Source organism: Sorex fumeus, unplaced genomic scaffold (genome assembly GCF_029834395.1).
Source record: "Sorex fumeus unplaced genomic scaffold, SorFum_2.1 ptg000015l, whole genome shotgun sequence".
Taxonomy (NCBI): Eukaryota; Metazoa; Chordata; class Mammalia; order Eulipotyphla; family Soricidae; genus Sorex; species Sorex fumeus.
Genome location: NW_026606072.1, coordinates 13673577 through 13817755, shown reverse-complemented (window position 1 = coordinate 13817755; position 144179 = coordinate 13673577). Strand labels below are relative to the sequence as shown.

The window sequence follows — 144179 nt, the reverse complement described above, 5'->3', positions numbered from 1 at the left end:
CAGCATTATTCCCAATAGCCGAAAGATGGAAGAAACCCAAATGCCTATCAACAGATTAATGAGCTATCACACTTGAACAATACAGGTTTGAACTATGTGGATCCACTGGTGTGAATTATTTTCTTTAGACATTAAAAAGAAGAAAGTTCTGCTAAAAACTACAATGTGTATGAACTTCAGAAACACTATGCTAATTAAAATAAGTCAAACATGAAACAACACACTTCCACTTACATAAAATATCTATAATGGGCTAGTAATGTAATGATAGTCTAGTCTGTAATGATAGCAGAAAATAAGCTCTCGGGTCTTGGGGAAGGGAGAATAGAATTATTTATTAATAGCCTAAAGTTTCTCCTTAGGATGGTAAGAACTTTTGGAAATAGTGGTGATAGCTGTAGAACATTGTTAATCTCATTAATATCAATTGTCCAATTGAAAATGAAAAACTTATGAAATATTTTAACACAATACAAATTTTAATTCAAAAATTGAATATAGTAATTTTAATGTTTAATTTAGCTCTTCCAGTTAAAATTAATTTATGCTCTTTTCTTTACTAAACTCTTATTTTCTATTCCAACTATTTTTTTGAGTGCCATACCCAGAGGTACTCAGGGGTTGCTCCCAGTAACTATCTGGGGACCATGTGGAGTTAGTATCAGTCGCAATACTTCTGCTTGCAAAACTCTAACACAGCCAGTTGAGCTATCTCCCGAAAACTTAAGGAAGTCTGATCATTTTTTTACTGTGGTTTTAGTTTTTGAGCCACATCTGTCATACTCAGAGTGGTATGCGAAGACCATGCAGTGCCAGGGATCAAACCCAGGCCTCCAAATGAAAAGCATTAACTTAGCCTGTTGACCAAAATATTCAAACCAAAAAGAATGTATTGAGATATCATGATTTACAACAGTATTAGTATTAATTCTTTAGACTCACAATATCATAGCATCATCACCAACCACCAAAGCGCTGACGTGCCTCCATCACTGGCCCTCAGCACCTCGCTTCAGAACTCATATTGTATGTATCTTAAAATGTTATGTAATAAATAGTTCAAGGAATTTTTTTAAAAAGTTAAGACAATTAAGAAACTTAAGCCTAGAAGAATACATGTATTGACTCACAGTTAATCAACTATAAATGAGATTGTTTCCACCAAAAATAGCAAAGCCCTTTTTCTAAAACAATAATAACTAAAAAAACTAATATAGATACCACATGGAGCCAGAGGGATGGTAGAGTGGACAGGGTACTTGCCTTGCATGCAGTCAATCCAGGTTCAGTCCATGGCACCCCATACGTTCCCCCAAGCCTTCCAGGAGTGGTCCCTGAGTGTGAGCCAGGAGTAAGCCTTGAGCACACCAACTGCGGCCCCAAAACAACAGCAACAAAGGACAATAATATCTAGACCACACATCTTACATGGTCATTTATAGGCTTACAATGCCCTACCTTTGTATCCTCTACTCCCAGCATCTCCTTTGTCCATCTCTTCAGCACTTAACCCAAATTTCTTCTCACTGTCTGACCTGAATCCTTGAGAAGTTTAGTTGTTTTCGTTTGGGCTGTGGCAGTGTTTGATCTAGTGCTTGGTCTAATGGTTTGGATACACACAGATATTTTTCCTGTTCACTACAGAGGGGCCCAAGGCCCCTGACCCTTGACCCTGCATTCCTTCCTCCTCTTCCTGCTCCCACTATTTCTCTCTTTTCTGCGTTTTATTTGTCATCTAGTACCAATGTTTTGCTCACCTTTGCTACCAACAATTTCCTAGATAAGTTATTCTATGAGATTTAAAATCACCCTACTGATTGGAAAAATTATTTGTATACTTTTTTGTATACTTATTTATTTGTATACTTTTATTTTATTATTTGTTGGATAAAGGATTAATATCCAAGATATATAAATCACTTACAAAGATCAATATCAATAAAACCAATAACCATATTTTAAAATGGGGAGAGGAAATGAGCAGATAACTTCTCAGAAGACAGATGTCCAGTAGGCATATGAAAAAATGTTTGTCCTTATTGTTCAGGAAACCTAAATTAAGATTAAAAATAAGAGATCAGCTCACACCAGTGAGAAGGGCATATAGCAAAAAAAAAAAAAATGAACCACATCTGCTATCAAGGATGTGGTGAATAAAAGAAATTCTCTTGTACACTCCTGGCAGGAATGTTGAGTAGCTCATCCCTTATGAAAAGCTTACTGTGTTTGGCATATCTAATACATCACGGGGAGCTTGCCAGGCTCTGCCATGAGGGCGAGATACTCTCGGTAGCTTGCCGGGCTCTCCGAGAGGGGCGGAGGAATCGAACTCGGGTCGGCCATGTTGGCCGCTTGTAAGGTGAACGCCCTACCGCTGTGCTATCGCTCCAGCTGAAAAGCTTATAGTCAAGTTATAGAAGCAACCCAGGTATCCAATGACAGAAGAGTGGATAATGAAGCTTTGGTATATACACACAATGGAATACTAATCAGCCATAAGAAATAGTAAAATTATGCAATTAGCAGCAACATGGACAAAACTGGAATATTTTATTTTAAGCAGTCGAATTGAGTTTCCCTCTCCACCCTGAGCAGAGCCCCGGCAGCTGGAGACCTCCAGGACCCAGCCACAGCCATGCTGAGACCACTCTCCACACACTAGGACAGGCCTCACTCATGAAGGAACTGGCAGAGGAACCCAGGTGTGCAGGACCCGGGGCTGAGATCTTCAAGCCTGCTTGGTTTGGGACTGGGCCTCCTCCACCCAGATCCCCCATCTTCCAGTAGCTAGACAGTTACACCCACCAACTGCTGTGTAACCCCATCAATGGTCAAGATACAGAGACTATAAAACCAAGCTCCCAGAAACACAGACCTCTTATTGTCTAGTTCTCACTCTCAGAGAACCCAGCAGGTTACCGAGAGTCTCCTGCCCACATATTTGCCCGACTGGGAACACCTGTAAAGGTGATTAAAGGCTGCCCCAAAAGACTCCATCCCTTTTAGAAAGCCTGGCAAGCTACCAAGAGTATCCCGCCCACATGGCAGAGCCTGGCAAGTTACCTGTGGCATACTTGATATGCCAAAAACAGTAACAATGATGGTCCTCGTTCCCCTGACCCTGAAAGAGCCCCCACTATGCCATCGGGCTATACTAGCACGTGACAGGGATGAATGGAGACGTTACTGGTGCCCGCTCAACAAACTGATGAACAATGGAGTGATAGTGATAGTGATAGTGAAGAAGTCAGAAGGATAATGCCAAATATCAGATGTTCTCAATTTGTGGAAATTCTTGTGAGTTTAACATCATGGAGAGTTTCTGCCTATGTTTACTTCAGTGTATATTACAGGTTTGAGTCTGATATCAGGTATTTAATTCATTCTGAATTATTCTTTGTATATAGTGTGAGACTGTGAGATTTGGTTCCAGTTTCATATGTTTTGCTTGTGGTTAATCAGTTTTCCCAGCACGATTTGTTGAGGAGGCTTTCCTTGCTCAACATTTTTGGTTTTCTTTAGTTTTTTAAATTTTATTTTTTATAGGGGTCATTGCGGCTGGAGCGATAGCACAGCAGTAGGGCGTTTGCCTTGCACGCAGCCAACATGGCCGACCCGAGTTCGATTCCTCCGCCCCTCTCGGAGAGCCCGGCAAGCTGCCGAGAGTATTCGATATGCCAGACACAGTAACAACAAAGTCTCCAATGGAGACGTTACTGGGCCCGCTCGAGCAAAACGATGATCAACGGGAGGGCCTTTACTTTTTTACTTTATAGGGGTCATGCCTATGTCAGGTTCTTCGACAAAACACTGGACAAATGGTTTGAGGTTCTTCGTGTTCCTGTAGTGAGCAGACGCCATTGGGCCACACTAGCATGCGACAGGGACGAATGGAGACTTTACTGGCACCAGCTTGAGCAAATCGATGAGCAATGAGATAACAAGTGATACAAGTGATAGGGGATATGCCTACTGGTGTCCAGACCATGGTGCTGACCAAAATTCCTCACATGTTGGTGCTCAGTCCAGTCAGGTTGAACTGCTTGTGCTTGGGAAAATCCCGCAACAAGGTGGTCCGGGAGGTGGATTGTAGTATGGGAGTCAAACTTGGGGGCTCATCTCTTCAAGCTAAACCTGTGCTCCATATGTGGGGTAGTTCCACATCAACATTTTATAAACCTTAGAAGTTTATTTCATTTATTTCATTATTATCAGCATTCAAAGCCATTCGTTCTTTTCTAAGCATTCTTTGAGCAAGATCTCATAGTTTCGAATATGTAAGTGTTTTAACTTTTATTTTTCTAAATTCCATAATATGGCAATAAATGTGATTTTATCCTTAAGACAGACAAAAAATGTTTAATGAGTATTTCTTAATTTCCAGGAGGCAGGATGAACTTCTCCCCTGTTCTTATTAACTTATTTCACTGTACTGTCATTAGTAAATATTGCCTACACTACTTCTATTCTGAAAAACTTATTGCAGTTTTGTTCTATATATCGCTATTTAGGAGCCACCTCTGGTCATTCTTGTCCAGTGGGGCAGATCTAATGGACTCAGCTCTGAACAATTCTGGGTGGTGCTTGAACCTGAAGGTGCTTAGGGACCAAGAGCACTATGCCCAGGGGTGCTCACCGGACCATATGGTGTCAGGAATCAGATCAGGTCCTCCACATAACTGGCATGTGTTCCATCACAATAGTCACCTCCTGGCTCCAATATGCAATTTTGTGGCTGCACCACTGATATTTTAAATCATAGTCTGCTTCACAGCATACAGCTTGTCTAGCTACAGAAAGTTTATTAGAAATAACTCATTGATTATATCACTGAAAGTCTTTATTCCTACTTAGTTTTTAAATTTTATCTGTCAGTTAAGAGAGAAGGATTATAGTTTCTGTTAGTAAAGCATTTCTCTTCTGATGACAATGTATTCTCATATTAAACCTTTATATGTTACATTCCTACCAAGTTGCCCTTTCTGTTTAACTTAATGCTTTCTATTCTGGAAACAATCACATTTTAACTGAAGTACCAGGATTTACAAAGTTATTCATGATTGAGTTTCAGGCATGCAATGTTCGAACACAAATCCCTTTACCGGTGTCTACTTCCCTGCATTCATGGTCCTCCTACCCGCTCTCTGTCTCTTTGGCAGTCACCTTTTATTTTTCTTTTAGGCACTGTGGTTTACAATACTGTGATTGAAATGGTTTCATGAATAACACAAAAATAGTTTCCTTATTTTATTCCAAAAGTGTTTTTACTGAATAATATTTCCAAGCTTCTTGTTAAAGGATACGAAAATGCATATCCTCTTTTCTTCCACAGGTTTCTCATTCTCTTTTTTCCATTCTAACTATTCACTCTACTTTTCTTGTTTTTCTTACTCTCACCTTCCTTGTCTTCACTATGTTGCCAAAAGTACCTATTTTCCATTGTCTTTGTTCCAATATGCCCCTATTTACATGGTGGTTTCTCCTTTGCTTCCTTCTTGAGCTTTACAGTACTAGTTTCATTTCTTTACATGGTGTTCCTATTATTTTTTCTGAGCTTTCTATAGCTCTGCTCTGAGCCTCTTCACTGTTTAAATTCTATTAATAATCACTTGTTTGGTTATAATTTTTAACATCATGGTGGCCATGGTTAAAATTCTTTTCTGCCGCCTACTTTCTCTGTCTCATTTTTTTTTCTTTTGGCCTTTTAGAAAGTCTATACCAAGCTGCCTTTTCATTGCTCACCTTCAAATGAAATGAATTTTCACATTGGAGGTGATTGATGCTAGAGAGCGTATAAGAGATTCTAGGCTGGCAAGAATTCTCCCACTAGTGACCAGGGAGAAGGCTATTATGGCCAAGCTGTAAATGTGACCTATTTTAACTTTTACCACTCTCCAGTCAACAACATCAGCAGTTAAAGGGCAGGACACAACTGAGCCTCTCCTCAACTCTGCCTCTTCAAAATGACCAAAATTGGCATCTCTACATTTTCAAAAATTCAGCTCTGCTTTCTCCACATTTCTGGGGAGCAAACAGAGTCAAAGGTTCTGCAGCACTACCAGTGTATAATGCACATGCTGTTCATGATATTTCAAAAAAAGATCCTGAGTTTTGCCCTCTCAGAGCTCCATCCACTTAAGGCACTGGTTTCCCGCCACTTTTCCTGAGATCTGAACCTCCAAACAGCACTTCTGGACATATTTCTACATCATATATTTTCTCTATACATTGACAACTCTCTCATTCCATCTTCACATCTCACTCTCCCTTTTTATATGCACAGATGATTCAATAGACATATATATTCGATCAGAGAGAGATACATTAATATATACATATATACTACAAAGTCATTTTTGTCAAGTTAAATATTAAATTTCTATTTCTCTGGCAAATTCTAGGAAGACTATCTTTAATCTGCACTTTTAAATAGAAGCCCCAGTATTTATAAAGCGTAAAGTGAACCTTGAGGTAACAGGAGTAGTAATCTTAAAGGAGAAAAATATCCTGGCAGGGGACAGTTATTCTGAAGGTTGATCATCGAGGAAGCTAAAGTGAGTCCTTAACCAGATTCTCTATCTTGATATCTGTTTCAAAGACAAGTGTGCTGAGCATACAGCAGCCTGTGTGTACAGTGGCCCTGCCCTCCGGAACTTTATTCTCTGGACTTCACTGATTCATCTTGAATCTTTGGTAAACAAAATGTGGTCCATAGGTCAGCAGCAACTGCCTTATGCAGGAGTTTGTTAGAGATGCAGTATTTCAAACCCTTCTCTAAACCTCAGCACAGAAATTAGCATTTTTTTGTTTGTTTGTTTGTTTTTCCCCCTTTTTTTTATTAGTGAAACACCATGAGGTACAGTTGTAGATTTACAATTTTTTGTGCTTGGGTTTCGATTAGACAATGATCAGATACCCATCCCTCCACCAGTGCCCATTTTCCACCACCATGGATAATATCCCCCCCAACCCCATCCCCCCCCCGCCTCTGTGACAGGGCAATCCCCTGTGTTCTCTCTCTCTCCTTTTGGGTGTTGTGGTCTGCAAAAGAGGCATTGAGTGGCAATCATGTTCAGTCCATAGTCTACTTTCGACATGCATCTCCCCTCCTGGGAGGATCCTCCAAACACCCTTTATTTGGTGCTCCCTTCTCTATCTGAACTGCCCTTTCCTCTAGGATACCCGACTGGCCTCTAAGTTATGGAGTAATCCTCCTGGTGCTGATCTCAGCTATTAGAAATTAGCATTTTAATAGAATCCCGTGAGGAGTCAGATGCACAAAATATTTGGGCATCACCATTCAGTCCAACCCTCAGCTTCCCTATCACACATGTTCATAAAATGTTCCTGACCTGTGCGATTTTGCTGTATATTAAGATGTTGTACACTGTTTCTTAGTCACCTATATCTCGTCCCCCCCACTAAACTTAACACATGCCTTTTAGTTATTCCATAACCAACCAATAAATATTCGTTGAGTAATTGAATAAATGGGCACAATGCTATCTGTGTGTCTCAGAGCACACTCACATCCTTATTCTCCCAGCAGTAACCTCCTGACATGGGCCACATTGGTCTGGAGCTCCTTAACACAACCCAAGGATTGACCTGTACATCTGCAGGCAGGACTGTGAGAAGGTTCTGCCAGAAGAGACAAGGAAATAAAGGGATGCATGACCTTGCTAACAGCTCCAAAGTAGCCAGCATCTAGTTCACAGTGCTCCTGGCATCCATGTAAAATGTCCAAGAGAATCAGTTCCCTGAGTGCTACCTGATTTCTGAAAATCTAAATCTCCATAATTTCTGCACAGGCAAGGAGGTCAGTCCCCAAGCACTGGAGCCCCTGACCAGATGGAGAAGAGATCTCAGGAATCAGTCCTGGTGAGAGAAAGAAGTTAGAGCACGAGTGGGAAGCAGCTGAAACTGACTCCCCTGCTGTATTGCTCACATAGAACTCCACAGCAGAATTTCTCTCGCGCTCTGCCCTTGCCAGGTATAGCAGAAATTGTCATTCACAGCCACAGGGGGGCTATTGTAATGAGAGAGGAGTGAAAGGTGATGGTTTGAAACAGTTTCCTCCTAGGATAATTATTCCTTCACTAAATATAACTAGCTTTAAATGAATGATCACAACAGCGAAACAGAACATACAAACTCTAAAATGGTAAGGCAAAGACAATCCTCTTGGGAAAAGCAGGTGCAATAGCTAAATAATCATTTCATTCCTTCTACCTACCACCCCCAACCTGGTGAGCCAATTGGCTCCAAGGGGAGGGTCGCCACATGGCACAGAAGAAAGCAGAGCTACTGCCATGTACTACAGGCAAAGCTCGGGAAATTGTTCAAAGTCAAAGGAGAAGAGATTTTAAGACTAAATTGCTCACTTTGCAGAAAATCTGGCTGCCTAGCACCAACTCAAGCCAACTGGCACTTATTGAGTAAAAGCTCCATATCACCCATTAAACTAAAAACAGGAGGGGAGCAGGGGGAGAGAAAATTTCCTCAGCTTGCTCTGCATTGTAGAACTATGCATTGTAGTTCACAGTACATTTTATTAGAAAGGAAAAAAAGGCCAGAATTGCAAGTAGGGTACTTTCTTTGCATGTGGTCAAGCTGGGTTCTCTGTAAACCCTGTACATGGTCCCACAAGCTCTACCAGGAGTGATCCTTGAACAAAGCAGAAATGAGCATTAAGCACCACTGGATGCAACCAAAAATATAATTTTTTATTTAAAACCAATAGAACGGAGAAACATTCAAATGAGAGAAGCCATCTTTCTTTGATGAAAAATATCAACTTTCTATAAATATAGGGCTAGAGCGATAGCACAGCGGTAGGGCGTTTGCCTTACAAGCGGCCAACATGGCCTACCCGAGTTCGATTCCTCCGCCCCTCTCGGAAAGCCCGGCAAGCTACCGAGAGTATCTCACCTGCACGGCAAAGCCTGGCAAGCTACCTGTGACGTATTCGATACGCCAAACACAGTAACAACAAGTCTCACGATGGAGACGTTACTGGGCCCTCTCAAGCAAATCGATGAACAACGGGAGGACTGTGACCTGTGACCATAAATACATTTTCCTGAATGATTAAATTACAAATGACCTTGACTCTCCTTGGCCTCCAAAACAATTCTACCCATATTTCAAAGAAGGCTGTTACTCAGCCATACAATTGCCTTTTGTAATTTACCTAGAATAATTATTAAATGCTTCACAAACATTCTTCAAAGAGCTTCCTTCATTTACTTCAGTGTCTGTCTCCCAGCCTGTTTTCTTTGAACCCTCTTCAACCACAGAAAAGGCTTGTACAAGAGTCACAATGACCCCACTGTTGCTCCATCCAGTGATCAATCCTTGGGCATGCTTGCAGCTTGTGATCTGACTGACGACTCCCTCTTGGAAGTCTTTACTTTTGAGTCTATTTAATTTTCTCTCCTGGTTCTCTTCTGGTCTCCAGAGGGACAGCTCCGCCAGAACAGAAATTCAGATTTTATCTACATCCTGATATCTAGTGCTGTTCAAAAATGCATTCTATTTTCGAAAAGCTCAAATTCTCAGTTATTTTAACTGATTCAATATAATAAAATATGAGCCAATATAACAAAATAATCCCTCCCTCCAATGATAAGCATAACTTCAATCCTTTACACACATACTCTCCTTCCCTCCATTTTCAAAAAAGAGTCATTAGCTCTGAAATGCATGTTGCTAGCTATAAAATGCCAGAGCGATAGTAAAGCTGGTAAGGAGTTTGTGTTGCATGCAGATGACCTCATTCAATCCTGTGTATAACATTTGGTCCTGCAAGCACTGCCAGGACTGATCATTGAGCACAACTGTAAGTGACCTCTCCCAAAATTGTATTTTGTGGGAAGAAATTATGTAACGCAATTTAATTTTCTAATTTTTATTACACATACATAAAGGGTGTGAATATGTTCTATATCTCCCAGATCTTCAGAAAAACATATATCAATCATGAACACACATGAAAGTCAAGCATAATCACTCAAAGGACAGACTCATCTGTGGTGACTGAAATGCCTTTGTTTGGTCAGGTTTCCTAGCAACCCCATAACCCCACCCCCAGCATCGTCATTAAATACCCCACATGTCAGCTCATGATGATAATTTTCATGTAAATTTCATCTTCTGGCTATGAGCTATCATGTAATAAGAAATAGATGTTTCTCTGAAGCCTTCAAATGGCCCTTTTTTTCCTACAAAGTATGCAAATCTCTGAACTGGAAACCACCATGCATAAATTACACCTATAATTTAGTGCCGCATATATTAATTAATATAACAAGTGCCTGCTTTTTTAAAAAAATTTTTATTAGTGAAACACCATGAGGTACAGTTATAGAATTAGAAAGTTTTGTGCTTGGGTTTCAGTTATACAATGATCAGGTACCCATCCCTCCACCAGTGCCCATCCTCCTCCACCACAGGTCCCAGCATCCCTCCCACTCCCCATCCCCCCCCCCCATCCCACCCTGCCTCTGTGGCAGGGCATTCCCCCTTGTTCTCTCTCTTTTCTTTTGGGTCCTGTGTTTTGCAAGAGAGGCATTGAGTGGCAATCATGTTTGGTCTATAGTCTACTTTCAGCATGCTTCTCCCACCCTGGGAGGATCCTCACAACACCCTTTATTTGGTGCTCCCTTCTCTATCTGAGCTTCCTTTTCCCCTAGCACGTGTGGCTGTCCTCCAAGTTATGGAGCAAAAATTTCTGGTACTAATCTCAGCCATTCCTGGGTGCTAGTCTCCCATTTTGTTGCTTTATGTTCCCCAAATGAATGCAATCTTTCTGTGTCTATCCCGCTCTTTCCGACTCATTTTGCTTAACATGATACTTTCTATATAGTACCACTTTTATGTTGGGCTGGAGTGATAGCACAGCGGTAGGGCATTTGCCTTGCACGCAGCCAGCCCAGCTGAGCCAGGTTCGATTCCTCTGCCCCTCTCGGACAGCCTGGCAGCTACCAAGAGTATTTAATATGCCAAACACAGTAACAAGAAGTCTCATAATGGAGACGTTACTGGGCCTGCTCGAGCAAATCGACCACTTGTATGTAAGTTTCATAGCTTCATCTTTTCTAACAGCTACATAGTACTCCATTGTGTAAATATACCAAAGTTTCTTTAACCAGTCATCTGTTCTCGGGCACTCAGGTTTTTTCCAGATTCTGGCTATTGTAAAGAGTGCTGCAATGAACAAACAATTGCAGATGTCACTTCGACTATACTTTTTTGCCTCTCTGGGATATATTCCCAGGAGTGGTATTGCTGGATAAAATGGGAGCTCAATTTCTAAGTTCTTGAGAATCGTCCATACTGTTTTCCAAAAGGGTTGGACCAGCCGGCATTCCCACCAGCAGTGAAGGAGGGTCCCTTTCTTACCACATCCGCACCAGCATCGGTTGCTTTTGTTTTGGATGTGGGCCAGTCTCTGTGGTGTGAAATGATATCTCATTGTGGTTTTGATCTGCATCTCTCTGATGATTAGTGATGTAGAGCATTTTCTCATGTGCCTTTTCGCCATTCAGATTTCTTCTTTGCGAAAGTTTCTGTTCATTTCCTCACCCCATTTTTTGATGGGGTTGGGTGATTTCTTCTTGTGGAGTTCAACCAGTACCTTGTATATCCTTGATATCAACCCCTTGTCGGATGTGTATTTGGTGAATATCCTTTCCCATTCTGTAGGCTGTCTTTGTATTTTGTTCACTGATTCTTTTGAGGTGCAGAAGCTTCTTAGTTTAAGATAGTCCCATTTGTCTATCTTTGTTTTCACTTGCTTGGCCAGTGGCGTGACATCTTTGAAGATACCATCAGCTTCAATATCATGAAGAGTTTTGCCAACTTTATCTTCAATAAACATTATGGATTCTGGTCTAAATGTTGAGGTCATAAATCCATTTCGATCTTACTTTTGTGCATGGTTTTAGGCAGAGATCTGAGCCCATTTTTTTGCATGTAGCCATCCAGTTTTGCCAGCACAATTTATTAAAGAGGCTTTCCCTGCTCCATTTCACTTTTCTTGCCCCCTTATCGAAGATTAGATGATTATATGTTTGGGAGGAGATGTCAGTATATTCAACTCTGTTCCATTGGTCTGCAGCTCTGCCTTTGTTCCAGTACCATGCTGTTTTAATTATTACTGCTTTGTAGTAGAACTTGAAGTTAGGTAGGTTGATTCCTCCCATTTTCTTTTTCTCAAGAATTGCTTTAGCTATTCGTGGGGGCTTATTGTTCCATATAAATTTCAGGAGTGTTTGCTCCATTTCTTTGAAGAATGTCATGGGTATCCTTATAGGGATTGCATTGAATTTGAACAGTGCTTTGGGAAGTATTGCCATTTTGACAATGTTGATTCTCCCCATTCATGAACAGGGGATATTTTTCCATTTCCTCGTGTCCTCTTTTATTTCAAGAAGCAGCGTTTTGTAGTTTTCTTTGTACAGGTCCTTTACTTCCTTAGTTAAGTTGATTCCCAGGTACTTGATTTTCTGGGGCACAATTGTGAATGGGATTGTTTTCTTCATGTCACTTTCTTCTCTTTCACTATTTGCGTATAGGAAAACCATGGATTTTTGGGTATTGATTTTATAGCCTGCCACTTTACTATACAAGCCTATTGTTTCTAGGAGTTTCTTGGTAGAGGTTTTAGGATTCTCTAAGTATAGTATCATATCATCTGATTATAGTGAGAGCTTAATTTCTTCTTTCCCTATCTGGATGCCCTTACTATCTTTCTCTTGCCTAATCGCTATTGCAAGTACTTCCAGTACTATATTGAACAGTAGTGGAGAGAGTGGGCATCCTTGTCTCATCCCTGACCTTATGGGGAAGGCTCTCAGTTTTTCCACATTGAGGATAATGTTTGCTGTAGGTTTGTGGTAGATGGCTTTAACTATATTGAGGAAAGTCCCCTCTATCCCCATTTTGGCAAGGGTTTTTAACATGAATGGGTGCTGGATCTAGTCAAATGCTTTCTCTGCATCTATTGATTTGATCATATGATTTTTATCTTTTCTTTTGTTGATATGATGGATTATGTTGATTGATTTCCAAATGTTGAACCATCCTTGCATCCCTGGGATGAATCCCACTTGGTCATGATGTATGATCTTTTTGATGAGTTGTTGAATTCTACTGGCTAGTATTTTGTTGAGAATCTTCGCATCCATATTCATCAGGGATATCGGCCTGTAGTTTTATTTTCTTGTGTTGTCTTTGTTTACTTTTGGTATTAGAGAGATATTGGCTTCATAGAAACTGTTTGGGAGAGTTTCTGTTTTTTCAATTTCCTGGAAATGCTTGAGAAGAACTGGCAATAGGTCCTCATTAAATGTTTGAAAAAATTTGCTAGTAAATCCATCTGGACCTGCACTTTTGTTTTTGGGAAGACTTTTGATTACAGTTTCAATTTCCTTGATGTGAATAGGTCTATTCAGGTACTCTATATCTTCTTTTTTTTAACTATTTATTTATTTATTGAATCACTGTGGGAAAGGTTACAAAGCTTTCAGGTTTAGGTCTCAGTCATGCAAATATCAAACACATTTCCCTTTACCAATACTTATTTTTTACCATGAAGAACCCCAATAAAACCCCACCCTCACCCCTCCCAGTCCCTGTGAGGCAGATGAATTCTAGTTAACACTCTATCTGCTTTGATTAGATTCATTGTTTCAATAAAAGATTCACCACTATTATTTAGAGTTTACCCCCCCCCCAAATCAGACATGCTGAAAAAGCACTGTGAAGTGATTTGCTTTCTACAGCTGGGTTCAAGAATTAAATGTTGGTTTTGGATTTCTGCTATTTTACTTATTGACCCTGGAAGTATTTCTACTGAAAGTCAGATAGTTAAGAAATTGGTTTCTGTGCTCTGGAGTCGTGGCCGTGCTGGAGAGCCGCTCGTGGGGGGCAACTGGTGGCCTCGGTAGGGCGTGAAGGGCGGACCGAAACGCCCCCCTTCCCATGAGGTTTTAGTCGCCCCCACACCCCCGGCTCATACCTGCTGTCCACAAGGCTCCAATGCGGCCGCCATCCTTCTTTCCAGAGAAGAGAGGGTGAATGGGGCAACACCCTTTCCCCTCCGGGCAGACATGATGGCCTGGATTAACGCATAGTCCGTTCACTTTTCTGCTCCAAGCTGCTGGGTTCTGCATTAAGTCCTTGTGTTTCTGGGGCTGTGGCCGTGCTCCAAACTTAACTCTGATTTTCAGGGAGAAACGTTGGGTGGTTTACTTCCCATTGATCACTTTGTGTATAGAGAGATGTCGTGCGGCCGTTTATGCGGCCGCGCGGTTTTGAGGAAAAGTCCTAGTTCCCACATACTCGAGCTGTGCTTGTAGAGGCTTCTGGTCACCGGGGTTCCATCTGGGGGAGGCGGGATGCGGTACGTACCCCATCTGGGACTTCCCAATGATCTCGGCTCTTTTTGGAACCTGTTTTTTTTTTCCTCCGGGAGCTGTGGATCCCGCCCCTCCATGTGGCCCTTCTCTTCGGCTGTATGCTCACTCTATATCTTCTTGCTTCAGCTTTGGGAGATGATAGGAATCCAGGAATTTATCCATTTCTTCTAGGTTCTCTTGTTTTGTGGCATACAGACTTTCAAAGTAGTCTCTGATGATCTCTTGAATTTCTTTAGTTTCTGTTGTGATATCCCCATTCTTATTTCTGATTCGATTTATTAGGGCTCTCTCTCTGTTTCTTTGTGAGTGTTGCTAGTGGTTTATCTATCTTATTTATTTTCTCGAAGAACCAGCTCTTGGTTTCATTGATCTTTTGGATTGTTTCTTTGTTTTCCATGTCGTTGATTTCTGCTCTAAGTTTTATGATCTCTTTCCTTCTGCCTGATTTAGGCTCTTTCTGTTGATCCTTTTCTAAGGTCTTGAGCTGTGAGGTCAAGTTGTTTATGTGCATCGTTTCTGCAGACCTAAGATATGCTTGCAGAGCTATAAATTTTCCCTTTAATTTTTCCCTTTAATACGGCTTTCACTGCATCCCATAGGTTCTGGTAGCTCGTGTCTTCATTCTCATTTGTTTCCAGGTATCTTTTGATTTCGTCCTTGACTGCGTTCCTGACACATTCGTTATTCAGCATCGAGTTGTTTAATTTCCAGGTGTTTGATTTGTTTCTCCGTGTCTGTGTGTGATTCACTTCTATCCTCAATGCATCATGGTCTGAAAAGATGACTGATACTATTTCTATCTTCCTGATTCTCTTGAGGTATGTTTTGTGTCCTAGCACCTGGTCTATTTTGGAAAATGTTCCATGCACACTGGAGAAGAATGTGTATTCTTTCTTTTGGGGGTGTAAAGTCCTGTATAGGTCTATAAGCCCTTTCTCTTCTATTTCTTCTTTAAAGCCAATGATTCCTTGCTGGGTTTTGTTCTTGTTGATTTATCTAGAGGTGATAAGGCGATGTTGAAGTCTCCAAGTACAAGTGCCTGCTCTTGAGTTTCAAGACTACTGGGTCTTGGAGACCAGCGGGAGAGCTCAATGACCTGGAGCTCATGTTTTGTATGCAGGAGGCCCAGGTTCTATCCCCAGTAACATCTGGTCTCTTGAGCATCATATAATTTATTAAAATTATGATACGGATCTACAAATTAATATGAAAAAATTTACACTTTATTAGATGAATAAACATATTATATAAAAATCTATATCTAAATTATTAATGAAGTAATATCAATTTAAAGTATGAATAAGGGCCAGAGAGATGGTTTAAGATGCCTGTCCATACATAGCCTGGAGATTGGGGTTATGCTTTCTCTTTCTCTTAATGCTTTCTCTTAATTTATGAGATGTTATTTCTCTCTTCTCATATTTCCTAAATGTCTCTTCTCTCTCTGTCCCTGTCTCTCTCTGTCTCTCTGTGCCTCTCTTTGTCTCTCTGTGTCTGTGTCTATATCTGTGTCTATATCAGTGTATTTGTCTGTCTGTCTCTCTCTCACACATGCACACACACAAAATAAAGGGGGAAAGTAGTTGATACTAGTTATGTCTTTGAACATAATGGATAATCAATTTGTTTCACACCCTGCAGACCCATGAAATGTCATTTGTTTTTTTACTTTCCTAAATCTGGTTCTAAAGGGATAAAATCACCCTGCTCAAAGGTAGACAGGAAACACTATCACAGTAATTTTAGATGGCATACATGCATCTACCAACCTAAGAACACTGATTCATTTGGAGAATTAGGGACCCCTGACATAATCCTCTGTCTTATACATAGAATATTCAAGTCAATTCTTCTTCCCACGTTGCACATTCCATGGATGAGAGAATGAGTCACAGATCCATTCCATAACTAAAGTCTTTACCCTGAATCTGAAAGCCACTATCTCTCCATAGGCAGGCACCTTACCAAGGGTCTCAGCCTTGCAGCTGAGCTCCTCGTCTTGTGTGAATCTCTCCCCTCCAATTTTCTAGTCCTTCAGCATCAGTTCAGTGCAATAGCTCCAGGAGCAACAGTGTGTGCAGCAAAAGCCTCTCTCTGAATTCTCTTCTGGAGAAAAGAAAAACTCAGACACCCACACAAGACTTTCTAGCTGCCCTCAACTAGAAGGAATGAAGAATAGGGAGAGGAGAAAATAAGAAAAGATAGGTATGCTTACATTCATTTCTTGCCACAAGAGTACAAGTCATTTTCATTGCTCATCACATCTATGCTTAAAGATTTATAAATATGGGGTTGGAGCAATAGCACAGCAGATAGGGCATTTGCCTTGCATGCCACTGATCCCAGTTTGATTCCTAGCATCCAATATGGTCCCCTGAGCACCGCCAGGAGTAATTCCTGAGTGCAGAGTGAAGAGTAACCCCTGTGCATCACTAAGTATCACCCAAAAAGCAAAAAAAAAAAAAGATTTACAAATACCACAAATGAATGCAGTCATTCTATATTGGTCAATAGTTGGAATCTACCACAAAGGGAGGGGGGGCAGAGGACAGATAAGATAGAGAAGGGACCAGTATGACAGTAATAGTTGGGAATGATCACGATGGACAAGAACTGAGTGATGAAAGTAGGTAAAGGGATATACATGATAACCTTTCAGTATCTGTATTGCAAACCACAGTGCCAAAAGGAGAGAGAGAGCGAGAGAGAGAGAGAGAGAGAGAGAGAGAAGGGAGGGAAGAAAGGAATGAGGGAGAGAGGGAGGAAGAGGAAGGGAAGGAGAAGAAAAGTGTCTGCCACAGAAGTAGGCTGGTGGCAGGGAGGGGGAATTGGGGTATAGTAGGAGGGAAACTGGGGATATTGGCGCTGGGAAATGTACACTGATGGAGAGATGGGTGTTGGGACACTGGGTGGCTGAAACCCAATCATGAACAGCTTTGTAATGGTCTATCTCATAGATTCAATAAAAGAAAATTAAAGAAAGAAAAGAAAAGAAAAATAAAGATCTATAAATAAAGGAGGTGGAGCAATAGGATAGCATGTAGGGTGCTTGTCTTATGCACCCTACATGGTATTCCATATGGTCCCTAGAGCCATCCAGGACTAATTCCAGGGTGCAGAGACAAGGGTTTAGCCTTGAGCACCATCGGGTATCCCCCAACCCTTGCAAAAATAAAAATCTATAAATATAGCTATAGTAAGAAAAGAAGCTAGGAAGACATTTCCCCTGCCCCATATTGTTTGGTTTTGTTAAGAATGAAAGAATTGTGAAGTCAGAAAAACCCTATTTCAGGGGCATCAAAGGCTGATTTACTTCTCCTATTCCATACATCTCAAAATATCACAAACTATTATTTTCTCTTTTTTAAACAGACCACGTTCACGGAAGCTCACTTCATTTCCTCCTATTTTAGCTTCCGCTATATTCTTGAACTGTCTTCCAATTCAAGAAAAGCATAGGGATGAAAATAGAAAAAAAAATGTTGCAAATTCTATCTTTCTCCTTTATTACAAAGCTATCATTGCAGGTAGAATGGGAGGAAATGGGGGTGGTGGCAGTGGGGGACATTAGGAAAACAATCCAGGGAAGTTGGCACTGATGGAAGCATGTGATGTGGGAACATGTTATGCATAGAATCCTTCCATTATCAATATTGTAAATTAGGTTGCCTAAATTTTCTAAAAAGTCCTCCTCCAACACATTTCAAGATCTATCAGATAAATGACTTGAGAATGGGGGTGGGGGAAGTGGTTACTTGAGAATACTTGATTCTAAAGGTAACTCTGGCTGTTTCAAAGTTTTTTCCCACAGTACCCAAAAGAAGAGAGAGAGATCAAGGGGGAATACCCTGCCACAGAGGCAGGGTGGGACGGGGGGATGGGGGTGGGGGGAGCCTGGGACCCGTGGTGGTGGATGATGGGCACTGGTGGAGGGATGGGCACTTGATCATTGTATAACTGAAACCCAAGCACAAAATTTGTAAGTCTATAACTGTACCTCATGGTGTTTCACTAATAAAAAAAGTAAAAGTAAAAGTTAAAAAAAAAGTTTTTTGCTTTTATGTGTTAATACTTTCATCTGCCAATTGCTCTGTTGCTGTCCCCAAATGACCAGAACTCACCTGTCATTTACATGTTTATATAATGGATATTTTTTATCTAAATTACATAAAGTACATTCTTACACTCTAAATGTACTGAGTATTTTATGTGGTTTGCTTTCTTCCGGGGAGCTGAGAAACATAACATGTCTGACACTTTAAAGAGATGTGTTTGTTTGCTCTGTATTCTGATTCTAATTCAAATGTCGAAAGTTCAAGAGAAAATGCTTTAAAAAGAACGGTTACAATGTATGTTTATACCACCAATAGTGACATCTATAAAGTCCTACACATAGGGGCCTGAGAGATGGCACTGTAAGGGACTTGCCCTGCATACACACCGTCCCGGAGTTCACTCCTGAGCACAGATGCATGAACAGCCTCTGAGCACCACTGGATTCATCCCCTCAATGCTTTCTCCTCCCAAACAAAAGTTTTTAAAGCCCAAATTTCTGATTTTGACTTACTCTTTTGGTTTGGGGCCACACCCAGCGGTGCTCAGGTCTTAACCTCACCTCTGTATTCAGGGATCACTCCTGGTCGGGCTCAAATGTGGCTTTTTTTCTTAGCTACCATGAGCTCTTCTAAGGCCCCAGGAGCAAAGAAAAGGGGTGTCAAAAATAAAGATGTGTGGGTTCCTGTATATAGATTTCTCCTTACTAAGGCTGACCTGACTACTAGCATTGCTAGTTTTCTAATCCACCCTTAGCAGACATCCTAAGCGGGAACTTTCATCTGCAGAACAAGCTGGCTCGTGATAGCAGTTTAATTATATCAGCCTTTTCCACTTTGGAGGGGAAGATTTGTCTCCACTATATTAGACACTATATTCATCTCCACTCTATTAGAAATGTCTGCCTGTCCACAGTGTCCGTAATCTGTCAGAACCACTGTTCATGGGTTTAAGAAATGCCTCATCTACTGCTGTGGTAATCCACACGGTATTACTTCTGAATAGAATTGATTTCACAGCATATTCAGTGTAACAACAGACTTATGCCCAACTCATTAACTTATTGGCACAGTTCCCATCATTGAGAAGCAACTAGACTGATTTAAAATAGTTCAATGGCTTACGGAGCACTCAGTGCATCAATTGAGATACTAAATTCATTTCTAAATAGTGAAGGTTCCTCTTTTATGGAACAGAGTATATGCCTGAACCAGAGACTTTATATGATGCTCTCTCCACCATTGTAGGAATGCATGCATCAGAAAATCAAAAGATGGCAATTAAAGTGGCTCATCTCAGTATGAAATAACCATCCAATTGTAGAATGTTTGCTTCCCTTTGAGCATTACTGATTTCAAGGAGGTGATATTTCTATGGACCAATGATCCAGGGATCATACAAATGGTTCCAGTGCATAGGAAGAATGAGAATATAAAGGTCATTTCAGACTCCACAACACTGAATTAATAGGCAGAGAAAAAAACTAACCCTATTGACTAGTATGGTCGATTCCACTTATTGTTGTGCTGGCACAAGCCACAGATGAACAGAAAAAGAGAAAGCTCAGGATAGGATAGTGAGTTTATTAGAAGCCTGGGATCCCTGTTTGCTGAAAGGGTCTTTTTTTTATTCTCTAAAGGTGGGCTACAAACTACATACATTCTTATTAGTGAAAGAGGAGATACAGAGGTAATTGGCAAAAAAATAAAAAATTCATCTTTCCCACATGGTACGGTCTTAAGGTGCTCAAAGCGAAAACAACCAGTGTCGGTATATCGCACCCATTTGGTGTGGCCTTCAGGTGCTATTTCTCCCATGCGCTCCTATAAATCTATCAGGCCTAGTACACTCTCGGAAATTCGTGGGCTGGTGGGCCCTTAACTCCGTTAATTGGGATCATAAGAGGAATGCTTCTCCCTCCCTTCTCTTGTTTACTTTAGGGGTTCAGTTTCAGTTTCTCAGTCCCCATCACATTGCTTCTATTTTTGTAACAGTTTCATAATTCTCATTACACACAGCTCCATATTTGTCATTGTGCTTATCATAAAGGACAGTGGGTATGATACACACCAAAGAAAAGGAAGACAGAGTCTAAACTACAAAGACCTTCCGGATGTACTGATCGTAAAGTTTAATCCACAGTAACAGAAATGAAATATAAGTCAGGATAATTGAAAACTTAGACCCTGGGAAATGAAGATTTAGGTGGCTCTACTGGGCTAGGATCCTAACCACTTAAATAAAATGGGGAGATGGAAAAGGAGAACAATAGAAAGAAGAGCTAGGAATACCAACTATGGTCTCTTGATCTGGTACAGAAACGAGCCCTGAAGTAGTCTGGCCTATTTGCCTTAAAATGTCATGTACATGGATATATTTGTGTGCAAAATTTTATTCTATTGTTCCCTTTCTTCCATTCATTATTTTCCAAATAAGTGGCTGAATGTGAACTTTGCAATTTTTCCTTTTGGCAAAAATACATTCAAGTGGACTGGGACTGAATGGAAGAGCAAAGCAGATCCCTGTGGGAACTATTGTGAGATTCTTTACCGGTGAGAAGGAGCAAGAACTTCTTCACTTTTATGAATCGAATTGGCTTTGTGTTGAACAAAAGTTAAAATGTGTGTGTAAGGATGGTGGACATGCACCACTGTGTGCCTGAAATTCTTTTATCAAAGTATTTCAATCACTGTGTCTAATTAAATAAAAATTGGGTTGTGTCACCCAAAAGGAGAGAGAGAACACAGGGGATTGCCCTGCCACAGAGGCAGGGGGGTATGGGGGGATAGAGGTGGGGGGGATAAAATCCATGGTGGTGGAAAATGGGCACTGGTGAAGGGATGGGTATCTGATCATTGTATAATCAAACCCAAGCACAAAAAATTGTAAATCTACAACTGTACCTCATGGTGTTTCACTAATAAAAAAAGAAAAATAAAAAAAAATTGGGTTGTGTATATGAAAGGATACATATGGAAGCTAAGCGACTAATAGAATCAAACATGTCAGTAAATGACTTATTGCCTCTCAGTCCCCAACCTAGCTCTCTATGCACTGCTCTTAAATACTAATATGGACCCAATAAAAACATAATCCTTTGCCACCTGCTACCATGAAATATTCTGTAGGCAGTGCAGGGGGCGGGCTGCATGGTAAACAGGTAGTGAAACATACTTTCTTCTTTCTTCCTGGTTCTTCTTGCCCCATCACACCTCTCCAGGGGTGGGCTAGAGGTCCAGTGGCATCCAACCACAGTGAGAACTTTTCCATTTTGTCCTCACTGGGACACTTTCCCTTAGTTTATGCCAGGATGCCAGGAGGCCAGAACCCCAGGAGGCAATTTTCTTCTCTTGGCCCAGACCCACAGCACCTCAGCTGACTGCTCTCTGCTCTCCTGTCCTGTGCTGAGTCTCCTCAACTGTGTCTCCACTGTCCAGGTCTCAACAAACCCACATTACAGAACATCTTGGGAGACAGTGACACTTTTTGTTTATTCCTTAAATATTTTTCTTTTGCCCTAGATATGAGAGATCCTCCCTACATTTTTGATCCCACTGCCCTCAGCCCCCGGCCCCCGTTTTTTATGGTTTTTGTCCCACACCCAACAGTGCTCAGGGCTTACTTCTGGTTCTGCACTCAGGGATCTATCCTGGCAAGGTTCAGGAGACCATATGGGGTGATGGGGATCAAACGAGGTCAGCAATGTACAAGACAAGTGCCCCACCTGCTGTACTATAGCTCTGACCCTATATTATCAAGTGTTTGATTAACCCCTTTGATAGCTACTCATATTTTATTAATTCTTTCTACTGAATTCTCCCTAGGAAGTATTGGTAGGATTTCTGTTTCCTCACTGCTCCCTGACTTTCTCCTTCAGGAAAGGTTTTATAAAATCCCTAATCTTTCCCACAAATAAACTGGTCATTTCAAAAACTTAGAGCATCTCTTGGGGAACCTCCAAAGTGGTTTTCGGGAGTCTAGGAGCCCCTCCCTGAATTCTCACCCAGGCCCAAGCAAGGGGTTCAATGCAAGGGCCTGAGGATGGGGTACTGTTTGGTACTTCAGTACTTGGCATTGCCTAGACCAACTTAGCAGTGCTTTGTGCCTTCAGGCCCATAATCATTGGTGGGAGCAGACAACCCTCGGTAAGGCACAGAATAGTGGTAGCAGACTACATGGTGCCAGGGATCAAACTAGAATTCATCATATGCAAGGATGTGTCTTAACCACTATATAGTCTCTTTAGATCCTCAATTATGTTTCTAAATTCATTCGCCTTTAGATAGTTTTATGACTCCAGATTATTAGGAGTCCGTGTTCCCATTTAGAAATTAGTTGTCATAAGTTAAGATTATGTGACTACTATGCTATTCTATATAAACAGAATTAGTTCTGATCCAGCGCTAAGTGGCCAGGAAACCACTCCGAGAGTCTTGAAGAGGTATCAGTAGCAGAATGGAAGGGCTGAAGAGGAAGTAACATGTTTGCATCAGAAAGTATTTCGATAAATGGACAATGTCTTGAAAACAAAATGTACAAGGGTATAGCTAGTAGTAGTTGTTTTTTGTCTTGTTTCTACACGTTTTGTTTAGTTTTTGTTAGAAGCACTGTAATTTAAAATGCTGTTCAAGCAAAGTTTTCATGCATGTACTGTTCCAGTACCTCACCCTCTGCTTCTACTTCCCTCCATCATTGTCTCAGGGTCCTCCCCCAATCCTCTCTCCTTCCCTGCCCACACCAATTTCAGTTCTGTAAACCAGTTCTCAAGTTCTGTTGCCTTTGACTTTTGTTATTCTAATACTATGTTTCTGTATATGCCATAAATAAAGATGGTTTTGTATCTTAAAAAAAAAACTTAGAGCATCTCAAGGGCCAGTTCTTGAGTTCTTGTCTCACATAACAGCTGACCCAAGTTTAATCCTCAGCATCTGATATGGTCCGCTGAGCCCACCAGAAGTAGTTAACCCTAAGCACTGCTGGGTGTGGCAAAAAGGAAAAAAGGAAGGAAGGAAGGAAGGAAGGAAGGAAGGAAGGAAGGAAGGAAGGAAGGAAGGAAGGAAGGAAGGAAGAAAGGAAGGAAGAGAGCATCTTAAACAGGATCTTTCACTTAGGAAAGACTCAATAAATAAGAGATCTTTTGCTAACTGAAATTACAAAATTTGTTTTTATCAAAGTTGGTGAAAATGGGACCCTCATACACCATTGGGGAAGTGTTAAAATGCTACAAGCACCTTGAAATGGTTACCATGTGATCCAGAAATTCTATTTCCAGGTATTAGCACAAAAGAAATGTAAACATATACCACACAAAATTTCATGAATACTTATGGCATCATGATTCTTAAGAGCCAAAAGGTGGAAAATAACTAAATATTCACCAACTAATGGATGGATAAATGAAAAGCGACATATGCATACAATAGAATATTTAGCCATACAAATGAAATGATCTATCTATCTATGGAGTAGCACTGTAGCACGGTCCTCCCATAGTTCATCAATTTGCTCGAGCGGGCCCAGTAACATCTCCATCGTGAGACTTATTGTTACTGTGTTTGGCATATCAAATACATCACGGGTAGCTTGCCAGGCTTTGCCGTGCGGGCGAGATACTCTCGGTAGCTTGCCGGGCTCTCCGAGAGGAGTGGAGGAATTGAACTCAGTTGGCTTCGTGGGCCGCGTGCAAGGCAAACGCCCTACCCGCTGTGCTATTACTCCAGCCCAATCTATCTATCTATCTATCTATCTATCTATCTATCTATATGCTATTAACATGGGTCAACCTTTAAAGTGTTATGCTAAGTGAAAGAAATCAGAGAATCACAAATGATCCTACATTGTATAATTCCATTTGCTTGAACTGTGGAGAATAAACAAATCTATAGAGAATGTTGATTGGGTTTTGTCTAGACTGGGGGATGGAAGGTAGGAAAGGATAGGGAATGGCTGCTAACATGTGTGGAATTTCACTGGGAAGTGAGAAAATGCTTTAAAATTAAATTGGAGCAATTTTTGCACAATTTTATAAACATAGTAAAATAGTCAATCTAATCTAGTCAATCTAATATATATTAATGTATATGTATATAAATTACATCTTTACATCTTTACAAGATAAATTACATCTTTAAAAGTTGTTTTGAAAATTTATCTTTCCAAAGTGGTTTTAGTTTTGCTGATATAGTTCAGAAAAATGTATCAAAGTCACTGTCACTGTCCTCCCATTGTTCATCGATTTTCTCGAGCGGGTCCAGTAACATCTCCAGTGTGAGACTTTGTTGTAAGCCTGGAAAGCTACCCATGACATATTCGATATGCCAAACACAGTATCAAAGTAAAAAATAAAATTTATAAAAGTAATTTCATATAAAAAACATTTAATCCAACAAAGTATTAAAGATTATTTTTTAAAGTTTATCTGGCTATTTCTCTGTTTCATATTATTTTTTCTCAGCAATTTTCTAACAGACTGTTTCATCAGCCTGCCTGAAGGGTATACTTCGCTGAGTGTAATTTAATGTGTAATGACTCTAAATCGATAGTCAGGACCTACTCCTAAGCGATAATAAGCAGGAGTACAGTGTGATAAGAATTGCCATGAGGTAACCTGGTTCTTAGTTCTAGGAAGAGAGGCCAGAGCTCGAGAGGGTTTTTCCTCCTCGGGCTCTCTCCTTACATGGGCACTAGAAGAGCAGAGCTCTGAGATCTGAGTTATTTCCAAATTATTTCTGTATATATTTGTATTCTCCTATTGATAATAAATGTTAAAGATGCATGTGGGTGAGATCTAAGGTAGTGATGCAAATGGAAACAAATTTGGATTTTGACACTCAAGTGTGCTGGCCTAGAAAGATCAGTGGCAGTGCCTTGATGCAGAGCTCCTCAGAGCTCATCTATTCTAGGCTATCCTTTAAGGAACCAGACAAACACAATTAGAGGCCAAATGAAAATCAAAAAGTAACCTGACTCTCAAGAATGAGTACTCTCGAACTAGGTTATAAAAGTATGTTGTTGTTATTATTATTATTATTATTATTTGGTATTTATTGCCATTTTCCCTAGAAATATTAACCACTTTAAAAAAAAATTGGGGATGAGAGAGGTGTCTTTGAGGATGAAACACTACTGACCAAGCAAATGAAAGCAGAGATAAACAAATAAAACCAGATTAAGAAGTTTCTGTACCTAAAAAACAAACAAACAAAAAAACCAACGACTAGAATACAAAGACAGCCCACAGATTGAGAGTAACTTTTGGCCCACTACTCATCCAATAAAGAGTTAGTATTCAAAATGCTTTATACAACTCTAGAAGAAAAAAAAAACTAACCCCGTCAAAAAATGAGAAAAGATTGAACAGAAACGTCCTCAAAGAAGACATACAACTTGCCAAAAGGTATATGAAGAAAGGGACCCTCATCACTGTTGGTGGCAATGTCGACCAATCCAGTCTTTTTTGAAGGTTAATATGGTCATTACTCAGAAAACTAGCAATTGACCTTTCATACAACCAAACAACAGGGTATAATAAAGATATTATAAAGATCCCTAAGATTCAAAAGATCCTAAGATCCACCCTAAAGATCCAAAAGCACAATTCAGAATAGACATCTGCACTTCTGTTTCTTGCAGCACTTTTCACAATAGTCAAAATCTGGAAACAACCCAAGTGCCCAAGAACAGAAGACTGGATTTAAAAAAAAAACACTGGAGTATATATATGGAGTATATATAAGGCAGAAAGAGTAATCTGCCTGCCCCCATTTTGAGATGGCCCCGAGTTCTCAGCCTGAAACATTCCATCGGGGAAGATTTAGCAGTATCACGTTCTTTTGGAGATATGATACTGATCTGTTTCTCTCTGCTGGCAAGATGGCAGGTGTGGGAAGAAGCTGCTAGGTTTTCCAGTGGTGGCTGGGGGCTGTGGGGGGACTCAGCCTGCCCCCATTCCAATAATACCCCTGAGTTTTCAACCTGGAGACTAGTCCCACCTGGAGAGATTCAATTGCTCACCATTCTTTTGGAGATTAGATATGAAGCTTGGCTGTTTCTATGTCGGAGGATGTTGGATATGGCTTTGGGCTGCTATGCCTTTAGGCTTAAAGGGGAACCTGCTTGCTCCCATTCTGAGGAAGCCCCAGAGTTCTCGGTCAGGACCAGTTTACCTTGGAAGACTCACAGTATCATGTTCTTGAGCCCACAGCCATATCAGCCACCCTCCGACATAGAAACAGCCCAGATCCACAAATGAACCATATAAAACTGTCAACCCACCAAATTGTTCCAGATCTATAACTACACAGTATACCTCAAAAATTCATAGTACTATCAACCAGTAGAATCACAGCAAATCCAATTGGGAAGTTGCATACAAGACCACCAATCTCAATGAGACTAAACAATAGCACAGAAGACTCAACTATCACTAACCAGCACAGCGGATCTCAGATAATGACTCTAGTAACATCGTTGTGAGAAAAAATAATTTTCACAAATTGTCTAATAATGGTCTTAGTTTTGTTCATTCCATTTGCCTTTGTATAGTAATAAACAAAATGTGGTAAATTTGTGACTGCAATGGGGCAGGTTGGGATAGTGGGTAGGAAACTGGGGACACTGGTGGAGGGAAGGGAACACTGATTGTGGCGGCAGTTGTTGTGAGACTGGTTTTGGAATATTTAATAACTGAAACAACTATATTATGAACAACTTGGTGTCATAATAAAAATTTTTTTAAAGAAAATATGATACGTATAAATGAAGGAATACTATCTGGCAGTATCTTGACAGCAGTCATACAATTTGTTGCTGTGTGGATGGATCTGGAGATTACCACCCTGAGAGAAGTTAGAGGGAAGGGACAGACACAGAATGATCTTTCTCATATGTAGGATATAAAATAAAAAATAACAAAGCCCAAAAGGTGATAGAAAGGAAGAACTGGAGAACTGTTTTTCAGTAAGAAACTTGCCACTGAATTGAAGTGCGGGATGGAGGAGTAAACTAGGTAAGGGAACACTTGGACAAAGGTGGAGGGGGAAAGTGCCTGTTTTAGAGGCAGGCTGGGGAACCAGAAGAGAATTGGGGACCTTGGTGGAGGTAAGAAGAGACTCATGGATCAACACCAGGAGGATTACTCCATAACTTAGAGGCCAGCCGGGTATCCTAGAGGAAAGGGCAGCTCAGATAGAGAAGAGAGCACCAAATAAAGGGTGTTTGGAGGATCCTCCCAGGAGGGAAGATGCATGTCGAAAGTAGACTATGGACTGAACATGTTTGCCACTCAATGCCTCTTTTGCAGAACACAACACCCAAAAGGAGAGAGAGAACACAGGAGATTGCCCTGCCACAGAGGCAGGGTGGGAGGGGGGGTGGGGGGAAATGGGCACTGGTGGAGGGATGGGTATTTGATCATTGTATGACCGAAACTCAGGCACAAAGATTTGTAAATCTACAACTGTACCTCATGGTGCTTCACTAATAAAAAAAAAAAAAGAAGAAGAAGAGACTCATGAAGAGATTTGGTGTTGGAACACTGAATGTATGAAACTTAATAATGAATAAATTTGTAACTCTATAGTTCATAGTGATTAATTTTTAATTATTAAAATAAAAATAACAAGGGGGTGGAATGATAGTACAGCAGGTAGGCATTTGTCTTACGTGAAGCCCACCTGAGTTCAATACTTGGCACCACATATGGTCCCCTGAGCCTGTCAGGAGTGAGTGCAGAGCCAGAGTATGTCCTAAGCAAAGCCAGGCGTGACCTCAAAATTAAAAGAAAAATCTTTTTTAAAAGTTTAGTTAAAAATAGAAAACAAATCAACTTTAGAATTTATTTCTGTTTCTTTTAAAGGGAAATTACTAATAATAAATCTTCTGTATAATTTTGTACCACACTCATCTATTCTTTGGTTCCTTGAGTCCACAAAACAATGCATCTAAGGGAAAATACGGGAAAATTCTTTTATTCTTTCTCATTTTTTATATGTAATGAAAGAGACCCATAAGTGCTTTTCATCAGCACTCCAAATATATAAGCTAAATCTTACTCTAATTGCTACTTGCATTAGCTTATCTCATAGTTAAACTATGTTGATGATATTTTGTAAGACTTTGAAAATTGTTTAAGCAGTTTCTGTTTATTTGAATGAACTATAAGGTAGATGTTAGGAAAGATTTTGTGGGAAATTTTAGGAGAAGATTGGGGCTTGGGGCCACACGCAGTTGTGCTCAGGGCTCCTACCTCTGTGCTTAGCTCCTGACGGGGCTTGAAAAATTATATGGAGTGCCAGGGATCAAACCTGGGTCACCTGCATACAAGGCAAGCACCCTACCTGCTTTATTATCTCTCTAGCTTTCCCAAAGACATTTTTTAAGTTGATTGTTATTTCTTCTAATTTCACCTCACTTATTTTATTAGATAAAGAAAATGACGAGATATTCCTGATCAAAAATCCATCCCCAAAATACAAAAGACATAGGTAGCCACTACTAATATAAAATTTATAAAATATAAATATTTCCATAGAATGAAAAGCATAATGGAAGTTTGATGTACAGAGTATTTGATGCTAGTAAACATAAATAACAAGGTATTTTTAACTTAGATAACAAAGTATTTTACATGAAAACTATATTACAAGCATCGCAAAACTTTAAAAATGAAAAATGTCTCCCTGGGGATGGATGACGGGCACTGGTGGAGGGATGGGCACTTGGTCATTGTATAACTGAAACCCAAGCACAAAATTTGTAAGCCTATAACTGTACCTCATGGTTTTTCACTAATAAAAAAAGAAAAAAAATTTAAAAAAAATGAAAAATGTCTCAATTAGCTAACAAAGTCATCTTTAGAATTCTTTCATTCCTACCATTTTAGCTGAATAGTTTTTGGTTGTCTTATCATAGGACAATGATTTTTTTTTCAAGTATCTAATTGAGCACCCTGTATTATTTTTTTCAGTGGGAGCTCTCCAGCAGTGCTAGAGTCTGACCATTTCTGATGTCTAGCTGCAGTGTGGGGTCAAAGGTTTCAGAACTCAGGGGCCACCAGGGCCACCCCAGCGATGCTCAGGGATCTTGGAGTGCCAGGGATCAAACTCGGAGTCTCATGTTTAGTAGGCATGTGTTTCAAGTCCCTGAGCCTTCTCATCTGCCCAAGAAGACGGTCTATTAAATTTTTCATTTGGTTCCCTATAAATATTATGGTATCATAAATCTGAAAAATTAAAATCACTAAACATTGCTTTAGGAAATATTGCTCATCAAAACAAGTCATAGCATAAGACGAGTTCAAAAGATGGCAATATTTATCAAAATCAATCAACTCATAATACAGCCAGTGCTGACCTTCAGCCCTGCAGCTGACTGGACAAAGGAAGGTTTTTACTATCACTTTCCTCTTGCTTCTGAGTTTCACTTCTGTTTGAGGTCCTGGTTTGCATAAATATCCTCATAGCTTCTGTCTTTATGGTTTTTTTTAATTTTTATTAGTGAAACACCATGAGATACAGTTGTAGACTTATAAAATTTTGTGCTTGGATTTCAATTATACAATGACCAAATACCCATCCCTCCACCAGTGCCCATTTTCCACCACCACGGTCCCAGTATCCCTCCCACCCCTCATCGCCCCCATCCCATAACCATAGTTCTCTGCTATTGTGATTCTTTTCCTAATCTTGATGTCATTTAAGCAACAGCTATATTTGCAGAGTGACATAGTAACAAAATGTCTCATACTTATTTTGAAGCATCCGTTAGCCTTCTTAAAAAAATTTGTTGGCTTTCCTGAGCAATACATTCCACCTGTATTTTAATATAGTAAACATTTCTTTAATAAATTGCATTGATTATAATCTATCTTTAAACATGTTTTATCTTAAATCAAGGCTTGCACAAGAGCGGGGCAAATTCTTTAGTGAAGAGTCAGTTGGTACAACTCTTATTTTACAACACTAAATTAGCCGTGCAAGCTGTAAATAAATGGGCAAGACGGTGGTAGATGAAACTTATTTACAAATCAAGCAGGAGGCTAAATTTGATCCCCTGGACCACAGTTTGCCAGTAACTGTGAAAGAGCAATTCGAATGCTTTTTCCAAGTGCGCACTGCAGTGGAGATCACCATCACTAAAGTGCACTACTCTCATCACGCACTGCAGCCGAGAGCAGTGCCAAGAGCAGAGTAGTATACCATCACTAAAGTGTACTACTCCCATCATGCACTGCAGCGAAGTGTGACAGAACTACCTCTACTCCCATTGTTTACTATAGACAAGAGCACCACCACTGAAGTGTACTACCCCCATCGAGCACAGCAGCCAAGTGGAACAGCACTGCCACTAAAGTGCTGCTTTCATCATGCACTGCAGCCTAGGAGAGCATCACCACTGAAGTAAACTACTCCCATCATGCACTGCAGCTGAAAGGGTCATCATTAAAATACACCTCCTCCCATCATGCACTACATGCGGACCACCACTGAAGTGTATGACTCCCATCATGCACTGCAGCCAAGAGTACCAGCATTAAAGTGTACTGCTCCCATCAAGCACTGCAGCCGAGGAAAGCACCACCACTGAAGTGAACTATTCCCATCATGCACTACAGCAGAAAGGATTAAAGTACACCTACTCACATCACGCACTGCATGCGGACCAACTACTGGAGTGTATGACGCCCATCATTCACTGCAGGCAAGAGTACCAAGTGTGAGAGCCCGGTCATTACAACAACTCTGAAGGGGACTGCAAGAATGAAGTAATGGAGGCCCCAGCTTGGAATGACTAGCCCACAGAAACACTAAAATAAGTGCACCAGTCCCCTGGCCCCTAAAGATATGCTCTTTCCTCTACACAGAACTTTTTTTTTAACGTATCAAAAAGAAGTTCTTTTCTCTCTGCTATTTCCCATGCAGCTCAAGTACCATTGACATGCCCTGCTCCAGAGATCCCATTCTTGTCTTATTTCTGGCTCATCTTCCTAATTCAACCTGAGTCTTCACAGTCCCCATTTCCTGACTGTCAATGGATTCCTGTTCTCGTCCCCCTTTCCCCAGCCCTGCCTCTTCCCCCTGGAGGCCTGGCAGCCTCTGCTCTCCATAGCTGTGCGAGAAGCTCCCTTTCCAGCCCAGAGAATAAAGAAGAGCCACCCCCCAAAAAAAATTAAAAAATAAAAAATAAATTGCTGCTGCTTCATTACAATGAGCCACATAATTACAGCATCTTCTTTTACAACAACTCTTAGACTGAGTACATTGACTTTACAGTGAATACTGTACTTGATCATTTGAATAACTCTAGCTACTTTGTTATATTTCTGGTAGTAAGGTATGCCATCATATTTGGAAATACTGGAGTTTAGCAAAATAAGGTACATCTGAAATGCTGAAACAATCCAGTATACTGGAATCATGAAACTTCACACATACTTCACACATACCTGTAGGATAGCAAGGGGTTTGGCTCTTGCATGAATAATCTAGATTATTTAGATTAAAAAATTAAAAATTTTAGTTTTTTTAAAGGGCATGTGCATTTGCATTTGATATCAATCATCACCGCTTTGCTGATGACATCGTTCTAATAACACCAAACATCAACAAGCAGCACAAATGCTGAACGACTTCGAACCGTGAGTGTGGAAAGGTCGGACTACAGCTGAATCTTATGAAGACAATGTTTATGAGAAACAGCTTGTTCCTGATGCTCCATTCGCTCTCAACGGAACCACCATCTCTGAATGCAACAGTTATATATACCTAGGTCGAGAAATCAACATGATGAATGACCTGGCACCTGAGTTGCGCAGGAGGAAGAGTGGCTTGGAATGCCTTCAAGAGCGTTGATGAAATAACTAAAAAGACAAATAACCTCCAGCTATGAGCACATCTCTTTGATTCCACTGTTCTTCCTGCATTAACATATGCCTCAGAGACCTGGACCCTACGAAAACGGGATGAGAACGCTATTCGGGTCTCTCAAAGAGGAATCGAAAGAACTATGCTTGGAATATCACGATTCACTCAAATGAGAGATAGAATCCGGAGTTCTGATCTTCATCAACGCTCAAGAATCAGGGACGCTGTCTCATTTGCCAAGACATCAAAAATCAGATGGGCTGGACATGTAATGAGGTTTACAGACAACCGCTGGACTAGAGCCATTACTGATTGGATTCCACGGGACATCAAAAGATCACGTGGACGCCCACCTACAAGATGGTCAGACTTCTTCGTCAAGACCCTAAATGATCGGTTTGAGGCTCTGCATGTTCCTAGAATGAACAGATACCATTGAGCTACGCTAGCACGCAACCGGGATAAATGGAGACGTTACTGGCACCCGCTTGAATAAATCGATGAATAACGGGGATTAAGTGATTAAGTGATTAAGTGATCAATCATCACCAAATATATTGCTGGGAGAATTACCATGTTTACTAGAAATCAAAGATAAATGTTCTACAATCTAGAAATTAGAATAGTTTTTCCAGAATAAATTCTGGTTTCCTGTGTGTCAAACTTTGCTGCTGTTTCTAGATTCTTCTAGACTGCATGTGACAGTAATTTCATGACAAAATTCTGCCTTCCAAGAGTTATCCCTTTATTTTGCATTTCAACCATTCAAATACCAGCATAGGGAGCAAAAACTTCACCATTTGTATTATTTAGCTATAGAAGATGAAAAAAAAAATACCTAACATTTGATGTCAGTAAAGCAATGGTTTTCAACCATTGGTTTACAGTATAAGACTTAAAACTAGGCTGGAAATATAGTACAATAGGTAGGATGTTTGCCTTATATGTGATTGACCTGGTTCCATCCCCAGCACACCATATAGTGCCCTGAGCACCAGCAGGACTGATCCCTGAGCATAGAATTAATAGTGAACTCTTAACACAGTTCTCTGTGGCTCAAAAGCAAACAAAAGTCAAAAATTACAGGTTTAAACTAATGTACGGTTTTGGAAACCAGTAGTGTGAAATGTTTCACTGGGCTGGATTCAAGATGCTAATATGCCACATCTACTTGGAGTCTCCAAGTTATGTGTCCTCCCCTTTCCCATCATACTTTGGCTTATGGGCCCTTCTTCATACTCAAAGTCAGTAGTGTGGGAGCTGGGGAGATAATGTAGAGGGGTTACGGTGCATGCCTTGCATCTGCCCAACCCAGGTTCAATCCCCAGAAACAAATAGCTGTGTGTGGTTCTGGTGCCCGCAAAGCACAGCACAGCCAGACAATGTAGTCTGTGCAACCACTGAGCCTGGGTAACACATCCTCCACTCCTCACATTGAACTACTCACATGGTTGACTGAAAATTATGGGAAGTGGTTCCGAGACCTCTTAAGAACCAATTGGGAGATCACCCCCAAAAGACAGCAAAAAAAGAAAAATCCCATCTGTAACGTCTTGCTTCAGTCATCATTTTGTCTTCTTTTGTGTGTGTTAAATCTGTTTCTTTCTGGTAAGGCGATTTATAATGATTATATTTAGGACTTATCCAGTTGATCCAGGATAATCTCCCCATATCAAGACATTTCACTTAACCACAACTGCTGTTCCCTTTGTCTTCTAAGGTAACAATCCTAGGTTTCAGGGATTAGGACCTGGATATCATTGATGAACATTGTACAGCCAAGTTAAATCTATCTATAAAGATAGACAACATGAATGTTTCACATATCACCTAAACTAAGTGTATAGCCTATTCAACCTCTACCGTAATTTCAAATAGATTAAGGTATATCCTTTTCTAATCAACTCTTTATTTCTCTCAGGTATCATTCTTTTATCTTTTGACAATAAATGGAAAAGATACATTTGTGGTAAAAAAAAAAAAGCTTTTACAGATTTTCTAGTATCATCTTATTTTTTGTTTTCCTTTTTATTTTAGGTATACAGTTAAACCAATGATTTAATTGAGGTAATCCATAAAGGTAAGGTCAAGGTAAAGGCCCTCCCGTTGATCATCGATTTGCTCGAGCAGGCCCAGTAACGTCTCCATTGGAGACTTTGTTGTTACTGTGTCTGGCATATCGAATACGTCACGGGGAGCTTGCCAGGCTCTGCCGTGCGGGCGAGATACTCTCGGTAGCTTGCCGGGCTCTCCGAGAGGGGCGGAGGAATCGAACTCGGGTTGGCCATGTTGGCTGCGTGCAAGGCAAATGCCCTATCGCTGTGCTATCGCTCCAGGTAATCCATAGAACCTAAAATTTACCATTTTAACACACAATTCAGTCACCTATCAATGCTATGTAAATACCACTTCTCTCTATTTCAAAACGTTTCATCACTGCAAAATATATATATATATATATTCATATATTCTCATCAGGCAAACATTCTTCATTCTTCCTTTCTCCCAGCTCCACTCCCCACTGTTTTCTGTCCCAGTAGACTTACCTACTTCGAATACTATATAAGTAGGAAGCCAGGGACAGGTGGAATTTGAGTTTGGCTTCTCTTACTTCCTTAACTGACAGGGTTCGTGCATTAGCAGCAAGTATCAATACTTCATTTTTCTGACTGCATAATACTGCATCCATGCATTTTATTTATCCACTTACCTTGCCATTTGACTATCTTGAATAACTCTGTTCTCAATACTTGCAGGGTTCTCCAACAAATTTCAATATGTGTGTTTCCCTCCAAACCACCAATTTACTGACACCTCTTGGTGGTCTCAGTTAAACTCAATTATGACACTGTCTACCCAAAGAGAATGCCAGCTCCCACGGGTCAAAGATTGAGTCCCCTAAGATTGACTGCCTTTTAGAGCTCAACCATAAGTCTGGGTTCTAACTTGGATGTATCAGTCCTAAGAAACTGACTATAAACGGGTAGTTCCGATAATACCAACATTGGGATGAATGAATTTGCTAGTGGCTTCTGAGGAAATTCAGAGAAACATTTCACATTTTAGATCACCAGCTTATAGCAGGACAGAACACTAACAGTTGGATGAAGAGATGCATGGGGCGAGATATAGGAAAGGGCACGGCTTTCACACTTAGAATGCGCACTGTCAGATATCCCACACAGTCACCACACTGCAAGATCTGAACTCCTTCCCTCTGGGTTTTGGGGGAGGTGTTATTAAATACAGGGCAGTTTCCTAAGAGGTTGATAAAGTAGTTGATACTGGCCCCCTTCATCCCAAGTGTGGGTTGTCGGGAGGAGGGGGCTGGAATAATCCATGAACCTGGTGTTCAATTGGGAGGCACTTTGTTCATTTATAGAAGGGAGATTTCCAAAGACACGTGATAATTTTATTTTCTGAGCAGGAGGCAGTTAACCAAATAAGTTTGGGAACCTCAGGATTAAGTCAGTATTTCTCAATCCCTCACACTTATGATTTTCACCTGTGGCCCCCTTGGAACACTATGGAGTGGGAGGGGAGATGGCACAGGGGACATTGCGGCCCCTAGTTAAGAAAATAATTGGTTTTGTTCCCCTTTTTAAAATGTTGTTGTGTCACACTCAGTGATGCTCAGGGGTTAATCGTGCTTCTGTGCTCAGGAATCACTTCTGGAGAGTGGGATCATATGGGATGCAGGGGAACGAACCAGGGTCAGTCACGTGCAAGGCAAATGTCCTACCTTCTGTACTATCACTCTGGCCCCAGGAACTATTGATTAAATCATTGGTGTTGATGATTCAGCCTTCAGCCTTTCCAGAGGGTGGAGGGTGGGACTGAAAGTTCTGAGGCTTAATCACCTGCTTGGTGCACCTGGTACTCACCTTTTCTTAGATGTTTTCCAAAACTCACCTTGTAATGTAACAAAAGACACGTGTATTCCTTCCCAGACATTAAGGAAACACTTAAAATAGTTTTAAGTGTTCCGTGTCTAAAAAAAGAAATACAGACCAAATTTTTATTATATACCACAAATACACATTTGTGTATGTATTTTTTACTAACTATCCTCTATTTGTGAGAGAGTTTATAAAATATACATGAGTAAAATTGTAACTTCATATAATAATTTTGTTGAATCCCATCTTATTTTGAGATATAAGCATTATCTCTTGATGTGGAATAAAAATAATTTCTCTCAATATGATTGAATGGGGTAGGTTATTCCGGAAAGAAGCTAACCAAAAAAGTCCCAAAAGAAAAAGTGCCATTTCTGGGATGGGTGTACAAGTGACTCTGTCCTGTCTACCTGTCAGAATCACCTTTGTGATGTTTTCCAAATAGCAAATTGAACCTTTGAGGGAAATTTATTTAAAATAAAACAAGAGCTTTTACCATAAATAAGATTAAATCATTATTAAAAGTGATTTAAGGATTTAATAAAATGATAAAATAAAATCCCTTAGCAAGCAGCTGTAAACATACCTTTATTTTTCTTTATATTAATTTTTGAAACATAATCACGAAAGTTTATATGTCTATAACTGTATCTCATGATGATACATTAAATATATATATTCATTTATTTTTAAGTTAAATTATCTTATTTTTTCACAGTTACAAAGTTACTCATGATTGGCTTTTAGTCATACAATGTTCCAACCCCTTCCCTTCAACAATTCCCACCAGTGTCCCCAGTTTCCCTCCCCGCTAGCCTGCCTTCCTCTATGGCAGGCACATGTAATTTCTCCTCTTCACCCTCACTCTCCCTCTCCCCCCGTCTTCTCTTTGGGCATTCTGGTCTGCAATACAGGTACTGAAATGTTATCATGTATACCCCTTACCTACTTTCAGCACTCAGTTCTTGTCCAGAGTGATCATTTCCAACTACCATTGTCAGAGTGGTTCCTTATCTATCCTAACTGCCCCGCCACCACACACACACACTTGTGGCAAACTTCCAACTGTGGACCAGTCCTCCTGGCCCCTATTTTTTCCATCCTTGGATATAACTCTCTTAACAACAACAAAGTAAAATTAAAATAACTGCTTCCCCCCAAAATGAAACTGGAATACGGTGGATGCTATGCTCTTGTAACTTGGGAGATAATTGACTCCGAATAATATTTACTCCTGGGTATTTGTCATATTTCTCGACTTAAGCCTCAGTTGCCCTTACTTCCTAGCATCCCATAAAGAGGATCCTGACCAAGAGACTCGGATGGATCCAGACAAAGCTGTAAGCTACCCTGGCATTGAAAAGGGACAGACCAAGAACCATGAAACTTATAATAAGAGCATGGTCATGGACAAACAATGTCCTGACCCCTCCAAAAAGTAACTGTATATGGGGCTAGGAAATACTAACCTCACCTGAGGACTGTGGTCTAGGATATATTAAGATGTCCCCAGGAGAGCCACCCTTTGAAAGCTTACTATATCTCTTACTGTGTCCATACAAAATGTCTAGAAATATTATCGAGAAGTACACTTAAGGTGACTGTTTAAATGATTACTGGCTAAGAAAATGGGAAAGTAATACACCTTAGATGGAATTCCACCCTTGAGCTGATTTCCTAGCAGGATGCTATTTTGTCCTAGAAACTTCCCAGGAAGGAGAGGCCTTTTGTATGTTGATTGTGCAACCTCACCTAGGTGTTATTGCTACCTCCCAACCTTTGAGTCTTGTCTCTTAATTACCGGGATTGGGAGAGAGTAAGACTGGAATGGAGCAGAGAGTGAAACTGGATGGAGAGAGTGAGACTGGATGGAGGAAAACACTGGATGGAGAGAGAGACTGGGTGGAGAGAGACTGGAAGGAGAGAATGAGACTGGATGGAGGTGGTAAGACTGGATGGAGAGAGTTGAGACTGTGGGGTGTGAGAGAGGACGAGAGGATTGTGAGTCTGGAATGAAGACCGAGATTGGCATAACCAGCAACTGATCACCAAGCAGTCTGGACTCATTCCCTCCTTCTTTTGGTCCATCGCTACTGGCCATCCAGAGTGGGGAAGTGGCTCATGACCACGGAACACACGCAACGAGCAACCCCACATTTTCTAAACACACGAAAAAACTCTGAAAAAATCATCACTTCTTGGAGCCAAACAATAGGCCAAACAATTGCACTGCACAATTGCACTAAAAGCCAAACAATTGCACTAGGCACTGGGTCAACCTAGTGCAAAACAACCTAGTGCAAAACCTTGCATTAGGTTGACCCGGTTCCATCCCCAGCATCCCATGGCCAGAAGTAGCCTGGCCAGAAGTGCCCTGCACCCATAGGCACTGCTTATGTGAAGTGTTTCATTTTTATACCAAATAGCACTATAGCACTCTCCTCCTGTTGTTCATTGATTTGCTGGAGCGGGCCCAGTAACGTCTCCATTGTGAGACTTGTTACTGTGTTTGGCATATCGAATACGTCAGGTAGGCTTTGCCGTGCGGGCAGGATACTATCAGTAGCTTGCCGGGATCTCCGAGAGGGGTGGAGGAATCAAACCCAGGTCGGCCAATATAAAAATTACTAAAATTACAATTTTATGGGCTTGGAGCAATAACACACTGGGTAGGGTATTTGCCTTGCACATGGCCGACCTGGGTTTGATTTCTCCATCCCTCTCGGAGCACCCGGCAAGCTACTAAGAATATCCTGCCTGCTTGGCAAAGCCTGGCAAGCTACCTGTGACATATTTGTTATGCCAATAACAGTAACAAGTCTCACAATGGAGACGTTCCTGGTGCCAGCTTGAGCAAATCGATGAACAATGGGGAAGACAGTGCAGTGCTACTATTTTATACTAGGATTTTTTTTAAAAAGGGATAATTTTGTTAAATAACTTTTTCTATGGGTTTATGAAGATAACTTGGTGACCAATGCGGCCTTATCTGTGAGGAACCCAGACAGCAGGAGTTAGAAACACTTCGCTGGAGATCCTCTAAAGTCCTCCCCCAAGGCTGCACCCTCTGATTCACTACTCTAATACATAATTCACTCACTCACCGGGCTGGCAATGGGGATTTACTGCAGGAGTTGATAAACCCATTTGAGCTCAGTGATCCCAGTGGGTCTTTGAGCTCGGGTCCGGGATCAGCAGCGCCTGTCTCTTTTGAGAATATGTTAGACATGCGAATTGGGAGGCTGTATCCTAGGTCCACCACGAGTCCAGATCTCCACAGAGCCTCACAGCTCTGGTTTAACAAGCTCCCCAAGTGCTTGTAATACACAGTGGAGAGTGAGAGGCACTGTTCTGAGTGAGAAAGAATTCCAAGAAGCATCTCAGAATGCCCGTGCAATGGCAGCTCCAGGTCTCAGCACAACCACAAGTGTTGGCAATGTAAGCTGAGTTTCACACTTCTCACAACGCGCAGGAGACCGGTTCCACAGTGCAAAAATGAGCTGTAAACAGCACTTCAGTGGTCTGCAGCATTGACAAGAAATTTAATGAGCTCTTCCACCAAGATAGCCTTGCCTGAACGTTTGATCTTGCGCCAAGCTAATGCTAATCCACTCTTACAAAGAACATTAATAGGAAAATAGACGTGAATGAACGTATAGGAAAATGCACTGTTTCAAGGACAGCCAACTAGATAGCAATTTCATATAATGAAAGGAAGATACACCAGCACTTCATCACCAATTACCCTAAGGTGACAATGAATATATATACTCATCTATGTTTTTCCCTGCCTTGTTCCTGCCTCTGTTTTGCGAAGAAAATGAAGAAAAATGTTTCCCCTGAGCTTCCCCAAACTCACAAACTTTCACTTAACAATAGCCAGGAGAGACTCATCTGGAGTTGAGGGACATAGCAATTGCCTCTCCAGCTTGTTGTTGTTGTTGTTTTGTTCTTATTTTTTGAAAATATATTTTCTCCCAATTCCATCACAATGAGGTTGAAGGCAACTCTGCATGACACTGTGACTGGTTGGAAGGAGTAGAGAAAGGAGTATGTGTGCGTTCCCCCATTTTTAACTCCTGTCCAATTTCTCCCCTCAAGTACGTTACTGTACATGTAAGTGAAGTGTCCTACGTGGCAGGGGGATGGTGGAGCAGTGATCCTGGGGTGTAGCAGCCCTCACCCACATCCCCCGTAGCATAGCACAGGTGCTCACTCTGATGAGAACTTGAACGAAAAGCATCACTTTCTCGCACAGTTACTCTATACTTGACTTTTTACTAAAAGTGACATAGACTCATTTCAACGAACAAAAGGCTCCACGGATGTATCTAAATATCGACAATGGCCCACTCCTCTCTGCAAAGAAAGATGGCGGCCTCACGGGAGCCTTGTGGACAGCAGGTTTGAGCCGGGGGCGGGGGGTGTCAGGGGCCTCATGGGAAAGGGGATGTCCCGGTCCGTCCTTCACGCCCGACCGAGGTCACCAGCTGCCCCCCACGAGCGGCTCTCCGGCACGGCCACGACTCCAGAGCACAGAAACCAATCTCTTAACTGTCTAACTTTTAATAGAAATTCTTCCAGGGTTAATAAGTAAAATAGCAAAAATCCAAAACCGCGCGACATCATTTTATTCTTAAACCCAGCTGTAGAAAGCAAATCATTTCACAACGCTGTTTTAGCATGTCTGATTGGGGGGGGGGGGGGGGGTCGTAAACTCTAAACAATAATTGTGCATCTTCTATCGAAACAATGTATCTAGTCAAAGTAGATAGAGTATTAACTAGAACTCATCTGCCTCACAGGAATTGGGAGGGGTGGGAGGTGCGGTTCTATTGGGGTTCGCGGTTAAAAATAAGTATTGGTAAAGGGAAATGTGTTTGATACTTACATGACTGAGACCTAAACCCGAAAGCTCTGTAACTTTTCCCACAGTGATTCAATAAAGAAATAAATTATAAAAAAAATTAAAAAAAATAAAAAAAATAAATATTGACAATGCTTAACAGAAGCAAATGTGTAAAAGACATTTGTGGAGAACCCCGCCACCATATGCCTTTGGATGGTGAGTCATTCTGCTCCTAAAAGAGTCACACATCTCTGCACTGGCGCTGCCTGTGGAGCTCATAGCCTGGGCTTCCACATCCACCCGAGACAAGTGCTTCTAAGAGAAGTGATGCAAGAAAGGCCAAGTGGTACCAGAGGAGGGTTAGCACCTAGGGGTGAACAGGCTCTGACCACACCACACATTCTGTGGTGTGACCTCCATTTCATCCCACTAGTCAAACTTCCAACCAAATTCTTGAATATGGTTCTGATTTAATCTCCCAACCAGTTCTAAAGCCCTATTCAACCCACACTTTGAAATATTCTTAATGAGGGCAAATTTTTTTTCCTTTAAGGCTAGACTTGAATTTTGAAAGAGTAAAATTGTGATTTGGAAACAAGAGATGACACTAATTGCTACTATATATGGACACACACTCACACATATTCAAATGAGACATGATTATAAAGTTTTGACATTAATCTTCCTGTCTAAAAAATAAAAAACAAAGAAAATTATGCCAAAATGTCTTGAACAATAGAAACATTGTTCAAATGAAGTTCATTTTTAACTTTTCTTAATCTCATTCTTTGAAAGGATAGAATTAATTAGAGTTCAGGAATTTATTCCTCTTTTTTCAAATTAAAATCAGTCTTGTTACTGCCTACCTGCTGTGTGGCTTATATGAGTCCCACCGTAGCATAACCTCACAGATACTCTATAAATAATTTATAATTGATAAGAAAAAGTGGTATTACATATTCATAACTTACTTTGAACCTAGACACTACTTCTGTTTTGTTCTAATATAGTATTCTCTTGATAATGACAAAATAGCTGTTCTATCATTATACCTACAAAATAACAACACTGTATGGAATGGCATTTTTATGATCATCAAGAGAAACTGAATTTTCTTACGATGCTATAATTCATATCAGTTCATTTTTAACACATAGGAGGTTTTGATCATAAATTGTTCTTCTTAGTTCTATTGCATAAACTTGGCCTTAAGTTTTCAATATTCTCCTGATTTTTTGTGCACATTTATTAAGATGTGTTTCATATACCATTCAATTTACCCATTTAAATGTGCAATTCACTGTTTTTCAGTATATTCAAAGTTTTTCTACCATCACACCTACAATTTACTCTAAGAAGTATTAATCGAAAGAGGAAATAAAGGATGAAGAAGAAACTTGCTTCTCAACTTATCTGCATATTTATTATTTAGCTTGATAGAAAATGATGAGTTCAGAGTAGCAAATTCATTCCTCCTACGTTGAGATAACAGGAGGGAGGGAAGAGGGAAGGCAAAACAAAGTGACTCATCTACAATTGCTGGTCCAATCTTTATAATAAGATTCTACCCTACTAGGCAATATGTCAAGGTTTTATAATTAACTAGGTCTGAATATATCAGATGCCTTCTTCTCTGATGCATTCAACACCAACGTTTGGTTTAAAAGTTAAAGTGATTAAACAGAATATATAAAATATCCCTACTATGGTCACTTTGATTTGAATGATATATATATAATGACTACTCTTTAACAATTCTCACAATGTTACTGGGCTCGCTCGAGCAAATCAATGAACAATGGGAGGACAGTGACAGTGACAGTGATTACTCTTCACCTTTTAACATCACCTATAATTTTTCACAGCACAGTCCTCCCCACTTGTTCCAACTGTTGAGGATTCTGATACTCAAGATATGGTAAAATAAATATAAATCGAATAGATAATAAAGGGTATGGCTCTACCAACCAATTTTAGTTCTGCATTTCTCTTTGCCTCTTTTCAAAATGCAATCACTGTTTCATTCTGAGAATAAGTGATTTCTCCTTTGTTCATTTTATAGACAGGATGTGAGTTTCTCCAAAATTTTTTATAATTTTTTATTTTATTGAATCACCATGTGATGCGTTGCTACAAACCTGTTTATGATTGCATTTCAATCATACAATGTTCCAACATCCATCCTTCCACCAGTGTATAATTTCCCAGCACCAAGGTCCCCAGTTTCCCTCCCACTCAATCCAGAATCACCCCACCCTTGCTGCCTGTCTCTATGGCAGGCACGTCTCTTCTCTCTCTTTCACTCTCTCTTCTCTCTCTCTCTTTCTCTCTCATTCTAGGCATTATAGTTTGCAATACAGATGCTGAAAAGTTGTCCTGTATATCCCTTTCCCTATTTTCAACAGTTAGTTCTTGTCCAGAGTGATCATTTTCAACTAATATTGTCACAATGGACTCTCCTCTATCTTAACTACCTTCCACCCCCCCACACTCTTGTGATAATTTCCAACCATTGGCCAGTCCACTGGCCCATTTTCCTTAAATTTGGATATTAGTTTCATACTTTTAAATTTTTTCTTCACTTCTTAATCACTTAACTTCCCGTTAGTCGTCGATTTGCTCGAGCGGGCACCAGTAACGTCTCCACTTGTCCCTGTCGCGTGCTAGTGTAGCCCAATGGCATCTCTTCGCTCCGGGAACATGAAGGGCCTCAAACGGATCGTTCATGATCTTGACGAAGAAGTCTGACCATCTGGTAGGTGGGTGGCCACGCGGTCTTTTGACATCCCGTGGAATCCAGTCAGTAACGGCTCTAGTCCAGCGGTTGTCTTTAAATCTCATTACGTGACCAGCCCATCTCATTTTTGACACCTTGGCAAATGAGACAGCATCCCTGATTCTTGATCGTCAACGGAGGTCAGAACTCTGGATTCTTTCTCTTGTTTGAGTGAAATGTGATATTCCAAGCATAGCTCTTTCAATTCCTCTTTGGGAGACCCGAATAGCGTTCTCATCCTGTTTGCGTAGGGCCCAGGTCTCTGAGGCGTACGTTAATGCAGGAAGAACAGTGGAATCAAAGAGATGTGCCCGGAGCCAGAGGTTCTTCATCCTCTTAGCTATTTCTTCGAGTCATTCTATATTTGTCCCTCTCCTTCTGACTTGTTTCACTCAGCATGATACTCTCCAAGTCTATCCATTTATATACAAATTTAATGACCTCATTTTTCCTAACTGCTATGTAGTATTACTGAACCAGCCAGGAAAAGTCTCCAAAATTCTTAGGTAGCAACTCTAGTCCCAGTGCAATGGGATTAGATACTAGGAGTCTTTGAAGGTGTGAGGGTGGAACACTCATGAATGAAATTAGTGTCCTTATAGAAAGCTGAGCTCAACCTCTTTCTGACATGTAAAGAGAATAGAAGTATGTAGCACTTAAAACAATAGTTAGGATATGGAATCAACCTAGGTGCCCAGTGATAGATGATTGGATTATGAACATGCGGTGTATGTGCACACTGGAATACCATGCAGCTTCAAGGAATAATGAAATTACACAATTCATTGTAACTTGGATGGAACTAGAAGATGTCATGTTAAATGAAGTAATACAGGACAATGGGTATAATGGTGATATAGAGAATTGAGATAGCTATATATCCAAACTACAGTGACAACAAAAAAGAAAACTTGAGATTCAAACTACAATCAAACCTTAAAATGTGCCTGACAAAGTGTGTGGGGTTGTGGGGAGGTGAGTGGAGGAAATCTGGGAATACTAGTGAAAAAAAATTGATGCTGGAGGTAGTATTAGTGTTAGGATATTTTATATGGAATAAAACTTAACCATCATGTCTCTTCAACAAATTTTTTTACAAAAGAAGATAAGCAATTCTAGAAAACATCTCTCATCAGACACAAGATCTGCCAGAATCTTGATCCTGCTTCTCAATCTCCAGAACTATGAGAGAAATGTTTGTTGGTTAAGCTGCCAAGTCTGTGGTAATTTGTTAGGGAATAGACAAAGACAATTCATTATTTTACTTTCCAATCAGTCATCAAATTAAATAACATTATTTTATGGCTTTCTAAGATCTTAAGGAATGATAATTAATAAATTCAATTATCATATCAATTAGCAACTGTGCTCATGATCATTACAGTCTTCAAATTCAGCATTTCCTATAGCAAGAGTTAGCAAAAATTTTCCATAAAAGGAAATGATAGTAACAAAATTTTTTTCTGTAAGGGGAAAAAGATCAGGGTCACCATCACTAAACAGTAATCTTGAAGGGTTCTGAAAGGCTCCTGCTTTCAGCCTCCTCACTCCCATCAGGCCTGCTCTGTTCCTCCAGCACTCAGAGCACCTCTGAGGCCATGGAGACTCCAGGCATGGAGAGATTATACCATTTCCTGCACACTAAGAACACACATCCTAAGAGTCCAATTTATCTGTCTATGATCATGCCATTCCATTGCTTTCATGCTACCTAGATCATGGCCCAGAATTAAAACGTTAAGTTGATCTCAAACTTTAAAGCAATTAAATTGGTTCCAAGAGTCCATAACCTTCAGCTATGACAAGGGCCAGAGGACTAGATCCAAAGATTTTAGACACCTTCATCTATATCTTTCCAGATAGTTCTATATTCTCCCCAGTTAAAGCCCCTTCTAAAAAGGAAAAAGCATGAAGAAGCTTACATATGTAACATTATCCCCTCTGATGAACAGGGGAAAGTCTCTACTTGTTCACATCCAATTTCTTCTTTCTAGAGGAATAAAACTAGATTCTAAAGTACTGTTCTAGCCCTAGCAAATTTCTCTTCATCTTTTAGATTCATAAATTTCTTTCTGTTCTTGACAAAGCCAAGTTTTCCCTGCTACCAACACTATATAAATCATCATATGGTAATTAAAAGATGAATACTTTTTCTTTACTCCTGTTATAAATGTCCTAGTACCACACCTTGTCCCATAATTGGTAATGTTTCTATTCTCTGCTACAGAAAAATATCTTGACCTGAACAGGAATAAAGTCATCTAACACAGAAGCACAAGAGAAAAGTGCCCACCATAGAGGCAGGCAGGGGCTGGGTGGGGTGCGAGTGATGGGAGGGAACCTAAGGACACTGGTGGATGGATGGGTGTTGAAACATCGTATGACTGAAACTCAGTTATGGACAGCTTTGTAAGGGTTTATCTCACAGTGATTCTGTAAAAGTTTTTTTTAAAAATATGTGAACACATATTATAGTAAAAACTTTTTACCTGGGGCAAGAAGGAACAATCCAAGGTAAGGGTACTTTTCTTTCATGGTGCTGAGGCTGGTTCCATTCCCAGCACCATACATATATGGTCCCCCAGCTCTGGCAGGAGTCAGGAGTGATCTTTGAGCCAGTAGAAACCCTTGAGTACCACTGGGTATGGTCCACCCCACAGTCAAGAAAAAACAAAACCTTTTTACCTTCTGATATGTACTAAAGTTTCTGTAACTGAAGAGAGTAAATAAGTCAGGAGATTAGAACACAGAAGAAGCAAATCTAGAGAACACACAGTTCTTAATAATACAAAAAGTTACTGAGACTATGACACCTCTCCCCTATTTTCTGACTTTAAAAGAAAACACAGAAAGGAATTGAAATCAGGCTTTCACAGAGCCAGCTGTACTTCTTGTTCACTGCAGATTTTTTCACAAAAGCTAAGACATTAAGACCACCTACATGACCATTGATAAAAGATGTAAAAAGTGGCATTATGCACACACACACACACATACACACACACATACACACACACACACACACACACACACACATATATATATATATATAATTCAGCACTAATAATAGAGTGAATCCTGCCTTTTGTGACAACTTTAGGATAAATCTGGAGTGTATGAAATGTATGATGATAAGTGAAATAAGCCAGATAGAGGGCAAATATATCATGATACCAGTTATATGAGAGGATCTAAGAAGAGCAATCAGAGGGATTAGTCAAATGGTTCACAGTTATACAACATGTGGGTGTGCATATTTAAATACTTGCTAAAAAGGAAGAGCCTACATTTTACTCACAAAAAAAGTTAAAAAAATAAAATAAAGAAGGCTGGAGGAAACTTTTGGAAATGATAGATATTTACGGCATAGATTGTGGCTTTGGTTTCATTGGATATACACTTACCTCCAGACTCATAAAACTGCATATTAAAAACATATAACTTTTTTACATTAGACATATCTTGAAAAAGAAAAAAAATAAAGGAATGCCACACTATATAAATCCTAGAACACCACACCATTATTTTTGTTATCACTTAAAATTATTTTTCACACAGCCAATTAAACTGTGACACATAGGGGGTATGATGCCGCCAGCTGGTCAATTTGTACCTGGGAGGCCAGTGCATCAGCAGCCTGATGGCACCGTCAGGCTTTCAGATACCCCAAAATTGCTGCTGTGCCTTTGGCCAGACCCCAAAAACTTGGGGCAAAGTTTACCAAGAAAGTAAATGGCCAAAAGTTAGGTATGTGGGAGACACACCCACAAACCACCTCTGGCTCAGCTATATAATTGGAGTCATATCCTCTCTGGTTCCTGATTGGAATGCTTAACAGGCATGATCCCAGAGGCTCAGAAATGAATCTTGGAACCCAAAGGCTTTTGGCAGAAATGCGTCCTGTTCCTGCAGTAGGTTACTGGCTCTGGGCCAATCCAGGTGGGAACAGGTTTCATGCGTTGGCCTGTTCCCCTTGGCGGCCCGGTGACCACCATCCTCCAGAGGCTACTGGACAGTCAGGTTTGGGCCTGCAGTGACGAGACATGCGGGGCCTCACCAGATGGAGGTGGAACCAGCCCTTTCCTCCCCATCCCAGCGAGACCCAGAGTCATCGCCCACAAACGGCCTCTCTGGCTCCTGATCAAGCTAATTAATGGCCATGATCCCAGACTCAGAAACAAATCTCGAAACCCAGCGGCTTTTGTCAGAAATACATCTGGACCGCATACAAGGTGGCTGCTGACTCAGAGCTTCTTGGAAAGTCAAGTATGAGCCGGCCTTGCCGGGGCAACTGCAGTCTCATGGGAAGGGGGGCGGTACCAGCTCGTCCTTCTCGCCCTACCGAGGTCACGAATTGCCCCCCATGAGCGGGTCTCTTGCACGGCCATGGCTCCAGAGGCAAAAGGACTTAAACCAGAGCCCAGCAGCTTGCGGCAGAAAAGTGAATGGACCATGCATTAAACTACAGCTTCATGCCTCCCTGGGAGGGAAAGGGTGTTGCTCCCTCCTGCCTTCCTCCCTCCCCCCACCCCCCCCTCCCCGCAGCAAGGTGGTAAGGAGTACTGGTGAAGGAAGAGGTGTTTGATCATTGCATGACTGAGACTTAAATCTGAAAGCTTAGTAACTTTTCTCACAGTGATTCAATAAATAAATATAAGAATAAAAATAAATAAATAAATAACATTATGAAAAAAAAGTAAGGTGGAGTTCATGCCCAATTTAATCAGCTAATCAGTGGCTGAATAAATAGCAGTATTCCTGCATTAAAAAAAAACTGTGACACATGGTTGATTGAAAGTTGCATCCTAGGCCCTAAGTCTCAGAGCTGGAAATGTGGCTCAGTGCTAGGTAGATCATTAGTCTTGCATGGTGAGACTCTCGGTTCAGTTCCTGACACTGCAATATATATAGACATAAAATTACAATATAAAAATATTAAACAAGAAGGTAGGGTTTTGAAACAAATATGCCAAATCCTGCAATACTTGAAAAGTGTAGGTAGGAACTGAAAAAGCAAGCCCAGGGAAGAGTTCAGTTGCTTAAAAGACAAGGTCCCAGGTTCATGCCACCAGGAGTTCTGAGATCAGGGAAAGGGAAGACAGAGGAAAAAGGCAGCAGAATGACTTATTCAGGAAGTTCTCAAAAGCACAGAGCAGCTTTAAAGATGTTTTCTGAGACAACCACACATGCTAGGGGAAAAGGGAGCTCAGATAGAGAAGGGAGCACCAAATAAAGGATGTTGGGAGGATCCTCCCAGGATGGAAGAAGCATGCTGAAAGTAGACTATGAACTGAACATGTTTGCCACTCAATGCCTCTTTTGCAAACCACAACACCCAAGAGGAGAGAGAGAACAAAAGGGAATGCCCTGCCATAGAGGCAGGGTGGGTTGGGGGGGGTGGCGGGGAGGGACACTGGGATCCGTGGTGGTGGGAAATGGGCACTGGTGGAGGAATGGGTATTTGATCATTGTATAATTGAAATCCAAGCACAAAAATTTGTAAGTCTACAACTGTACCTCATGCTGTCTCACTAATAAAATTTTTTTAAAAAAGATGTTTTCTGAGAAATATGCATAAGCTATAAAAAGTCTGATAATTGCTAGACCTAGTTTGTTTTTGTGAGTTTTTGTCTAAAGAACAGAATACAAAGCTTGCCAATTATGTCCTTTCCTACCATTTGCAAACAAAAGATGACCAAAAAAATTACCTTATACTAAAGGAATAGAAATGAAGTCTAACACTGTCACTGTCACTGTCCTCCTGTTGTTCATCAATTTGCTCGAGTGGGCCCAGTAACGTCTCCATTGTGAAACTTGTTGTTACTGTTTTTGGCACATCGAATACGTCATGGGTAGCTTTCCAGGCTTTGCCATGAGGGCAACATACTCTTGTTAGCTTGCCGGGCACACTGAGAGGGGCAGAGGAATTGAATCTGGGTCGGCCACGTGCAAGGCAAATACCTTACCCACTGTGCTATCACTCCAGTCTGAAGTCTAACAATACTACTAAAACATTTTAAAATGGCATTTAGGCTGATAAATACATCAAGGTACCAGAAATACATAGCATTTAAATGTGACCAATAGTTTATAACTCAATCCTCTAGTTTAACCCCTATAACCACAGCTATAAAAGTTTCCAAAATTGGGCTTTGGGACCAGGGTTATAACTCAAAGAGCCATAGCATGTGCCTGACATGTTGGAGACTCAAGTTCAATCCTTAGCCCAAAACTGATCACCAGCACTGCATGGCCCCATGAACACCCAGTGTAAGACCTCATGGCCTCTGAGCACAGCAGACCGTGGTCCTGGTGTCTTCATTTGTGAGGTGAGCACCATCAAAGCAGTCAAAGCAGCAATGGTTTCCACAACTGAGCACCTGTCAGAGTCATATAGCCAGGCCAGTTATCAGAAGGAACAACACTTGGGGTTTCTAAGATGCCCTCCCCAAAAACTGAGCTTTTGACTATGAAAATATTTGACATTAGTAAAGGGAATATTTTGCGTCATTCAGTGCATAAAAGGGCTATTAAGAACATTTCAACGAAATGAATAATTTAGAGATGCTTATTTAATAGCCTCATATTCTACTGATTCAATTAAGACAAAAAGGCCCACATAACCTTGGTTTTGACTTAATGATAAAATGTGAAACCAGGAATGATGACAGGAGTCATCAGATCTAATAGGACAACTTGAAACTCTGTGCCAGCTCTAACACCCAGCTTCCTAAGCTCCTGAAAATTCATTATATGAATATGAATAAAGATATAAAAAGGGAGTCTGGTTTATATAAATGGAGGCCAATAAAAACAGGGAAAGAACCATTTACTGTGATGGATGTGTTCACTGAATGTAGAAAGCAAATTATTGAAGACAGAGTGAAAAGGAGAAATCTATAAATATCCAAGCTCCCTGCAGTAAATGGAAACTAACCACATGGAAATTAGAGAAAAGCTCTGAAAAACACTGAGTTCACATGTGGAGGAAATATTAAAGGCATCACACTGCAGGCAACAAGATTAAGGCAATGCATTTGCAGAGCCAGTTCGAACAGTAAACGTTCCGAAATGGCACAGTAGAGAGCCAGAGGCATGGAGGGACTATCAGGCTGCTGATGGAAAAACAGAAACAAGCAGAGTTGATCCCTCTTAAATAAAGCTCAAAGAAGGTTCATCAACATTAACAATATTTTGCAACTTCTATAAATGCATCACAAACGCCGGCATGCCCTGGGTGAACCTGCAAAGAGAAACCTAGAATGTAGCAGAAATCTACAATGTAGCAGCAACCTAGAAAAGATTGAAAAACTTAATCCCAAGGGTTTAGGGATCCGAATCTCCTGATCTGCAGTGAGAAGCGGAAGCCACCTCGGAGAGAGTACTTGAGTCATGCCAAGAAAACACAACTGAAACCATTATCCCGTTGCTAGGACCTGTTTGTAAAATTCCCTAAAAGTGCCAATATCTAAGGGTATTCCCCTACAAAACTGCGGCCCGGTACACAGAGGAGCAAGTAGGGGGCCAAGAGAAAGGACTCCAATAAGAAAGGATTCACACAGAGGGTCCAGGGAGCCAAAATTAAGGCACCTTCAGCCGTTAAACTCACATTACCACCTGCAAGTGTGATAAAGTGGAAGGCAATGAACTCATTATAACAGAGCTGAGATTTTACATCTGAAATCTCTGAACCCGTTTCTTCATTAGCAGCTTTCTGGGTTTGGAAATACATATATGATAACTGTACAAAGACACTGGAGTCTGTGACCTCTAATAATCTAAGTCCTTCTCTTAAGAGAACAGCAAAGAGTGGGCTGGAGAGATAGTACAAGGTTAAGGAGTTTTCCTTCTACGCCGCTGACCCTGGTTTGACCCCCAGAACTCACTGGAAATGGTCCCCAGAGCAAAAGAGCCAAAAGTAAGCTCTGAACACCTCTGTCCCAAAAGCCAAAAGAAAAAATAGAACGGAAGAGCAAATAAGTTGTGTCTTGTTCAGAGTCATTTGCTGAACTGTTAATGGGAGATTTTAAGTTCTATGACTTAAAATCTAAATTTTTCTGACCTATATTGGCGCTACAAATTCTACCTGAAAGGATCCTGGGGCAATAATTTAGTTGGAAAGGTAGAATTAACAACCATGCCTCGAGGTTAGAATTTGCATAATTTGTATTTGCATAGCAAATACAGTGTTTACTTATGCTTACTGAAAGTTTGGGAGAAATTCTCCACAAGCTCTCCTGTAGCATCTCTGCTGTCTCTTACAGTTTTTTCCACTACATTGCACACCTCTAGTAGTCACTTATCTCAGTAATTTTTAAGATGTTTTCTAGGCTAACTTTGACTACTTATAGGAAGTTGCCATCTGCAATTCCAAAGGCATTATTTGTAAATTCATGTTTCAACTCAGATTCCGATCTCTACATTAAGGAGTTCAAATCTTGTTTAATCTTAAGAATGAAACTAAATTTATTTTAAGTTGGTAAAGCTATCCCATTTGCAGATGATATTTAGGACAATTAAGAGAATTTACACAAAATTATTCTACCTGTTTTTATCCCCTTCTCAAATCAAAGTTTCCAATTCTTTTCTTTAAGATATAAAATCCTTGAGTCAAAGATATAGTTCCTCAAGAGAGCACTTGCTTTGTATGTGTAAAACCCTGGGTTCAGATGTTCCACATGACAAGTATAAGTAAATAAAACCTGGTATTATCCCAAATTGTTTGCTGTTAATTTATTGCTCACTTTTGCAAGTGTTTGTTTTGTTTTGTTTGACTTTCTTTGCGTGACCTTTTTGCGTGACTGCCACTGGTAGTGCTGGGGGAGCACATGGTACTGGCTGTCACACTCAGAGAAATACACTAGGCACCCTGTTTGTAACCTTCCGAGCTATCTCCTCAGCACTGATAATGCACTTTGGAAGGGTTATTTAGCAAATGATAGTACCTCTAGGAGTTGGGAGAGAAATATATTAACAGAGGAGTGTAGGATAACACTCTATCCTACAGAGGAGACAAAGTATCATTCTCAGTTGCCCGTTACAAAGAAGATGAACACTTTTAAGCTTTCTTCGATAGTGGCTTATTTATTATATGAAATACACTGCGTTTTAAAATAGAATTCCTTTTTCCTTTTTGATACAATTACTAATACAACACTGACCCTCTACCGGGAAAGTATATCCTTATTAGATGAATCATGACGTTAAAAAATAACCTCCTAGGACCTTAATAGATCAAATCCAGTTCTCCATAAGAATCGGAGTAGAACATATTCTAAAATCAAAATCCTTATCCGGCTGGGGAAAGAGCTCAATGGGCTGAGTGCATGCTTTGCAGATAGACCTGGGTTCTATCCCTGGCACAGATGGGCCACCTTAGCATTGCCCGAGAGAACGCCTAGGCACTGAAGGAGGAATCAAATCTGAGTGCTGCCGGGTGAGGCCCAAAATCTAAAACAAATATGAACAAATCATTTCTCAGCAGTATTTGTGTCCAATATTACTGAGAATTTTAATAAGTGGTGTTAAAGAAATACACAAGCGATGCCAATGTTTTGAATAGAATTATTGCTTCAGAGGATTATGTAAGAGTGAGAACTCTAAAGCAAAATCATCCTGTCAGACTTGAACAACTTGTGTATTAGAATATATATTTAGAAAAGTTAGAAAATTTTAAAAATTTAAAAATTTAAAATTTAAAAATTTAAAAAATTTTAAATCTCCAAATCTCAAATGGAAACTGACCAAAACACGTTTATTTCTGTTTGTGGTGCTGAAGATCAAATCCAAGGCCTCACACATGCATGTCAGAGTGCTCCATTGCTAAGCTACAACCCCCGTCCTCAAAGTTTTAAGGAAAAGTGGAATCTTTAAGAACACAGTAGAAACAAATATTCCAGTTTAATGAACAGAAATTATGCAAAAATCAGCAGGAAAAAAGGCTGATTGCACTTGCTCTTTTCCTCTGTGACTCCTATGATGGTAATATTTTACAATCTCACGTCAAGTATCTTTCAGTCACATAATTCTAATCTTCAAAATATCATTCCCTTCATTTGACTTTCTAATAACTAAGCTTAAAAATTTGTTAAAAGTATAGATGCTGAGTTACAGATATCAGCAACTGGGGATGAAAGTTCTCAGGAAATCAGGTATAGCATCGTATACTAACCACTACTTTTAGCACTAACAGCTCAGCTATCTTGGTTAAACAACCTTTAGAAAGAAGGTCATGAATTCTAAATGGAAACTGAGCATAAAGCTTCTGATTCCTGTGTTGGATTAGCCTTGACTGACAAAACTGAGGGTACTTCCATTTCAAATACCAACAAAATACTTTTTAAATTAAATCTCCACCTTTAGTTTTTAGTGAAGTTTTATTTGCTTTACTAGAATACTCAAGAACTTGATCACTTGATATCCCATTATTCGTCAATTTGCTCAAGCAGGCGCCAGTAACATCTCCATTCATCCCTGTCGCATGCTAAATGTAGCACAATGGCATCTGCTCATTCTAGGAACATGAGCAGCCTCAAACCAATCGTTCAGGGTCTTGACGAAGAAGTCTGACATCTCATAGGTGGGCAGCCATGCGATCTTTTGACGTCCTGTGGAATCCAGTCAGTAACTGCTCTTGTCCAGCGGTTGTCTCCAAATCTCATTATATGTCCAGTCCATCTGATTTTCGATGCCTTGGCAAATGAGACAGCGTCCCTGTTTCTTAATTGTTTACAGAGGTTGGAACTCTGGATTCTTTCTCTCATTTGAGTGAAGCATGATACTCCAAGCATAGCTCTTTCGATTCCTCTTTCGGAGAACTGAACAGCGTTCTCATCCTGTTTTCGTAGGGCCCAGGTCTCTGAGGCGTATGTTAATGCAGGAAGAACAGTGAAATTGAAGAGATGTGCCCAGAGCCAGAGGTTCTTCATCCTCTTAGCTATTTCTTGGATGCTCTTGATGGCGTTCCAAGCTGCTCTCTTCCTCCTGCGCAACTCAGGTGCCAGGTCATTTGTCATGTTGACTTCTCGACCTAGGGACACATAACTGTACACATAATGTATACTCAAGAACACTATTTTATTATTAGAGAAATGTTGGCAGCAATGTGCAAAATTTGCAGGAGCTAAAATGAGGAGACTATTTTTTGTTTTCATCTCTAGAAAAGATCTGCATAGTGAAAGTGTTCTCAGTTTTGACAGAAGAGCTCCAAAAGAAGTACCTACAAAGAGAACTGTCACCATCATTGTTGTTCATCGATTTGCTCAAGTGGGCCTAGTAATGTCTCCATTGTGACACTTGTTACTGTGTTTGGCATATTGAATATGTCACAAGTAGCTTGCCAGGCTTTGCCATGCAGGTGAGATACTCTCGGAAGCTTGCTGGGCTCTCCGAGAGGGGCAAAGGAATCGAACCTGGGTCGGCTGGGTCAGCTACATACAAGGCAAACGTCCTACCCGCTGTGCTATCGCTCCAGCCCACAAAGTGAACAAACAATACTAAATACACACATTACTTTTTATTTTAAAATATTCATGACTTAATGGAAACTCAATATGTTTTAGACACTCAAAAAGAGAAATTCACTTAATTCTCTGAAGTAGAATGTGAAAAAAATTGCAAGTATATTTTAACTAAAATTTCAGTAACAAAGTATAAAACTTACATAGCAATACAAAATGCACTGAACAACTTTAAGTAAATTTTTATGAATTATCACCAATTTTCCCATCACTGATCCTATTTAATTTCTTCAAATTAAAGTTAAAGTGTATTGTATATTGGAACCCACATCTAAAGTCATTATATTCCTAATATAGCAAATGTATCTTCTCATCTTGTTTGTTCCACAAAACTAAAAACTAATTTCCAAAATGATATAAATAAATATATCCACTGTATATCAGTGTGATCTCAGATCATGACTTTCAAATAATCTGAGTAACCAAAAGGAAATATTTCCAGGCACAATGATCATAGCTTGTGTTATGCATTAATATTTTTTCCAGGAAGACTGAACATTCCATAATATGAAGGTATGAAGCTTATTCATATGTTATGCAGTTTTTAAGTAAGGAAACGCAAAAAATTATTTCAAGCGTCATAAAATTAATTTTTTCTTTTGTCTTATTCCCAAATGGTCCTTGAAATTTAACCATGTACTATTATGATGGGGCTGAAGCGATAGCACAGTGGGTAGGGTGTTTGCCTTGCATGCAGCTGACCCGGGTTCGATTCCCCCACCCCTCTCAGAGATCCTGGCAAGCTATCGAGAGTATCTCACCCTCACAGCAAAGCCTGGCACGCTACCCGTGACTTATTCAATATGCCAAAAACAGTAACAACAAGTCTCACAATTTTTTGTGAGACCTTACTGGTGCCCACTCAAGCCAATCGATGAACAATAGGAGGACATTGCTACAGTGCTACTATTAAGATGGACTGGAGCGATAGTACTGTGGGTAGGGCCTTTGCCTTGCACATGGCCCACTGGGGTTCGATTCCTCCGTCCCTCTCAGAGAACCCAGCAAGCTTCTAAGAGTATCCTGCAAGCTCCCCATGGCATATTCGATATGCCAAAAACGGTAACAAGTCTCACGATGGAGACGTTACTGATGCCCACTCGAGCAATCAATGAACAATGGGAGGACAGTGCTATAGTGCTACTATTAAGATAGCTCTATATCAAATACATTGCCTCTTAACACTGATTTTAAAAGGTAGTAACCCGCCCCCCAGCGCCATCTTTACAGCACACAGAAACAAAGAAGAACACCGCTGGAGGGCACCACAGCTCCCGGAGAATGCTCCAGGTCTCAAACAGACCCGATCTCACCAGGAGGTCCCAGATGGGGTAGGTGCCACATCCCGCCTTCTCCAGATGGAACCCCGGTGACCATGAGTCTCTACAAGCATAGCTCGGGCATGCAGGAACCAGGACATTTCTTCCAAACCGCATCTTCTTATATATACAAAGTGATCAATGGAAAGTAAATCATCCAATGTTTCTCCCTGAAAATCAGGCTTAACTCTTTTGAAAACCACAACACTCAAAAGGAGAGAGAGAACAGAGGGGAATGCCCTGCCACAGAGGCAGGGTGGGATGGATACTGGGATCCGTGATGGTGGGAAATGAGCACTGGTGGAGGGATAGGTATTCGAAATTAAAAAAAAAAAAAGGTAGTGACATTCCTGCTTTACCCCAGGTCTTTTACGTTTGTAGACTTTTCGGGTTGAAAGTACAGACATAATTGAATACCATCATATCTATAAAGAGAAATTTTTGCTTGAGTTTTGAATCAGACTTGACTGGGTTCAAGGGTCAGAGTCATTTCCAGCAATGCTCAAGGGGACCATGTAATACCAGGGATCGAATCCGGGCTTCTCCCAGACAAAGGATGCACCAGACCTTCAAACTTTCTCTCTGGTACCAAGAGCTAATTTAACTGATTCATCTTTTAATCATGGTTAAAAAAAAATTGTGACACTCCAAACTTCTGTTGTTGATTCTTCCTATATATAAGCACTTCACAAATACTGGCTCTCCTGAAGTAATATTTCCTAGAAACCTGTACAGAAATCCCATTTGAGACGTGGGAATCAGAACCCTGCTTCTAGATAACACCAATATGAAGTCATGACCCATGTGTCTACTATATTTGCCACATCCCGGAAATGACTTCCTGAAAGCAGACGCAGGAATACAAAGATGACTGCAAAAAACAAGATGATGAATGACTGAATTCCATTACACAGGGCTTATTAAACTTTAAAAATATGCTGCAGCATTCTCAAACTTTCTGTATGGAAGTTACTTGATAAAGTTCTTATCATAATCTCTTAGAGCAGTGAAAATCTCTAATACATTTTTTATATATCTTACCAAAAGATAAAAGTGGACATCAAAATGAAAGAAAATCATACCTACCAATAAAGTGAACATATGATTGCATCTATAATAGAGCTTCAGAGAAATATTGTTGGAATATCTTTGTGGAAAATTGTTTTTAAAAAAAATTCAATGAAAATTTCTCAGCAGATTATTCATACAAAGTGCTCAGAAATGAATATGCCAAGTTAATACAATGAAAACACTGCACATCAGTAAAAACAGGAGATCTGAAGTTTTAGAAAGCATAGGCTGGAAAATGAACATGTAAATCTCTTTTAAAGCCCATAAAAATCATAAAACAGAGCTCACTGAGACAGTACAAAGCTTTAGTCAGGACTACTTTGAGCCCTTCGGTCAGACAGAACTCGGTGTGGTTACTGATTATGGTACTCATATGATGGGCAATCTCAGGGCAGCTGAGTTGTACAAAAGATGCAAATGGGGACTAGAACAATAGCATAGCCAGTAGAATGCCTGCCGTCCCACAACTGATCTGGGTTCGATCCCTAGCCTGGTCCCCCACACCTGCCAGGAGCGATTCCTAAATGCAAAGACAGGAGTAAGCCCTGAGCATCACTGGGTGTGACCCCAAAACAAAACAAAATAAAAAACATATAAATGACATAACAAAGGATTCAGATATTTAACTGATATGATTAAGACATATCTAAAGAGACAAGTATTAAAATGAAAAATCTGGATTAAGTACCCTATGCAGCCCACAAAGACAAAAACACAGAAGTAACACAAAAGAGCAAAACATAGAACAGGGTAAGAAAATCTACAGTACATCTTATTAAAGATTGTAAAGCAAAAAATGTGACAAAAGAGACATTTTGAAGTGACAAAATACCTCAGTTTTCTTATTCAAGAAGCCCTACAACTGAACAATGCTCTAAAAGTTACACAGCTAGATAAATAATTTTAAGATATCTTTTTTCTGTGGGGTATAGTACCTGGGATCATATATGGTACCAGCACTTCATATATGGCAGGTAAGTGTCTGTCACTGAATCACAACCCCAACACCCAACAAGATAGATTTTTTGTTGTTGCTGCTTTTTATGTTTTGTTCTGTTTACTAGTGGCATTGAGTTCAGGGATCACTCCTGGAGGCTTTGAGAGACCATATGTGGTGCTAGGGATTGACCCACAGTTCTCTCTCTCTCTCTCTCTCTCTCTCTCTCTCTCTCTCTCTCTCTCTCTCTCGCCCAACCACTTTAAAATGAAGACTATCAAAGACAAAAACTCTTCTATTCCCTGTCAAAAACAAAAGCATAAAGGAGTGATGCATGCACTTAATGTCTCAAAAGGAACAATACAACTCAGCTAAAAACTGACAATTACAAAGCATTAATAAAAATATAATTGCTACAAAGTTCAGTTTTCAAGTATGCAGCATTTTAGCACTGTCCTCCCGCTTGTTCATCAATTAGCTCGAGCGGGCACCAGTAACGTCTCCATTGTGAGATTTGTTATTACTGTTTTTGGCATATCAAATACACCACGGGGAGCTTGCCAGGCTCTGCCGTGCGGGCAGGACACTCTCGGTAGTTTGCTGGGCTCTCTGAGAGGGATGGAGGAATTGAACCCAGATCGGCCGCATGCGAGGCAAACACCCTTCCTGCTGTGCTATCACTGACAGTGCTTTTCAAGTATACATGTTAAAAACTGATCAGATAGTAGATGATGCATCAAATGCCAAATTTCCAAGACCGAATTTATACAAGTTTTCTTCCTTTAATATAAACACAGCAAAAATAATCAATAACAAATGTACTTTATTATTTACTAATTACAAGTATTATGTATTACTCTAGCAGTGCCAGGTATTGAACCCAGGGCTTGGCCCATGCAAGGCAAGTGCTCTACCACTGAGTCACATCCCTGGCCCTACTGACAAAATGGAAACTAAGAAATTTCCATGTCTTGCCAATGAGTTCTACCCAAGTTTCAAGAAAAATAGTTTCAGCTTTAAGTAGAGATAAGTACCAGAAGGATTACTCCACAGTTTAGAAGCCAGCCTCACATGCTGGAGGAAAAGGCAGCTCAGATAGAGAAGGGAGTACCAAGTAAAAAGTGCTTAGGACGACCTGCTCGGGATGGGAGATGTGAGCAGAAAGTAGATTATGCACCGAACATGATGGCTACTTAATACCTGCATTGCAAACCACAACACCCAAAATGAGAGAGCAAAAGGGAATGCCCTGCCACAGAAGTGGTGTAGGGTGGAGGGGACGGAATGGGGGTGGTGGGAGGGATGCTGGGATCATTGGTGGTGGGAAATGGGCACTGGTGGAGGGATGGGTACTGGGTCATTGTATGACGGAAATGCAAGCACGAACGTTTTTAAGTCTGTAACTGTACCTCACAGTGATTCACTAATAAAACATTTTTAAAAAAGAGTAGAAGACAACCAATCTTAGGGGGAAATATACATATATATGTAAGCACACAAGGCCCAACCTTTAACAACATGTTACTAATCTCTTATAGAAGGGCTTAATGACTCCTGGGTGAAATACAACCATCTTCACACACTTTTCTCTAAGAAAACATTTTTGTCTAATTTTCAGTAGATTATTCATAACAAGTAATACAAGGAAAATTATTTCGGTTCTGCTTTGGGGGTAGGGGTTGGGGTTCAGGATAGAAACATTCGAAATATGGTGGTGGGATTGGGGTTTCAATATTAAATGTAATCAAATATTGTGAACTACTTTATAAAAATTAAAGTTTTTAAAAGAAAAAAATTTTGACTTTATACAGAAAACAGAAATAATCTCTAGCTCTATTTATAACCATGATTAGAAATCCAATAAGAAAAGTAAGGATAATTTTAGGCCAGTTTTATTTCATTAACATAGATGAAAGAGCTACAAACTAAAGACAGGAAAGAAAATCCTGATACATATTAAAATAAAAGTATGCCATGACTTAGATTAACCTCCCCCATGAATGCAATGTATAATATAAAAATTAATGCAATAGACTTACTGACAGATTAAAGGATAACTATAAAATCCCCAACAAATGCAAAAAAAAAGATATTTAAGGCTGAATTTCAGTTTTTAAAACAAGCACACAAAAATGCTTAAGTCATTGAAGAACTGAAACACAATCTACAAATACTCTAACATTAAAAGATTTCCCTTTGGAATCAAGAACAAGATAATGACTACATTTCCCACATCCATTCAGCATTACCCTCGTTGCCTCCAATACCATGAGATTAAAAAAAATTGATAGGATGAGAAGAAAATAGATGGATATAAAAATTGGAAAGGGTATTGCATCTATTACTTCATAGCAAATTACTCCAAAATTAAGTAGCTTAAAACAGCAAGCATCTATTTCTCCTCATTTGTGTGGTCTAATTGGTTTAGAATCTTCTAACTCAAGGATTTGTAATGTGATCTCAAATGCTGCATTCCAGACTGGCGAGACAGGATGGTAGGTAAAGCATTTGCTTGTAAGTACCCAACACAGGTTCAATCCCCTAAACCATCACATTTGGTCCTCTGAGCCCAACGCTGAGCAGGAGTAATCCCTGAGCACAGAGCCAGGACTAAGTCCTGAACCTGGCTGGGTGTAGCCTAAAAACCAAAAACAAGCAAACGAAAAGCAATATTCCATCACATCTGCCACATCCTAGTTGTTAGAAGTGAACCCCTATGCCCACCCCACTCCATTCAAGAAAAGGACATTGCATAAGGATAAAGACACTAGCAGGTAGGTGGGACATTTTAGAAGGCATTGAACACAGAAGTGAATTTTTTCTTAGGTGATAAACAAACAAAAATTTAAATTAGACTAAATATTGAGAACATATAGTCTTGAAGACAATTAAAAAACAGTAGACAGGGGGCTGGAGTGATAGCACAGCGGGTAGGTTGTTTGTCTTGCATGCGGTCGACCTGGGTTCAATTCCCAGCACCCCATATGGTCTCCCAAGCACCACCAGGAGTAATTCCTGAGTACAGAGCCAGGAGCAACCCCTGAGTATTGCTGGGTGTGACCCAAAAAGAAAAAAAAAACAGTAGACAAATATCGTGTTATATTGTATATAAGAAACAAAATTAAAAAAATTAAATAACCTATTTATATTAGGAACAACATCAATGTATTTATCAGTTGGAAATTAACTACTGAAATTATGGATGATCACTATTATCTTACCTCTTTAAGATGTAAGTTTTGTATATAGTTATACTCACCTTTTTTTTTTTAAGCATCAAATGCCTAGGAACAAGTTCCACAAACTATCACTATCACCCCGTTGTTCGATTTTCTCGAGCAGGTGCCAATAACGTCTCCATTCATCCCTGTCACGTGCTAGTGTAGCCCAATGGCATATTGGGGGCTCTTTCAAGGTCAGGGGAATGAGGACCATCATTGTTACTGTTTTTGGTTTCGAGTATGCCATGGGTAGCTTGCTAGGCTCTACAGTGTGGGTGGGATACTCTCGGTAGCTTGCCAGACTCTCAGAGAGGGATGGAGGCTTTTGGGGCAGCCTCTAATCACCTTTACAGGTGTTCCCAGTCAGGCATATATGCGGGCAGGATACTCTCAGTAGCCTGCCTTGTTCTCTGAGAGTGAAAACTAGAGAATAAGAGGTCGTGCGGCCGCATTTGCAGCCAGGAGCTTGGTTTTATAGTCTCTGGATCCTGGCCGTTGATGGGGTTATACAGCAGTTGGTGGGTGTAACTGTCTAGCTATTGGAAGATGAGGGATCTGGTGGAGGGAGCCCAGTCCCGAACTGAGCAGGCTTGGGGATCTCAGCCCCAGGTCCCACACGTTTATAAGGAAAGATTTATAAAAGCACATATTTCTGTGCCTGTCTCTGATACAGTGTAATTATTATAGACTTTCAATATTATTTTGGATTAGCAGTCCCTGGGACACATTATCCTCAGCAGGGGGTCTGGGAACTCTTTGGGGGTTCATGTTTTTGTTTGTAATTCAGCCTGTTCCATTTTCTGAAGGGTACCACTTCAGAGGCTCCCTAGGTTACTAAGGGCACCTTCCTGGACCCACATCTCCTGCCTGCTCTGCATTTCCACAGAGGTGAAATGTTTAAGTCCTAGACAATCAAGTACTTTGTAGGGGATCCATTATCTAATGCTGCTCAACTACTTCCTCAATTCTACACTCTTTCCTCAGCACTGAATAAATGGAGTCATTCCTTCATTTCCCCATTCATTTATTCATTCATTAAAAAAAAAAAACACTATGAGGCCAATACAAAAAATAACAATACAGGACTCTTTCAAGGCCCTGTAATTGGAATGAGTCCACTTTAAATCCTTTAATGAGGATCCATTGGAGGGCAAGTCTGGTGCCAGCAGCCACGGTAAATCCAGCTCCAATAGCATATATTTAAGTGGCTGCAGTTAAAAAGCTCATAGTTGGATCTTGGGAGGGGGCAAGCAGTCCACCGCAAGGCAAGCCACTGCACATCCCCGCCCCTTGCCTCTCAGTGCGCCCTCAATGCTTTCAGCTGAGTGTCCCACGGGCCCGAAGCGTTTACTTTGAAAAAATTAGAGTGTTCGAAGCAGACCTGAGCCCAACAAACTATTTACAAGTAAGGTAAAGGTAAAGGCCCTCCCGTTGATCGTCGATTTGCTCGAGCGGGCCCAGTAACGTCTCCATTGGAGACTTTGTTGTTACTGTGTCTGGCATATCGAATACTCTCGGTAGCTTGCCGGGCTCTCCGAGAGGGGCGGAGGAATCGAACTCGGGTCGGCCATGTTGGCCGCGTGTAAGGCGAACACCCTACCCGCTGTGCTATCGCTCCAGCCCATATTTAGAGAAAAAAAGTTTCTCATGTATTATTTTTTATTAGCAGTTTACTTTTGCTATTTTATTGATTTATCATTGGCCTATGCCACTAAGAAATTTTGTTTTCTCATTTATTTGACATGGAGGAAAAAACCATGTTCACTGACTAGAAGACTCAATATTATAAGGATAACTACTATAATCCAAATGAAAGTTTCAGTAGGATATGTATATATGTTCATGGGACAACAGCTTGACATGCTAATGATTAAAATTTGAATAAGTTAAAAAAAAATCTCCAAAATATATTGAAAAATATTCAGTCAAAATAATAATGCAAAGTAAAACCATAATGTCTAACATTATATACGCACCATATTGACAATAATTCAAACTCTGACAACAGTCAAGCTTTTGTAAGAACGTTAAGAAAAACAAAATTCGAAACATAGGGGGAAAATCACTCTTACCGTGCTAATGGAAGTATTAATTGGTACAATCACTTTAAAAAATAGCACTTATTTTCTAACAGAATACCGAGGTCTGAAACTAAACACTAAAACACACAAAAAATAAAGTCAAAGGTGGAGAACTTTCCACACAAGAGCATAGGTTAGCTCTCAAGAGAAAGATCAGTCTAAAGAGGAAACAAAACAATAATTGGGCATTAATTTGGAATTTTTGGAACTGTTCTCAGAAATCTTGCAGGGGCCTCTACAATCTAAATACCCCCCTACTGGCAAAGGGGCAAATCAAAAGAGAGAAACACCAGTACACAAGCCACAGTTGATTCACTTTATCATGATATAAATGATTTCCATGAGCCTAGTCAAGATAATGATACTTACTTAGCATTTAAAGATTCTCTTTAACTGACCTAGATACCAAAAGAAACACAGTAGTGGCAGTGTATTAAAAAAAAAAATTATTTACATATCATTTACTTCAGAAAGATGAAGTGGAGGAAATACGCTTAGAAAGGAAGTAGTCTTGTTTTATTTAACCCATTTGTATTTTTGATGAAACAGCAAGGATGTGACTTAGAATCAGAGCTATAAAGGGACGAAAAGAATTTACCTGGTTCAGAATCTTACCTCTGGCCAAGACTAAAGTTATACCATTGCTGGCAGATAAAACTTAACTCCACTTAAAAGTAAACACCAACCAATATAACACAGTTACAAAAGAACCAGCTTTAGTAAAATCTGTCATAGCATCCAACAAATCTGCAATAAAAGACACAGCAGTCATAATAAAAGGCATTAAGAATTTTTGTGCAACAATGACAAACAGAATTTACACAGGAGAAACCACAACTGGCTAGTAAGTCAATCTCATCACAGTAACAGTACCCACTGTCTTTCTTGCTCAATTATATACTTGAACAAGCTTGCATGCTATACTTTAAATAGACTTGTTTCAACAAAGACATCAATAACTAGGATGTCACAAAAGTTTTGTAAACTTCACTTTTTAAAAAACAATAAAATATCCTTAAATTTTATAACCATTACAAACATGTGAACATTACCACTATATCTCAATTGTAAGTGGTTTATACACTTTAAAAATAGGACTGTTTTATTTTAAAAAAATACTGAAATGGCTCAACACTTTAAAATCAAATAATCTTTATATTTTAACAGTCTCTGTTTTATGGTCTTCCTTCTCCCACCACAATAGTCCCATTTACTCAAAATGACGACAGATGTCTCTAAGGGATACTGTCGTACTACATTCGGAAACTTCTAGTTCTTTGAAATGGCTGGAAAGGGTTTTTCAGTGCCCACATTAGCAGTTGTGGTTTCGGTTTAGATTTTTCAGGAAACAGAAGTGCTTCACTTTCTGGTGTGGGAAATCGTTCTTTGTAGACATCAGGATAAGATTTCTGAAACTAAAATAAAAAAGAATAAAATGAAAAACATCCAAAAGGAGTAAAAACTTCTTTTTAAAAGATGAAAGCCAATGAAACCTGACAGTCTAATTTTAAGTTTCTGACCCCATAACTTTTGTTTTTATTTATTTTTTGTTGTTGTTGTTGTTTTAATGCTCCCTACTATTCACCAGGAAAGGGGAGGGGAGGGAGGGGAGAAAGATCACAACAAAATTCACTTCAGCTTTTGCTAAACCATTTTAATACATAAATCTAATTCACCTTTAAAGTGACCTAATATTTAAATAAAATTCTCATTTTAGTTGTATTTCTTAAAGTTTCCCCTACTGCCAACGATAAGTAGACTGCACTGTAAAATATTCATAAGTAACTCTGATTTTGAACTTTTACATGGAAAATTTTGGCCCAAATATATTTCACCATCCTAAGCTTCTCCAATTTAGCCCCACCTTCTTCTGCCCACAGAAAGGAGAAAACATCCTGGAATATATTACTTTATGAAAACTAAGAGAGGCAATATGTTTTTCCTTTGATCCCACTACTGAAAGGTATCTACAAAATTACTCAGGAAAAAAGTACTACTAGGAGTCTTGAATTCTGCTGCTCTGTGTATAGACCTATAGACCTATATATATATATATATATAATATATATAAAGCTATAGACATTATATACATATATATTATATATATATATAATGTGATCAGGACTCCAGCTCTGCAGGATTCAGTCTTCAAAAGCACAGCTCTGTGGCTGAAGTGACAGTGTGTGTGACTTGTCCGTCTGAGGCACTGGGTTAGATTCCTGGCACTGTAAGACAGAGCAATGCCAAGTGTGATCCCCAGAATAAAAAATAAAATAAATAAATTTGTAGTAATTGCTCTCTCTTACCATGCCACATATCAAAACAAGAAACAAATAGTGGGTAACTGAAATAAAGAGATTAATAATGGTTAGAGAGAGTTACAGTGAAATATAAAGATTTGGAAAGCTAACCACAACTGTGCAATTCAGTGCAACTTCTGAATATGTGAACAAAGCAATAAATATACTTTCAAAAATGTTATGCCGGGGCCGAGAAACAGTACATTAGTTAGGATGCATGCTAAACACATCTTTTATTTATTTGGGGGTCTGTGTGTACGTGTGTTTGGGTTATGTTTGGATGTGCTCAGGACTTACTCCTGGCTCTGTGCTCAGGGATCACTTCCAGGGGGCTCAGCAAACCATACAAAATGCCAGGGATTGAGCCCACTATCCTATGATATGTATTATCTCTCCAGCCCCCTGGGCATACTTTAATCAACCTAGACTTGGTTCCCAACACAAGGTCTCTAGTCATTGCTGGTTGCAGACCCTGCGGCCCCCAAGCACTGACACATGAGGCCCTAAGGTGCCCAGAACAACCAGTGTTTCCCCAGTATTCCCAGCTCAGTAGGGCCCCAGCAGCATCGCCCCTGGAACCTATGCACTGAACTGCTGGCCTGGTTGGCTGAGGATATCCTGTGGGACCCCAGGGCCTCCTGGTGCAGCTTGGGAAGCCCCTTCACTCCTAAATTTTTTTTTAAAGAAAGCTATGTTTCTGGGGCTGGAAGGATAGCACAGCGGGTAGGGTGTTTGCCTTGCATGTGGCCAACCGGGTTTGATTCCTCCTCCCCTCTCGGAAAGCCCAGCAAGCTACTGAGATTATCCCACACGCATGGCAGAGTTTGGCAAGCTCCCCATGGTATGTTCGATATGCTAAAACAGTAACAACAAGTCTCACAATGGAGACGTTACTGGTGCCCACTTGAGCAAATTGATGAACAACGGGAGGACAGTGCTACAGTGCTATGTCTCAAAAGAGAAGAGTTACACAAAATCTATTCGCATAAATGACAAAACAAACAAAATAATGGCATTGAGGGGGGAAATGACCTGCACAGAACATCCCTTTTGTTTAGTTTTGGGGCCACACCCAGAAGTGCTCGGGGCTTATTCCTGGCTCTGCACTCAGGGGTCACTTCCAGTATGCTCGAAGGACCATACGGGGTGCCAGAGTACTAACCCAGGTCAGCTGCTTGCAAGGCAAATGCCCTACCTGCCCGTAGAACATCCCTTTTACCTGTTTCAGTTTTTTCTTCTTCTCTTTGGTGGAGAGTTTGGCATCCATTATTACTTCCTCCAACAGGGCTGCCAGAGGTTCCTGGGAGCCGTAGGCTCTTTGGTATTCAAATTCCTCTGGACTAATCTGGCGGCAAAATGATGGAGCAGATAAAGTGATATCCATATCAGCTCCTGGGTATTTTATCTGAGGCAAAAAGAATCGTAGTGAAGGGGGGGTTGGGGGAAGTGTATTTTAAAATGATTTGTAAAAGTTCACTCAGATCAGATACAGTTCATCTCCTAATAGTAATACCATGACATTCTCGAATTTTTGGAAAATATATTGAATGGTGAAAGCATTTCTTTAAAAAAAAAAAAGAAATCTTTTAACATCAGTTTTAAATATGTTATGTTTACCTTTTTAACCTAAGTCAATTTAATAAACATAAAACCATGTGTCCTCTTTTTATAAGATCTTAACTTTATAGAGAAATGAAACATGCTGGCTAAATAATCGAAGAGAGTTCTAACAGTGAACACACACTGAGTTTTCCAGATTCCTTCCTGTCCTTGGAGAGAGAAACACACATTCAGCTCAGCTATTACAGAGAGAGAAATAATGGAACCATCTCCAAACATGTCAGAAACGAAAACCATGAGAAAGCAGCAAATATACAGATACTGAGCAGGATAAGAGGGAGATGGAAATAGTAAGAGAAAAGAAGATACCAAGACCTATGAATAATACAAAAGCATCCATTAAAAATATTTAATTTCAGAATACAAGAGGTTCATCCCCAAACTAGAACTCCATCTATTCTTCTGTAGAAAACTTTTATCTTCTTTACTATTTTGGTTCTAAGATTTTTTTTTTAGCTTAGTTAAAGCTAAAACTAAGTATTTTGCCAGGAAAGGTTATTATGTGAAGCACATCCCATGGCTGGCAAATACCAGTTTGCCAGAACAGTTAGACAATGTAAAAGAGACAGAGGAGAACCATAAGGTAGGTGAGCTACATGGTATACACCTAATTTTCTATTTGAAGCAAGAAGACCAAAAAGGGGCAGGAAATGCCAGAAAAAGAGGGAATGAGCAAAGAACTCGATCCAAATGAGTAAAAGTTACAAGAAGCAAACTGCAAAGTCCATAAAAGGCTGCTACCAAAAACAATGGCGGCCTCTCAACCGACTTCTCCCGGTCAGCCCTACAAGTGCTATGGAACAATCCATCAGAACCGTGCAAATAACATAGTTGTCTTTCAAAAAAGCACTGCACTAAATATGACAGGATGGCAGGGCAGGAACCTGTGTCTGAGGACAGAGATCAACAGGCTGAGTGCTAAAACAACCGTTCAGCAATTCTGCTGCATTCTTCAGAGAGGAAAATGTCACTGAAAGCTTGAGTAATTACAGATTTTATGCAGAGCCATCACAGTGGCTCTTCACAGGATTATATTCATCTACAGCTGAATTAATCATTACAGCTCATCCTTCTGATCTTCAGCTGAGAGCAAAGAGCTCACAGGTCTAATGAGCTCAAATACAATACAAAAATGTGCCTTGTTTGTTCACAGAACTGAGTATACAGAGAAACACAGTCACTACTATCACTTGTCTTGCAGAAATTTGGTGCAATCCTTTCTTTCTTTACTTTTTCTAAGCTTGGAGCAGAGGAGAAAGGAGATTAAACTAAAATAGCATTTTTACCCATTACAGTAGTCAAGTTACCTAGAACTGGGGGTTAAAGGCAATATTCTAGGTGGACCAAGACACAAAGCAACAAATATTTTCTTAATCTACTGATGGAAATATAAATTGAAGCAATCATTTTAAAAGAACAATCATTTTAAAGGTGGGATGCAATAAACAATTTAAACATATTCATAACTGAATGAGTTAAATTCAATATTTAAATGTATTCTGACCATGTAATGCCAGCTATTCTTAAGAATTTATTCTCAAAAAATTTGCGGGAAAATGGAAAGCACCTAAATATCAATCAATAACATTAAAAATAAGTTATGGTATATTCATATCATGAAATCCTACATGGCAAATAACAACATGATTGTAGACTGTCGGGGCCGTGATGCTGCTGCTGGTGGTGGTGATGGCAGCAGCATTACCCACTGAATGCTCACTATGTGGGAACATCATTATAAGCACTTGATGTATTTGAAGCCATTCAATCCCCCAAAACACCCCTCGGAGGCAGGTATATACCACTAACATCCCATTTTACAGATAGAGAGAGAAAAATCTGGACAGGTTTTGAAGCAAAGCAACATTCAACAGCTTACCCAAGGTCACAAAACTAATAAAGGGCATCTGAGGAATTCAAAGAGCAGTGAGCTCTAGACATTAAACATTGTATTTAAAACATTAAAGTAAGAATATCTGTTGCTTTTGATTTCTTTTTAAAAAATTCAAAATGCACCCTTGAAACAATAATTACCTATCTCGATGCTAAGCTCCCTGGTCTTCCTGAACTGCAGAACCTCAAAGAACGCTTAAGCAGAAAGAGCTTTAATCATTCGGGTGGCAAGCAAACACATATACCTTCACCAAATGTTTCTGCCTCCTCAGGCTTAAATGAATATCCCACTTTGGGCTCTCATAATAGTAACAGATTACATTTCCTTTGCATCATTTTTAATATATCACAAACAATGATAGTTATCTTTCAAAGAGTATCTACCGTATGTCAGACATCTGTGTGCAAGGTTATAGTATAGTATTCTATTCTCCACAACAACTTTAAAGACCAAGGTGGGCCACAGAGATAAAACAAGGCTCGAAGTATTCATTTTATATGTGGCCAACCCAGGTTCAATTCCCAGCAGAGCATATGGTCCCCTGTGTAGCACCGGAACTGAACCCTGAGTACAGACCCAGGAGTAAGCCCTGAGCACTGCCAGATATCACCCCAAAGAAACAAGCAAGAGAAGAAGGGGCAATCTTATCTCTCCTGAATCTAAAATCTAGACTGGTTTAGGGACATGCCCAAAGTTACACAACCAGAAAAGAGGGAAGTCAGGGGCTGTCTAGTTCTTTATCGATAAAGAATACAGACATCACCATCTTCTACCACTCTACATTTTGTAGCAATAGAGAAGGAATATGGCAGTTAAGAAAACTGTTTCTGGAAAGACTATGTCAATCTGAATCCTGATTCTGTGGTCTTGGACAAGTTATTCAAGTTTTCTATGCCTTAACTTTCTCAGAAGAAAAATGCAAAAACAATAATAGTCTCTCCATTACAGAGTTATTATGCGTTAAGACATGTACTGCACATAAATCATTTCCATCAGAAAATATATGTAGATCTGAGCAAACTCATTTAAGGAATTTGAAATTAAAATTATGCAGCATTGACTGACACAACAAAACCAAGTAGACATTCTCTAAATATTTGATGAGAACAGCAAACACATAGTGCTTTCTATGTGCCAAACCCCTATGTACATTATTTCACTTTAATTCTCATGGGACAAGAAGTATAAAGGGGTCCAGTGAGCTTACATGACTTTTCACTGGCAATTTTATGCAAGCGATAATATCCCCCGCTTTACCTGTACTCTTCGTAGATGAGCCACACGTTCCTCTATGGAGGTCTGCAAAGCCACTGGAACTTTGAGAATCTCCTGGTAATTGTCCATCAGAAACGTCACTAATCTAGCAGCTAATAATTCATCTAAATCCACTTCATCCTTGGAACATAAGATGCAACGGGAAAAAGTCTGAACCATCTAAAGAAAATGAGGAGAGAAAGATTTTTTTAAAAAACAACATACACGGGACCATAGCAATAGCACAGCGGGGAGGGCGTTTGCCTTGCACGCGGCTGACCCGGGTTTGATCCCCAGCATCCCATATGGTCCCCTGAGCAATTACCCAGGAGTAATTCCTGAGTGCAAAGCCAGGAGTAACCCCTGAGCATTGCTGGGTGTGACCTAAAAAGGAAAAAAAAAACCAACACATACGTCCTTTTCCTTCTTCTGAAATAGATCCAAAAAAGCAGATGTGACCAGTCAGTAAGAGAAAACCCACAGCATAAGTCACACATCCTACCTGTCACCTGGCCACGTGTGGTCATCTTCAAGAAATTGCTATCAAGGCCGGGGAAATAATATAGCAGGTAAGGCACTTGCCATGTATACGACCGACCCAAGTTCAATCCCTGGCACCTCATGTTCCCCTGAGCCCACCATGAGTGATTCCTGAGCACAGAGCCAGGAGTAAATTCTGAGCACCACTGGTGTGGTCCCACAACAAAAACAAAGCAGAAAAAGCTGATCACATCAACCAGCACAAAGACAATCCACATCTCATCTTACAGAGACTAAGAAGAGATGCTTATCTGAGTTGTTAAATTTTTTTATTTTTTGGCTTTTGGTCACACCCCACGATGCTCAGAGGTTACTTCTGGCTCTGTACTCAGGAATTACTTCGGGCAGTGCCGGGGGGACAATATGGGATGCCAGGGACTGAACCCTGGTCAGTCGTGTACAAGGAAAATGAATGCCCTACCCACTGTACTATCACACCAGCCCTTTACCTGAGTATATTTTAATGGCAGTCCCTTTTATGAATGAGATTTAAATAAATATAAATGTATCTAAAGGTACACATACATTCTGAAAACTTATTACCACCACATCTTGCATCCTTTAGCACTTTTATGTTTAAAGCACTTTATAGTTATTTAATTTAGAAACATCCTAATTTTTTTATTATGTTGATGCTATCAGGCTAGCGCAATAGCACAGGGGGTAGGGCGTTTGCCTTACACTGCACGCGGCCAACCTGGGTTTGATTCCTCCATCCCTCTAGAAGAGCCCGGCAAGCTACCAAGAGTATCCCACCCGCACGGCAGAGCCTGGCAAGCACCCCATGACGTGTATTCGATATGCCAAAAACAGGAGTAACAAGTCTCACAATGGAAACGTTACTGGTACCCATTCAAGCAAATCGATGAACAATGAAAGGACAGTACTACAGTGTTACAGTTAATGATATCAATTAATAGATTATAGACTTGTTATAAAAATTTGTTAGCATAGTCTCTGCAATCCAAATGTAATATCTTTCCCAGTTGTCTGTTTTATTTTTTAGTGCTAGAGACCAAGCCCAGCTTTTCATATTTGCAAGGCTAACATTAGATTTCCAGCCTCTTGTTCATTTTTTTCCTCTAAGATGACAGACCTAAATTTGGCTAACTTGAGCAAAACCATTAGAACTGAGTCCAGAGAGATAGTACAGCTAGCAGGCTACTGGTCTTACATGCAGCCAACCTATGTTCAATTCCGAGCACCACACTGCCAGCAGTGATCCCTGAGCATAACTGGGTATGGCCGCCAAATCCAAAACAAATCCAAAAACCATAAGATCTTATAAGAAGCATATTAAGTGATGATTCCTGATGATAAACAGAAACAGAAAGTATACTATAGCAATTACCTTACAGAATTCATATTAACTATGACCTGTTTAATACTATTCTTCAGATGGACATTCTATCCCGAGCCCCTCCCCACTTTTTCCTGATAAGCTTTAGGCATGGGATCTAGTGATTTATTTTTAAAGGACAATTTTTTTAATTTGTCAACGTACTGCAGATAATATTTTATTTTCACTCGTTCATGTTTACAGAAAGATGGCTCCATCTAGTGAATCTTCATCTAGGGACTGTAAACTTCAGGCAGTCAGTGAAATGTCAGGTACAATCTTACACATCAATTTTCCTACTCATTTCTTTTCAGACTTTTCCCCATCTTCTGTTGGTTTCTAGAGGTTTCCTGCTTCCCATCTTAGAGCTAAGATTTTTCCTCAGCTATTGCTACTCTGCTGTAGAGGCCTTCCACTAAGTTATCTATTCCACCTACCATACTCTTTAGTTCTGTCAGTTATGGTCGTAGTTTCCTCATTTCTGATCTCATACTTTCTTATACCTGTACCATTTTTTCTTTGATTTCATTAACTCTCCACATCATGGTGTTCCTAAAGTCTCCGAGAGTTTCTAGACTTGGGTGGGGCTAGTAGAGCCTTATGGGCTATTACCTTCACCCCTTGGGATTGGTAACTTCAACACAGCTTCCCCACTGTGTCTGCTGTTTTCTGGGATGAATTTTCATGGTTCACACCGTAGGGATATTCTTGAGGCAATGTGGGGTAACCCAGGACTTCCATGGGGATCTTAGTGTCTCCATGTGAGACTGGAGGAACAGAAGTCTTGAGTGACTATTTAGTATTCCAGCAGCGGAGGGTGAAGTTGGGCTCCATCTGGTCCCCTTCAGATCTCTGTTAGTTGGCTAAGCTGTAGTAACCACTAGACAGTTTCAGGCAGGCCAGAAACTTCCCACCCCAGAGCCCTCTGGGGTGGGCTCAGAAGGCCCAGGTTTGATCTCCAGCAAGGTTTATGGTCCCCCAAGTACCATCATGAGTAATTCCCAAGAACAGCATCCAGAGTAGCCTTTAACAGCACCGGGCATGGCTCCAACCACCCAACAAAAACCACATTCTGCCATAACCCAGCAGAACTCAAAATTAGCCTATCTTTTTCAGCAAAACAGAGAAAGAAATATTCTCACTCGTGACCCCTTAAATTTTATCTGGGAAATGTAAGTTTTCTCGCTCCTCCCAAGTTGCCTGGTCCAACTATCTATTGTACTTCTTCCCTTTATAATCTCTGATCTATGTAACATCTTTCCTGCTGGTTATAAAGACAAAAGCTTTAGGGCTCTACTTCTGGAAGAATGAGTGTTGCTATCTTGAGCCTGTCCTTCTCCAGTTGACAGTAGAAGGCACAGAAGCTATACCTCTGCACTCAATAGCCCACCCGCACTCACTCTTTACGGTCCCTTAAAACCCTAAGAGCAGAAGAATATCTGAGTGGATCCCGAGCATGATTCTTTAAGAAGCCCTGCCTTATACCTTCTCCTGTTTGCCAAACTAGCATACTTTACTAGAGGAAGTTTTCCTTCGAATACACGTTAGGTAAGATGTTAGAAATCAATCTACCAGGGTTCGGGTGCCAAATCCATCACACAGCGGTGGCATCTCCTTGTTTAAGCAGATCCGTGCCATCATCCTCATCAACAGCTGCAACTTCCTCCTGTTTTCAGGAGGCAGGAGGAGGCAGCAAATCTGAAATGCTTCTATGGCCATTTTCTCTTTCTGCAACAATCCTGATATAGAAAAAAGAAACTTTTAATCTTTTCAAACTTATAGCATATGTGGCCATTACATTCACAATCTATGAAGCATATCTTACTAAAGATGACATAAAACATGTTTACAGTCAACTATATTGAGATAACTTGTATTTTTTTCTTATTTTAACCCCACCCCCACCCCCGGGCCTGCAGCTTCCTCTCTGTCTGATTCCTCTTTCTTTTTTTAAATTGAATCACCATGAGATACCATTACAGACTTACAAACTTTCATGATTACATTTCCGTCATACAATGGTCGAGCACCATCCCTCCACCATTGCCCATTTTTCCACCACCAATGTTCCCACTATCCCTTCCACCACCCCCTGCATCTCTGACAGGCACATTCCCTCTTCCTCTCTCCTTTTGGGATAAATAAACTTTTAAAAAAGGCAAACCATTAACTGGGAGATATATATATATATATATAGTAAACGCAGCCATTCTTCCTTCCATGCCTATGGCAGATATATCTACATTTTCATAGTATTCTTTTCCCATTAAACCAGAGTCCCCTGCTTAAGCAGGTATATGCTCACCACTTACAAGCCTTCCTGGGCCCCACTATTTTCCTCTAAGGAATACCCATGCCATTTTCCATAGAGGCTACATCTATATGATCTAGCAATACTGCTCCTAGGCATTTAGCCAAAGAATATGCAGACACTAATTTGAAAGGCTATGTGAATTCCTGTGTTCATACTGTTCACAATGCCCAAGACATGGAGTCAACCTAAGTGCTCATCAACAGATTTCCGGATTAAGGAAGCTGTGGCATAGATACTCAATGGAGTATTACCCTGCCATTAAAAAAGTCTAATAGTGCCTTTTGAGACAAAACAAGTGGAACTTGAAGTGATTATGCTAGGTGAAATAAGCAAGGAAGTATAGAAAGAATGCTGGATGGCTTTGCTCATGTGAAATATGAGTAACTAAAATAAGTTTAAAAATAACATAACCAAAAATAAATAAATAAATAAAAGCGTAACTACATGCTATTTTTCACATTTTTTTTTAAAGTTGAGTAAAAGCTAGGAGAGATGGAAGGAATGAGTAGAGTTGCCCTTTTTGGGTGGTGGAATGGCACTAAAACTTTAGAAGCAGAAATGGTACAAGTTATACACATACGGAGATGTGAAGTTAAATCTGTGAAATTCCATAATATAAACCAATGATTCATGAACTTTAGTAAAAACTAAAACATTTTTAAATAGCTACTATTCTTTTAAATAGCTACTATTCTTACTACATGTAATGCATGCATATGTTGTATATTACTTTTCTTTAAATGCCTCCTAACATACAATTCACATTCAAAACAGTTCTGCCACTATGCCTTAAAATTACAGAGTTTGAACTAAAGCTCACATGTAACAAACAGACAGCAGTCATACAGATATTTTGATTTGAGATCAGGAGATAAATCTAGGAGGAGTCTTTCCAGAGTTGAAAAGCCTTGGGACAGGAAAGATGGTACAGTAGTTAACTGCCTGGTATGCAGCCAACCCGGGTTAGATACCCAGAACCATATATGGTATCCTTGAGCACTCCCAGAATGATTCCTGAGCATAAAGCTAGAAGCAGGCCCAGAGAACTGTCAAGTGTGACCCCAAAATATGCATAAATTAACAAGCTGAGAAGTCTCAGTCCCTGGGTGACCAGTGAAGTGGTGTGGGCATAATAAGAAAGAAGACAAAGGGAAAGGACTGAGACACTTAAATGCTTCTTGACATCCAATCCCAGGGACATTATTTTTCAATCTATTCAAATGTCAAAGCGGGACTTACTTTAATTCTGCCTTGACACTTGGAGTGCTATGCATTGCTTTCTCTAAAACATGCAGGACATCTAGGTACCCAAAATCGCTTAATCAGAGCCTTCATTTCCAATTCCTTAACTTGTTTCTCATTGCCAAACATTTCCTAATAATAGCATTTTAGATTTACATTTCACTTGCTAAAGAGAAATGTTTCAAACTTTCCCCCACATTTTGTCAATTATTCTAGTAGCTATTTGTACTGTAAACTGCTTATATATTTACTTGAGCCAGGAGATGCCTAGTCATTGTCCTAAATTTCCATAGTTAGGGAGTACCGAACTCCACTTTATTACAATATGCTTGATAGTCAGCCACTGTATAAGTAATTCAACATGCTTAACTTGGCCTATCTGCATCTTAAAAGCTCCAGTCATAAGGTCTGGGGTCTGAGACCACCACTAGCCAGAAATTTAAATTGACATAGGCAAGTACTGTTCAAGTGTGTCAACTCAAATAGGCACTCTCTAAGGGAGAAAGTTAGTTTTCCCTTAAGAGTACATGGAGATATCAATAGAGAGAAGTTGACACTGACGGTGGGACTGGTGATGAACATTGTATACCCAAAAAATTCAACTATGAATAACTCTATTAATCACAGTGCCTTCATTTTTTTAAAATGTATTTTTACAAACTGAAGTACCCTTGGGTAAAATTCTAGGATAACTTAAATACAAGGCTAAGATGGCATATTTTTAGGTTCAGATTTCTTGGAATAACTAGACATAAAAGAATGGTAAATTAACTTTACGAACAATTTTAGATTAAAAGCCAAGGAAGAGATCTCAGTCAACTGGATTAGATGATGCAACATTCAATCAGTCTTGTAAATTTCAACAGCACTTTCAAATTAGCAGGAAGAAGGGAACAAAGGGATATTGTTTCCATGTTCTAGGCTACAGGTGTAAATAAAACCAGGAGTTACCAAGCCAATTGCTTACAGTATCAGAGAAATGAAATAAACAAGGAAAAGGAATCAAGTGAAATTGACTTCAGTGTCTGAGAGCAATGGAAAATACTAGATATTTGGCATTTGGAGTTCATGTCCATAGACAATTGTTCTTTCTCTAGAAGGCACTTATATTGCCCCAATAGTTTGTGCCATTGAAAATTCATGCCCTGAACTTCTAGATCTTTCCATTTTTCTAAGGAAGCTAAAAGAGAATTATCATATGAATCCTCCATTTCCTAAAGTTTGATAGTTAATTAGTTGTATTTATAAGCCATAGTTGGTTCACCAACCACCAATATGGGACTTCACATTGTAACTTGTTACACCACTCACAAGTTACCCAACTTTTTCAAAGAATGTAAAGCCCTTCTGTGCTTCCTATCTGCCTTGTTATTCTCAATGTGCCAAACTATTGCATGATATTGCAGCTCAGTGGAGCTAGGGTATGTGAACAGTATCCTTTCTCAAATTTACCTCAAACATGATTCAGCAAACTTTAACAAGAACTTAGAAAACGACTTTCCTCCCCGTCCCAACCAGACCCCGAGTGCCACCCACAAACGGCCTCTCTGGCTCCTGATCAAGCTGCTTAACGGCCATGATCCCAGAGACTCAGAAACAAATCTGGAAACCCAGAGGCTCTTGGCAGAAATGCGTCCGGACCCCGCAGTAGGTTACTGTCGCTGGGCCACCCAAGGGGGGAAAGGGTGCTGTCCCTCCGTCTGCTCCTTTTGGCGGCTCAGTGGACGCCATCCTCCAGAGGCCACTGGACAGTCAGGTTTGGGCCCTCAGTGACGAGACAGCAGGGCCTCATGGGATGGAGGTGGAGCCGGTCCTTTCCTCCCCGTCCCAAGGAGACCCCCAAGTCGCTGCCCATGAATGGTCTCTCTGGCTCCTGATCAAGCTGCTAAACAGCCATGATCCCAGAGACTCAGGAACAAATCTAGGAACCCAGCAAGTTCTGGCAGAAATCCCTCCAGATTTAATTGTTAAAATTTCAGAATTTCAAAATCGTGAGGCTTCTACTGAAGCTGTGCAACATCATATGTTATTCACAACCAGCAGTAAAAAACGAATTGTCTACTGTTGCCTTTTTGGCAGATCTGAGTGTTGGGGTAAAATCCCAAGTTTTAATGGTGGGTCAGGTGTCAAAATATTGAACGTAATAAAAGTAGAGAGAGAGTAATGTGGAGGTCATCTGCCCCACAGGTAGGGGGCGGGTGTGGGATAGGGGTATACTGGGATTTTTGGTGGTGGAGAATGGGCACTGGTGAAGGTATGGGTGTTTCATTGTATGACTGAGACTTAGACCTGAAAGCTTTGTAACTGCTCTCACAGTGATTCAATAAATAAAATTATAAAAAATCATAACTGTTATAATATGTTATAATATAATTGTTATAATTGTTATTATAACAGCTGATGTTGCTGTTGTCCCAAAATTCCAAAAGGGATCAGACCACCGTCTCCTTTGTGCAAAATTCTACCTCACAGAACGAGGAGAAAAGAATGCAAAGTTTAAGAAGAGAACTCCCAGAATGACCACCAACTGGGAGCTCTTTGGCTCTGTTGTGGCAACATGGGAAGATGCCGTCATTGACAACATTGATGAGGAATATGATCGAATGATTCAGCACCTCCATGATTGTGCGAGGAATGCCAAGAGAGAGATAACCACAAAAAAACACCTTTCTTCGAACACTCTTGAACTTATTCGCCAACGTGGCTTGGCACATGCCTCAGGCAACCGCAAGCGAACATCTGAGCTGGCAAAACAATGCAGAGAAGCCATCAAGGATGATCTCAAAGACAGGAGAGCAGCGGTGCTGGTAGATGCGGCAGAAGCCAGGAAAAGCATTCGTAATGCCCGCCTGCCCTTCACCAACTACAAGACCAAGATGACTGCCCTCCGACATCCTGATGGATCTATCACATCTTCCAGAAGGGCAATGGAGAAGATTATCCATGACTTCTACTCGGATCTCTTTAACAGCCATGTTCACTTGCCCACATACCACATTCCGCGTGATGAATATGTCGTTCCCAATGTCCTCCCTTCCGAAATCCAACATGCCATCTTGTCGGTAAAGAAACAAAAAGCACCTGGCCCGGACAAGATCAGACCTGAACACCTGAAGAACTTACCATCAGTACTCATCAATACACTGGCTCGGCTCTTCACACGCTACCTGTCTGAATGCAAGGTTCCATCCCAGTGGAAAACCAGCAGGACTGTACTACTGTACAAGGGAGACATCCACAACACTGGCAAATACCGCCCGATCTGCCTGTTGTCTGTCATCTACAAACTGTTCACTCTAGTCATCCTAAATAGGATTGGCAGAACACTAGATGAAGGACAACCATGCGAGCAAGCCAGGTTCCACAAAGGATTCAGCACCATCGACCATATCCACACAATAACCAAACTCATTGAGGTTTCTCGGGAGTTCAAGATGCCGCTCTGTCTGACATTCATTGATTTAAAGAAGGCCTTTGATTCTGTTGAGATGGAAGCGGTCATGGAAGCCCTAGCCCATCAGGGCATACAAATTCAATACATCAGGATGCTCCATGAGCTCTATTACGGATTCACTACCAGGATCTCACCATTCTACAAAGAAGTAATCATCCATGTCAAGAGAGGGGTTCGGCAGGGTGATACCATTTCACCGAAACTCTTCAGTGCCACCCTCGAGAACATCATGCGACGACTGGAATGGGAAGGAATGGGAGTGAAGATAGATGGTCGGCAGCTACACCACCTCCGCTTTGCTGATGACATCGTTCTAATAACACCAAGCATCAGCCAAGCAGCACAAATGCTGACCGACTTCGAACCGTGAGTGTCGAAAGGTCAGACTACAGCTGAATCTTATGAAGACAATGTTTATGAGAAACAGCCTCGTTCCGGATGCTCCATTCACTCTCAATGGAACCACCATCTCTGAATGCAACAGTTATATATACCTAGGTCAAGAAATCAACATGATGAATGACCTGGCACCTGAGTTGCGCAGGAGGAAGAGAGTGGCTTGGAATGCCTTCAAGAGCACTGAAGAAATAACTAAGAGAACAAAGAACCTCCAGCTACGAGCACATCTCTTCGATTCCACTGTTCTTCCTGCATTAACATATGCCTCAGAGACCTGGGCCCTACGAAAACAGGATGAGAACGCTATTCGGGTCTCTCAAAGAGGAATCGAAAGAGCTATGCTTGGAATATCACGATTCACTCAAATGAGAGATAAATCAGGAGTTCAACGCTCAAGAATCAGGGACGCTATCTCATTTGCCAAGGCATCAAATATCAAATGGGCTGGACACGTAATGAGGTTTACAGACAACTGCTGGACTAGAGCCATTACTGACTGGATTCCAACGGGACGTCAAAAGATCGCATGGATGCCCACCTACAAGATGGTCAGACTTCTTCGTCAAGACCCTGAATGATCGGTTTGAGGCTCTACATGTTCCTAGAACGAACAGATGCCATTGGGCTACGGTAGCACGCAACAGGGATGAATGGTGACGTTACTGGCACCCGCTCGAGTAATTCAATGAATAACGGGGGATCAAGTGATCAAGTGATAAAAAATTTTAAAAAGTAAGGTGGAGTTCATGCACAATTCAATCAGCTAATCAGTGGCTGAATAAATAGCAGTACTCCTACATTAAAAAAAGAAGAAAGAAAAAATATATTAACCTTGGGCTGGAGAAATAAATAGGTAGAAATAAATAGGTCTGCACAAGGCAGACCCAGGTTCAAACCCGCCCCCTCATTCAGCCCCCCAAGTCTTCCAGCAGTTATCCCTGAGTACAGGGACAATACAGGTATTCCCAATACAGGGAAAAAAAAATATATATATATGTATATATATATATATATATATATATATATATATTTTACCCCCTCTTTGATTTGTTGCCTACTGTCTGAATGCCATCAAATATGGTGTGGTAATTATGGAAAATGGGTAGGGAGTGTCTTATGATGTGTCCAGGAATATGTTCACTCATATGTGAAGCTCGGTCCAAGCATGTGGAAAGCGGCCTGGAACATGGTGGCAGTTAGGTTGTGGAGGTCAGTTGCCAGGGCTGGGTCTCTTGGGGTGGGGAGGGCTCTCACCTGCCCCCTCTGGGACACCCCGAGTGAAAACAGTCTAGCACCCAGATTATTTTCTGGAGTCTAGAGTCCCAGATTATTTTACTATAGAATATTAAGAAAATGGAAACTTAGAACAACTATGCTTCATTCTGTTTTTCTGCTATAGTGGAGGCCACACCTAGAGGTGCTCAGGGGGTCATGTGATGCTGGGGATTGAACCCAGAAATTCAACACTGCCACTTGAACCAAATCCCTGGCACCAGTAGGCGATGTTTTAAATCCAGTCTTTAGAATCCTTTCTTAACCAGAGGCACAAAGACAGTAAATAGCTACAGTGACAATTTGCTCGATTAGACCACATGCATATTAAACAAGCAGAACTCAGTAGGCATGCGCTTGTTCACCAGGCCCCAGTCCTCCTTCCATGAAAACAAAATACCAAGACCCAGTGATAATATGGTTAATCCCTTCATCTGTTCTCAAACATGGTCTCTCTGAAAACATGGTTATCTCTCTAGCTTATAACTGCTATTTTGGTTCTAATCAGAAAACCTACAAAATCTTAAAATCCAAAGTATCGTGCTTATGGGACTAGGTAAATTATTCGCATACTGCTAATTTTGTTGGAGTAGTATGACTGCATCTCTATATTCCAAAAAAAGAAAGCAAGACAGAAGGAGAAAAGGAGGAAGAGGAAAAGAAGATGTTAAACTGACAATACTCAAAAGTAAGAGCATGCTAATTCCATAAACTTACAATAACACACTACGATACACAATGATTTGGTCTTTAAAGCAAAACCCTTTAAAAGAAAACAGGAAGATTATTAAGCAATCAAAACAGAAAAATCTATTTCCCAAGAAGAAAGGATATCAGAAAGACCTAAAGCAAATGTTTATATTTTTACAATGACTCTTTGACATTGTCAACATTTATTGTTATTATTGTAGTTAAGGTAACATAACTACAATAGTATTAAAGTTTATGGTCTTGATGTACAGCTACAGCACCTCACCACCACCAAGGTGCCAATACCCTCTACCAATGTCCTGATGTTATTTCTAAGTCCACCTCTTTCCTCAGCCTTTGCCTCTGCATGGCAATCTCACTGTCAATTCTGAAATACAAATCTATATAAGAAATAGCAACATGCTTTAGAGAACAAGTTACTAAATATTTCTTTATGTCACAGATAACAAATAGTCCTATAAAAAAAACTGTCCCTTTTATTAAAAAGAAATTGGATTTCTAAATGAAAATACAACTCTTATTCTCAACAATTACAAAGTCGTATCTAGAGTAGTAGATTCACTCATGATAAGTATAGATCAAACTTTCTTTTGTGTGTGTGTGTGTGTGTGTTTCTTTTTCTTTTTTTTTTTATTAGTGAGACATCATGAGGTACAGTTGTAGACTTACAAATTTTTGTGCTTGGGTTTCAATTATACAATGATCAAGTACCCATCCCTCCACCAGTGCCCATTTCCCACCACCACAGATCCCAGTATTCCTCCCACCCCCCACCCCCCACCCCATCCCACTCTGCCTCTGTGGCAGGGCATTCCCTTTTGTTCTCTCTCTCTCCTTTTGGGTGTTGTGGTTTGCAAAAGAGGCAAAGGGTGACAATCATGTTTGGTCTATAGTCTAATTTAGTACCAGGAATTTTACTCCATGGCTTGGAGGCCAACCACACGTGCTAGGGGAAAAGGCAGCTCAGATAGAGAAGGGAACACCAAATAAAGGTGTTGGGAGGATCCTCCCAGGATGGGAGAAGCATGCTGAAAGTAGATCAAATTTTCTTGACCAATAATAATTATACATTTTTTTCCCATAAACAGGAACACTTTATACTACTCTTTCTTAAGAAATAAAAACTCCGGCATAAAGCCGGAAGAGAAGGGCCACATGGAGGGCAGGACCCACAGCTCCCGGAGAAAAAGAAAAAAACAGGTTGCAAAAAGAGCCGAGATCATCGGGAAGTCCCAGATGGGGTAGGTACCGCATCCCGCCTCCCCCAGATGGAACCCCGGTGACCAGAAGCCTCTACAACCACAGCTCGAGTATGCGGGAACTAGGACATTTCCTCAAAACCGCACGGCTGCTTACACGGCCGCGCAACGTCTCTCTATGTACAAGGTGATCAATGGGAAGTAAACCACCCAACGTTTCTCCCTGAAAATCAGAGTTAAGTTTGGAGCACGGCCAAAGCCCCAGAAACACAAGGACTTAATGCAGAACCCAGCAGCTTAGAGCAGAAAAGTGAACGGACTATGCATTAATCCAGGCCATCATGTCTGCCCGGAGGGAAAAGGGTGTTGCCCCATTCGCCCTCTCTTCTCTGGAAAGAAGGATGGCGGCCGCATGGGAGCTTTGTGGACAGCAAGTATGAGCCGGGGGTGTGGGGGCGACTAAAACCTCATGGGAAGGGGGGCGTTCCGGTTCGTCCTTCACGCCCCACCGAGGTCACCAGTTGGCCCTCACGAGCAGCTCTCCAGCACGGCCACAGCCCCAGAAGCACAAGGACTTAATGCAGAACCCAGCAGCTTGGAGCAGAAAAGTGAAAGGACTATGCATTAATCCAGGCCATCATGTCTGCCTGGAGGGGAAAGGGTGTTGCTCCCTTCCGCCCTCCTCCCTCTGGAAAGAAAGATGGCGGCCACACGGGAGCCTTGTGGACAGCAGTTATGAGCTGGGGTTGTGGGGGCGACTAAAACCTCATGGGATGGGGGGTGTTCCGGTCCGTCCTTCATGCCCTACCAAGGTCACCAGTTCACCCCCGCAAGCGGCTCTCCAGCACAGCCACGGCCCCAGAAGCACAAGGACTTAATGCAGAACCCGGCAGCTTGGAGCAGAAAAGTGAAAGGACTATGCGTTAATCCAGGCCATCATGTCTGTCCGGAGGGGAAAGGGTGTTGCCCCAGTCGCCCTCTCCTCTCTGGAAAGAAAGATGGCGGCCGCATGGGAGCCTAGTGGACAGCAAGTATGAGCCGGGGGTGTGGGGGCGACTAAAACCTCATGGGAAGGGGGGCATTCCGGTCCATCCTTCACGCCCTACCGAGGTCACCAGGTGCCCCCCATGAGCGGCTCTCCAGCATGGCCACGGCCCCAGAAACACAAGGACTTAATGCAGAACCCAGCAGCTTGGAGCAGAAAAGTGAACGGACTATGCGTTAATCCAGGCCATCATGTCTGCCCGGAGGGGAAAGGGTTTTGCCCCATTCGCTCTCTCTTCTCTGGAAAGAAGGATGGCGGCTGCATTGGAGCCTTGTGGACAGCAGGTATGAGCCGGGGGTGTGGGGGCGACTAAAACCTCATGGGAATGGGGGCGTTCCAGTCCGTCCTTCATCCCCTACCGAGGTCACCAGTTGCCCCCCACGAGCGGCTCTCCAGCACGGCCACAGCCCCAGAAGCACAAAGACTTAATGCAGAATCCGGCAGCTTGGAGCAGAAAAGTGAACGGACTATGCATTAATCCAGGCCATCATGTCTGTCCGGAGGGGAAAGGGTGTTGCCCCATTCGCCCTTTCCTCCCTGGAAAGAAAGATGGCAGCCGCATTGGAGCCTTGTGGACAGCAGGTATGAGCCGGGGGTGTGGGGGCGACTAAAACCTCATGGGAAGGGGGGCGTTTCGGTCTGTCCTTCATGCCCTACCGAGGCCACCAGTTGCCCCTCACGAGCGGCTCTCCAGCACGGCCACGACTCCAGAGCACAGAAACCAATTTCTGAACTACCTGACTTTCAGTAGAAATACTTCCAGGGTCAATAAGTAAAATAGCAGAAAGTCAAAACCAACATTTAATTCTTGAACCCAGCTGTAGAAAGCAAATCACTTCACAATGCTTTTTCAGTATGTCTGATTTGGGGGGGGGGGGGGGTAAACTCTAAATAATAGTGGTGAATCTTTTAATGAAACAATGAATCTAATCAAAGCAGATAGAGTGTTAACTAGAATTCATCTGCCTCACAGGGACTGGGAGGGGTGAGGGGTGGGGTCTTATTGGAGTTCTTCATGGTAAAAAAATAAGTAGTGGTAAAGGGAAATGTGTTTGATATTTGCATGACTGAGACCTAAACCTGAAAGCTTTGTAACCTTTCCCACAGTGATTCAATAAATAAATAAATTAAAAAAAAAAGAAAAAAAAACTCCATGCAGAGAGATAGTACAATGAGTCAGATGCTTGCCTTGCAGTTGGCCAACCTGGGTTCAAATCTCAGCTCTCATACTGGCCCTCCTCCCCCAACACTATCAGGAGTGATCCTGAGTACAGAGCTAGGAGTAAGCCCTGAGCACAATCAAAAACAAACAAAAAAGATAAGAAAAAAATTCTTGGTCCTTGTTTTCAGATTCCCAGTAGAGCTTAACCACTTATTTTCTTCTTTATAGAGCAGTAATACAACTAGGCAAGTATCTCACTGTCTGTTTTTTTTTTTAATTTAAAAATGCTATGAACTTTGGCTAGTGGAATTATATCAGCAAGATAGTAAAAAATGGCATGATTCAGGATCAGTAATGCAGACATATGCTCATTATCATTCAGCTTACCTAACACGCTGACAAAGGCATCAAAAAGATGAAATGTTAGCAAAGGTTCTTTCAAGTGACCATAGTAGTCTGCTATAGTTTTAAAGACATCTTTTTCAAATCCTAAGTACATAGGCTGCTTCCACTCAGAACAGTTAGGCCCTATTAAAAGGGAAAAGAGCAGAAAGAGTAATTATTAATCTAAGAATTAATCTCTGTTATATGTGTGGTATATACTGGATATTCAAATCTCTAACAGTTACAAGGAAACTGACACTAGACATTTGTTTTCACCAAATATACTCAAAGTTAAATTGAAACCTATTCTTAATCAGTGATGAAAACATTTTTAAAATAAAGTCATTCTTTTATATCCTTCTAATAGGGGTTTTATTAAAAATAAATATTTCTTTTCTTTGAAATATTCAATATTTTCCTACTCTTGAAACAGTTAACCAAAATAATCATTAGCTCACATATTACTAGACAATTTACAGACCTATAAAATTTTTAATCCTTAATTATTTCATCAAAACATAATCAATAACAAAGAAGGGAAGGAGAAAGGGGAAAAAGGAGAGAATACAGAATTTAACTAATTTTTAAAAATTTAGAAGACACGCTTTAGAAATACAAATCTATAAAATGGTAAGATCAGCTATTACAATATTACTACCAATATTACTAATTTCTCTTTTCTTATAATAAATCAGAAAGATTAGGTAGAACAGATGGTGATCCACAAGAATATGGGAGCATAAAATTCCTTTAGAATGTTTATAATTTGGGCCAGAGAGATAGTATAGCAGGTAGGCCGCTTGTCTTGCCAGCAGTCAACACAGGTTTGATCCCCAACATTCCATATGATCCCCTGAACCACATCAGGAGTGATCCCTGAGCACAAAGCCAGGAGTAAGTTCTGAGCACAGCTGGATGTGGTACAAAAAACAAAAAATATGTAATCAAAAAAACTAAATGTTTACAACACAAATCTTTCACTGTGACAATTTTAGTACTAAATGCAATATAATTTCCAAAAAATAATTGTCATGGATTTTAAATCAATGTTCAGGTCACTGACCACAAATAATTTTCTAATTCAGGGTACTAATTTCTATTAATTTTATAAAACAGATAATTAGTACTTACAATTTGCCAAACACTTCATAGCTGACAATACCCAATGAGGAAGTTCTTCTGCACAGAAAAAGAGAAAACATAAAGTTGTTTTACTCAATTGCCTAATAATTCTTGGAGTTAATTATAATCAGAGAGCAGAAGCACATGCTTTACATGCAGGAGTTTTGCGTTTCCTCCCCATCACCAACCCCAGCTGCAATCCCATGACCACCTACACCCCAGCAAAGGCAGAAATGACCGACCCCTAAGAGCACCAGATATGGAGCCCAAAATACAAAGCAAAAATGTCTCACTGAAGTAAGAAGGAAGGTAACTGCCACAGAGGAAGAGGTGGATGGAGTGAGGGTGACGAGAGGATACCAGAAACACTGGTGGTGGAAAATGCGCACTGGTGGAGGGATGGGTGTTCAATCATGTATGACTAAAACCCAATCATGAAAGCTTTGTAATTGTACCTCATGGTGATTCAATTTTTTTTTTTAAAAAGCCTCATTGGAAGTAATACCCAAAAAAAGTCTGATAATCATAATACTAAAAGTGTTAAAAAGGCAAATGTTTTCATGTCTGCAAATTTCCCTAAGAACAAGAACACCTTTACTATCTTTAGTGAAAAGAAAGATGATTTGTTCAAAATAAACAAATTGACAAATAGATTAAGAATTAAGAGCAGAAAAAGGAAAAAACAGAAAAACAAAAAATGCATTTGTGAAACAAGTTCACTGAATATCATTTTATTTAAAAATAATAATAAAGCAAATTCAGATATTTCCAGTGTCCAATGCCCCAAACAATAATCATTTTACATGTTTTGATTTTTTTTCACTTTTTATAATTTTATTTATTTAATCACCATGAGAGCAGTTACAAAGCTTTTGGGTCTAAGTCTCGGTCATACAATGAAACACCTGTACCTTCACCAGTGCCCATTCTCCACCACCAAAAACCCCAGTCTACCCCCATCCCACACCCTTCCGCTACCTGTGGGACAGATGATTTCCACATTACTCTCTTTCTACTTTGATCACATTCAATATTTTTACACCAGACCCACAACTATTATTTGAGATTTTACCCCAATACTCAGATCTGCTGAAAAGGCAACAGTAGACAATTTGTGTTCTATTGCTGGTTATGAATAACATGTGATGTCGCGTGGCTACAGTAGGGCCATGTGATTTTGAAATTCCAAAATTTTAACACTTAAATCTGGAGGGATTTATGACAAAAGCCACTGGGTTTCGAGATCTGCTCCTGGGTCTCCGGGATCATGGCCATTGAGCAGCTTGAACAGGAGCCAGAGAAGCTGTTCATGGGCGATGACTTGGGGTCTCATTGGGACGGGGAGACCAGGACCGGCTCCACCACCATCCCGTGAGGCCCAACAAGTTTCGTCATTGCGGGCCCAGACCTGACTGCCCAATGGTCTCTGGAGGATGACGGCCACCGAGCAGCCAAGGGGGAGCAGGCAGAGTGACAACACTCTTTCCTCCCTGGGGTGGCCTGGCAACAGTAACCTACTGCGGGGTCTGGACGCATTTCTGCCAAAAGCCACTGGGTTTCGAGATTTGTTTCTGAGTCTCTGGGATCATGGCCATTAAGCAGCTTGATCAGGAGCCAGAGAGGCTGTTCATGGGCGATGATGTGGGATCTGGTTGGGGTGGGGAGGACAGGACCGGCTCCACCCCCATCCTGTGAGGCCCTGCATGTCTCGTCACTCATCACAGCCCAAACCTGACTGTCCAGTGGCCTCTGAAGGATGGCGGCCTCTGGGCCGCCAGGGGGAACAGGCCAAGGCACAAAACCTGTTCCCACCTGGGGTGGCCCAGCACTGGTAACCTACTGCTGGGACCGGACGCATTTCTGCCAAAAGCCGCTGAGTTTCCAGATTTGTTTCTGAGTCTCTGGGATCATGGCCATTAAGCAGTTCAATCAGGACCCAGAGAGGCCATGCCTCCAATTATATAGCTGAGCCCGAGGTGGTTTGTGGGTGTGTTTCCCACATACCTAACTTTTGGCCGTTTACTTTCTTGGTAAACTTTGCCCTAAGTTTTTGGGGTCTGGCCAAAGGCACAGCAGCAATTTGGGGGTATCTGGAAGTCTGAAGGTGCCATCAGGCTGCTGATGCACTGGCCTCACAGGTACAGATTGACACATGTTTCGATTTTTAAAGTGTTTTATGAGTTAAGAATGTTCTATTAATCAGGCTAGTAGTTTTGGAACAACCTTAAAAGGTAGCAGTTTAATATTGCTACAAAATATTAGCATTACAGACTGACATTACAGTCTCTTCTTCCCTTCTGCCCCTTCCACAGAACATCTGATGAGAAAGACCAGACCTCCTTCCTCCACTTCATCTTCTCCACTTTGTATAAAACTGTGATGATGCCGCTTGAATGGTGTCAGATCTAATGAACCTGAATCTTGTGAAGGGCTCTCGTCTTCCTGAAAAGCTTACTTAATAAATAAAAGATGGACTGGTGTTTCAACTGATGGCGAAAAGTATTGTGCTTGCTTGATGCACTCAAAAACTGTGAAAGTATTTTAAATGTATCTTATAAAGGCAAACTTCCCTAATTCTATGTCACTTAATTTTTATGTTTATGTTAACCTGACAACTCATGAAATTACAAATACATTTGTTTCCTCATGTGATCCATTCATGATTCAGAGGCTAAATAAAAGGAAGTGTTTTCAAGTTTTAAAGATGCTTTCAAGGGTAGGGAAATGGCTCAAAAGACTGAACACCTGCCTTGCACGCAGGTGGGTTCAGTCTCCAGCATGGCTTGGGCCCCTTAGCACCACGAGGGGCAACTCTAAACAATGAGCCACGTGTGACCCCAAAACAGCAACAAAAACCCAAAGACCTATTCTGTTCCCACCAGAAAACAGAGCATGGAAAAAAAACCTCTTTACTTTGCACAACTGCTAAGGCTCCATCTGGTACAGAGGTGTCTGCTCCCCAGGAAACTCCAGCCATAAATTTAATCTGTAAAGCCCTCCGAGTTCTATAGCACCATTCTATAAGTCATTCTCAGGCTCAAAGATTTGAACTGAGGGATGAACTAATCAAAGAGCCTCTTAAGGGGCCAAAGCAGTAGTACAGGAAGGTAGGGTGTTCACCCTGGACCTGACCTGAGTTCATCCCCAGCACCCTGAGCATCTCTGGAAGTGATTCCTGAGTGCAGAGCCAGGAGTAAACCCTGAGCATTGCAGGGTATGGACAACAGAGAAACAAAAAACAACACAAACAAAAATAAAAAACAAAGAGCCCATTCAATTCTGTCCCAGCCATGTTCTAAAGGAAAGAGTTTTTAAATCATTTCAGTGAATCTGAATCACTACAAGTACCATTGCCTATCTCCCAACAGTTTTACCTGACTTTTAAACTGGTTTGAAGAAGATATAAAAAGGTAAATCAACTTCAACATTTAAGAGTTGTTTGTACAAATGCCCAGTGGTAATAAAAACAGGAAGCAAGAGAACTGGTTTACGGTGGGAGCATAGGGAATGAGGGAGACAGGTCAGGAAAGGGTACAATATCACATTGGTGGAGGGAAGTGGTCACACTGGAGGACATGAAAAGCTGAAAGTAGGTATAAAGTGCCTGCCATAGAGGGGGGGATGGGGGAGTGGGAGGGAAACTGGGGACACTGGTAGAGAGAAGGGGGTCACTGGTAAAGGGATGGCTGTTGGAACACTGGATGATTGAAACTCAACCATGAATAACTTTGTGTCTTTCAGATTCACGATGATTCAATTACACAATTAAAGAGTTGTTCTTTATTAAAACAAAAAGAAGACATGAGCAAAAAAAAAAAAAAATCCCAGAAAATCTGACACTTAGAGACACCAAATAGAACTTCTAAAATTAGTGAGACTCCACTAATTTTATTCACTCCACCTGAATATTGCCTCAAGCTTTAGTTTGCTCTTAAGTTTACTTTTCAGAGCTTTCCTAGGATAAAGTGGACCTACTCAGTCTGGGTAATACTAAACTAGCACCTCAACAAATTTTGAAGGTGTGTTCACTCCTAGATATTCATCTTTTTATAACTTTTCCTTACTCTTAAACAATTAGTTAAAAGTAGTAGAAAGTGAGAAAATATAGTATCAAAGAAACGATAAATGTATTTAGGGTTTAGGGAAGGAGCCAACAGAAGCAAATAAATCTGTGCAGAAACTGATAAACCCAAACCTAACCTACTGGATCCACCAAAAAAATAAATAAATAATTTCTGTGTACTTACTCGATTTGTCATCAAGGATCACAACCCCCTGTTTGCTCACGCTATATACATTATGAATGATGAACTTGGAGTTAACAAGTTTAATATCTAAAACTTCTTCTAAGGAATCCAGGCCAAGAGTTTTCTGTAAGCTAGAAAGATAAAAAGGAAATAAATTATTGCCTTTTTTAAAACCATTACTTATTTAAATCCTGGCACTGCAAAATATCAATCTCTACGTGCTTTGTTTAGCTTTTGGGTCACACCTGGTGGTGCTCAAGACTTTCTCCTGGCTCTACACTCAGGGGTTTAGGTGACCTTATAAGGTGCCAGGAATAGAATCCAGGTTGACCAGGTGCAAGACAAACGCTCTCCCTACTGTACTATGGCCCTGGCCCAAATCATCAGTCTTTAAAACATATTATTTTATGCATTTGATTCGATCTTCGTGAAACAAAAGACTAGAAATTGAGAATATTAAAACAAATAAAAGATATACTTTTACTATAAACACATTATTTTTACCAATTTAATAACACCTTGAATGTCAAGAAAATATTTTTTAAGTAGCAATACTATAAAAAGAGAAGAACTAGTTTATCTCTAGTTGCTAGTATATCTTTATGAAAAAAAAAGAATTAAGCATACTACAAAAAACATTAGTTTTAATTACCTAATAAACTTTAATACATCAAGTATCTTGTTTTTCTTTTGCTTTGGTGCTCAGGGGACCATATAGGATGTGGGGAATCGAACCCAGGTTGGCCGCGTGCAAGGCAAACACCCTACCCACTATGCTATCACTCAAGTACTGGGGCTGGCACAATAGCACAGAGGTAGGGTGTTTGCCTTGCACACGGTCCGCCTGGTCAAGCCAGGTTCAATTCCTCTGCCCCTCTCGGAGAGCCCGGGAAGCTACCAAAAGTATCTCACCCGCACGGCAAAGCCTGGCAAGCTACCCGTGACATATTCCATATGCCAAACGCAGTAACAAGTCTCACAATGGAGACGTTACTGGGCCTGCTCGAGCAAATCGATGAACAACGGGAGGACAGTGCTACAGGGCTACATCAAGTATCTAGACCAAGGCTAGAGAAACAGATAAGGCGCATACATGCATGCAGCTGACCCAGGTTCAATGCCCAGCTAGTAGTGACCTCTGAGCACTGAGCCAGGAAACCCTGAGCACCACCAAATGTGACTCAGAGATCAGAAAAAAATATATCTCTAGATCAAATTTTCTATTCTTTATTTCACTAAGTTTGAGATTTCAGTGTAAACAGAAAATTTAAGAATCCATAAACTTCTATTCTTAAATGTTAAATAAATGACAGTAGAAAATTCCCAAAATCCAGTTAAATTTTATTTACTAAGGAGCACAGTTACAAATACTCAAAACTAAGATTTTTTTTATTACTTAAGTCAAAACTAAGTTTTTAAACTACTTAACTTCAGAAAATTAAATATGCATAAAATAATGATAAAGCAAATTAAAGAGAAAACACGAAGGGCTCATACTATCAATTACACATACTATGATAAGGTCATGGACTTCCATATCTCTTCTACATTGGCCTCTGTAAGCTGTCTGCGGTGAACAAGTCGGCAGGCTGGAACCTCTCCAATAGCAATACTGTGACGCTTGAACCACATCTCAGAATTCTAAGTCGGGCAAAGGTAGAAAGAGAATAAATAGGTCAGTAGACAGTGTGGTATGATTTTATCAGAAACTTCTTGGATTTGATTATCTGTAATTTGGCTGACAATAAGAACTAGAGGGGCTAGAAATTCAGTGAACTGAGCACATGCTCGCATGAGGATGGTCCGGGTTTTATACCCAGAGCTTCATGGTCCTCCCAAGAATTTTGGGAAGTAATTCCCAAACACTGCTGAGTATATATAACTCAAAAAACCAAAAATAAATAACAACTAGAAATATAAATTAATTTTTGTGACCCTCAGAGTATTTTCACTCATGCATGAATGATCACTGTCACTGTCCTCCCGTTGTTCATGGATTTGCTCGAGCGGGCCCAGTAACGTCTCCATTGGAGACTTCGCTGTTACTGTGTTTGGCATATCGAATACGTCACGGGGAGCTTGCCAGGCTCTGCCGTGCAAGCGAGATACTCTCGGTAGCTTGCCGGGCTCTCCGAGAGGGGCGGAGGAATCGAACTCGGGTCGGCCATGTTGGCTGCATGCAAGGCAAATGCCCTACCGCTGTGCTATCGCATAAACACCCTGAACAAGACACTGACCTCCCATTGTTCATCGATTTGCTCGAGCGGGCCCAGTAACGTCTCCATTTTGAGAGTGGTTGTTACTGTGTTTGGCATATTGAATACATCACAGGTAGCTTGCCAGTCTTTGCCTTGCAGGCGATATACTCTTAGTAGCTTGCTGGGCTCTCCGAGAGGGGCAGAGGAATCGAACCTGGCTCAGCCAGGCCAGCGGCTTGCAAGGCAAACACCCTACCTCTGTGCTACTAAAAATTAATATTCATGACAGAGAACTATGACAATAAGCATAATGTTAACTAGCTATTTTCCTGTGAAAATTTCAACTAACCAATTGAAGTTACAGTCAAATAATTTTTATGAATTCAAAATTGTCAAAGAATACCTATCTGGACATACAATGCCTGAAACAATTCTGTCAGATGAAATTAGAGCACACCAATGTTCACTGCAGTGCTATTTACTATAAGCAAGATCTGAAAACAAGTGCCCAACAACAGAGGAGTGTATTAAAAACATGTACACACGCACACACACACACACACACACACACAATGTAATACTAGCAGCTATAAGAAAAGACCAATGTTACAGTTCAGGGCAAATTGAATGGAACATAGTTTTAGTATGTTATTTCTCACATTTAAAAATTGATAACCCTAGAAAAGAATTCTGAACTTTTAAGTGGCAAAACATATAATAATTTATAAAGAGTTTCTAGAAAAGCTTTGGCAAAAATGTCATTAAAAACATACTAGTTTGGGGGGGGAAAAGAAACAAAGAGTGATTTGTGGAGAATTACAGAATCATAAATGAACGCAAGACTGACATGGATCTAACAATTTCTTATGTATATAAGTATATAAGTTTAGCATTTAATTAGCGAATGCACTTTTAAAAATTATACTGAAGTAGCATGACAACACATAATTGTCACCACCACATACATAATTATCATACTCGACTTCTAGGTAATAACAAAGTTTTTGAAAAAATGGTTTTTTCCAAAAAATTTTTTTAAACAAACGGACACAAGGGTTGCCTTCCACTTTTCCAGAAAAAAAAATATTTAACAGACTCTAATGATTGTGTAGTGAAGTGCAATATAGCACTTGTCTCTGAAACCATTGCTCACTACATGTTTGTATTATGAAAAACTGAAAATATTGCACATATTTAATAGTAAATGACTTAACAAATATATTATATATAAGTGCTAAAATAAGGCTAAATACTTAAAACATGGAAAAATAAGCATAATGCACTGTTCTAAAGGACAAACAGAAGCCACAAAATAGTTCGATATTGTCTCATTTTTGTATTAAAAACATTAACAGGAAAAGGAACCTAAAAAATGTTACAATATTTTCTGTGAACTATATTATAGATAGCTTCTTCTCTTTCTCACTGCCTATAAAATATCCTATCGAATAATACATATCAATAGGAATAGGAGCTAACAATTCCTGATTACCTGTGTGCCAGACACTTTGCTAGAATAAACTCACTTAATTTTGACATCAACCAGAGGGTACTATCATTTTAGTTCACTGAAAAGAAAATTGATATACAAAAAACAGTGCATAAAGGAGAAAACAAGCTCAAATAGCCATTAAATGAAAGGGCCCAATTCAAGCCCTGCACTTGTCAGGTTCCGGAGTCTACCCTCTTACTTCTCGTATTACACTGAATCTTAGAAAACACAGTAAATTATTTTATTTACTGTATTTTATTTCATTTTATATAATTACCAGACAAGGGAGAAATGGGACAAAACAACTAGCAAAGTGGAGGCAGAGGAAGATAAAAACTGGACAGAAGAGATAATGATGAGCTCAGCCGAGCTCTTCACGATGAACTCTTCCTCCACCATTAACATCGTCATTCAAAACCTTGCATCAATTCAAAAAAAAGATCCTGCTCTGCCACCCTTAACTTGGACGATCCTTAAGAACCAGAGCTCAAACTTTAGTGGAACTTTAGCAAGCCAAGAGGTCAAACCTCGAACATTCATTTAAGAGGGAAGTATGAGAAAAGACAAAACAAGTTGTTTTAAAAATGCATAGGTCAGGGGGTATAGTGCCACCAGCAGATAAACCTGTACCTGCAGGGCAAGTGCATCGGCAGTCTGATGGTGCCTTCAGGCTTCCTTATACCCCAAAATTGCCACTGTGCCTTTGGCCAGACCCCAACAACTTAGGGCCAAGTTTACCAAGGAATTAAACGGCCAAAAGTTAGGTATGTGGGAGTGACGCCCACAAACCACCTCTGACTCAGCTATACAAGCTCATCTATTGATACTACGTCAAAGATTATATATAAGTCTTGAAAGAGATCAAAAGCTGCAGTTAATCTCAGTCCTGCAAAAGGCTGAACACACCGGGATAAATCCAAGTGGGGTGGGTTGGTCTGGGCCCGCCCAAGCAGAGCCCCCAGAGCCACTTGCCTACACAGTCCAAATTCACCGCCATACCCCCCAGTCTGACTCCACCATCTCAGGACAGACCTCACCAAGATATAATCTGTCGAATATTTGGTTATGCAGGGTTTTTGACTGAAATATCCAGGTTTTCTCAGGGTCTGGATGGGCCACCTCCCACCACTTCCCTGTACTTCCAGACGCCTCGGCAGTCACATCCACACCCCAAAGCAGCCACCCAGTTAAAAAGCTACTTCATCTTTACCATCCCAATAAAAATACTGAATACCCTGAACAAACACCATGACCTCTTAGCACCTGTACTGCAAACCATAATGCACAAAAGGAAAAGGAGAGAGAGAGCAAGAAGGAAAGTGCCTCCCAAAGAGGAAGGCTGTGGATGGGGGGATGGGGTGTTGGGGGTGGTGGTAGGAAAACAGAGGACATTGGTGGTGGGAAATGCACAATGGTGGAGGGATGGGTGCTGGATCACTGTATGACTGAACCCCAATCATGAACAGCTTTGTAATGGTCTATCTCATGGATATGCAATTTAAAAGAAAATTTTTAATAAAAAAAAATAATGTGGGGTTCATACCCAATTCAATCAGCTTAACTAATGCCTGAATAAATAGCAGTACTCCTATACTTTAAAAAAACTGTATAGCTCAGATGACCAGGAAAATGAAAGGCTTCAACAAGAAAGTTAATGCTGATTGTGGGACACAAGGTATAGCACTGCAGTACTGCTGAAAATTTTGAGACTGAAGGAAAGTCATTGTTTTGGTGCATTCAAGTATGCTAATAAGCACGTGATCTTCTAGAGGAGGTAACGGAAATATTACAATTTCACAAAAATCAACTACAATTGATCAAACAAATTATTGATCAGTTAAATACATTTGGGCTAGAGGATTGAGCAGTGCCCAGGCATTACTCCTGGCTGGCTCAGGCAATCCCCAGAAGTGGCTCAGAGACCAGATGCGATACTGGGAATCAAATAAGGTCAGCAGCAGGGAGGCAAGCACCTGGCCCCTTTGGTTATCTCTCCAACCCACGTATTAATATTTTAATAAAAAGCTGATTATTTTTAAATAAAAAAGATATGTCTTTAGAATGGCTTGTAGAAATAGCTCTGTTGTATAAACAACCTGATTGCAAAAAGATGTCAATTGCATTATCCACTTATAATGGATGATATTACATGATATACTAGACATTTAAATGGAAAAGTACAATTTTTACTTGACCTCATGGATCGTCTACTTTTTATGTTTCGTGGGAGCAACTCTGTTAAATTCATGATTCCAAACCAGAGTTCTCATCTAATATGATCACTTCACGATCATCTCCAGATGGCCATTAGATACTTCCATTTACCATCAAACATATTCAAAACAAAATTCACCCCCATTCCTGACAAATCTACAGTCCTTACAAAATCCCCATTTCTGTTATTGGCCTCATCCTCTAGGCGAGCACAAATGCTCAGGTTTGGCACTGGAGGAGCAAACCCAGAGTCTCACACATGCAAGGTATGTGTTCTCACCACTGACTCACACCCTCAGTGGCTTGTCCCCCCTAATTATATTGCCTCATAATGTAAAGCGTACACACTGGACATGAAGCCTTACAAAATAGAGTTAACGTAAAACGTCATTGAGCTGAAGGGATAGTAGAGTGGGTGGGGTGCTAGCCTTACACACAGTCATCCCAGGTTTGATCTCTGCTACTCCATAATCTACCCTGAGCCTCGCCAGGAGTGAGCGGGGAACGAGGAGTAAGCCCTGAGCACAGCAAGGTGTGCTCACCTACCCCCCGACCCATCATAATGAAAAGTTGTTAAGTGGATACTCTTAGGACGGTAGTCTTCTACTAGGAAATATTTGAAGAGAGAAGTACATCCAAAAAGGTAGTTGACTCTGCAACAAGCTTAGGAAGTATTCCAAGACATGCAGAATCTACCTCTGTTCAGGTATCCGTTAAGTCTCACTCAATACTCCATGATCCCTCCTCCTTTCTTCTCAACTGTTGCTAACTGTATAAACACCTTCGAGCACGGGTGGCACTAGGATTGCTCACACATCAACAGACGTTCGCGGGCTCTCTCTCACCGCCCACATTCGGTGCTCTCAAGCAGATTTTCCACCCGGGGATAGCTGCTGCCTTGGGCGGACAAAGGAAGAACGAGGGCCAAGCTGGTTGCTGATTAGCTGCCGTTTATTCAATCCTCGCTTCTCCCAGCTCTTCCCAATCCTCTAACTTGCTCTACAACGCTCTTCGTGACTCCTCTCCCATCTCCCCAGCCACTCCTACTCTCCCCTTCCCTCTGACTCGCAACCTTCTCCTCTAACTCTCTCTTCTTCTCTCCATCTCTGTCTCTCTCACCCAGTCTACTCGTCCCTCTATCACCATCTCTCTGGAACCCTGCGATTCTTCCTTCCCGCTGTATCCATCTCCTCTCTGTGTCTCTCCTCCATCTCCTGTCCTCTTCTGTCTCTGTCTCCTCCTCATGTCTCCCCAGCCGTTCTTTTTCATCTCTCTCACCATGCCTCCCCAACCACAGCTCCCGACAGGAAGCACAATCAAAATGTTTTTTCAGTCTTCCGGACCACCTGCAGCCCACAAGGCAAAACAGTCCTTAAGATGTGTTTCTCCTCTCCTTAGACCTGCAACTTGATTAACATCTTTAATTCTCCTTCCTTATATTTACCATTCTGCATGGACATAGTAATAGACACTTTTATGCTTGTAGGGTGACTGTCCTGGGGACATCTCACCACAGACTCAGACTATAGTGCTCAGGCCGGATCAATTATTCTTAACCCCAGCAGGGTCCAAATCTAGTTACTATTTTTTGAATAATGACAGAATTTGTCCATGACCAAGCTGTTAACTTATAGTTAGGCATATGGCACTCTGGCCAGGCCCATTTCGATGTCAGGGTATCTAGCTCGCCACTTGCCCTGGGTCCATCCAGTCCCTCGTCAGGACTCTGCTTTCGGGCATCTAGAAAGTAAGGGCAACTGAGGCTTAAGTCCAGGAGGTAATATTATTTGGAGTCAATCAACTCCCACGCCACAGGCTTGTCTTTTTAACTGTCTTCCTGTATCCACACAAAAAGCAGTTGCTCTGAAATAACTAACTATGCAAAGGACATTAAGGAGAAGAGAAAGACAATATTTACAAATCAGAGTCTGATCAGGAGACAAAGGTAATTGATAAGTTGGGGGGCAATCAACAAACACAAGCTCCCAGCGGCCAGGGAGGAAGGGTAAACCAATGTTACCCTACAGTTAATGATCGTAACAGAGTTCAGGAGGAGGAGACATATGAAAAGAAAGCAAACTATAAAACGACAACAAAAAAATAAGATTAAAAGAGATAGAAGGGAGTTTGAATAGAAACTTGTTTACTCTGAGCATAAGAAAATAGCCATCTCACATGCACACATAAATACACACACATTGGGGCTGGAGTGATAGCACAGCGGGTAGGGCGTTTGCCTTGCACGCGGTCAACCCGGGTTCGATTCCCAGCATCCCATATGGTCCCCTGAGCACCGCCAGGAATGATTCCTGAGTGCAGAGCCAGGAGTAACCCCTGTGCATTGTCAGGTGTGACCCAAAAAGAAAAACAAAATACACACACATACAATGTATAAATATGTATATATATGGGCTGGAGCGATAGCACAGCAGTAGGGTGTTTTCCTTGTGCGCAGCTGGCCTGGCCGAGCTGGGTTCGATTCCTCCGCCCCTCTCAGAGAGCCTGGCAAGCTACCAAGAGAATCTTGCCTGCACGGCAAAGCCTGACAAGTTCCCTGTGATGTATTCAATATGCCAAACACAGTAACAAGTCTCACGATGGAGACGTTACTGGGCCCGCTCGAGCAAATCGATGAACAATGGGAGGACGTGACCATGACCGTATGTGTGTGTGTGTGTGTGTGTGTATATATATATATATATATATATGTATATAAACACACATATGTATATATATAAACATACATATGTAAAGTCTATAGGCAAAAGCAAAAAAAAAAAAAACCCACAAAATACAATCTTTCTTTGCTACCGATTTCATTGGCTATTAACTGATAAGATATTGTTGTAAAGTATTTCCAAACCATTGTTCATGAAGAAGCAATAAAACAGAGCTGAACAAAGTCTGGTGGCTCACACACTAGTCCTTATTTCTCCCTGCCATCAGCCCTGGTTCTTTCAGTAACACCACTTACCATCACTACTGGCCTCACTGGGATATTCTCTTGAGAAGGGCCAGGTAGAGGATCAGTCCAGTCTGGAAATTTAATAACATCCTTTTGGTATGGGACCTTCTTTGGATATGGCTTCAGAGGTGAGGAAGGAGGAAATCTAGAAACCAAGAAGGCAATTTCTTTCATCAAAATCGACAGAATGCATTTTTCACAGTGGTGTCAACTCACATCCTTGAGAATTTATATAATAAATTTTAGGTTTAAATAAATTTATACTTATAGATAATGGCTAATTACAGTCAACACTGATTTTTTTTTCATTTGTTCACAGTGGTGGGGGTTACTACAGGCTAAATGCTCAGAGTAGGCCTTTCAAAAAAGTGATCAGGATACCATGATGTACCAGGGATCAGACCTGGACTCTAATAAGCAAAGCATGTATACCAGTAATCTCCCAACCCAACAATATATGATTTAAAAAAAATATTTACCCATAACTCCACTATATTACATTTCCAAAGGAAATCAGGAGTCAAATATTAAACACTTTAAATAAATAAGCCTTGCTCTCTTGGAGCAGAAAGACAGTACAGAGGTTAAGGTGCTTGCGTCAGTCAATTCTAGTTTAATCCTCAAGCAACCTCTGAGCTCTCAGGCAGTAACAATCCCCAAGCACCACTGTTGGGGGTGACCATACACAAAATTTTGATCTCTTTATCATCTGATCTTCATGATTAACTATGCTTAGGGATTTTTTGGGGGGAGGCGGGGGATTTCTTTGTGTGTCTCGTTCAGTGGTGCATAGGGGTTACTCCTGGCTCTGGATCACGTATTTGCAACAACACCTCCAAATTCCAAATACTAACATCCTAGTAGGAGCACACCAAATTACATGGGAAAGCAACATAGAAGCCAAATAAGCTCAACAAACATAATAGTAACACAGAAAGCTCAAACATCTAGTAAGTCCTCAGACAAGCACTTAAAGACCCATGGTGAGATATAACAATCTTCACAAATTTCAAGTATTTTTGACAATTCCACTATCCATTTAGTCATAATGAGCAATATAAAAGAAATTACTTTGTGCCCAATATGAAGGCACACTTGGGGGATGGTTAGGAAAACTGGGGACAATGGTGGAAGGAAAGTCACTCTGGTAGCGGGATTGGTGTTAGAACACTGAATGACACACTGAATGGCCATAGCAAATGTACTATGAACAATTTTGTAAACCATGGTATTTAAATAAAGTAAGAAAGAAAGAAAGAAAGAAAGAGAGAGAGAGAGAGAGAGAGAGAGAGAGAAAGAAAGAAAGAAAGAAAGAAAGAAAGAAAGAAAGAAAGAAAGAAAGGAAAAGTAAGAGCCTCTAACTCATAGTTTATTCATTGTCAAATTAAGGAATTAAACTGGATGATAAACAAATTTCTTCCTAGATTTAATATTTCTCCTTTTTCTTGTGTGTCCATACCCAGAAACAAGTAACATCTTCCACAATCCAAAGCAAAATTTATGTCATTACTATAATTGAGTAGATGCCAAAGGAGTCTACCTTCCCTCACTTTTCTCACTTTCCCCACGAAAGGAGATTTTCCGCTGTGACACATACAATTAGCAATAGCAGTTATGGAATCTTCACAGCAGCTGACTAACCTAACCTGAGAGGAAATGCAGAACTCCCTCTCGTGGGCTGCTTTTACTTAGTGCAAGTTTTCCATTTAATTCTCATTTTCTAATCACTTCATCTCAGGCTTTGAAAGTCTGTAAACAAGATTTAGTCCCAATGTCACATTTTTTTTAATGTAAAGAAAACCAGCTCTCTAAAAAAAAAAGCAATCATTAAAAGTCTTACAACTAACAAGTCAAAGAATAAACCACCTTGCACAAGATTAGCAAACTGTTTAATAAGTAAACTATAAAACTTTACACGGTAAATCAATACATAAAGTTGATAACAAGGAGATTCAATATCATAAAATGTTAACTTTATTCTGAATTTATTTCTTATGATGAAATTCTCACCAAAATATTTTCATGAAACATGATAAATGGACTCTAAAAATTCATATGGAAATGGCAAGGGGCCAGAAATAATTAAAACATTCCTAAAGAAGAAAGCTGAAGGGAGGGACTGGAGTGATAGCACAGTGGGCATGGCGTCTGCCTTGCATGCAGCCAACCCGGGTTTGATTCCCAACATCCCATATGGTCCCCTGAGCACCGCCAAGGGTATTTCCTGAATGCAGAGCCAGGAGTAACCCCTGCGCATTGCCACATGTGACCCAAAAAGAAAAAAAAATGAGAAGAAAGCCGAAGGGAGGGGACTGCCCTGTCAGCTTATCAAGACTAACCAGGATACTGTGACATGATCAGACTAATGGCCCTGCCATGGTTTCCCCACCTCAGCAGTGGCATTTTTGGTTGGCTGCAGGTGGCAAGCTATCTGGCATAAGTAGGATGTTTACGTGCAATTCTGAACCCCAGATACAAGATCAGTGGTTTTCAACAGATGGTCCCTAAAAAGACAAAGCCACACAACACAGAGTTTTCCACCTACCAGACTGGTACCAATCCACTGTGTTAAAATCTAGACATGACAACCAGAAAGTCTCCAGAACTGTCCCCCACAAAGTGAGCCCCAGCTGAGAGACAATCGAGAACATATAGAGAAACCTGGCTCATGACAGAACAGACATTACAGATCAGTGAGAATGAGGTTTTTAAAAAGCTCTGGTCCAACTGGTCAACCATGCAAGAAAAATGAGACAGCAATTCTGTGGTAAACTTTCAAACATGTTTACAACAGTCCCCCCACACCTATATTATTATGCTGCAGTGTGATCTTGCCACTACCCTCTCAAGAGACAGAATATATTTCTCTGTTCTGGAGTCCAAGTGGGCCCTTCTCATTGTTTCAATAACGGTACAAGAGTGCCAATTATGGACATTATCCCATAGCTGGTCTAAAACTCTTTTCATGCCTCTTGGTACTAACCCTCTTGTGCTACCTCTTATCACTCATTCCCAGGGAGTTCCTCTGGGCAGCCAGTCATTACACAAGAGAAAAGTTCTAAGGACCTCAGAGACTTATTGGTGGAGGTTAAAAGGACAATGAGAACACTGTGACTGGTAGTTGGATAAAAGACTGACATTCTGCAGTGCTGAAAAGTTCAGCTAAAACTGTCACCTGCAACAACATGGAAAATACAAAAGCTATTTAACAAAAGAGGCAAAATAAGGAATTTTTTAGGATAAATGCTGAAAATGACAGTAAACTTACCTGGTTGTTAACCTCAACAACAAGGTATGCATAAAGATAAGGAAAAAAACTTCAGGGATGGGCTGGAGCAATAGCACAGTGGGTAGGGCATTTGCCTTGCACGCGGCTGACCCGGGTTCGATTCCCAGCATCCCATATGGTCCCCTGAGCACCGCCAGGGGTAATTCCTAGGTGCAGAGTCAGGAGTAACCCCTGTGTATCGCCAGGTGTGACTCGAAAAGGAAAAAAAAAAGAACTTCAGGGTTTTCAGGCCAGAAGCTACAGGCCTTCGGGGTAGGGGAGGGGCAATGGGGGTGAGAAGGAGGAGGGCAATATCTGACCAGGCCCCATGCAGGCCTGGTGGCTGGGTGGTCAGGCCCAGCAATGCAGACTGCTCAGTCTGTAAATCACCCGGGGCCAGGTGGTACCAGGGCAGAATTCTGGGTCACAGGCAAGACATGTCCAACTCTGAATCATTTTCCCATCCTCTCTGAAAGGTCCCCTGAGCACCACCAGAAGTGATTCTTTTTAAGCACAATATCAGAACCAAACAGCTTAAGTTAAATTACATTAAATTCCCAGTTATCAAAACACCACAGAGTGAAAAAAATGGGAAATTATACAATCAACAGACAAATGACCAGTAACTAGAATGTCTTTTTTAACTCCTAGGTATTTATAAGAAAAACAAATCTTATATTTAAAATAGGCCAAAGACATGAATCGAGCATTTCTAGACGAAGGACAGAATATTCTATTCCCCAAAATAAAGAACAAACTTATTATAAAAAAGATCATTTCAGCAGTAATCTAGGAAATTCAAAATAGCAGCATGATGAGGCAGTATTTCACACTTACCAGAATGTTGTAACTAAAAATTTGTCAGTCACTATCAAATATTTCCCACTACTGAAAAAAAGCATCCACAGAGACTATGGGAAACAGTTTGTGCATATTGCTTATTCTAAACTAATTCCACTCCTAGTTAACTCTGGGTATATTAAAGAAACTCTTAAATATGCACAAGAGGAGATATGTTACATCTGTTCATACATTCGTAGGGCAGTCTACAACTGCAAAAACCTAGAAGTAACCAAAATCCCAAGTGTGGAGACAAAGAGACTGGGAAATGCCTTTTGTTTAATTTTTAGGGGAGCCATACCTGGCGATGGTCAGTAGCTACTCCTGGTTCTACACTCAGGAATCACTTCTGGTGGTGCTCAGGAGATCAGACAAGATACCAGGGGTCGAACAAAGGCATGCCATGTGCAAGGCAAGTGCCCTACCTGCAGAAGGAGCACGTGTACTTGGCACGCTGGATGATTCAATTTTCTTTTGATTTCAATTTTCTGACCTACTATAATATTAACTGAATTGAATATCGCTGAGGAAATTTCAGGAAGTGTAAATAGAACACATCATCGAGTAAGGAACTGAAATAAAAAATTGAGAAACAAGCTTTCTGCGTCCCGAACTGGTTGGCGGTGGGATGACTAAACACACGAAGAAGATGGGGATCGTGGTTAAATATGGGGTGCGATGTGGCATCTCCCTCTGGAAGATGGTGAAGAAAATTGAAATCAGTCAGCATGCCAAGTCCCCGTGCTCCTTCTGCCGAAAGACCAAGATAAACAGATGGGCCATGGGCATCTGACACCTGGTTCCTGCATAAAAACCATGGCAGGGGGTGCCTGGGTCTACCAGAGAGACCTATAATACCCTCAGAAATTATCTATCACAAACTCAACATTTATACATTTATACTTCTGGTGTCATAGTCAAATCTGCCTCTAGAAGACTGAAGGAATTGAAAGACCAGTAGATCTGCCATCTGAAGCACAGCTAGCCTATAATAATGGGTTAATTTATGTAAAAAAAAAGTTTTGGAGAAACAAGAGAAAACGCATATTCGTTGACATCTGTTTAAAGTTCAAAACAAAAATATTTCAAAATGATCTATTACCTAGGGATATATGATTGCCAAAGCAATAGAAAGCAAGAAAGTGATTAATAATGACACAGAAATCAGAATGTTGACGATCTCTTGAAGAAGACACTAATTGTGAATCAGAATGTGTTTATTATTTCTACATAATTTTTACAGATAAACTGACTTGCTTTTATGTTAAAGATGTTTCTAAGACTGAGACATGAGAAAATAAGAGGGCGGAGCTCCCTCTAGTGGACAATTTTTCTTTAAAATTTGTAAATTTACCCCTAAGAGTATGCTCCATGCGTTTCAAAGTTATAATGCCCTTAGAAATTATCTATTACAAACTCAACATTTATACAGTGAACTAAATGAGATCACCAGAAAAGTCATCAGCCACATTTTGTCATCCAACAAAACAACACACATTTCCTGTTGTCACTGCCATGGTCAAAGTTTGGCTACAGGGACTAAAGAGACAGGATAGGGGCTAAGACACTTGCTTTCCATACAGCTGCCCACTACAAGCCCCTGCTTGGGGGACTACAGTACCCCAGGAACCACCAAGAGTGACCCTTAAATAGAGAGCAGGAGTAAGCACCCTAAGCATCACCAGGTGTGGCCCAAACCCCTTTCCCCCATCAAAAAAAAAAAAGTCAAAAATCATCCTATCAGGAGGTCTGGGTATGTGGCTTGGTAGTGTGCCTGCCTTACATGCATGAGAACATGAGAAGATCCGACCCCCGCACCTTCCTCACTGAGAGTGTTCCCAGGACCACAGCTGCGGTACTCGGCCTACAGCACCCAAGAGTATGTGAGCATGCAATGAAGCGTGTGAATCTGAGTGCTCTACAAGCGTGTGAAAGAACCAGCAGAGCCACCCCCACCCAGGTAAAGAAGCAATGACAGCAATAACTCAAAGAAAGGAAGCAGAGAAAAAAACCGCAATGATCATCATTCTGGTCCATACCAGAATTGCCACTGTTTGATGAATTTACTTAAAAAAGGAGTAGGTGTCAGCTACTTGAAAAATAAAAATAATATTCTAAGGCATCTAAACCACAAAGAAAGCATCAGCCATAAACCTAAATGAAAATAAACTATAAAATCATCTTGTCAGAAAAAAATGACTTAAAGTCTGTCCCGTAATGTTATAAAATTGTTCCTTTAACATTAGCAGAAATTTTCAGTATCTACAATTTTGCCAACAGGCCTTATTGCCTACCTAATTGTAAGCCTTTGTAAAAATAAATAAATAAATAAATAAACAAACAAATCTGCCCAGAAGTGCTCTTTTTTAGCTGATCTAAGACTGCTGCAGTTTTTCAAAAAATTAAAACTCATGGGTTACATAACACATAACAATTAGGTGAGTTTACCGTGCTCCATACCCACCTAATCTTTTTTTAAAAAAAAGTCCAGTCAGTGGTGTAGAATACCATATTACTTAGACATTGGTGAAAACTGCTAATTATTACATTTCACAGCACAGCTTGAAGGTGAGATGTAGCTAGAAACGGCTGTCAAACTAAGAAAGTCTTTTGAACCCCAAGCTCAGAAATTCTTGCAACTTCCTGGAGCACATGCTTTGAAAGGAGAAGACCCAGTTTTGAGCCCTGGCACCACATGGTCCCCAGAAACAGCTGCCCACTGGGAAGCAAACTCAGTCCCACCCCAGCACCACACCAGGATCGGATCCCAAAAACCATCAAGTGAGGCCCCTGCCCCCTAAAAAGATTTTAAGTAAAAAACAGAATCACATCCCACCACTGCGCCATGTAAGCTCATCTACTGGCCTTGTTCCAGAGACTCATAAATAAATCTTATAAGAGATCACCTAGCTGCAAAATTTTCTCAGATACGGGCTGAGACCGCTAGGGCCATCTCGGGAGGGGGATGGGCCAGCTTCCTCCTTCACCAAGCCCAGCAGCTGCTCCCACACGCCAAAGCTGTGGCCATGCCTCCAGACAAACTACCAATAAAATATTCTAGATAGTCTGCCCAGTTAAATATTCTAGATTTTCTGGAGCACACGGCCACATCTCCAAACTTTACAACAGTGACATCCAAGTAGTAGCACATCAGATTAGAAAGGATGTCATGGAGAAGCCAACCACTCTCAACTAACATTAACACTAACACAGAAGGCTTAACTTATGAAATCCTCAGATAAGGACTTACTGTCCCCATAGTGAAAATTTTCACAAATTTTCTTCTACGGAAATATTTCTTTTATCATTCTATTAGTCATTTAGTGGAAACAAGCAGTGTGAATTTTTTCTGATACAGGGGCAGGTTTGAGAGGTGGTTGGGAAAATGGAGACAATGGCGGAGGGAAGGTGACAGTGGTGATGGGATTGGTGATGGAATATTGATTACCTGTAACAATTATCATGAGAAACTTTGTAAACCACAGTGTTTAAATAAAGTGGGGGGAAAAATAAGTAAAGAATTAAGTGAGGATTTTTAAGGGAGGTATGTAATCTAATCTGGAATTCCCTTACTTTAGAATAACTACTTAGAAAATAAATTTCACTTGCAACAAAATATGTAAAATACCAGCAACTTTTAAAATGAGCAATATCAATAGGAAAAACTACAAGAGGCATCTTGTTGTACCGTGAAAACACAAATTACTTAGACCTAAATCTAATAAAACTTGTGCAAAACTTATAACATTTTTATATTTTAAAATACAAAACACTGCCAAGAGATTAACACTTTGATACTGGCACATTTCTCCAGTGGCTCACACTTGGTTTATTTAACTCACGCAAATTATAGCACTGGCATCAATGTGTTAAAGACTTACATAAACTGAGAACTAAATTATGTTTGTGGTTTGGAAAGCTCAATTTTGTTGGTTTGTCAAATCTCCCCAAATTGATCTATAGATGTGACAAAACAACAAAGAAATGGAATTTTAAAAAAACAAAAAAAAATCTGCAGTGCTGGAAATTAAACTCAGGGTCTCAAACATACAAGGTATGTACTACCACCAAGCCACATCCTGAGTCAACCAATAGACATTTTATGCACATAGCAAGTTGATTCTAAAATTGAGATGAAAGGGCGAAAGAATGAGAATAGCCAAAACAATTCTGAAAAAGTATCTAATTGAAAGAATCATGCACATACTACCAATTTCAAGATGGATTATGTACTACAGTAATCGAGACAGCAGTGTGTTGCCAACAGGCTGGACACATGGACAATGGAATCATAATGAACTGAACTGTTCCATTTCTCATGTGGACATGAGCAGTGGCTCAAGAACCAAGTGGTGAAAGCAAGAGTAGGCAGACTTAGACCTGCCCAGTGACTCACTAGAGAACTTGGTGTATTCCAAGTCCAAACCCCTGGGCTTTGTAGTTAGAGATCCAGTCCTGCAAAGAGAAGTGCTCTTGCCAGAGACATATGAGAACCCTTGGACTCCTTGTGGTGGGAACAGCAGACAAGAGGCATCTGTTGGAACAGAAATAACTGACCCTTACTGGGAGAGCAGGCCGTCTTACAACGGAGGCAGGAAGGATGCAGTGATACCTCTTGCTACTCCCTCATCCCGCTGGAACCATGAACAGGCGCCTGCAGAAACAGGTGCCTGAGAAGGTCTGGTTAGCAAGGGTCCAGGATCTCAGAAATGAACCTTTGGGTCCCACTACAATGCAAGTTACCCTAAGTGACTCTCCAACATGAGGGACACAGTGGGGAGTGGAGAAGGGAGAGGCTGAGAACCAGTAGTGGCCATGAGGCCAGATCTACAAAGAGAGGCTATATTCTTTCCAGAGTAATTGCTCTCTCCAAGACTACAACTCAAGAAGCAAGTGCCATGAATATGTGTAGAGAAGCACAAGGAGTGGACTGTCCTAGCTACAACTGTGCGTGGCTCATTTCTCCCTAAGAGACTCACAGCCTCCAGCCACAGGAGCTTGTACACTTCCCCAGGTTGCTTCCAGCACATCAGTGAGCACAACTGTGTTCCCGGGCCTAGGCCCGTCCTCCCGAAGTCTTGGAGCTCCTCTGAAACGTCTCTGCTCAAGCACTCCCCACAAGCCTGACTAACACTTCCTTAAAAACTGCAGCCTGGTCGCCAGCCCTTCCTAATTCCTCTCCCTCTTGGATTTCACAGAGGTCAGACCTGTGCCCCAGAATGAAGGCTCCTGCCAACTCCTCTTCCTTTTCCTTTTATTCTTTCCAGGTGCAACCCCCAACCCCAAATGGTATAAAACCATCTGCGCATCAAATCCCATCCACACAAACTCAGAGGACATAAATCTGCGAGATTTTTTAATATTTTTTATAATCTCATTATTTTTTATAAATCTACGTGTGATGACTTTAAATCAATTCAAACACTGTGTAAGCATCGGTTACATATCAGACATAACTAGGTAACAGAGACACAAGAATTAAGGACAAGTTCTTGTCCTCAAGAAACTTATGGTCCAGCACTTGCCCCAATAAAATAAAGTCTTAGGAGAACACAGTCATTGCCATGCACTTACTTACATATGACCTAAGATTAACTTTACTATACAATTGTGATACAACTATCAATAGTTGAAACTGAAGCTCTCTACACTAGCCATAAACATTATCATCTGGCCCTTTCTAGAACAAGTTTGCTAATGTCCAATCTAGGGAAATCAGGGATATGAAATTATCTGCTTCCCTGTAACAGGCTTCACCAGAGCAAGGAGCTTGTCTGTCTTATTTCCACCGCACCTCGACTACTGGTACATTCAATTTTCACACTAAAAGTTGCAGGAGATCTGGTCAACACCTCCGCCCAACGTGGATGACTAGCAATCCTCAAAGGAACTGTCAGCAGCCTTACTCTACAGATGAAGACACTAAGATTCAGACATTAAGATTCAGCACGCAATCTGCCTGAGATCACGCAAGCAGACTAAGTGAGACCTCACTCCAAAACCTGGGCTTTCGACAGTCCTCCCATCACTCCATCCACATTTTATTCAACTGCGCTCATTTGACATGGGGAGAACTGAGTCAATTTAACCCAGGGGTGATTATTGCTTAACTCTTTCCCAGATAAATAAATAAATAAATAAATAAATCCTAACATTTGAACCTCTTTCACGATGATTACTAGAAATATTGCTGAATGTGGAGGGTACAGATACTTTCAAAAGCAAATTCTTTCACAGCTTTATCATCCACCATTCCCATCATAATGAGACCCAGCGAGATACTGCATCCATCCTATAGGTCAATTCTGATTCCCTCCACTCTTTCCTTCCTTGCTTGATAAACATTTAACACATTCAGACTCAACTCAGGTGTCACCTCAGAAATCAAATATTCTCTGATTTACTCAGCAGAGTTGACTCCTTACTCTTATAGACCTGAACTTACATCACAATCATGGCACTTGTGGTAATGAATTATGACTTAATGTGTCTTCATCACTAAACTGTAATACTTTGGGCGCTACATCCAAAGGAAACAGCACTATCTGGCATATGTATTAGGCACTCCTCAATAACTGAGAAAAGAAAAGGAGGGAAGGGAGGGCAGGAAGAAGTACTATTGCGTTCATCTACTTAATACTAATCCCAAAACACTGAACAGCACTAGGAACAGGTCAGATCATAATTATTTTTACAAATGGGAAGGTGGAATCCCAAACAGTGTTCTACAGGCCCAGGAAACACTTGCAGCAATATTCAGGCCAACCAGGCCAGATAGCTCAATGCTCTTGAACCATCCAGAAATGGGGGCTGGAAGCCACCAGATCCATGAATAGCAGTGCAGGGAAAGAGGGCATAGGATACCAGGATTTGAACTGTGGCCCCGAAACAAGTCAGGCTTGCAGCTCTTACCATTGAGCTATCCAACCCCCGCCCCCCACCCGGAACTTAACTATTAAGCAATTGACAAACTGCTATTTGGGCACCAGTTACATTAAACTGCTTAAATAAATTTTGCTATTTATGACATAAGATATTCATGCAGTCTCTCTCACTTTACAAGTCTATTAGCGCCTCAGATTTAGAGTGGTACAACCCATTTTCAAAGGCTGATTAATAGCCTGCATCTCAAAGCAAGTTCTTGCACACCTTCAGAAAGTTGGTATTTAGGATTAAAAGAAATAGTTTATTAATGCCTATGTGATTAATTTGTTTCAAGGCCAACAGTTTTTGAGAACAACTGTTGGATCTCTGTCTTCTAGTCAAAAGGACTTTCTCTTCTGTCTGGAACGGGGACACTCAGAGAGCCATGCTCCTATGATTTCTCTGGATACCCTTGCTCCATTCTCTGGGGGAGGGGGTTGCTTGTTTGTTTGTTTCTGTAGGGGAAGGGAAGTCAGGGTTCAAATTCTGGGCTTCATACAAGCAAACCACGTACTGTACCGCCAAGCCACATTCCCTATTAATGCTAATAACTACACATCATGAATTTATAGGAAAAAAATCTTAGTAATAATTAAAGAAACAAGAATTTCAAGAAAAAGCTCATGAAGCCCATTATCATAAAACAAATAAAAATTAAGGAATAGGAGAGAGAAAGCTGACAGAGAATATTAAACACAGGAACTACTACCACAAAACAAGGACCAGGATAAAAAGATAAACCACGGGTCTTAAAATTAAGTCACCAGAATGTCCTAGAAAAATATATGACCGAGAACAGGAGATGGTCTGCAACTAAAGCCCCTGCCTTGCAAGCGTAAGGGTACAAGTTGTGCCATATGCACCAAACCCAAGTCTGGCAACTCCAGTTCCAAAATCACTCTGATCCCCGGTGACACGATGATTCCTGGCCACACCTCAGTCAGATTTAAGCACAGCCACTAAAGGATGTGACCCCCATAAGCAACACAACTAAGATAAAAGAGATGTGTGAACACTGCAGTGACCCCCAGTGAGTGCCACAAGTGTGATGCAGATGAAAAAGTGTGATCCCTGGCAAGCACAACAACTCAAGGACTCAAAGCCGTGTGAGCCCTGGCAAGAACCAAATGTGTCAGCCTTTCTCTGAGCACAACTTAACATGTGAGAAGCACAGCTAAGCACCCATTGTGAGAGTCTGGGTTCTCACAACAGAGAGAGAGGAACAGGAAAAAGGAAGGGTGGCGGCAGGAAGACAGCACAAAACAAGAGCACATCAGTACTCAGGAGTTGCCAGGGACCCGGGCAGTCAGCTGCAATGCAAGGAATGTGCCTAATCCCTAATCCCATGGACAATCTCCCTGGCCTCCCATTTTGGCTCAATAATTGGCACTGCCTTAGCTCTCTGCTACCTGCTTTTTTAGTATACACGTAGACCCGATCACACAAAAGATACTGCAAAGTCAAGAAGGGAAAGCACATGTGATATTTCCTTTCATCTCTCTTAATGATTAGAAGGTAAAATTAAAATGCTAAGTACTCAATATCTGGAATCATGGAAGTTTAGAGTTATAGAAGACAGGAAGGTTTACTCTATCCCAGTCAAGTTCAAGCACTCTGTCTTGCAATAGAGTCGGTGGCACTGCCAGCTGTGGCTCCCGAATGAAAGGAGAAATTATAAACAGGACTTCAGGAAATTCGTAAAAACAAAACAAACCGCGTCATATTGCGCTCTACTGTAAAAACACGAGACTTCCACTAGAGGGAGCCGACTGTCCATTAAGCTGAAGAATGTCCTAAAGCAATCCCCTTCGAACGTCCAACAGGGTAGAAGTAAAAAATTTATCCTGAATCCTCAAAAAAAAACCAATTTAATAGTCATATACCTTAAGTAGTCTAAATTCAGATTCCTTTTGCTAGAGGTACAAATGGCTGGAGCGATAGCACAGCGGGTAGGGCCTTGCACGCGGCAGACCCGGGTTCGATTCCTCCGTCGCTCTCGGAGAGGCCAGCAAGCTACCGAGAGTATCTAGCCCATATGGCAGAGCCTGGCAAGTTCCCCGTGGCAGAGTCGACATGCCAAAGACAGTAATAACAAGTCTCACAATGGAGACGTTACTGGAGCCCGCTCAAACAAATCGATGAACAAGGGGAGGACAGTGCTTGAGTGCTACTGAGGTACAAATACAGCCCTCAAATCTCCAACAGTTAAAAGGAAAAGTCCTAAAAGGCCTGAGAGTGAGCTCAGTGGCTGGAGCTCCAGCAATGCCTGCCGAGGGCTGTGCTCAGTCCAGCACCACAGGGTGCCCCACCCACAGCCAGGAGTCAGCACCCAGCAGGGGGAAACAAACCAAATCAAACAAGTACTTGAATTAAACTGGGTTTTGTTTTGTTGGGTGCTTTTTTTTTTTTGAGCACAGGTCTATCAATTGGAACGTGTAAATACATTTGTAAAATCGCCACAATTAAGAAACAGAAAGGTTCACAGCACTCAAAGGGAGAGAGAGGGAAATGCCCTGCCACAGAGGCAGGGTGGGATGGGGGCTGGGGGGTGGGAGGGATACTGGGATCCGTGGTGGTGGGAAATGGGCACTGGTGGAGGGATGGGTGTTTGATCATTGTATAATCGAAACCCAAGCACAAAAATGTGTAAGTCTGGAAAAAATAAATAAATAAAATGTTTTTTAGTGGGAAAACAAAAAAGAAACAGAAAGGTTCGTTATTCTCCCTGAAAAATTCTCCTGCTCTGACATTACTCCTGCTGGGCCCCTCAGTAGCACCCCGTTACCTACAGGTAATGAACACAATGAAATAATGCTTCATTTTTCTTTTGTTTTTAGGTTTTTTTCCCTTTAATTATTAGAGTACTATGGCTAATGTTTAAGCTCTGGGAATATACGTGTACAACCTTTCCCCACTTGCCACATAAGAACTAGTAGATTGTTTTTAAGTCACTGGCCAGTGGCTGCCTTCCACTATTGATAGAGCTTCTATAAATATTCATGTACAGGTTTCGTGTGGACCGAAGTTTTCATGTCTCCAGGGTAATATCCAAGAGCAGGAATGCTGAGCCGTATCCAAAGCTTATGATTAACTATGAAGGAACTGCCAAAAATAAACCAACCTGCTGAAGAATTTTCCAAAGTGACGGAAAACAAGCCCTCCGCGAGCAAAAGAAGAAACACACAACTGCTCTACATCCAGCTCTTGATAATGTCAATATCCTTATTTTAAAGATTCTAACACCTAAGAAGGGGCATCTCATCATAGCGCTGATTTGCATTTCCCTGAAGCAAAGGACACTAGACATCTCTTTAAGGGCTTGCTTGTTACTTATCTAGCTTTGATTTTGCTTTATTTTGCTTACATATCATATATAAGTGAAGTCACACAGTGCTCGTGCTTGTCTTTCTCCGACGGAGTCATTTCCCTAAATACTATGCCCTCCAGACTCCTCCAAACTGTTACAAATGATAAGATTTCATTTTAATACATGCTGAATCATCGTCCATTGTTATATATAAAGATAAGATAAAGATAAAGGCCCTCCCGTTGATCGTCGATTTGCTCGAGCGGGCCCAGTAACGTCTCCATTGGAGACTTTGTTGTTACTGTGTCTGGCATATCGAATACTCTCGGTAGCTTGCCGGGCTCTCCGAGAGGGGCGGAGGAATAGAACTCGGGTCGGCCATATTGGCCGCTTGTAAGGCGAACGCCCTACCCGCTGTGCTATCGCTTGTTATATATGTGACTTGCAAATATTTGCTGCCCCTCTGTAGATTGTGCTCTCATCCTCTTAGTGTCTTTCACAGAACATAAGTTTTTCATTTTTATTAAGTCAAGTCTATCGTGATTTTTCTTTCACGAATCATGTTTTGGTATGTCAAAGAATTCCTCCTATTCAGGGCATAAGGATTTCTGCATTTCTGTAAAACTTCTATACTTTCATGATTCATTTTAAATTAAATTGTTGGGGCTTTTTTTGTTTTTGTTTTTGTTTTACTTTTTTTTAACATCGTTTGATACCCAGTTGTTTCAGTGGATTTTCTGGAAGACAAACTTTTTTCTTTAAATTGCTTTTACACATTGTCAAAGATTTAATTGGTCATATTTGAAAATCTGGACGTCAATGATTCGTTGTTCTAAGTGTCTATCTCTCCAATCTCCTTTATTGGGACTTTATTTAGCAAGTAGTAAAACCAGTTAGTATTATTTCTTTTCTTTATTTTTTTGTTACTGTTACTGTGTCTGGCATATCAAATACTCTCGGTAGCTGGGCTCTCCGAGAGGGGCGGAGGAATCGAACTCGGGTCGGCCATGTTGGCTGCGTGCAAGGCAGATGCCCTACCCGCCGTGCTATCGCTCCAGACACAGTAACAACAAAGTCTCCAATGGAGACCTTACTGGGCCCGCTCGAGCAAATCGATGATCAACGGGAGGGCCTTTACCTTTACCTTTTACCTTTATTTTTTTAAAGTACATTACATTAAATTTTCTATTATACTTGAATCTCATTATGGTAATAATCATGCCTCACCTGTCATTAAGAACACATTTAAAGCAATTGCTGCACTGATATATTTTGGAGTTTACATGGAATTGGTTAGGTCTATATATGTAAATTTTCCCCTTACACTTTAAACAATGTGATTGACTAAGTTGTTCATGATGATTTGTTACAGGCATTCAGCATTCCAATCCATCACCATTACAACTTTCCTCCATCATTGTCTCCAATTTTCCTGACCTTTTGAGGGGAAAAAAAGACTCCTTTTCTTTTTTGAAATTAAGAACTGGTAGAAAGTAACCTGAAACTTAGATAATGTTACAATAAAATGACTTTATATGTAATATGTAATGTCATAATGCAGTTTAATTTTAAGAATATTTTAACAGACTGAGAAATCAGTAACATTACTTAATAAAGCTGACACTATTTACAACAGTTGTTTTCAATTACCAGTCCACAGGAGTAAGCAGGCTGAAAATCACTAATATACATAACAATTTTTAGTTTTAATTTTGAGGGGTTTTTTGTATGCTACACTTGAACCCGTAAAATACATTAAAGTCAACAAAGAATAACTGTTCCATGCCATTAGATTCAGGAATGTGTTCAGAGACTCCACTCCAACAGTAAGAGAAAAAAAAGCAAAAAATAAACAAATGGGATTATATCAAACAAAAAAGCATTTACACATGAAAAGAAACTATAATTAAAACAAAAGGACATCCAACCAAACATAGGACACATTTACACACCACGAACATGGTTAAATATTCAATATGTATAAGAATACAAAACTAAACAATAAGAAAACAAATCAACCCATTGAAAAATGGGATAAGCAGCGGAACAGATGCTTCACCAAAGAGGGCAAACAGACACGTAAGAAAATGGTCATTACATTTATTATCTGGGAAATGTAAATCAGAACTACAACAAGGCATCACTTCACATCAGTGAAAATAACTCAGATCAGTGAGACCAGAAACAGCAAATGCTAGAAAAGATATGGGGGGAAAATGAACACGATTACTCTGCTGGTCAGAATATAAATTGGTTCAGTCTCTACAGAAATCATTATGAAGGTTTTTCAAAATATCAAAACTTGATCTACCATTAAATCCAGCAATTCCTATCCTAGGTATTAAAGTACACAAATACTGATGTGAAAAATATGTGTGTATGTGTGTGTGTGTATGTGTATATATATATATATATATAACCTCTTATATTTAATGCAGCTCAATCTAACATAGCCAAGAAATGAAAATCATTCAAAACCTGAAAAAAGTGTATAAAAAAAAGTGGGATGTTAAAACTTTTGCCATAAGAATCTACCACAAATGTGTGTGTGGTGTGTGGGGGGAGAGTGAGGGTGGGGCCGGAAGGCAGGCTAGAGAAGGGACCAGTATGAGAATCATAGTTGGAAATGATCACTCTGAACAAGAACTGAGGGTTGAAAATAGGTAAAGGGATATATATGATAATCCTTCAGTATCTGTATTGAAAACCATAATGCCTGTGTGTGTGTGTGTGTGTGTGTGTGAGAGAGAGAGAGAGAGAGAGAGAGAGAGAGAGAGAGAGAGAGAGAGAGAGAGAAAGTGCCTGCTATAGAGGCAGAGGCGGGGGGGGGGTAGGCAAGAGGAAATCAAGGGACACTGGTGGTGGGAAACGTACACAGGTGAAGAGATGGTGTTAAACATGGTATGACTGAAATTCAATCAAGAACAACTTTGTTACTATGTATCTCACTGCCATTCAATTTAAAAAATGAATTTTTCATTAAATTTGCCATTTGCCAAATTTTACATGATAACCTTCCAATGGTCTGGAGAGATAGCACAGCAGGTAGGGCATGTTTGCCTTGCACACAACTGACCCAGCCAACCCAAATTTGATTCCTCCGCCCCTCTCGGAGAGCCCGGCAAGCTACCAAGAGTATCTCGCCCGCACGGCAGAGCCTGGCAAGCTCCCCGTGACGTATTCGATATGCCAAACACAATAACAACAAGTCTCACAATGGAGACGTTACTGGGCCCGCTCGAGCAAATCGATGAACAACGGGAGGACAGTGCTACAGTGCTAACCTTCCAGTACCTGTATTGCAAACCATAATGCCCAAAAGGAGAAAGAGGGAGGGAGGGAGGGAGGGAGGGAGGGAGGGAGGGAAGGAGGGAGGGAGGAAGGGGAGAGGAGTATGCCTGGATAGAGGTTGGCAGAGGTGGGGAGGCAGGATGGGGAAGAAACTGGGGACACTGGTGGTGGGAAATGTACATTGGTGAAGGGATGGGTGTTGGAACATTTTATGACTAAAACCCAATGAACAACTTTGTAACTGTTAAAAAAATTTAAAATAAAGATCATTGAACTTATGAATTTATACTCCCATCAGCGGCCAAGACTCAGAGACTGTAAAATCCAGATCCCGGACGAGAACAGTGCAGTCTTCTGCCCCTGCGCCTGGGTGTTCCTTCCCAGGGCCCCTTGGAGGGGAGCGGGTTGAGCTTTCCTCCCCGCCCCGACCAGGGCTCCGGCAGCCGAAGACCTCTAGGACCTGCCACCACCATGCTGAGACCACTCTCCGCACACATGAAGGTACTGGCAGAGGGACAAAGCCATGCGGGTTCCGGGGCCGAGACCTCCAAGCCTACTCGGATTGGAGTCAAGCATCCTCCACCCAGATCCTCCAAATTCCAGTAGGCGGGGGTCACACCCACCACCTGGCCCCCTGGTGCCGTGTAATCCCATCAGCGACCAAGACTCAGAGACTATAAAATCCAGATCCCGGACGAGAACAGTGCAGTCTTCTGCCCCTGCGCCTGGGTGTTCCTTCCCGGGGCCCCTTGGAGGGGAGCGGGTTGAGCTTTCCTCCCCGCCCCGACCAGGGCTCCGGCAGCCGAAGACCTCCAGGACCAGCCACCACCATGCTGAGACCACTCTCCGCACACATGAAGGTACTGGCAGAGGGACAAAGGCACACGGGTTCCGGGGCCGAGACCTCCAAGCCTACTCGGATTGGAGTCGAGCATCTTCCACCCAGATCCTCCAAATTCCAGTAGGCGGGGGTCACACCCACCACCTGGCCCCCTGGCGCTGTGTAATCCCATCAACGGCCAAGACTCAGAGACTATAAAATCCAGCTCCTGGAACTGCGTGGCCACATTTGCGGCCGCGCGACATCTTATCAGGACATCTTTTTATGACATCTTCTTATCTCATTCCTACTTTGGACAAACTGGCAGGCTACCCAATGTAGCCTGCCCACACGGCAGAGTCTGGCAAACTCCCCGTGGCGTACCCAATATGCCAAATACCAGTAACAATGATGGGTCTCATTCTCCTAAAGAGCCTTGAATATAATCTCAGGGCTAGGATGAAAGAGACGTTACTGGGGCCTGCTCGAGGCAATCGACGAATAACAGGGTTGGGAAGGGCTGAACTTATGAAAATTGCCATTTGTAACAACATGAATAGAACTGGAAATCAGGTAGAGGAAGACAAGTATTGGTTAGATGATTTAACTCATATGTAGAATGTAAAAAAATCAAGAAAAGGCAACCAACCAATATAGTCAGATGAAAACAACTCCTTGGATTGTGACTGCAAACAGAGATTACCAGGAGAGAAGAGAAGAGGGGCCTGAAAGGGCTCAAGGGGTACAGCGAACTGTGGTAGAGACAGGCTGGTACTCTGATGGCGGCATGGTGGAATGGCCGACATACATTTGAGAAGGCAGGAAACCACACTCTGAAAATACACAGTCTTGCAAATCAACACGACTGAAAACACTCTTTAAGATAATGTCTTTATTTTATTAAGTTTTGGGCACCATGGTTTACAATAGTGCTAAAGTATTCAGGCACAACACATTCCAATATCACCCCCTTCCCATGAGTGTCCATTTCCCTCCACCATTGTCCCTGTGTCTCCTCCCAATCCCATTTCTCCCCTTCCTACCCTTCCCTATGGTAAGCTTCCTATTAAAGACCAGTTCAAAGTCTCCTTTACCTTTGGACATTCGTTATACCCCATGAGAGATCATTTGTGTCTGCCCTGCCCTTCTCCCTCTGACCTTACTTGGCATGATACTCTCCGAAACTATGCACATAGCAGTAAATTGCATGACCTCATCTTTTTTTATAGCTGAGTAATATTCCATTCTGTGTATGTAATATAGTTTGTTTCTTCAGTCACCTGTACTTGCCCACTTGGGTTGTTTCCAGATTGTGGCTATTACGAATAGTGCTGCAATGAACATAGGCGTGAAAATCTTTTCTTAATAGTTTTTGGACCCTTGAGGCAGATGCTAAGAAGTGGAATTCCTGTGTCATATGAAAGCTCATTTTCTAGTGTTTTGGGAGAAATATCTATATTATTTTCCCAAAAGGTTGGACCAGCAGACACTCTACCAGCAGTGAATGAGGGTTTCTTTTCCCCTACATCCACATCAACACTAGTTGCTTTTGTATCTTGTAATGTTTGACATGGAGGTGGCTGGTCCTGGAGGTCTTTGGCTCCAAGCCTACTCAGATTTGGGCCGAGCATCCTCCACCCAGATCCTCCAAATTCCAGTAGGCGGGGGTCACACCCACCAACTGGCCCCCTGGCACCGTGTAATCCCATCAGCGGCCAAGACTCAGAGACTATAAAAACCAGCTCCCGGAAGAAGAACAGTGCAGTCTCCTGCCCCCGTGCCTGACTGTCCTCACCGCCGCCGGGGCCCCTTGGAGGGGAGCGGGTTGAGCTTTCCTCCCCGCCCCGACCAGGGCTCCGGCAGCCAAAGACCTCCAGGACCAGCCACCACCATGCTGAGACCACTCTCCGCACACATGAAGGTACTGGCAGAGGGACAAAGCCACGCGGGTTCCGGGGCCGAGATCTCCAAGCCTACTCGGATTTGGGCCGAGCATCCTCCACCCAGATCCTCCAAATTCCAGTTGGTCACACCCACCAACTGGCCCCCTGGCGCTGTGTAATCCCATCGACGGCCAAGACCCAGAGACTATAAGAACCAGCTCCCGGAACCACACAGCCGTGGACTTCTTGTTATGACATCTTATTATCTCATTCCTACTTTGGACAAACTGGCAGGCTACCCAAGGTAGCCTGCCCACACGGCAGAGTCTGGCAAACTCCCCGTGGCGTACCCAATATGCCAAATACCAGTAACAATGATGAGTCCCATTCTCCTAAAGAGCCTTGAATATAATCTCAGGGCTAGGATGAAGGAGACGTTACTGGGGCCTGCTCGAGGCAATCCACGATTAACAGGATGATTTGTGATTTGATTGTGAATGTTTGACAATCTCACTTGTGTGTGATGATATATCATTGCTTTAATTTGCATTTCCCTGATGACAAATAAAGAACAATTTTTCATATATATTTTGGCCATCTGAATGTCTTCTGTAAAGAAACTTCTGTTCTGTCACCCCTCATTTCGAGATGTGATCTTGTTAAGTCCTACCAGTTGTTTTATCTATCTTAGACATTAGCCCTATACCAGATCAGTGATGGGCAAATATTTTCTCCTAGTCTGTGGGGTATCTTTTTATTCTGCTCATCACTTCATTTGCAGCGCAGAAGTATCTCAGTTTGAGGAAGTCTTATCTGTTAATCTTTGCTTCCATTTGTCTGGCCAATGGCACTGAATCCTTAATGATGCCTCTAGCTTCAGTATCTTGGAGTGTTGTGCCTATGTTTTCCTCAATAAGACTTTTGAAACAATGTCTTTATATTTCATGTAGTTTACTCTACCTCGGAGACCCATAAAAATACCTGTGACCTGATATTTTTATATATGAGCCAATTACGTTAACCATACCGCCACGGATAACTTTTTAAAGACAACTGATCATTGAATATATATTACCTAGTTCTTTCTGGGCTTATAAGTATGTGAGTACACCAATGTTTCTGGTTTATTATTCTGTGTGTTTACTCATTCACTCACTACTTAGCATACTAAGCATATGCTAAACCAACCTCACGGTGTGGAAATGGAGGCAGTCAGGCATATCACAAGAATACAGGCTTCAGAGATACAGGCTATGAAGATCCTCGTTCCCCCACCTCTACGCTGAATTACTTTGATCAAATTAGTAACTTAATTCTTGTTAATTTCCTAATATTGAAAGCTGAGACTATTTTCCCAGTTATATTATTTACTGGGATTATTATCCCAGTTATAGTAATATATCCCATTATACCTACAAAAAACAAAGATAGCTGACAAGTCTGACACATCAGAGCATCAGAGATACACTCTAGAATGTTCACTTTTTCTTCTCAGCAAGAATTCTTTCCTTTTCGGGAATGCCCTGCCACAGGGGTGGGGTGGGATGGGGGTGTGGGGGGGTGGGAAGGATTCCGGGAGCATTGGAGGTGGGGAATGGGCACTGGTAGAGGGATGGGTACTCGATTATTGTATAACTGGAACTCAAGCACAAAAATCTGTAAGTCTACAACTGTACCTCATGTTGTTTCACTAATAAAAAAAAAAGAATTCTTTCCTTTTCTGGGGCTGGAGCAATAGCACAGCAGGGAGGATGTTTGCCTTGCACGCAGCTGACCTGGGTTCGATTCCCAGCATCCCATATGGTCCTCCGAACACTGTCAGGAGTAATTCCTGAGTATATGAGCCAGGAGTAATCCCTGTGCATTGCCAGGTGTGAACCAAAAAGAAAAAAAAATTATTTCCTTTTCTTTCTAGACTAGTACAAGAGTGCAATATTGTTTTATATGTGCAGTGTTGTCAGACAATGCTCACAACCAGAGTGCTGGGATAATATTTTGGTTTTTGGTTTTAGATTTGGTTTTGGGTTTGGAAGATTTTTTGTTGTTGTTTGTTTTTTTTTGTTTTGTTTTGTTTTGTTTTTGAGCCACATCCAGTAGTACTTAGAGTTTACTCCGGGCAGGCTCAGGAGACCTTATGGGGTGATGCGGATCAAACCCAAGTCGGCAGGGTGCAAAGTAAATGTCCTACCCATGCTATGGGCCCATACCATCTTTCTGGTCCTTCATTTGGCCCCTGGTTTTGTTTGACAATGGCATAATCAGCAAGAATTCTTGGCTGTTCATTCCAATCTACTTGGAAAAGAGCCTCTCTTTCACAAAGTTTCCTATTTAGAAGCATGTTCCATAATTCTCCATCTCAGGGACTCTCCATTTATCCAACTGCTCCTAACTATTGATCTGCGTTCTCTATAAATGGCGACCATACTATTCAACTAAGGGAAGAAGCTGTTGAAACAGCAGGAAAGGGAGTGCCCCCCAACCCCCACCTTCCCTTGAGGGAGCCTGGAGGTTCCAGAGCACCATCCCAGAAGCCACACGAGTGGCAGCAACAGCTGCCCCCACACTCATTAGCTCACTCTCAAGTCAAGGTACAAGCTCCTTAGCAAATAATTCCTGTGTCTAAATAGATTTCAACTGAGATTAACCTGAGAAATTGGCAAACATCCATGGTTAATTTGCAGAACCTCCACTTAGGAAAAACAGGAAGCCATGCATTTTTCAGGTAGCAAATGACAAAAGAAAATAACTGCCTCGTGTATGATATTCTACACAAAATGTTGAAGGTAGGGGTAGGGAGGAAGAATTACAGTTTAATGAACAAATTTCATTTGCCCATACATTCTACTTCTGAATGGGGTATACGTGAATAAGTTTTTATATTAAAAGTGAACACGCTCTGACACAAGCTCCCATCTCACTCTCCTGAGGACCCTTCGAGCCTCAGGGAGCTCAGTAGGAGGTACCCAATTTAAGGTCCACAACAGAACACATTGAAAGTTACTCATGCAAAGAAATTTTTTTTTCAATTTTCTAGCAAAATCCTGATGAGATATAAGTCATTATAGAGTTTCCCAAGAGAAACAGACACTTAAATGAAGCACAGCATGTGAAGCCAGGGCTAGAGTTTCCACCACTGGATGCTAATAAATACTCTGGTCTCTGAACAAAGATCACCCAAGACCCTAATAAAAAAGCTGGACCAGCAAAGCCAGAAATAACTGTCAAATAGCAACAACTGCTCAGATGGCAACTTGTAGAAACTGGACACTGCTGATCAAAGTCCATGCGGAAAGACTCTAAACGTACAGCACTGCCTAGTCTTCACTTTACCCTCACCCTGCTCTTCTGCCTTTCTCAGCACCTAGTTCAAGAAGCCAAGAAAGAATCAGATCTCTTCTGCTCAATGCCAAGTACCCAGGTATTCCAAAACTGCCCTCATTACGTGGGTCGGAAAAGCATTCTTAATGTTCTTCTAGGAGCTGAAGAAATAAATGGTCCATACTTTCCATTTCCCATTGGGGGTGTGGAGGGTGAGTGCAGCAGGGAACACGCTGGCAGAGCTCAGGACTTACTCCTGGTTCAGCTCAAAGATCACTCCTGGCACTCCTGGGACCATCTGTGGTACTGGAAATCAAACTGGTCACATACAAAGCAAGCTCTTTACCAGGACCCACCAACACCACTACCACCCCACCGCCCCACCCCTGCCCCATACCATCTTTCTGGCCCTCTGTTCCTTTTTCATTTTTTCATCCTTCTCAGATTCTTTGCACTTTGGTTGATCTCTTTCTAAATAGCTCAACAATTCCTTCTTTCTGAACTAGTGTGACTTTATTCCTCCTCCCCCATTCCGAAAGTCCCTTTAACTCCAGGAATAAAACAACCTAGTATGCAATAAAACAAAGCAAGCGAACAGAGAGATAACAGTTTTCTCTAAGGTTCTTTGGAATCTAAGAGACAAATCATTAAAGAGCACCAAAACGTGAGCCAAATGCTTGAGGCAAAACTGACATGCATTGCTAGCATTGAAAAATTATATCACAATTTTTCATTTGGCCTCTGGGCTCTGCTTAAGTAGCAGACACACTGACTGACCTCCTGAATACACATCTTGTCACTACTCAGCAAGGTCCAACCTGCTATTTCGCCCTTGCTGGGGCTGGAAATATGTCTGGATGTGTTTCACAACACATTTTGTATGCAGGAACCCAGTATCTATCCGCACCATCAGATGGTCCCCCCAAACACCACTGGGAGTGACCCCCAAGCACTGAGCCGAGAGTATCCCCTAAGCACTGCCAGGAGTGGCCCTAAAACCAAAACAAAAAGATATGCTCCAGAAGTATTTTTAAAGGCTTGAAAAGATTCCCTACTAAAAAGTCACAGAAACAAGGACTGTTCAAGGGTGCTCTGCGGTGCCAAGAAACATCATGGTACATTTTATTATGACACACACATTTAACACACATTTAGCCCTGGACTCGACAAAGGACAAGCAGATGTTTCCCTTTAATGGACAAGTAAAGTCTTGCACACCAGGAACTTTCAACAAAGACCAAGGACAGAGCTCAGTGGCAGAGGGCTTGACTCAGAGAAATTGACTGAGGCCCTGAGTTCAATCTCCAGCACCAAAAGAAAAAACGCACTGATGCCCCCCGCACTCCTCCCTTTCAGGGCCCACTTGTTGATATTACCTGTACAAGTGACGGTTGTCTTCAAAATCTTCCTGGCCCCACTTTCCCTTGATGTCTTCAATAACATGATTCTTCAAGAATTTTTTTAGCAGCTGAACTGTTTGTTTGCGGGTCACCTCAGGGCCAAAGTTTTGACTACACCGCAGCAGGTCATGCAGCCAGTCCACAGCTTCAGACGCTGTGAAGCAACGATCATAACTTTTGAAACGGCAGCGATGTTTCCGTAATGGCATCCTAGTGCGAAAAAGCTCGACTGTTTCATTCCACTAGAGGAAAAAGAGAGAAACGTACTTACTAATCAGTTGACTGATTAAAAAAAAAATTACTAATCCCGACTTTTAAGACAAAGAAAATAACTTTTCTATTTATTGTTTTGATTTCAGCGCAACACAGAAGGTACCTAGGGCTACTCCCAGCTCAATGCTCAGCATGACTTCCTGCACACTCAGGGGATCATGTAGGAACAGGAATCAAACCCATGACTCCTGCATGCAAAACACGTGCTCAGCCTGCTGAGTCATCTTCCCGGCCCTGATTTTTTATTTAAATGAATGCCGTTACATATAGAGGCTTGTATATTATTTACAACCTTCACACCCTAAAGAAAAATAAACATTTTTAAATGTATTTATTGGGGCTAGACGGAGAGTATAGCAAGTAAAGTCCTTGTAGGCTCAACCCCCAGCACCACGTATGGTCCCCCCAGTCACTGCCAGGAATCATCCCTGAGGAATCATCCCAGAGAAAGCACTGGCTCAAAGACAGTGATGAAGAATAATAACAATAAATAATTTATTCATTCAATAAATGCTGACAATGTTGTCCTTAAGTTGTCCTGTCATATTAACTTGCAGAACTTTTACATTAAGAAAAAAACATAAATCAAAATGCATATTAAGAATAAGCTTTGGGGGTGGTGCTGCCAGCAGGTCAATCTGTACCTGTGAGGCGAGTGCATAGGCAGCCTGATGGCACCTTCAGACTTCCAGATACCCCAAAATTGCTGCTGTGCCTTTGGCAAGACCCCAAAAACTTGGGACAAAGTTTACCAAGAAAGTAAACAGCCAAAAGTTAGGTATGTGGGAAACACACCCACAAATCACCTCCGGCTCAGCTATATAATTGGAGGCATGGCCAATCTGGTTCCTGATTGAACTGCTTAATGGCCATGATCCCAGAGACTCAGAAACAAATCTCGAAACCCAGTGGCTTTGGGCAGAAATGTATCTGGTCCCAGCAGTAGGTTACCAGTGCTGGGCCAACCCAGGTGGGAATAGGTTTTGTGCCTTGGCCTGTTCCCCCTGGTGGCCCGGTGGCCACCATCCTCCAGAGGCCACTGGACAGTCAGGTTAGGGCCCCCACTGATGAGACATGCAGGGCCTCACGGGATGGGGGTGGAGCTGGTCCTGTCCTCCCCACCCCAACGAGACCCCAAGTCATCGTCCATGAACGGCCTCTCTGGCTCCTGATCAAGCTGCTTAATGGCCATGATCCCAGAGACTCAGAAACAAATCTCAAAACCCAGTGGCTTTTGGCAGAAATGCGTCCAGACCCCACAGTAGGTTATTGTCCCCAGGCCACTCCAGGGAGGAAAGGGTGTTGTCCCTCCGCCTGCTCCTCCTTGGCGGCTTGATGGCCGTCATCCTCCAGAGGCCACTGGACAGTCAGGCTTGGGCCTGCAGTGACGAAACTTGTTGGGCCACACGGGATGGGACGGGGAGCCGGGCCCATCCTCCCCACCCCAACAAGACCCCAAGTCATCATCCATGAATGGCCTCTCTGGCTCCTGATCAAGCTGCTTAATGGCCATGATCCCAGAGACTCAGAAACAAATCTTGAATCCCAGCGGCTTTTGGCAGAAATGCGTCTGGTCCCTGCAGTAGGTTACGATGCTGGGCCACCCCAGGTGGGAATAGGTTTCGTGCCTTGGCCTGTTCCCCCTGGCGGCCCGGTGGCCACCATCCTCCAGAGGCCATTGGACAGTCAGGCTTGGGCCCGCAGTGACGAAACTTGTTGGGCCTCACGGGATGGGGGTGGAGCCGGTCCTTCTCCCCACCCCAACGAGACCCCAAGTCATCGCCCACGAACGGCCTCTCTGGCTCCTGATCAAGCTGCTTAACGGCCTTGATCCCAGAGACTCAGAAACAAATCTCGAATCCCAGCGGCTTTTGGCAGAAATGCGTCCGGACCCCACAGTAGGTTACTGTCGCTGGGCCGCCCCAGGGGGGAAAGGGTGTTGTCCCTCCGCCTGCTTCCCCTTGGCGGCTCGGTGGCTGTCATCCTCCAGAGGCCATTAGACAGTCAGGCTTGGGCCCACAGTGACGAAACTTGTTGGGCCTCAGAGGATGGGGGTGGAGCCGGTCCTGGTCTCCCCATTCCAACGAGACCCCAAGTCATTGCCCACGAACGGCTTCTCTGGCTCCTGATCAAGCTGCTCAATGGCCATGATCCCGGAGACCCAGGAGCAGATCTCGAAACCCAGTGGCTTTTGGCAGAAATTCCTCCAGATTCAAGTGTTAAAATTTCGGAACTTCAAAATCACATGGTCCTTTGGACAGTCAGGTCTGGGCTTGCAGTGACGAAACTTGTTGGGCCTCAGAGGATGGAGGTGGAGCCGGTCCTGGTCTCCCCGTCCCAACGAGACCCCAAGTCATCGCCCACGAACAGCCTCTCTGGCTCCTGATCAAGCTGCTCAATGGCCATGATCCCAGAGACTCAGGAGCAAATCTCTAAACCCAGTGGCTTTTGGCAGAAATCCCTCCAGATTTAAGTGTTAAAATTTTGGAATTTCAAAATCACATGACCCTACTGCAGCCACGGACATCATATGTTATTCATAACCAGCAATAGAACACAAATTGTCTACTGTTGCCTTTTCAGCAGATCTGAGTGTTGGGGTAAAATCTCAAATAATAATGGTGGGTCTGGTGGGAAATATTGAATGTGATCAAAGTAGAGAGAGAGTAATGTGGAAATCATCTGTCCCACAGGTAGGGGGAGGGTGTGCAATGGGGGTATACTGGGGTTTTTTGTGGCAGAGAATGGGCACTGGTGAAGGTACGGGTGTTTCATTGTATGACCGAGACTTAGACCCGAAAGCTTTGTAACTGCTTTCACGATGATTCAATAAATAAAATTATAAAAAATGAAAAAAAAATTAAAGTGGAGTTCATGCACAATTCAATCAGCTAATCAGTGGCTGCATAAATAGCAGTACTCCTACATAAAAAAAAGATGAAGCTTATTAAGTTTATTCTTACTATGCATTATTCACTTCTTGCAGACCCTTGTTTAATATGATTTACTTCATTCTGTATATATCTACTCTTTGTTATATAAAATACATTGTATAGGAAGGAAAAAAAAAATTTTATTGAATGCCTGATACCAAAACAGATCTAAACTCTACAAAGTGTTTTCCTACTGAAAAAACATACAAAACAAAAAACCTAGAGCCAGGCCCAGATTAAATGTCTATGATGTTCTTCCTGGAACCCTTTCTAGAACATCTTTTTAAATCCCTAGGCTCTCCATGGGCCCTCTGAAAAATCCTAAAAACTCAAAGTCGTGCTTTCAGCTGTTCATTCTTTTCCTAATATATCATGTCAGAAACTTTTATTTTAAAAAATTCGGTTTGGAGAAGTACTAGTCATAATAGACAAAATAATTAAATGCCCATCGACGTTAAAAGATAAACTGTGATTTATTCATGTAATGGGATGCTGTGTGACAATGAAAATAAACTCTTGCTTCATACACTATTATAGATAAAATGTAATCCTGATATAAAAAGGCTAATATAAAAAATACTATGGTGCCACTTACATAAAATTTTAAAAAGCAAACAAAACTAGTCCTCAATATTTGAAGTCAAGAGTGATTTAAAATTATTGCTTAAAACTTTAACATGGGGCTGGAGAGATAAGACAGTGGATAGGATGCTTGCTTTGCAAAAGTGGCCAACCAGGTTCAATCCCCAACGTCCCATGTGGTCTTCTGAGCAGTGCAGAAGCAGAGGTAAGCCCTGAGTATTGCTGGATGTAGACACCACCACCCCCCAAAAAAACTTTAACAAAGCTAAAAAATAAATAACTCATGGTATCAAAAATCATAATAAGCGGCTAATCTGTTTGAAGGTAATGACTGAGAAGGGCTCAAGGAAGTGAAATCCTGGATTCTTGAAATTCTGAAATCTAGTAATTTCTTAATTTGGGTATTGGTTACACGGGGTACTCTGATAACTTAGTGAGTTGTACATTTATGATTTGTGTACTTTTTAGGATTATGCTTAACAAACTAAAAACAAAATATACATACATATATATATGCTGATAAATTAAAATCCTCCATAAAAGCAGCACACAAGGGCCTCAGAGACAATATAGTAGGTAGGTTCTTGTCTTGCACGCAAAGTTTGAAAAAAAATCAGCCCACAACTTTCTATCACCAGCTTGAAGCTGATAAGCATGAATTGTCTGCCGTACTGGTAAATTGAATGTCAAACAGTGAAGGGGGGAAAGCGAAAGACACCAAGTGAGAAGATGAAACGGAAATGTAATGTGGATAGAGAACAGTAGGTTGATTGATTAGAATTAAATAGAGGCCGTAGCGATAGTACAGCAGCCGCATGTTTGCCATGCTTGCTGCCAATCTGGGTTCAATTCCCCGCAGCCCAGATGGTCCCTGAGCCACCAGGAGTGCTCCTCAGCGCAGAGCAAGGAGTAAGCCCTGAGCATTGTCGAGTGTGACCCAAAACCCAGAAACAAGCGAATAAAAAGAATTGAGTAGCAGAAACAGCATGAACTTGACTACTGCATGAACTCTGACTTGACTTAACCATCTGGCCACCTACTTTACCAGGCTATTGGAAAGGTATGTGAGATTATGATTAAATGGGTCCCTTACCATGGACATGGTGTTTCTGGAGGTCAGTGAGAGCTTTAAATGGAGAGGCCCAGGTTTTCAATCCCTAGCACCTCAGGGTCCTTTGAGCCTTTAAGGAGTGATTCCCAAACAGGGAGCCTGCGGGAGCCCATGAGCACCACCAAGGGGTAAAGATAAATAAAAGGTATCTATCAAATACAAAAATAATATATAAAATTTCCTAGAAACAAGTTGTGGCTTTTCATTTATTCTGGAGCTGGAAAGAAACTCAGGGGCAAAGACAAGTTTCCAAGAAAACAAGCAAATTAGTACATTACGCAGGACTTAGGCACTTAAGGGCAGAATACAACACAGAATCCTATTCTACAATGTCCCCTCAGGGGGTCATTTCAATATGCAGAATACCCCTGGACATCAACATTACAAATATTAACATAAGTTTAAACAATTTCCACGTAAATATTAGTGGTTGTTGTTTTTTCAATTCTCTGCTGATATCTAGCTTTTATCTAAGTCCCATATAAGTAAGTTGGGAGTTGAGAAAAGAGGATTATAAAAATGATTTTCTTTTACTTTATATGGATTAAATTATCATAATCAGTATCAATTAGACTTGCTTAATGCATAGTACTTTATGTACTCTATAACCATAATGGAGATGTGGTTCTCTAGGACCTAATATTTTGATATATGAGAAATGTGTGTCTATGAATCGGCTCAGGGTGTGCAGCATTTCCTCTGCTTGCAATTTTAATGATAGCGTGACTCCCACTGTAAGAGCTTAAATGCGGAAATACATACAAAAAAAAGAGTGCTGCGTTCCTGCGATCCCACAACTGTCAGACCAACACACAGACTTCCTCCTGTTTGCTGTGTCACAGCTTACCCCCTTTTTCAAAAGACAAGATCAAATATATTATCTGCATACATTATCTCACATCTAGCTCTAATACTTACCATAGCTTTCTCGATCGATACTAGTCCATCTAGGCCATTCTCTTTAATGTCCCCTGATTTATTTATTCAACCAGTTTCTAACCAATGGGTACAGAGCTACATCGAGTTTGTTGCTTTACAAATCCTTGCTTGTACAGCCTAAAGTCGCAATGCTTGTGTTTTTTTTTTTTCTATTATCGACAGACAAGATTTCTAAAGAGTAACGGCATATTCAAATCAGCTATTACAACTCATATTACTATCAACAATGTGCCAGCCAGATATGAGGCTATGGACTCTATACTTTGGCTATCTCTAGATGTTATCATTCTCATTCCTGCCAATTTATATACAAGTACTGATAGCGCCTCACTTTGTGCTGCATTTTCCTATCTTTATCATTACTCATTTTCATTTCTTCCTCTGAGCTTGCTGTATTTCTGTAGGACTGTTTTCCTCCACAGCTACTCTCCCCCTTAATTTTAAGAATTATTTAAATTATTATTATTATTATTATTTAAATCCAGAATTTAAGCTAAGGGCAAGGAAATCAGAAAACCTAGCTTCATTATTCTTGTTAGTCAATATCCCCATAATTGAGGACAGTATGCAACATCTAGCACCCAAATTAAATGAATATTACTTTTTAAATAAATTTTTAAATGAATTAACAAACATGGAAGACTAATCCTTTTTTAAAATATATTAGAAATGTTTGCTCTGTGTATTATCAGTTCATCCACATGGTCTCTTTGTCGCTGCTGATATTTTTTAAAGAAGCCTATACTCTTTTTTTCTTGGAAACGGCAGGGTTTATTCCCTTAAGACATTTTCTTCATTACTGTATAAGAGTGTGAATACCAGAGGCAGAGACCACTGAGGGCCATCTAGAATTTCAAATAGCAAAAGAAACCTTTTGCTGACGTAAAATTGTCTGGTTGTTGCTGGGTTTTATTTGTCCTGTTTGGGGGCCACACCCAGCTGTGCTCAGGGCTTATTCCTGGCTCTGTGCTTTGGGATCACCTCTGTCTGTACTTGAGGAGGACCATACATGGTGCTGAGGAACTCCAGTAAGCTGTTCCTAAATCCCTGTACCATCTACGTGGTCCAGGGTAAAGAATGTTAGCTAAAGTTACAGTGGTACACATTTTATAATATATGCATATAGCATATAAAGGGGCTGGAGCAATCGCACAGCCGGTAGGGCCTTTGCCTTGCACGTGGCCGACCCGGGTTCGATTCCTCCGCCCCTCTCAGAGAGCCGGGCAAGCTACCGAGAGTATCTCACCCGCACAGCAAAGCCTGGCAAGCTACCCGTGATGTATTCGATATGCCAAAAACAGTAACAACAAGTCTCACAATTTGCTGTGAGACGTTACTGGTGCCCGCTCGAGCAAATCGATGAACAACGGGAGGACAGTACTATAGTGCTACAGCATATAAAGGTGTTATGTACCTAAGACTAATATAGGAATATATATAAACCCTATTTCTAAAAAATTGAAGGGGGGAAAAAACAAAGTTTCACAGGTCAGGGATGTTGTTCAAGTAGGAAAACATATGCTTCACTTGGGTCCCATCCTGGGGACACCACACGTCCCCCAGGACTGCTCAAAACGGCCCCAACAATACTAAACACATGCCATTTATAAAAATTCCCATTGTGTGCTATTTAAAAATTGTTAAACTTTTTCTTTTAATATTTTAGAGGGATTTCTTTAAATATTTAAATCTTTAGGTGCAATGGTTGCTTGTTTGCTTGTTTTCGTTGATTTAGACAACCTGTTTTGCATAGTTGCTTACAATAGGTTCTCAGGCTTACACCGTTCCCACCAATCCAACCACACATGTCCCCAGCCTCCACCCTGACCCTAGCTTTCCACCCACCTCACCACACCCTGACTCCTGGACAGTTACATTTTTAAGTTTAATTCTTGTATGTTGGGTTCCATGTTTACAGTAGTATTCGGTTTAGTGATTTATATACATAGAATATTTCACCTCTACACCAGAGGGGCCCAAGGCCCCTGAACTTTGACCCTGTGTTACGCTCAGGATAACTTCTTGCATATTCTTCTCCCCCCCCACCCCCACCCCCATTTCTCTCCTTTTTAGTATTTTTGTTTCTGTAATTTAAAGCCAGTGTTTTGCCCATCTTTGTTAATCATTCCCTGGACATGTTATACTATATGCCAGAGATTAGTGGGGACATCCAGTGTTTGTCTTTGTCCTCCTGAATTAATTCATTTAACATAAGATTTAGTTCCATTCAAACTGCAGAAAACTCATGATCTCCTCATTCCTTGTGGCTGCATAGTATTCCACAGTCTGCATGTACCACAGCTCCATTATCCATTCATCTGTCACTGGATTAGGTGTCATGTCTTATAGAGAGAATTCTCTAATCTTTGAGTCTTCTGGGTGAAGAGTCAATCATGCCATTCTCCACTTAATTAAAATATTAATTTATCTTTCTTAAATCTGATTCTGAACCCTTTCTATCCTACTGAATCCATCCTTTGTAATACTGTAATACAATGACAACAATTAAAACTGATCAAATACTGGGCTGGAGAGATAGCACAGCGGGTAGGGTGTTTGCCTTGCACGCGGCCAAGTCGGGTTTGATTCCCAGCATCCCATATGGTCCCCTGAGCACCGCCAGGAGTAACTCCTGAGTGCAGAGCCAGGAGTAACCCCTGTGCATCGCCAGGTGTGACACACACAAAAAAAAACCTGATCATGGGGGTATGGTGCCGCCAGCAGGTCAATCTGTACCTGTGAGGCAAGTGCATCAGCAGCATGATGGCGCCTTCAGACTTCCAGACACCCCAAAATTGTTGCTGTGCCTTTGGCCAGACCCCAAAAACTTGGGACAAAGTTTACCAAGAAAGTAAATGGCCAAAAGTTAGGTATGTGGGAGACACACCCACAAACCACCTCGGGCTCAGCTATATAAGTGGAGGCATGGCCTCTCTGGTTCCTGATCAAACTGATTAACAGCCATGATCCAAGAGACTCAGAAACAAATCTTGGAACCCAGCGGCTTTTGGCAGAAATGCGTCTGATCCCTGCAGTAGGTTACCAGTGCTGGGCCAACCCAGGTGGGAATATGTTTTGTGCCCTGGCCTCTTCCTCCTGGTGGCCGGGTGGCTGCCATCCTCCAAGGCCACTGGACAGTCAGGTTTGCGCCCTCAGTGAAGAGACGGGCCTCACAGGATGGGGGTGGAGCCAACCCTTTCCTCCCCGTCCCAACAAGACCCCGAGTCGCCACCCACTAACAGCCTTTCTGACTCCTGATCACGCTGCTTAATGGCCATGATCCCAGAGTCTCAGGAACAATCTTGGAACCCAGCAGGTTTTGGCAGAAATCCCTCCAGATTTAAGAGTTAAAATTTTGGAATTTCAAAATTGCAGCCACACAACATCATATGTTATTCATAACCAGCAATAGAACACAAATTGTCTACGGTTGCCTTTTCAGCAGATCTGAGTGTTGGGGTAAAATCCCAAATAATACTGGTGGCTCTGGTGTCAAAATATTAATTGTAACCAAAGTAGAGAGAGAGTAATGTGGAAATCATCTGCCCACTGGTAGGGGAAGGGTGTGAGATGGGGGTATTCTGGGGTTTTTGGTGGTGGAGAATGGGCACTGGTGAAGGTCGTGTGTTTCACTGTATGACCGAGACTTAAACCTGAGAGCTTTGTAACTGCTCTCATGGTGATTCAATAAATAAAATTATAAAAAATTTTAAAAAAAGTGGAGTTCATGTCCAATTCAATCAGCTAATCAGTGGCTGAATAAATAGCAGTACTCCTACATTAAAAAAAAAACTGTTTTAATACAACCATACCTCTTTGAGGTTAGGCCAAGAATAATACAAATTTTATTTGTTGACTTCTTAAATGTCAATCATTTGGGAACTGCAGAGACAGTATGAGGGTTACGGCATTTGCCTTTCATGTGGTTGATCCCAGTTCAATCCACAGCTTCACATATGGTACTTGAGCACTGAGTCAAGACCCAGGAGTCCCTTAGCACAGGACCAGGTCTAAGTTCTGATCACCCCCCCCAATCCACCCCAAAATACCAGTCTATCATATGGGTCTCTATAGTAGACAGTTCACAAATATGAGCATAATCACTCCTCTTCTTCTGCTCAGGCATCTCTTTGAGATCACTCTGTCACCAAGAAGAGAGGAATAATATGGCTGGAGCAATGGTGAGGAGGGCGCTTGCTTTGCATGTGGTCTATATGGGTTTGATCCTTGGCACCACATATGGTCCTCAGAGCTCACCAAGAGTGATTTCTGAGAGCAGAGCCAGGAGTAAGCCCTGAGCACTGCAGGGTGTGTCCACCCACCACCAAAAACATAGAAAAAAAGGGGGGTGGGGGGATTCCTATCTTCTGGACTTAGTAGTTTTACTTACAAATTCCAAGGCCAGTAGCACTTGAGTTGTTAGACCCCAACCTGTTAGCTATTGCAATAATACTGAATCAGTTAAGAAAACTTCAGCCAAGAAAAAAAAAAAACTTCAGCCACATACGAGTCAAAAGTTGTCCCTGATATTTAAGGACACTCATCTGTGCTAACTTTGTAAACTCTGAGCTGACTCTGTAACTCATTGCTAGTCCCTGGACCTTGCCAAGACCATCTGGACTGACTCCCTGATAAGTTCTGGGGAATGTGTGCCCTGACCCTGAACAGTGTTAAAGAAATCATTTTCTTCCTTTTGATCATGACTGTAACTGTATCTTGTTACCCTACCATCTCATTAGGATGTAGGCAATGCTTTGTTTTACTACAGATTGCAATTAATCTTGAGCGTTCTTAATTGACATCCTGGAATGTAGTTATAGGTTATAAATGTGATCGGAGTCTTTGAGTCATTTGTCAAGGGTTCGAGGCCTCAACCTCAAGCGGTAAATAGGGAGGGTGATAAAAAGCTTCTTATTCATCCTTCCTCTTTGGCTCCAGTGTCTCTCATTGAATTCGGGCAAAGTCGGGTGTAACAGAGAAACCCTAACAGAAGAGTCAGTGACAGAAGCCCAGTCCAGATTGAACCTTCTGAACCATGAGCAAACACAATCACATGGAGCAACGTCTCTACTTTCCCAGGTCCCCTGAAATCACTTGTGAAACTTCACGAGCAAAGGCCATACCCAGTCTTGTCAAGAGGCTCCATAATCTTGAACGTATTTCAAAGTAGTTTGAGACCCTGCCCCAGCAAAAAAAAAAAAAAAAAAAAAAAGCAAAGAACTCTCCACCCAACCATGATTTCATGCTCTGGAAGCAGATCCTCTTAGCTCTGGCCTCACCCCAGAGCATGAGTGGGTTGAGAGAGCAAAGGCACCCCTGTTCATATTCTCCACCTTCCCAGGTGAGTCAAGACCAATGAGGTTTTTGCTGGCTAGGCACCAGGGTGCGGAGAACAATGAGATTCATTCTCAAGCATGGCCTAAAGTGGCAGAGACCAAGAAGCAGCATCCCTTGCTCTCAGGTTCCCACTGTCATTAAGGTCATCTGAAACTGCAATGGGCACAGCCAGGAGGTCGCCTCTTCCTCTAGGATGACGATCCTGGGTAACAGACATCACTAAAGTCTCCCCATGCAACCCATAGAGAAATGGCCTGTGCCCTGACCCCCAACGAGCCCCTCTCCTGGCCTCCCAGAATAAGGGGCAGCAGCAGGAGCGCCGCGGACTCCATCTCTGCAGCTGGACAACCTCCCGTGTGTCCAGCACCCACGGGAACACAAACGTTGGGGAAAGTTTGCCCTTGAGCAAACGTTACTGTGAGCAGTCCCATTTGTGACTACCCGTATCCTACATTTTTAACACTCCTGCAAATTCCTGGGCTCTTTCTGAGCTCCTCAAGAGCATAGATTCTGCCCCCGACCATAGAGATTGAAAGGTAGTGGATAATACCCAAGGCCAATGGCAAAACAGATAACCCAAAGGGGCTGATGCCAGTCACTCCACCTGGCACACCTGGCATAATCTGTGCATTTTCTGTAAACATTCTCATCACTTGCTAAGTAACGCGAGACCCAGTTTTCCTATTGAAACATCACACACACACACACACACGCACCAAGAGCCACGTTTAACTTAGTCCTATACTAAGTTCCTCCCCAGCCGGGGAGTTTCTTTTTCTTCTACTTTCTTTTTTTTTAATTTATTTTTTATTAGTGAAACACCATGTGGTACAGTTGTAGATTTACAAATTTTTGTGCTTGGGTTTCGGTCATACCATGATCAAATACCCATCCCTCCACCAGTGCCCATCTTCCACCACCATGGATAATATCCCACCCCCCTCTATCCCCCCCATCCCCCCTGCCACTGTGGCAGGGCATTCCCTTTTGTTCTCTCTCTCCCTTTGGGTGTTGTGGTCTGCAAAAGAGGCATTGAGTGGCAAACATGTTCAGTCCATAGTCTACTTTCAACATGCATCTCCCCTCCCGGGAGGATCCTCCAAATACCCTTTATTTGGTGCTCCCTTCTCTATCTGAGCTGCCCTTTCCCCTAGAATTCCCGGCTGGCCTCTAAGCTATGGAGTAATCCTCCTGGTGTTGATCTCAGCTATTCTTGGGTATTAATCTCACATTTTGTTGCTTTATATCCCCCAGATGAAATCAGTCTTTCTATGTCTGTCCCTCTCTTTCTGACTCCTTTCGCTTAGCATGATACTTTCCATGTGGTACCACTTGTATGTAAATTTCATGACTTCATCTTTTCTAACAGCTACACAGTACTCCATTGTGTACATGTACCAAAGTCTCTTTAACCAGTCATCTGTTCGTGGGCACTCAGGTCTCTTCCAGTTTCTGGCTACTGTAAAGAGTGCTGCAATGAACAAACAAGTGCAGATGTCACTTCTCTATTTCCTATTCTGGGCTTCTTTATTCCTCAATCATGGGTCACCCTCGAAGCTGCCGCAGAACCTGGGAACGGCGGAGGAAGGCAGAGCCGGGCCTGCATCACCTGCCCCTTGGAGCGGGAGCCGGGGCCACCCGCCCTTGCCCTGGCCACCGTTAGGAGATGTCACCGCAGATGCCACCGCAAGCACCCGGAGCGGGGACACACCCAGCCCGCAGCCCAGGGGCGGGTCCCCCCACCCAGGTTCCCGCCGCCGGGGTCCGTCCTCCCGCTGGCTGCAGGCACCGACTTCCAGAACACAAAGCCCATGACTGCGGGGTCCCCCACCCCGAGCTCGCGACCCTCCGTGTCTGCCTTGGAGCATCTTCCTGGGTCGCCCCAGCTCCAGCTGGTCCCCAGCCCGGGCCGCAGCCACCCCCGGTTCCCCGGGGAAGCGAGGGCTGCCGACCGCACCCCGTCTCACCCAGCGCCTGACCCGCTCACTCACCAGCCTGGTGGCCCGGTACGGCCCGGGACCCACGATGCGGTGCTCCATGGCCAGTGCGCAGGGGCAGCGGCGGCCGCACCGGCCGCGCCCGCGCCCAGCCCACTCCGCTGCGGCCTCGCAGTTTGAATCGCGAGCCGGGGCGCTGCGGGCGCTGATTGGCCTGCGCGGAGGCACGTGACGGGAACTGGGGGCGGGGCCGCCGGAGGGATGCTCGCCCGCTGCCCGCGCCACCTGAGCGTTGGCGCGGGATTTGTGGATCCTCTACGCTGACCTGCGGGATTGCCCGACCGGGCCCTGGGGCGCAGCTTGCTGCCAATCGAGCCGGTGGCCCGCCTACCCCGTGCGCACCTAGCCTCCCTGCAAAACTGGTGCTTAAAAGAGCGTTCCAGGTGGAGGGATGGGTATCTGATCATTGTATAATTGAACCCAAGCACAAAAAATTGTAAATCTACAACTGTAAAAAAAATAAATAAAATAAAGGGGAAAAATTTTTTTTAAAAATTAATTAATAAAAAAAAAAAGAGCGTTCCAGAGAAGAGCCCAAAATCTTGCTGGGCTGGATTGAAGAAACGCCTCTTTAAAGGCCTCTCTGCAGGATGGGACTGGGGGGATGGGGGGTGGGGGGGATGCTGGGACCCGTGGTGATGGATGACGGGCACTGGTGGAGGGATGGGCACTTGATCGTTGTATGACTGAAACCCAAGCACAAAATTTGTAAGCCTATAACTGTACCTCATGGTGTTTCACTAATAAAAAAAAAGAAAAAAAATAAAGGCCTCTCTGGATGCATGAAGAACCTGCTTCTCCCATAAGGGAGCAGAGGGATAGGACAGAAGCAAGTGGATAGCCTCTACACGGGACCTCTAATTTCTAATCACATTTAAAACTTGATTAAAAAATTTTAAAAACACTCTACAGCGGAGTGTCCATAGTCTGTAAGGGGGAAAAAAAATGCTGGAAGAAAGTATGGTTCCGCCTCCTGTGTTCATTTTGTTTATTTATTTATTTTTCGGTAGACTTTCTCTTGTTTGTGCTGCTCAGAATATCACTATTCCGTTGTTTAAAGGGACAAACGAGGTCTCCATTCGCGCTTTGACTCTAGTTCAAGTGCAAATCTCAGCACAGAAAGTGTCCAAGACAAAACACCCTAACAAAGACCAAAGGATCAGAGTTCCCTCTTACCCCAGCCTTTAACAAGCTCCTCTCCTCCATTCCTTAGTGCTGGTGTGTTTTTTGCTTGGTGAGATGGCAGTTGGGGTTGTTTGTACATGTGTGTGGTTTTTTGTTTTCATGGGCGGGGGCGGGAGGCAGGGGGCAGGGTCACACCTGACCTTGCTCAGGATTTACTCCCAGCTCAGTACAGACCATATAAGGCAAGGGATTGAACCTGGGCCTCCTGCATATGAAGGATGCACTTCAACCCAGTGAGCTGTCTCTCAGGCCCCTTAACGTGTATATTTAGTTAGCTGCATTCTAGGACAGTGCATAAGACTTATTTTGTAATCAGAAGAAGCAAGATTTTTTTTTTGTTTTCAACGCATCTGTTTTCACAAGAACTCTTATGACTGTGGACTTCCATGCTCCATGAATAGACATTTGTTTGTCCTTGGCAAGGCATACCAATGAGGCATAAGAGACAGGAAAAAGGAATTTAAAGCCTTGTGGATCTTGGAAACTGCCACCACTTGCCTGCATGGACTCAGTTGGCTCTAGAATCTGACATAAGACATCAGTGTCTGCTTGCTGAGCATCTTCCCAAGCCTTCAAACATTCCTTCTTGCGGAAGGACAGCATTTGGGTTCTACAGTGTTCTATGCTCAAGACCCCACTTCAACAAAATTGCATGTCTCAATGGCAAGGGGCCACCGGTGGAGGGTGTGATGTTGGGTCATTATATATGAAACCCTATTATTGACAGTATTGTAAATCACAGTGCCTCAAATTTTTAAAGTTTCAAAAATTGAAAGAAGTAGAGAATGACAAAGTCATTTTAGATGTCGAAAATACACTCTGTATCTATAATCATTGAATTGAATTCATGAAGATTATATATATCCGTACCATATACTTATTTAGACCTTAATGAAAAATGCCAACTATAAGGCAAAAAAAAAAAATAACAGTATTCAGTTGAATTAGGGCATTTGCCTTGCAGGCAGCTGACTGGACCGACCCAGATTCTATTCCTCCGCCCCTCTCGGAGAGCCTGGCAAGCTACTGAGAGTATCTTGCCCGCACGGCAAAGCCTGGCACGCTACCTGTGACGTATTCGATATGCCAAACACAGTAACAAGTGTCACAGTGGAGACGCAACTGGGCCCGCTCAAGCAAATCAATGAACAACAGGAGAACAGTGATGGTGACAGTAACACTTTGTAATTAAAATTCTTATTTTTTAATAAGTAGATGCAAGTACTTGCCTATTTTATTTCTTTGGGTAGAGGGGTGGGGACGTGCCATAACCTGCAATGCTCAGGACTTGCTCCTGATTCAATGATCAGGGATCACTCCTAGTGGTGCTCTCAGGGCCATATGTGGTGCTTAGGATGGAACTAGGTCATTCACATGCAAAGAAAGCTCATTTCATCTTTCTGATATGATAATTCTTAGGTATCTAATTTTTAAGATGAGTATTTCTTATAACAAAGTACTTCCTTTTATTTAGCCCTTATGTAAAAGACTATTATGTTAATTCTCAGTTATGTATATGCTGATTATCTACATTACCTCAGCAGAGTAAAAAGGGCAGTGGCCCCAACCCAGTTATGAACCATTGCTTAGGTCTCAAATATTGATTAATTTCATGAGATCAAAGACCTCCTGTTTCCCAGTAGATTCCAATTCCTAAAACACTGAGGCAGCTTTTAAACTCATGCTTACATTATATCATTTATTTTCAAAACTATTTGGATATATAAATATGAATAACTCCATTTCACTTCTAAGGAACCAGCCTTCAGCTAGGCTAAGCTTTAAGTAACAAAACTTGGATTTAAACATAGAGCTTTCATCACGGATGCCTGCGGAGTTTGGTTTGGCTGGTTGCTTAATTAGTTCTTATTAATACTTATTAATTCAGAAATCAAAAAGGGACTTTTTCAAATAAATAGCAATATGATATAAATATGATATATTTATGATTACACAAAGACAATGTTCATGATAAATGGACTCGTTCCTAACATTCCATTTGCTCTCAATAGAACAAACATCTCCAAATCCAGCTGTTATGTGTACCTCGGTCGAGAAGTTAACATGACAAACGACCTGGCACCTAAGTTGCGCAGGAGGAAGAGAGCAGCATGGAACACCTTCAAGAGCGCCAAAGAAATAGCTAAGAGGATGAAGAACCTCCGGGTCCAGGCACATCTCTTCAATTCCACTGTTCTTTCTGAATTAACATGCGCCTCAGAGACCTGGGCCCTACAAAAACAGGATGAGAACGCTATTCGGGTCTCCCAAAGAGGAATTGAAAGAGCTATGCTTGGAGTATCATGCTTCACTCAAATGAGAGAAAGAATCCGGAGTTCCGACCTCCGTCGACAATCAAGAATCAGGGATTGGCTGTCATGTTTGCCAAGGCATCGAAAATCAGATGGGCTGAACACGTAAGGCAATTTGGAGATGACTTCTGGACTAGAGTCGTTACTGACTGGATTCCAAGGGACGTCAAAAGACCGTGTGGCCGCCCACCTAGAAGATGATCAGACTTCTTGGTCAAGACCCTGAATGATCGGTTTGAGACTTTTTGTGTTCCTGGAGCGAGCAGACGCCATTGGGCTATACTAGCAGGAAACAGGGATGAATGGAGATGTTACTGGTGCCCACATGAGCAAATCGATGACTAACGGGATGTCAAGTGATCAAGTGATGATATATTTATATTTAAACAAAACACATTTCAGTAGAAGGGGAAGAAGTTAGAACTTTTATAAGATTATACAAATGATCTTTCCCAGGTATGAATCCCATTAAAACCACATCTTTCCGTTGATTTTCAACCCTCTGATTATGGCTAGGCTTTTTATTATTTTTGTAATAATTGAGATTGACAGCATATGATGAATATATCTAATCAGATTACTGATCCCAAGAAAGTTGAATTTCCAGTCATGTCTCAATGGAATCATTAAAATTCATTTCCACATTCTGGGTGTAGCAGTTTGAATAAATTGCTGTGCATCCTCTCCTCTGGCAATTTATATGTGAGGCCATCCGGATCCTGTAGATGCTTTGACTCAGCCTCAGAACATCTTTATGAGGTAGAGTCTTGGTCCTTTGAGAACAGGTAGTTTCAACATCATCAGCTGACTTGTCGCTGAGGTTGGGAAATTCCAAGCTGAAGAACAAAAGTAACCCATACCTTGGGTATCTGGCGTTGGAAGTTGTGTTTCTCAACCGTGCTCAAGAGGGAGTGGTTCAGAGCTGCTCCTGCACACCTGCCCCGTGTAATTCCCCAATGCGTGTTCTTCCTGCTGCCTGAAAGGACTCCCAGCCCAAATGGGTGGGTCATTTGGAAAACACCTATACTGCTTATGTCTGATTTTGCCTTTCAGATAGAACTGCAAGAGCATTCAGTTGTGTATGTTAGCATTTAAGTCTTTAAAACATATTCCAGACCAGAGGGATAGTATAATAGGTTGGGGATTTCTTTGAAAAGGCCATAAATTCTTTGGGATATTGATGGAGAAAACAACTATACAGAAATGGCTGGAGACTACAGGGGCTAAGGTATTAGTCCTTCATCTCACCTTCCCCAGTTCTAATTCCAGGCAATATACAGGGTCTCATGAGCACCACTGGAAGTGATTCCTGAACATAGAGCCAGGAATAAGCCTGAGCACTGGTGGGTGTGGCTCAAAATTAACAAAACATAAAATATAAAACCATGCTATTTCATCAAAACTATTAAAAATATTTTTACTTCCGTATTTACTTTTTTAAAAAGTAATGCCACAAAGAAATAAATTTTGTTTTGTTTGGGGGCCACACCTGGGAGTGGGCTTACACATAGATCTGTGCTCAAGGATTACTCTTGGCATTGCAGAGAGGTACCATATATAGTGCCAGTGATCAAACAAGGACAGGCCACATGCAAGGCAAGTAACTTAACCCACTATTTCTCTAGCCTCAGAAATAGAAGGAAGAATGAAGACTATGGGGATGGATATGTACCCAAGAGGGCTCAGTACCACTGTCATCTGAAGGCCAACCAAAGTGATGGGCTGAGAAAGAGCTTTATTGGCTACAAGTCAGCAAACTGGAAGATGGAGGAGGATTCATGTCCTCAAAGCAGCCATATTGTCTGAGAGGGGCTTTTTAGAGACATTAGAGGATGTGGTATTTTTATTTTAATCTTAAAAATATAATAAAAAATTTAAGCAGCAGAGTGTCAACGTCTTAAACGAGTATTTTAAAACATCACTCTGACTGCTGTGTGGAAAATGGACTGGGAAGAGAAGAGGTGTGGAGAACGAAAATAGAAGCAGGGAAACCAGTTAGGAGGCTATTTCAATACTCCAGTAGAAAAAATAAGTATATAAAATTTGATTGATACGGTGCTTGATGTATCCTAAAAAATATTT

The 144179-nt window shown here is 41.4% G+C and overlaps 1 protein-coding gene and 1 pseudogene across 1 annotated transcript; one reads left to right on the top strand and one right to left on the bottom strand.

Annotated features, from left to right (window-relative positions):
• Positions 1–64594: 64594 nt before the first annotated feature.
• Positions 64595–138661, bottom strand: DEPDC1B (DEP domain containing 1B). The gene is made up of 11 exons (XM_056112038.1): positions 138595–138661; positions 125405–125670; positions 100387–100522; positions 93022–93149; positions 91509–91639; positions 87271–87318; positions 86143–86283; positions 74530–74696; positions 71082–71258; positions 67530–67715; positions 64595–65425 (listed from the first exon to the last, which is right to left on the bottom strand). The coding sequence occupies exons 1-11, from the start codon at positions 138640–138642 to the stop codon at positions 65264–65266; spliced, it is 1590 nt and encodes a 529-aa protein (XP_055968013.1). The 5' UTR covers positions 138643–138661; the 3' UTR covers positions 64595–65263.
• LOC130021414 (60S ribosomal protein L37a-like) lies at positions 105114–105446 on the top strand (annotated as a pseudogene).
• Positions 138662–144179: the final 5518 nt, after the last annotated feature.

Excerpts from the sequence above, each read along its gene's own strand:
- DEPDC1B (XM_056112038.1), bottom strand. The coding sequence starts at position 138,642 with ATGGAGCACCGCATCGTGGGTCCCGGGCCGTACCGGGCCACCAGGCTG. Across the intron at positions 93,150-100,386 it reads CAGTGAGGCCAGTAGTGATG|AATTCTGAGATGTGGTTCAA; the intron begins GTAAGTGGTGTT and ends TGCCCGACTTAG. Across the intron at positions 91,640-93,021 it reads AAGTCCATGACCTTATCATA|CTTACAGAAAACTCTTGGCC; the intron begins GTATGTGTAATT and ends TTATCTTTCTAG.